The 144,179-nt window shown below is 34.8% G+C and overlaps 9 protein-coding genes across 11 annotated transcripts; 6 read left to right on the plus strand and 3 right to left on the minus strand.

Moving 5' to 3' along the window:
* The first annotated feature begins 397 nt into the window (after window positions 1-397).
* LOC108222344 (cyclic nucleotide-gated ion channel 4) lies at window positions 398-3,964 on the plus strand. The gene is made up of 7 exons (XM_017396263.2): window positions 398-1,025; window positions 1,705-1,914; window positions 2,119-2,438; window positions 2,520-2,628; window positions 2,801-3,037; window positions 3,179-3,265; window positions 3,347-3,964. Exons 1-7 carry the CDS (start codon window positions 492-494, stop codon window positions 3,851-3,853), a joined length of 2,004 nt encoding a protein of 667 aa, XP_017251752.1. The 5' UTR covers window positions 398-491; the 3' UTR covers window positions 3,854-3,964.
* Window positions 3,965-11,156: 7,192 nt separating this feature from the next.
* Window positions 11,157-12,765, minus strand: LOC108222562 (WUSCHEL-related homeobox 6). The gene is made up of 3 exons (XM_017396468.2): window positions 12,131-12,765; window positions 11,634-11,797; window positions 11,157-11,427 (listed from the first exon to the last, which is right to left on the minus strand). The coding sequence occupies exons 1-3, from the start codon at window positions 12,654-12,656 to the stop codon at window positions 11,410-11,412; spliced, it is 708 nt and encodes a 235-aa protein (XP_017251957.1). The 5' UTR covers window positions 12,657-12,765; the 3' UTR covers window positions 11,157-11,409.
* Window positions 12,766-17,068: 4,303 nt separating this feature from the next.
* Window positions 17,069-20,957, minus strand: LOC108220925 (protein BUNDLE SHEATH DEFECTIVE 2, chloroplastic). Of its 2 annotated transcripts, none has more exons than XM_017394821.2 (3): window positions 20,679-20,957; window positions 20,059-20,320; window positions 17,069-17,357 (listed from the first exon to the last, which is right to left on the minus strand). In XM_017394821.2, exons 1-3 carry the CDS (start codon window positions 20,805-20,807, stop codon window positions 17,284-17,286), a joined length of 465 nt encoding a protein of 154 aa, XP_017250310.1. In that variant the 5' UTR covers window positions 20,808-20,957; the 3' UTR covers window positions 17,069-17,283. The 2 variants fall into 2 exon arrangements, with proteins under 2 accessions (XP_017250310.1, XP_017250309.1); XM_017394820.2 differs by having other exon boundaries at window positions 20,059-20,341; window positions 20,679-20,955.
* A 16,763-nt stretch (window positions 20,958-37,720) lies between these two features.
* Window positions 37,721-56,082, plus strand: LOC108223207 (probable polyribonucleotide nucleotidyltransferase 1, chloroplastic). Its single transcript, XM_017397342.2, has 25 exons — window positions 37,721-38,120; window positions 38,333-38,401; window positions 41,430-41,536; window positions 41,634-41,676; window positions 41,790-41,873; window positions 42,468-42,532; window positions 42,646-42,802; window positions 43,273-43,329; window positions 44,025-44,138; window positions 44,786-45,049; window positions 45,899-45,973; window positions 47,053-47,166; window positions 48,593-48,685; window positions 48,995-49,173; window positions 49,369-49,552; window positions 49,698-49,745; window positions 49,995-50,067; window positions 50,754-50,827; window positions 50,921-51,028; window positions 51,109-51,203; window positions 52,105-52,168; window positions 53,838-53,891; window positions 53,972-54,013; window positions 54,356-54,830; window positions 55,588-56,082. The coding sequence occupies exons 1-24, from the start codon at window positions 37,854-37,856 to the stop codon at window positions 54,737-54,739; spliced, it is 2,814 nt and encodes a 937-aa protein (XP_017252831.2). The 5' UTR covers window positions 37,721-37,853; the 3' UTR covers window positions 54,740-54,830; window positions 55,588-56,082.
* A 1,991-nt stretch (window positions 56,083-58,073) lies between these two features.
* On the plus strand, window positions 58,074-62,469 carry LOC108221292 (uncharacterized). The gene is made up of 10 exons (XM_064093804.1): window positions 58,074-58,126; window positions 58,223-58,457; window positions 58,900-59,001; window positions 59,241-59,410; window positions 59,985-60,118; window positions 60,252-60,429; window positions 60,750-61,308; window positions 61,449-61,564; window positions 61,679-61,922; window positions 62,085-62,469. The coding sequence occupies exons 1-10, from the start codon at window positions 58,074-58,076 to the stop codon at window positions 62,325-62,327; spliced, it is 2,034 nt and encodes a 677-aa protein (XP_063949874.1). The 3' UTR covers window positions 62,328-62,469.
* Window positions 62,470-64,685: 2,216 nt separating this feature from the next.
* On the plus strand, window positions 64,686-72,746 carry LOC108219949 (FH protein interacting protein FIP2). Its single transcript, XM_017393551.2, has 11 exons — window positions 64,686-64,817; window positions 65,067-65,176; window positions 65,395-65,529; window positions 67,157-67,312; window positions 67,505-67,588; window positions 67,781-67,827; window positions 68,232-68,305; window positions 69,778-69,836; window positions 70,047-70,106; window positions 71,304-71,384; window positions 72,514-72,746. The coding sequence occupies exons 1-11, from the start codon at window positions 64,775-64,777 to the stop codon at window positions 72,565-72,567; spliced, it is 903 nt and encodes a 300-aa protein (XP_017249040.1). The 5' UTR covers window positions 64,686-64,774; the 3' UTR covers window positions 72,568-72,746.
* Window positions 72,747-77,089: 4,343 nt separating this feature from the next.
* Window positions 77,090-77,667, plus strand: LOC108220295 (dehydrin HIRD11). The gene has a single exon (XM_017394027.2). It carries the CDS (start codon window positions 77,227-77,229, stop codon window positions 77,536-77,538), a length of 312 nt encoding a protein of 103 aa, XP_017249516.1. The 5' UTR covers window positions 77,090-77,226; the 3' UTR covers window positions 77,539-77,667.
* A 24,528-nt stretch (window positions 77,668-102,195) lies between these two features.
* On the plus strand, window positions 102,196-107,002 carry LOC108219895 (binding partner of ACD11 1). Its single transcript, XM_017393461.2, has 8 exons — window positions 102,196-102,376; window positions 102,503-102,606; window positions 102,730-102,802; window positions 103,792-103,863; window positions 103,947-104,003; window positions 104,310-104,650; window positions 105,932-106,055; window positions 106,668-107,002. The coding sequence occupies exons 1-8, from the start codon at window positions 102,371-102,373 to the stop codon at window positions 106,686-106,688; spliced, it is 798 nt and encodes a 265-aa protein (XP_017248950.1). The 5' UTR covers window positions 102,196-102,370; the 3' UTR covers window positions 106,689-107,002.
* A 2,323-nt stretch (window positions 107,003-109,325) lies between these two features.
* On the minus strand, window positions 109,326-113,718 carry LOC108223972 (nuclear intron maturase 3, mitochondrial). Of its 2 annotated transcripts, XM_017398469.2 has the most exons (4): window positions 111,311-113,718; window positions 111,079-111,166; window positions 110,326-110,465; window positions 109,326-110,214 (listed from the first exon to the last, which is right to left on the minus strand). In XM_017398469.2, exon 1 carries the CDS (start codon window positions 113,640-113,642, stop codon window positions 111,402-111,404), a length of 2,241 nt encoding a protein of 746 aa, XP_017253958.1. In that variant the 5' UTR covers window positions 113,643-113,718; the 3' UTR covers window positions 109,326-110,214; window positions 110,326-110,465; window positions 111,079-111,166; window positions 111,311-111,401. The 2 variants fall into 2 exon arrangements, with proteins under 2 accessions (XP_017253958.1, XP_017253957.1); XM_017398468.2 differs by lacking the exon at window positions 111,079-111,166.
* Window positions 113,719-144,179: the final 30,461 nt, after the last annotated feature.

A 144,179-nucleotide genomic window follows, 5' to 3' on the forward strand; every position in this document is an offset into this window, starting at 1 on the left:
TAGTTGTCACTTGTCACTTTTGGTATTGTGCTGCCGGTCAAATTGAGCAAAATTTGACTAAAATTTATTAATATTTTATCAATTGAAAAAATAAAAAAAAATATGTCACCAAAAGCAACTTTTAATCTACTTTAAGATGTGATTTTTAGTTTTTTTAAATAATGAAATAATGACTTATAATCCTTGGTCAAAAGTTAGTCAATTTGATCAACAAAAATAGAAATATGACAACTAAAATGGCACGGATGATGTACTTCGTGAATCTGAATCTGTCCGGGACAGATTTTTATTATTCCCAAAATTTAATTCGTTTGGCATTTATGTCAATATTAAAAATACCTTGTTTTTATTTCGGTTTCTCACCACACCTCCTTTTTAATTACAAAGATACAAACACAATACACAGAGCCAGCGTTCGTCTTAAAGGCCTCTCATCTGCTCCATACACACTAAAATCAACCATCTCGTATACTTCTGTTGAGCAAGCCAGCATGATAAGAATGGAGACCATTGTCGAAGACTACGAGGCTAACAATTCACATCTCTACGATCTCATCAGCACCACCGACGACGACGAAGACGACAAATACTACGACGAAACCTCGGAAGAAGACTACGACAGCAGCAGCACTGACAGCAGCTACCGATGTTACGGCGGCAACAAAAACTTATCAGGATCAAGACTGTCGTGGTTACGAGAGTGGGACCGCGTGTTTCCCTTGTTATCTGCTCTGTGTTTGTTCATTGATCCTACGTTCTTGTACGCAATCTCTCTTAACGGAGATAGCTTGTGTTTTTATGTTGATGGCTGGTTGGCTCTGGGAGTCTCGCTGTTTCGATTCATTACGGACGGCTTGCACGTCTGGAATATCTGGCGGCGCTACTTCAGCAAGGATTACAAACGCAGATCATTCTCTGCAACTGACGCGTACCTTCGGAGCATTTACGGGGATTTTAAATCGCAGAATTTCAAAGGCAAATTGGACTTCTTCATTTATGTCTTCACCGTCTTGCCTTTGCCGCAGGTGACAAATTATTACTTCCTCCCCTCCATTTTTTTCAGGGTGTTCACGAAATTTTTTCCCAAATCTAGTTGACAACGATTCCCCTCATAGAAATAATAATGGGATATGCATATTAACCACCAATTCAAAATTAGTCATCTGTCTATCGTGTAATTTAGGAATAAAAATTCGGAACATAGCATTACTCTTTTCGTATCCCGTTAAAATCTACAATTATAATAAATAAGCATTTAATAATTATTATAATTACTGGTTTATAGTACTTGGTGCCAAAATATATTTATTTATTTATTTATTTATTTATTTATCACTACTTAGTTTTCACATATTTTTTGTTAAATGTTTGTGTCTGTTTATTTTAATTTTAAACTTTAATTTTTTTTTTGTTGATGTATATCCTGACTTCCTTTGGATCCATATACTTGAATGAGTGTTGCTAATTCATAGAAAGTATATAAACATGACAAATCCATGCATGTCACCCGTATTGTCATATACAAACAATCACACGCAATTGTTGAGCTTATCTTTCTGTGGGAAACAAGTTAAGCTTATCTACCTGTTTTTTTTTTTCTTTTAATAAGTTTTTTCATCTTATTTTATTTTATTATTTATGATTTATGATGTTATCTTGTAATATCAGATAAATTACGCTAATATGCATTTGGGATTGCTGCAGATTTTAATATGGATGGTGATTCCAGCATTGTTGAAGAAATATGAACAAACAAGAGTCATGACAGCAATGCTCATAATGTTTCTAATCCAATACCTCCCCAAGATATATGTTGTCATTTGCCTAATGCGCAGGATGCTCTTTCAATACATTTTCGGAGCAGCTTGGTGGGGAATCGGTCTAAACGTCGTTGCCATTTTTGTAGCCTCCCATGTAAGTAATCCGGCACACACATAAAATGTTTGCAGGAATTTTGAATAATCTGTACATTTTAAAATTTTGCAGATTTATATTGTATGACACTGTTAATTATAACTAGTACAAGGAGAGTTTAAGTAGCAAGGTCTTGATTCTTAAGTACATTAATCATTTTTTAATGTTGTGTCACTTGTGATTAAGCAAATAAAGTATATGCAGGTGGTGGGAGCATGTTATTACTTGCTGGGAGTCCAGAGATCAGCTAGGTGTTTGATGGGGAAATGCATGGAAATAGAGAGTTGTGGACTTGATGCACTTTCTTGTGAAAACCCTTTGTTCTTCGGGAGCAAGTACAAGCAGACAGACAATATGCGAATGTTATGGGGAAATAATGACGATGCCAGATCTTGGTGCCTCCAAAGCAGTCATAATGATCAGTATGATTACGGGCAGTTCATGTGGATAACTTTACTTGTTGGCAATGACAACCGTGTCGAGAAAATGCTTCTTCCCCTCTTTTGGGGAGTCATGATGCTTTGGTAAGTTCATCATCCATTATAAAAATTTGTTAACTAATTTTGTACATTGTTACTCTTCGTTTCATACAATGATTGATGCAGCACATTTGGGAATTTGGGAAGCACTGATGACTGGTTAGAAATTGTGTTCATGATGGTTGTGATTTCGTGCGGCCTCTTGCTAGTCACCATGTTAATTGCCAACATTAAGGTAAACATCTTCTTATAAAAGGTTGGAGGTTTGAGTAGAAGCAACTGCTTTGGCATTTCAAGATGTTTATAATAAGTTCATGCTTTTCCCGCCACCTGTTTGATTACTCCATGTTCTCAATAACAGATTAAAGAAATATATCTTTATTAGTAAATTATGTGTTTATATTCAGGTGTTCTTGATTGCAACCTCATCGAAGAAATTTGCAAGGAAAGTGAACATTACCAATGTTGAATGGTGGATGAGGAGGAGGAACATGCCAGAAGAATTGCGTCAGAGGATACGTAACTATGAGCGGCACCGTTGGATTGCAATGCGTGGTGTAGATGAGCGTGAAATGATTCACAGCCTCCCTGAGGGTCTTAGGAGAGACATCAAGCACTACCTATGCCTGGACTTGGTGAGACAGGTGTGTATTAACCTCACTTCTAACACAAAATCCAATACCACTTACCAGCATTGAATAAATGAATTCTCTTGTGTTAATTGTTATTGACGTCGAGTAAAATGTTGGTTTAGAAATGTCTGAAATTTTGTACATTATCATCAGGTACCTCTGTTCCAGCACATGGATAGTTTGGTCCTGGAGAGCATCTGCGACAGAGTGAAACCCCTCGTCTTTCCTGAAGGAGAGATTGTGAGTGCTGAACCCTGACTTGAAATATATATATATGTGACTGAAGAACATATTGAATTTATACATTAAGTTCACTGGCAGGTAATTAAAGAAGGTGATCCGGTCCAGAGAATATTATTTATCGTAAGAGGTCATCTCCAATGCAATCAAACAGTCAGAAGTGGAGTCAACAGCTGTTGTATTCTAGGACCTGGAAATTATAGTGGTGATGAGCTCTTATCATGGTGCATGAGGAAACCATTCATCGAAATTCTCCCTCCCTCATTATCATCGGTAATCACTCTTGAAGCAACCGAAGCATTTGGGCTTGAAGCAGAGGATGTGAAATATGTCACCCAACATTTCCGTCTGAATGAAAAAGTGAAAATGACTGCTCGCTACTATTCTTCTGGCTGGAGAACCTGGGCAGCTGTTGCCATTCAGCTGGCTTGGCTAAGGTACAGGCACCGTCGAACCCTTACATCTCTTCCGTTCATAGTTCCTAGGAGGCCAGTAGCGCAGTCTGCTTTGGTTGAGGTGGAGAGGCTCAGGCTTTATACAGCACTGCTGACCTCACCTAAGCCTCGTCAAGATGATGATTCTCCCTAGATCTTATATTACAGAACTATACTCAATAATATATAAGTTTCAAATATGTAATGGTCTTGGAGTTTGTTACTTGATCACAATTCTCAGTTTCAAATATGCATTTGATCGCAATATTCCATTGTGCAGAGTATGTGTTATGAGGCTTTCAAGCTACATGACAGTTTCAACTTTTAAAGTCTAAAACGGATTGGTGAAATCCTGTTTTATCATTTCAAATTTGTCCTGCTTTTTAGTACCTTAATTATCAGGGTAACTTTCTTGTGTCTTAGAGAGTTTACTAACCACGAATCAGGTTTGTTTACAGACAATTCAAATGAAGATATCCAAAGAGTGAGAAACATTGACAGTGTTCCGATCGAATCTTGTCGTTTATGCGTTGATATAACTCTACTTAATTGAAGAATGTCTAACAACTGTGTGGTTGCCTATGGCCAAATTACTGATCTGACCTGCAAATTTTGTGGCCTAGACGAATTTGTCAACCAGATGAATAATAGACAAAGATCTTGTTTGAATTTTGATCGGGGATGAACACTGTTGGCTCGGAATTCATGAAAACGAGACGGTCCGAACATATATGTTAGACCACGTTGTAAATCAATTTAAATCTTTTTATGTCATATGTAAATTGTAATATAGTGAAACTAAGCGTATCGTACTATCGTTCATTGCTAGCGATAAAGGGCTCACTTAGCTTTTCTCGTGTACATGAAATAATGGTTGATGTCGTAATTAGCTGCTGTTTAAACTGAATATTGTATTAAAGCAAATTTGTTTTTAATTATTAACTAAACATGTTGAAAGCTTGTTCATGCATCACTAAACTCATGAGTCATTACATAACTCTAAAATTCTTATGATATATTTTTAATACACTTATAGACAACTTACGTATCATGACGAATATAAAAATAAGTTTTGTTATTGGTATAACCCTGTGAACCACTATGAACCACATAGAAAGACTATAATGAATTACACACTCATACAATTAATCTCATGAGTGACATATAAAAATTAATTAACTTGACAGATATATCAATCACATATATAACTGAATCGGATGTCCACACATCATAGTTAATTAAGAATATCTCTTAGTATTAACGTATATATAAGAGTTATCAAGAACAACAAATCTCGAATAATCAAAATATGATTGTCATAAAGTTTAAAGCTTCAAAAGAGCCCTCCTTTCTCCGCGGCTCTCTTCAATAATACGTATATAATATTTATTATTCCCCATAATATAATATAATAATATTTTTCATAATACATTATGTTATGCCATATTTTGGCATATACTATTTTTCCTAATAATCTCCTAAAGTCTTTTATTAATTCAGATTAATAATCAAGAACTTGCCCTCTCTCTCTCTCAAACGAAGAAAGAATCAACAACAAAAATATCTCCAAACGATATCTTCTAAATCAAAAAATATATTACAACTCAAAAACCATATCAAATTAAAATTAATTAAAATTTAACATTTAATATAGTTTTATCCCTGAAATTTCTTGGGATAAACCCAATAACAACATAAAAGCATGGGTTTATCCTCCAAAAACATAGGTACGCAGGCATTTTAAGATATTAGATATGATACCTTAGACAAATCGAGACAATTCTCTCAAGTTCAGACCTCTTTTTTCATAAACCATAAACCCCAAAATTATAAAATTCTTGTTAACCAAAATCTTCCATTAATAATTGACGACGATTTACTTTTTATCCGTGGAGAATGAATAATTTTAGTTTATTAACGGGATCTTGAGAAACTACGTTTTTCGCCGTGGTGTGACCAAACAGTCGATTCATTAATGTTCATGTCATAAGAGCAACTCCAACCAGTAAAAACTCTTAGCTAAATAAAGAGTTAGCATATCAAAAAGAATATATATAAATATAATCGGTGTCTTGAAAATATCACACTCCAATCATCCTGACCTATTGTCGATAATTATAGCCCACTTGCTATAGACGACTATATTTGTCAAACATCTACAAGTCTGTAAGAATTTTTTAGAAAGATTACACATCATTTATTACCATATTAAACTGATGTATTCTATTTATAACAATCTAATATATTAATAACATACTTTTTTTAATTTATATCTAACTAATATAGTCAATACCATCGAAGCACATGTCTTAGGAGTTCAACAAATTTCATATAATGTCTTATAAGTTCAATTTAGCCAACAATTATAATCAATCCCGTTGGACATGCTAGCTCTAAGATTATAGTTTATGTCTGATCAATGAATACCATCGAATTTTTAGACATAATATAAAAGATTTCTGATTAAATACCACCAAATTGTGTAGTACAATTTAAATTTTAAATGAATATTCCAAGGTTTTAATACATTTTTTAAAATCCGAGTTGAATATCATGAGAAAAAATCCACTAAAATCTTTGTTAGAACACATTCCCTTAAATTATAAGGGGGCAGATTTACATATTACTTATAATTTTAATGATTATATTTTATTTAACTAAACATAATTAGAGATTTAAATGGTACAGTCGTACAGAGGATATATGTTCTCAAGAAAGTCTAACAGCTCATGGTATACCTAATTACCTACTCCCTCCGTCCCAGCCAATTCTTTACGTTTGGTTTGGGCACGGAGGTTAAGAAATATGTATAAAGTAGTTGAAAAAAGAAAGAAAAGTGGGTGAAGTGGTGGAACCCACTAATTTTTAATGTATAAAAGAGAGATAGTGGAGTAAAAGTAGTGTGAAAAGGAAGTAAAAGTAATGTAAAAAGGGAGGAAAAGTTGGGTAGTGGTGGGACCCATTGACTATTTTTGGTAAGTTTTGAAATGTAAAGAATTGGATGGGACATCCCAAAAAGGAAACCGTAAAGAATCTGCTGGGACAGAGGGAGTATTAATCTGGAATATATATATATAGAGTCTTACCTCAATACAAACCTCTTTATTCTACAAACTAAAAATCAAGCTGGATTATCACTAAATCCTAAAGCAAATATCACTAAATTCTTAAACAACCCCATCTTTATCTCCATCTTCACCAACCCCACCTTCATCTTCACCAACCCTACCTCCACATCCGCCACTGCCACCACCTCCGTCGTCACCTCCTCCATAACCACCACCACCTCATTGTCGCCCGCCCCCTCCATATCCACCACATCCATCTCCACCTCCATTATTTCTCCAACAACACAATCTCCACCTCTATCTTCACCATCTCCATCTTGGTTGCTACTTCAACGTCCTTCAGCCCCGTTCATACTTCTTTCTCCACCTCGGCTCAACTTTAAAACATGGCGGAGCCACTACTATTCCGGCAACGCTCTAACCCCTTATTTCAAGCCGCCCAAACCTCCGCTACAATCATCCTTCCTCCATCTCCACCTTCACCTCCACAATTTCCACCACCGTCACCATCATCTGAATCGAAAACGTGAATAGATCTGGAGATTCAGAGCAGTTTATGGAACAAATCTAGAGATTCTGAGCAGTTTCTGCAAGTTTTCACTAATTCTTACAACACATATCACTAAATTCTAAAGAGAATACTACTAAATTGTACTGAGAATATCACTAACTTGTATTGGTTTCTAGTTTTTATATTAAAAGTGGTTTCTATTTGATCATGAGCCTATATATATATATATATATATATATATATATAATAATTAAAATTAGCTTTTAGAAATTATTCTCTTAATTTCTAAGGTAGTGTAAATTAATCAGTTTTTAGATATTGTTTATGTCCTGTTTGAGAACATGGATTTCATCTGAAATCCTGGATTTGATCAAATGATATGTTTGGATATATAAAAAAAATTGAACTTGAATTTAATTTGAAATCCAGGACATTCAAATATTAGTATAAAACGAGAATTTGAAATGACACCTCTAATCATGTCATTTGAAATTCTAAATTTAAAATGAAATACATGTTATCGGACATAATCTTAGTTCATTCCATAATATAAATCATATCTTCGAATGGAGCTGGTGAGTATTAAGAAATAGGAGTCGTCCTATTTTAGATGAAAATCACACCAACTTGCGACATGGGAGCTCCTGAGCTAAAACGAGGCACAGAGTTTCAAAGCACTAATAAATCTAGCATTGCCTAGAACGCAAAGGTACTTTAGCTAGTCAAAATAGGAGGTCTACCTAGTACATAAATCTAATCTCAGTACTATAAAACTGCATGGAAGTACATATAAAACACTACTAGAATCTAGCGCAGGCTTTCAAAATCTTGTTTCATTAGCGTAAAGTCGACCAATAAAACTTGAAGAAACCCACTTTTCACATGATTATTATCATTAATCCCGCCCTAATGTTCTGCTAATACTTTAAATTAATCCCTAACCAACATCCGTCGACATCGGATTGGTTATTCTTGTCGGTTCAAGTCAAGTTGACAAATTATTTTTTTATATGTTTCGGAGTTGAGGAATATACACTCTCCTAGTCAAAGCTAAGCATCGTTATAAAGGTTATAATAAACGGGGAAAATATTGTGATGCGTTAAACATCAATTTAAGCAAAAGATTTCACACTTTGTGTTTATTATGATCTCGCAGTTCAATCGACAAGAAAAGTGCCAGAAAATGAATAAAATATATCGGTGCACTGTTATCAACAACTGTATGTTACGATCTAACAAAGTGGATTCGCTCAATTAATTTGTGACACAGAAATTATAAACCAGAAAAAATACATTAACAAGTCTGTTAATAGTTGGGATATTGTCTGTAATTAATTAAAAAGTATATTTTATTTTAAAAAATTAACTTAAATTATTAATGTATTACTATTACCATGTAAAAATTGAGTAGTTCATCAAGCCTGAGGAAAATAAACAAAAACACTCTCCGAGGATAATATAGATTTCCATTCCTCCTCTCACAAAATAAAATTTAAAGGAAAGGATTTACTTAAACTCTAAGAGGTTAAGATATGTCGCAATTTGTGATTTTTATAAATCAAGGATGGACTTGAGGTTGGTCTGGTTCACGGATATTTGGAATCAGGTATGGGTTTGTTCATTTCAAACTCATATATGTTGTTTGATTGCAAAAAATAAAACTTCAAACTTATACATCAAATCTCGATTTCTCGTTTCAATTTCATACCACTCCGACATCGTCCTTACTTTGACTTAAATTGAATGGAATTTTTATAATATTTGTGACCGTGAAATTTCATCTAAGAGTTTCTTCAACTTGCAAGCTTCTTGCAAATTTTCTAATTAAAAGTCTATCTGATATATTAAAATAATTTTTATTAATAATATATTTAAATTTCATCACTCCAATCATATAAAATCCTTATTTTTAACTATACTCAATCTTTTGATGTTGGTTATATTTGATCAAATTTTACGAATTTTTACTAGTTTCACAACAATTACTATCAAAACAAAATGTATTATTTCAACAAATTTTATATATATTTTATTTATAATAACGTAAAGTAATAATAACATACCGTTTTTAGAATATATACGATTAGTATTACCGAAGAAAAGTGTACCACCAAAACAAAATATATTACAAGTTCAACAAATTTTATATTCTTTTTATAACAATATGCCGTTTTATAATATATACCGTCAGAACCACCAAAGCAAAGTCAATTTACAATCAAAACAAAATATATTACAAGTTCAACAAATTTTATATTTTATTTATCACAACTTAAAGTAATAATAACATACTACTTTTAGAATATATAATTCCAGTACCACCGAAGCAAAATGTAACAAATTTTACATAATATTGTATAGGTCTAAATTAGCCGGTGATTTTCAACCACCACGGTCAGACATGCTCTAATTACAGCATTTTGTAAAATCTTATAATATTAATATATTGTTTAAATATGATATGACTAGATCATTTTACAAGAATATTTTTAATTACGTTGTGATTTAAAAAATTAGTTTCCATTGAATAGTTCAAACATGTTAATATCCAAATTTAAAACTAAGTTAAGATTATAAATCTTTAAATTTCAATCAAAATTAAATATTTTGAATTTCTTAAAACATATATTAAATAATATTGAAGTAGTTTTATATTAAAACATTTAAGATTGAGGTTGTACGCATGTATTGCATTTCAAATTTTAAATCCAAATGTCCTAATTTTAGTTTTGATTCCAAATTCTCTATACTAGTATATAAATGTTTATGATATCAATTGAAATTAAAAATTTATATCTTTTGTGTATCCAAATATTTCATTCCATCAAATAGAATTCTGACTAAAATTCACACATGCCATAATATTAGTTAAGAAAGGTGAAAACCGAATTAAAGAATACACATTTCTAATAAATTACTCTCTCTGTTTTTTTATATTTGACACTTTGATTTTGAGCACGTATTTTTAAGTGCCTTGACTGGGTAGTTAAAAATATTATTTTAAATTTTTTTTAATAAAAATATATAATCAAAATTTTAGTTCACAAAAAAAAGTTCAATCAAAAATAATAATTTTTAATTCGGTAATTAAACTCATATAAAGATGTGTGACAAAACTCAAAACGTCAAGTAATAAGCTGCTTCTAGCTTCTACTTTTCTTGACTCGTTTGTGTAAATAAGTAGAAGCACTTTTAAAAAGTTGATAATGCTAGCTTTTCTTTCAGAGTTTCCGCTTCTTATCCTTCTTTTCCAAACACTTTATCAACTTATTTACTTATCACTTTTAATCCACTAACAAGTCAACCTTTTTATGATTGTCCAAACGACCCTATATATTGATGTATAAACAAAATTGAATATCTACGACGACATCACAGATTTTCATTACTAGGTAGATCAAATTCAAGTAAATGTATTCGGTTCGTGGCTTCTAACTCGTGATTTCATAACTTTTGCTCCTTTCTTTTTTTTTCTTTTTCTTTTTTAATTAATGATTTTACTTTTGCAAATAATTTAAATTTGTTAAAAAAGGGATTTGTTTGATCTTCTTAAAAAAAATTATTTATATTTAATTAATAATAAAAATAAAACGACGTGTGAAAGCTAAATTAGTAACTAACATTTCTTTTAATCATTTGATAGTTTGAATTATCAACAAAATATTATAAATTTAACTTATCATTTTGAAATATTTTATAAGATTATTAAGTTATTAAATATTTTTCAAAGTGTGTATAAAAATAATCTATGGACAATCAGTTTTTCTTTGTAATCCATGCCAATGGCACGAGAGGATGAGATCGTAATAACAGAACCAAAACAAGTTAACCCAAACAACTTGAAACGCAATGAAGCTAATACTAGCAGTACACCGTGACTAAGCACTAAGCACAAGTTGTGAGTTGTAAACTTGTAATTCATAAATAGAAATTGAAATAATATAATATATATTCTATTATATCAAGAAGAAAAACAGTAGCAGTAGAGAAAAAGCGTGGTGGCATATAACTCTAATACTAAGAAGAGGACAGGCACACGCATTCATATGCAGCAGCTTGATGTTTCTTGAACGTTTTTTGAAGATTCTCCTTTAAGCAGGACTCAGCTTGATGCTTCTTGAAGATTCTTCTTTAAGTAGGTTTTGGAACCTGTACAAAATGCAGAAAAAATTTAAGTGATAATCAATTAACTAATAATTTACTATAAATTAATATCTGAATAACATGGCGAGGTCTTAAAAAGTTTTTGATATCAAGTATTTTTACTCTTATGAAGCTGTAAACTCACCAGCTCATCATGTGAAATTGTGGTATGAAAAAGGTGAACATGTAAGAAAATGGAAGGTGTATATTACCAGGAAGTAGCTTTCACCATGCTGAAGGTCAAAACCGAATTCATCGACAGGGAGTCCAGTAGGGTGGACTAGTATTAAGTCTTGACCAAACATCCCTCTCATGTCTAGTGGCCGCGTTGCTAGCTTTGTCGCTTTCCCATTTATAAACACTCGTATACATCCTCCTGCACCACCAAAACATACATATATACATCTTATTTCCTCGCGTTTTGTTCCCGCTGCGCTGGTCGCACAATCGGGAATTGAAATAATAGGGGACTAAAATCTAAAATAATATTATTCGGTGATTGTTGGAGATAGCCGGGATTTAAATAGAAAAAAATAATAATCTTAAGAACAAACAAACTAGGAATTAGTTTGTCCGAATGAGCTTCAGCCTGTGATAACCTCCCAAATTCCGTCCAGGCTACACTTGTTAATATTGTGTCATTATTAAGTAAATATAAATATATAATATGTAAGGCAGCCGGGGAAGCTAGGTTGATAATGAATCGTACCAGCTGGATTGACGTTCTGCTGGTAATTGTCTGGGAACATTGAAGCACCTGAATTCTGCTGGTAATTGTGGTTGGTGTAAGGCCCAGAAGGGTTGTAAAAGTCAATATTAGCATTGTAATCGGAGAAGAAACAAGGTTGAGTTGAAGGCTCGAAAGTGAAACCAGGATGTGACAAATTCATATGATTATTGACACCAGAACAAACGGAATCAACTGGGGCAGCAGAGTCCTCGCTTCGCATTTGGCGCATACGACGAGACCAACGAGACCTGCGATTCTGGAACCAGTAAAAGATGTTAACATCTTCCACAGGACCGAATTGCTCCAGCTGCTTCCGTATGTTGGTGGTCACGTCTTTAGGCGGATTCACTGTTCCGCTGTTGAAGATGTGCTCGAGTATGGTGATTTGTTGCGGCGTTGGCTTCCACCGTACTCGAACTGTTTCGTTGGTTGTCTTGGAACCTGAACCGGAGGCAGCGGTGCGGTCATTAGGCTGCCTGTTTGGAGATTGATGAGACTCTTGCATTGTGAAGAAGCAAAGGGAATTATAAGGGAGTTCACAAACACAGTGGAGGTGTGTTGGGAGTATTTATAGGGAGTCAAGAGGATTGTGTAGTGTGTTGATTTAAATTGTTGTCCCCCTTGAATTGTGCTGATATTTCCTGGAAATGCATGTCTGTGTATGAACATAGTGAGTCAACATTCTTCGTGTTGGTGCTGTTTGCGCATATCTCTTATATAATTTTACATTATTAAGATGACACGCCACCTACAAGCTAACATAGTGGAGTCGAGTTTTGTCCCAACCAAATCAAATTTAAGAACTTCTTGAAAACAAGCCAAGTTGATCGATCCTCAATTTTCAATAAAGCGAAAAATGATTTTCAAGCTCGTTAATAAAGGAGCCAAACACACATTTGCTCACAAATATATAATTCGAATCGAGTTGAACAGAGTTCGAATAGAGTGCAGTTATCCACCAACAATTTATATATTACTCTAACCGTTCTCATTCATAAAATGTAATTTATAATTTTAAAATGACATTCATATCAATTTCACTAATATTCATAAGCTAGCTCACACTTATACTTGATTCACGAACATATTTTTGACCCGATTAATTCCAATTCATCAAATATAATTTATAATTTTACAAGTTACATTCAAATCGGTATGTAATTATTCATAATAATCATACACTTATACTTGACTCCCAAGTAAATTATTATACACTTGTTTTTATCTCATGTCTCATTTCAACTTCCAGGTCAAATTTCTATTGATAATGATTTAAAATTTCATTCAAAAATATCAAATTATTCATATATTTCAAAAATTTTAAGTATATAAGGACTTTATCGAACGGAGTCGAGTTAGATAAGTCCGATCTAACCTGAACTCATCCCGAATTAAACGAGCCGAGTTCAAGTCGAATAAGTTTAACGTTTGTCAAATTTGTTACAATTCTAACCAATTTTTGTATTTAAGAGTTAAGATCATGTTATTTTAATAAATAAATATATGTGAGCTCATTTTAACAAGTCGAGATCAAATTATTAATTATCTGAGGATGAATATTTGTATTCACGCGGAAAGTTCAAAATAATTCCGAGTACGATATACAGTTCTTGGTTCTTGTTTTGACAGTATATGTAATTATGTCAGTAATCTCTCTCATTGTACTTCAAGATTAAGCAAAAGAAAGAGCATTGTCCATGTTAATAGTTTCACGTCCAAAATTGTTTGAAGCTGTTTTTATGACTTTTCTTAATTTGTTATTTAACTATTCCACTATAATTCAGGAATTATGACATATATTATGTATTTGATTTATTTTTAGGATATATTAAACTATAATGTGTGTATGCGCAAATATTTTCTAATCTTTTTTGTTATATATATTTTAAAATTTTATTATAAATTTAATTATTATATATAATTTATAACTTAATTTCAGTTAATGTTTTATTTATTATTCTGATTAAATTCTAATTATCAAGTTATTTATGGCTTAAGATCATGTTTTTATATTATCTTCTATTATTTATTATCATCATTTTACAAACGTTATATTTGCCTCGTTATCCTCACATTTAAAGGTTCATAGTTCTTAAAATATACATACCACAAGAAAGTTATTCTTATTCACATCAGTACCACTAAAAGGAAAACATGTTGTGTCAAATGCCGGGTGTCACTAATCAATTAATCATACTTTCCCATGGTCAACAGGATTTAGCAAGGAATCAATTCAAGAACGTATATATATGGGTTCGTTTGGATAAATTTAAAATAAATGCTTAAAAAAATGGAGTAGAAATTAGAAACAAGTTTAGACTTATAAGTGATTAAAGTGTTTGGGAAATAAGTAGAAGCCGTAAAACAAAATCTAATATTTCTATCTTTTTACATGTACTTCCCAACTTATTACACAAACAGTACCAATAATAAATGTTTATAACTTATAACTCCAGAAGTTGAGCTTAAAAGCTCCCCAAACACCAACTATAAGAACTTTAATTATGAGTTGAGTGTGCCAGCAGTATGACAGTGTTCATACAATCTTCTGATCATGTTTTCCTTAAGACTTAAGAGTGATTAACCGACATTAGGTCATAAGGTAGGGGTTTGAGGGTGGCAAAGAGCAGAGGCACCGCCATTTAACATAAAATAATTTGAAGAATATGTTTTGAAGGTAAATGTTCGGCAAAACACTGATACATAATTACAAAACGGTATGGGCAGGTAATAAAAAATTAAAATGTTTCCTGCAGATTCAGAAGCTGTTCTATCTATGTCGAATGCTGTTTGCCGCCCACTTTTTGCTTCACCTGTTCTACCTTCGCCTTTAAGTTTACAAGGTTGTATTGTATAATTTATGTGCACGTGAACATGGTTTTCAATAAGTTTGGCAATCGGTGTCTATGATCAGTTAGTGGCTGACATGAGTTAATAAGATAATTTGGATGTTAAAATGTTTGTATAGATAATTTTGATGATTTATAAGTTATTAAAAATATAATAATAAATATTATTTTTTTATTATAATAAAGTTTAAAAAAATTAATTTACTGAAAAAAACTCAAATTAACATTTGGTTTAAGTCAGTTTCCGACTTATTTATAACTTTAAACCGACTTTTGACTTATTACACAAACATACATTTAAAATCAATGGCTTAAATTCCGGGTTTTAAACCCCTCTACGTAAAGATAAAGCTTTATTTAAGAGAATTTGATATTTGTATAATATTTTTAATATTAAGTATATAACAAGAATACCATTCTTTATAAAAATAAGTAATTTGTATGATATATTGAAATAAATCTTTTAGATCTATTGTTTCCTTTTACAAACAAGCATTTTTTTTTCCATTTCTGTGTGAAGTTTTTGTGTAAAAATGTATGTGCATATATTTTTAGTATTTTATTCATTTAAATAAATATTTCAATATTATTCAAAAATAATAATATGTATATCACAATTGTTTTCTTCCTCACAACATTCGGGAGTAACTATTAAGTGAAAAACTGTGGATCTTTGGTGCGTGTTTCTACCCCCAGTTTTGCAGTAGTTTTGAGTCTGGTCGACCCTGATTCTTGGTGGGGAGTATTAGGGATGGGTCTGAAGTCTGAACTTGCATTAGGGGTTTGAAATGAAAGCTACATTGGCAACATGACTGTTTTGTCACAGACTTTAAACACAGAGTCTAAATCATTTTTGATTTTAAATGAAAAGAGTTTGTTTATATAATAAATAAAAATTGAATTTAAAAATTAAAAAATATATCAGAAAAGTGATTTAAAAGAGAAAAAAGGAGAGGTATTTTATGAATCACTTATTCTATTTTTATGATTTTGTATAATAAAATTGATATTATTATTTAAATTAATAATCTATCAAATTTCTTTTTATTTATTATATTTTACTAACTCATCATATGAAAGATAAATTAATATGGATATCTTAACTGGACAAAGTATAAGTTATTATTTTAAATTTATCCGGCGTCGAGTTAAACCAGATGTCGGTAAAAGTAGATTGTCAAAATTAGCTAAACTTTTGTGATTAGCCCAACATCGAGTTCCTTTGACATGAAACATGAACACTGTCGTTCAGAAGGTCAGGTGTAATAGAGCGAGTGTCATTTTGTAAAGAGTTTGATTTAATTGAGAATTTACGGTCAAGATCAAACAGTCTTATTATTTTCACCCTCAAATCTCAAGACAACGTGCCTCCCAGCAAACTGTTTGGTTTTCCCTCAACTATTTCTTTCAGCAAGCAGGTAAAGCCATACAAGAATGCAAAGGACTTCTCTCAGAAGCTCTTTCAGAAACATTACTTTCGTACTCCAGATGGCAATCTCTCTCACCATTTCCACCCACAAAAGTGGTACATGCCTCTCCGGCTCTCCCCTTGCTTCAATATTATCGCAGGAATAGATAAATGGTTTTTTATGGAATTGATGAGCAGCTATAATCCATAAGGAAGCATGAGAGCATCCCTTTGGCTAGGCCTTTTGTTAAACTGTTCAGCTGAAAGTCTATCTGCAACCCCTTTGGCCATTACTTCAGCAATTAACTGATCCATACACTCTTGTTAGATCAATACCTGATTCAACAATTCCAGTCGAGGGTCTTTTCCAGTTGCTACACTCCCTATCAACAGTGGGCATTATCGCCTCACATTAAACTCCTAGCTTGCATGCTCCTCCTAGTTAAATCATCTTTCCTGTGTTTCTAGTTTTCTAGCAACGGTAACATCCTATATCTGTGTTCTTTGACCCGACTAATGCCAATGGAGTTGAAAGGAATACAGAGATATACATTTATTTCAAAAGAAACATAAATCTCAGAAATATTGTCAGGTAGCCAGATCATATATAAATCACACTGTAGTATGGTTTACCAGAAAAGATAGATAGATATCCACAAGTAATTAAAAAAGGTTAATTGTATATTATTTTCTTCTATTCTATGATAAAGAGGTTACTATCAATGTAATACAAAATTTACTGAATATTTATGGTGCTGAAAGAAATGAAAAACTCTTAAAGGAATTTGCAACAAAAACTGGGACATGCTGGAAACTTTCAAACCAGATTAAATACAAGATACTAAACAGGATGCAACACAATACAAGTTCGACCCTTACAAATTAGGACATCCAACATGACCTCTACCACCACATTCTGAGCACATAATGTTACCAGTTCCACCGCAACCTGCATGAAAATATTAAGCATATTAAAAAAAAGTGCATAATAAATTGTAAAATTTCTTACATAAAAAAACACTTGGTAATCAAATATATACACAAGGTATATGTCAAGTATGAAGCAATGCAGCATTACAAAGCATTAAAGCAGAAATAAGAAAACTTCTACTGCTTTGCGAAGTAAAGAAAATACTCATGAACTAGGTCATACTGTTTGAAACATTTTATTATACTGAAAAGAATAAATTAACAAACAGCTCTATCACTGTGTGCAAGAGCTTCCATAAGATAAAGGTCAAATTCCATTATATATGCCAGATTAAATAAAAGATAACAGAAAGCGGCAGACGTTACATTACATTCTAACAATATTCACAGTCCCTAATCTGGACTTCTTGTAATAAAGTAAGGGTTCAAACATATTGTAAATGTATGTAGTATTATTTTTTATTCTTCATATTTACTATGACACCCTTACTAAATGTTTCTACAAGGTTGCATATATTCACAAATTGGAGCATGCAACACAAACATATACACAAAAATACTTTGCAGCCTCCCTTTTAAAAAAAATTCCTAAGTCTCTGTGATCATTGAACTTTAAGATCTCATGGCAGCAATTTAGTGGAGAGTTGGCAGTAATATAGGGTGATTTTTGGAATTAAAAACACAGTCCCCATGAAACGCTCCATATCTGAAAATTGGACATTTTCCACCAAGATAACTTATTGTACGGAAGATACAACTACTACATTAGTTTGTCGAGAATACCTAAATGAGTTTGTCACCAAAACAAACGATTACACACCACAGTAAGAACCTTGACAGCCATGCCTTTACATGTGCCATGTAAGCATGTGACAGCACATGATAGTACTATACATTTCTTAATTTTGATCAGAGAATCTTAAAACATGAGTCAACTTTCTATGTACATCCTACTTAGAGATCTCCAACCCAACACCAAAACTCTAAAATGGTGTAAAAATAACACCAAATGAATAGTGTGACACCAATTTGGTGTCAATTTTCATTTGGTGTAGTTTTTACACCATTTTAGAGTTTTTCAAAATACCAAGTATACCCTTATGTTTGTTAATAAAACAAATTTGTTCCATCTATATCCCATCTATATCCTATCATATCAACAAATTTTTTTGAAAAGTTTAGAGGAATATATCTAGTTATAACAAAAGATTCTTTTTGGTGCAACATATAGTGCAAAGGGTTGGAGTAGTTATTATGAATGGTGTAATTCTTACACCAAAATAGTGTAAAAGTTACACCAAAATGGTTTCATGGGTTGGTGATGGTCTTATGCAAACATATGATATATTAGACCATCTTACCCGTTACACTATTTTGGTGCAACTTTTACATTATTTTGGTGTAAAAACAACACCATTCAAAAAATCTCCTCCAACCCACTTGCATCCCCCTTCTCGACGTTCCCGGAGGGCGGCTCTTCACTTGGTGTTCACTATTCCAGGGTCTTGGCACTAACAATGGCGCGGACTTTCCCCCCTATATATTACACACCAAAAAAATATGTTTTCTATGACAAGATACATTCCCTCTTAACTTTTCAAGAGTATATGTTCTGTTGGGATATAAAAGAATATAAATAGGACATGGATGGAATAAAGTTTTTGTTATCAAACATAAGGCTTGGAGTTCTGAAAAATTCTATAATGGTGTCACACTATTCATTTGGTGTACACTGTTGTGGAGCTAAGTTGGAGTAACTTTTACACCAAAAGTTACAACATTTTGGAGTTTTCGTGTTGTGTTGGAGATGCTCTTAAATCCACGGCAAGCAAAAAAGAAAAAAAATAATTGTTAAACAAACTAATGACCTACTAAAGAATATTAAGTCATGATTTTCATGTTGGTCGAGTAGTCTTGACTAGTTGATTAAGCGATGAAGGGATATCGACTAGCTGAATGTCTTTCGATCGAATAGTCGAGTAAGCGGTTAACTAGTCGAGCTGCAGTTTTGACTTCGTGCATATTTCGTTCTGCATTTCTATTCTATTTTTCTGCAGATTATTGCTTCTGCTCTGCTTTTTTGCAGATTATTACTTCTGCTATGTTTTTCTGCAATCTGCATTGTGAACAATTAATTCTGCATAATTTTGTTGCTGCACTGCACTACCAGAACCAGTTCATACTTCATCACAAACTAGATCATATCACAGTATCACACAATTGTTATTTGTTAATTGTGACATATTTTACAAGATCACAAGTACTTTCTTTTGTTGTTATTTGTTAACTCTTTCAGCTTTTTCTCATTCTTTTAAGTGTTTGATCCTTAATTCCTTAGATTATGAAATAAACCGTCGTGGAAGGTGCTAGAAATTAGAAACCTACCTTACATCATGTATATTTAATGTATTATGTATATTATATTTTAAAGCTTAGTCTACAACTATTCTACAACTAATTGACTAGTCATCTAGCCGGAGGTCCATCAACTCGCTTCGACTTATCAACGTGAGAACCATGATGCGGGATAATCAAAACTAAACCCATAAACTGTTGAAATAACCTTAAACTTATAGTTATTACTAGAAAATCTAGGGTACAGAAATGATGCTTAATAAAAACACAGCAAGCAAACAAGTGTTCCACAGCATAGAGATAAAAGCATATTTCTAAGTTATGAATTTAAGCCTTTTGACATGGATAGGAGAGCATGAGGTTACCTAGACATCGGATTTTGACAATAATTCCCTGACTCTCCATTATAGAGTCCACGTATAAGCCGGAACCAGAGCAAGTGGCACAAAGTACAGCACCTTTGGCCTCGCATTCAGGACACCTGGTATTATCTCCAACATCCTTTTGAGACAAGGATATACCAATTGGCTTCTCAATAATCTCCTCAGGTATAGCTTTGTCGTAACAGAACAAAGACTCAGGGTTTCTATTTTTCCCAAACGCATTCCTAACTACGCATGATCGACGCTGCAGAGAAAAAAAATAAAACTGAAAAAGTGTTTGTTACAGCTATATACGAGTAATCAAACACAACTTTCATTCATTCATCTACTCTATTGAAATGAATTGAACCTAAAGCTCCAACGCGCAAAATAAGACATTCCTAATTCCTAGTCAATTTAACATATGAGCTTGCAGCATGTCATGTCATATATTACTCTTCCCTATTACATAATTCTATCATCTTGAATTGTTGTTTTGCGTGTTGAACTGTTTTTACTCTTGTTTCTTAGTACTAAGATCCAATTAATTAGAATAAAATGTATACAATCTTGTCTATAATGATAAATTAGACTGTTAAAAAAAGATATAGATAAACGGAAACCTGAAGAAGCTGGGGCGGAGAAGACGAGAAAGGAGCGGCGGAGATTCGAGGAACGCCTCCGTGAAGTGAATTGGTGAGAAAACAACAAGTATTAGTTTGTGTAGCAATCATATTTATCGAATAATTCATTTGTATCGGAAATGAAACAACAGGGGGTGGGAGCTACAGAGGATAACTGGTTCATGGGTTTGGATTCATCAAATTGTAGTCTCGTTTCTCTCTGTCTCTTGTTACACACCAGCAGTCTCGTACGGTGAAGTTAACCGGGAATTAAATGAATTGATAGGAGATTAATAAATTAATTGAATATTGTTGTAATGTTCTGGTTTGTGGGAGGTATCGGGTTCAAGCCCCTGTCAACCCCAATATTTTCAAAATTTAAAATGGACACGAAGGTAATTTTTATCGGACACGAAGATAATTTATACCTCAAAGATGGACGCCGTGAGTGAGAGGTGTATTGAAATATAAGTCTAAGATCCATAAAAGCATTTCCAATGGTGTTCTTAAATTCTTATTTAAAAAATTTTAAATATATTATAATATGTGACTCCTAATAAGTTAATATATTGAATATCATAACAACTCCAACCAACTCTTTATACTTGCTCTTTATTCAAATTTTATTATTAGTTGAGTGGAAAGTTGGAAAGAGAACTTGATTGAAGTGAATAGAAACAGAAAAAAGTGATTTTTTAATTCTATGAAAATGAGTTAAGAACACTTAAATGCTCTTTAAAAGAGAGGAGAGGGAATAAGTTCTTAACTTTTTAAAGAGCTACTAGCAGTCCACTGGAGTTCTAGTTTTTCATATCCTCTTTAAATGTAGAGTTGAGAGTTTATTTGAGGAGTCTATTGGAGATGCTCTAAAGGAGCTTTCTCTAAGAGCATCTCCAACAGACTCTTAGAATCGCTCTTAGATATAATATAAATTATTAGCTCTTAGCAATTTAGTGTACATGTACTCCAACAATGTTCTTTATATCCACTCTTTATTTGTTTTTATATTATTAAAAGTACATTGAACTCATAAGAAGACAAAAAAAAGTGGAAAGAAAGAGAGAAAGTGTAACAAACTTATAATAAAATATTAGTTAAGAGCTATCTAGTGGCTCCTACAATTGAGTAGAGAGAAGAGACTCTTAAGCTTTTAAAAAGCTTCTAAGAGTTTGTTGGAGCTCAAAATTTAGCATGACTCTTTATTTTTTAATTTAAGAGCTCAAATAAAGAGTTTATTGAAGATGCTCTAAGAGCATCTCCAATAACCTCTTAAATTGGCTCTTAAGATCAAAAATAAGAAGAATAACGAAAAAGTGAGCTCCAATAGACTCCTAGTGGCTCCTAAAAACACTAGGAGCCCCTTCTCTCTCCTCTCTTTTAAGAGCAACTACATGTCTCTTAACTTGTTTTTTTAATACAATATTCACTCTCACTCATGTGACTTTGAACTTTTATGATAGTGGAGTTTAAATAATAATAAAATATGATGTTAGGAGTGAGTATAGAGAGCATTATTGGAGTTCAAACTCTTTGTAATGTACTAACTTCTTAGGAGCTTATTATTTTATATTATATATAGGAGCCAACTAGGAGACTATTGAAGATGCTCTGACACCTTAAGATTTTAGATGAAATGGTTCTCTACAAATATTTGTTCATTAAATTAAAAACCAGGATTAATTTAAACACCAACTTTTAGAACAAAACATAACAGATTATTAAGCAGCTATTTAGAAGGTTAATTATCAAGTGCCGCCTCCAAATATATGAAGTGAGTCACCGAGACAAAACTGACTCAACAAAATCACACATTTGAAAAATTTTATCAAATATATCACTATGTCGTCGTTAGTCGAAATTCTTAAAATACTATATATTTAGTTTCACATATTTTTTTACTAATGGTATTACTTCCAAATAAAAAATTTTGAGTTCTAGTATTTTAGATAATATTTTTAGATTTTTTAAAAATTATCTACTCTTTATTTTTATATAATCAAACAACAATCAAAAAATTAAAAATAGACAGTTGATAAATTTTTAAAAATCTAACAATATTATCTAAAATAGTAGAACTTGAAACTTTTTATTTGGATGTAAAATCAACCATAAAAAAGGTGTGAAACTCAATATCTGATATTTTTAAGAATTTCGACTAACGATAGAGTGATATTTTTTGTACAAATTTTTAAACAAGTGACTCATTTGAGTCAGTTTTGTAATCGGTGACTCACTTGATAGATGCAATAAGTGACTTTTTGATGATTAACCCCTTAGATTATATACTCAACCACAAATGGGTATCACTTTTTCTTTGTCACAAACTTAAATTTTATAATTTTATATTCAATAATCTTGAATAATTTTTTTTAAACATGTAAAAGACATAAATAATAGTTACAATCTTATTAATTGTATATTGTATATACATATATATTTATAGTATAATAAACTCAATACTTTTTTTGAGAAAATATTCAAACTTTTAATATTAATTTTAGTTTTTCGATGCAACACTTCGCATATCGTAAGCCTTTGAAAATATCACATTTCAACTATCTCAATCTCTTCAACATAATTATATCCAAACTTAGATTGATGACTAATTTATCGAACCTCCACATGTCTTCTGTAGAAAGATTACACATCATTTATTATTATGATATATTATATTTATAACTATTTAAAATATTAATAGCATACTACTTTTAAATTGTAGCTAACCAATATAGTCAATACCATCGAAGAATAATGTCTTACAAGTTCAACAAAATTTACATAATATTTTACTAGTCGAATTTAGCCGATCATTATAGCATGCGTCATTGGACATACCCTTTTTTTTTGTCAAATTTACCAAAATTTGATTAAATACTGTACATAAAATATAAATAAATGTAATAACATATGTATCACTAGTTATCTACTTTAATATGTATTTTTCAAATCTTGTAAATTATAAAAAAATATAAATAAACGGCAGTCAAAGTTTGGTCAATTTGACCACAAAAAAATCAAAATAAGACAAGAGATTTGGGACGAGCTATTATTTTCATCAGTATCTCACTAAAAAAATTCTCTTCCTTGGATTTTATGTTATTTTATTTTAATAAAATATATACAAACACGTTTTCAATAATATTTTATTAATAAATATATCTTTCTTATTTTATATAATATACATAAATATTATATATTGACTCGTGTTACTTTGTTTTTGCTCGATCTTTATATATCTTTATGTTTGAAAGAGATTGTCGAAAGGGTCGTGTATCTCCCGATATATAAGACATTTTAGCTATAATTTTGATGAAAGGGATTTCATAGAGTCATCGGTGGATAATAGTTTTATCTTTATGTTAGATATAATTGATGATTACTAATATTCTTAAAGTCTGTTTTAGAACAGGAATCATCAGAGTTTAATATGGAAGCTGATCAGAGTTTAGTAAAGTCTGACAGAGTTTGATAAAGTCTGACAGAGTTTGATAAAGTCTGACCAGAGTTTACATAGTCAAGATTCGTCAGAGTTTACACGTGGAAAGAGCTCAGAAGCGGATATACTTCAAGGAAGGATAGAAGCTGAGGAGTGATTTGCTGACTATGGAAACTAAACAGAAAACTGGAGCAATCTTTGATTGATAGAATTATTAGCTGATTTATAGGATATCAAATCAGAGATTGATTTTGTAACTGTGTCTATATAAACACAGATTAGGGTTACTCTAGAAGAGTTGAGTTATCGAGTATATTTTACAGAACCCTAGCAGCTCTTAGTGATACATTATAAATCACTAAGAGAGTTTTTGTAACCATTCAAGCTTTGTGAATATAAGAGTTTACTGCTTTCAATCTCTTACATTGTCTTACTGTGTTACAGATTGTGATCACTATATCAGATTATATAGTGAATTTATAGGACCTAACACTTTAATTAGTTTATATACAGTGTATTTATTCTATGAAGACATTCTTTTTCTCTGTTGAATTTTTTGGAGTTAAATATCAAATAAGTGATTGACTACGTCGAAGAAAACTCAAATAGGTCACTCATGCAAATTTGACTCAAACTGATTCTTGATTAACTTAACGTGATCATTTCGTTAAAGTCGAAAATTAAAATTATCCAAAATTGAAAAATGGTAACATAAAGTTGGTTTTTGGCTCCAATATGATTACTAAAAATTCCTGTTTTGCTCAGGGAATCATGATAAAATTGAGTTTTAATTCTTTGAAACCTAAAAAATAGAAATAATTAAATCTAGATTTTATCATGATTCCGTGAACCAAATAGCAAGTTTTAGTAACCATGTTGAAGTCCAAAACGAGCTCCACTCTCTTGTGTTACCATTTTTCAATTTTAGATTATACCCCTGAGGACATCCTGTCAATTAGTAAAGACTCAAAGGTGAAACACCTTTTGCACAGTGCTCTTGATAATGCAATGTCTAATAGGGTAATTGGGTGCAAAACTGCTAAACAAATCTGGGATGCTCTGGAAACCAGATGTCAAGGAACTCAGGCCATTAAGAAAAACAGAAAAACAATCCTTACACAGGAGTATGAGCACTTTGACTCAAAATCTGGTGAGTCTCTGACAGATCTGTATGACAGATTTGTCAAACTGCTGAATGACTTATCTCTGGTGGACAAGGAATATGATCTTGAAGACTCAAACCTCAAATTTCTTCTGGCTCTTCCTGAAAAGTGGGATTTGAAAGTCACCACAATAAGAGACAATCTTGATCTTGGAGAAATGTCTCTTGATGATGTTTTTGGAAGACTGAAGACCCATGAACTTGAGATGGAGCAAAGAAGTAAACGTCATGGGGGCAAATCAAAGTCTGTTGCTCTGAAAGTACAAGAGGAAGCTGCTAAGAATAAAGGACAAGCTCATGTCACAAAGTCTGACATTGAGTCATCAAACTCTGATGACTTAAACTCTGATGTCTCAGACTCTGATGACAGTGATGATGAAATGATGCAGTTAGCAGCATTGATGGTGAAAAGCTTCAAGAAATTGGCCTACAAAAAGTTCAACAAAGGCAAAAGTTTTTCAAGGAAAGACAGAAACTCTGACAAAGTTTATGATAAGAAGAATTTCAAGAAGAATGAGGGCAAGGAAGGGAAAGCTGGAAAAGCTGACAAATATACCTGTTTCAACTGTGGTGAAAAGGGTCACTTTGCATCTGAATGCAAGAAAGCCAAGAAAGAAAAAGAAAAAGCCTTTATCACCAAGAAAGGAAACTGGACAGATACATCTGATTCAGAAGAAGAAGTCAATTATGCTCTGATGGCAAACACTGACAACAACTCTGAATCTACTGCAAAGGTACCTCATTCTACTCTTGCCTTTGATACTGAAGATATAACTGAGTTAAGATTGTTTCTTAAAACTTTGCATATCAGCTTTAGAGATCAGACTTTAGAAAATGAAAGATTAAAATCTGAAACTCTAAGTGTAAAGAAAAGAAATGATTTTCTAGAAAAAGAATTAGTTCAGATGTTGGAAGTTCAGAAAGAAAGAGATGATGCTGTCATTGTCAAAGATGAATTATTAAAGAGGTATGCATCTCTTCAATCAGAACTTGCTAAGGAAAGGGAGATCATAAAAACATGGACTAATTCAGGCAAAACTACTCAAGATATCTTAGGTAGTGGAAACTGGAAGAAAGGACTAGGTTACACTGATAACTCTGAAGCTGAGTCATCAAAAACAGAGTTTGTTAAAACTCAAAAACCTAAGGTTAAACCTGTCAAATTTGTTGTTGAATCCTCTAAGTCTAAACAGAGTAGACCAAAATCAGAGATTAACAAAAATTTAAAATCTGATAAGCCCAAACAGGTTAACATAGGACTGATGACTCAGAAACAGCTTAAACACAAGCTTAAAGAAGTAAAGTCTGATGACAAAAACAAGGAGCCTAGGAAAAACAGAAATGGCAAGATTGGAATAGACAAGAGTAATAACTACATGCCTGTTCCAAATGCACCTAGGAAGACATGCCATAATTGTGGTAATACTAATCATCTTGCTAATTTTTGCAGGAAGAACAAGGACATTAACTCTTTACCTACAAAGTCTGGAGTTAGAAAAAGTAGTATTAGATATAAACCACAAGATCCATGTTTTCATTGTGGTAGTTTATGGCATTCTATTTATACTTGCAAAGAATATCATAGTTTGTATTATGATTATTATCAATTGAAACCTTCTTTGAAGAAGTTTAATAAAAGCTCTGCAAGTACAAAATCTGTTTCTAGTACAAACTCTGTTGCAAAGTCTGTTAGCTCAAACTCTGATAATAATACCGCTGCAAAAGCTAACAAACTTAATAAGGCCAAGGGATCCAAGCAAGTCTGGGTCCTTAAAACTAACAATTAGTGGTCTTTGTGATTGCAGGGCAACAGGAAGAATATCCTAGTCTTAGACAGTGGATGTTCAGGACACATGACTGGAAATAAGGCCCTGCTGTCAGAGTTTGTGGAGAAGGCTGGCCCAAGTGTTTCTTATGGAGATGGCAACATAGGAAGGACTCTGGGATATGGCAACATCAATCTTGGAAATGTCATCATATCAAATGTAGCTCTTGTTCAAGGGCTAAAACACAATTTACTCTCTGTCAGCCAAATCTGTGACAGAGGATATCATGTTGATTTCTATGAAGAACACAGTGAGATAGTAAGCAAGTCAACAGGCAAAGTGGCAGTGATTGCTCACAGACATGGGAATATTTATGAAATCCACTTGCCTACATACTCTGAAGGAAAAGCAATCTGCTTGTCTACAAGGATCTCTGCAGAAGAAAGTTGGAAGTGGCATAAGAAGCTCTCACATCTGAATTTCAACTCTATAAATGAGCTTATAAAGAAAAAGCTTGTGAGAGGACTCCCTGAATCACTACTCACATCTGATGGATTATGTGATTCATGTCAAAAGGCCAAGCAGAGAAAGACATCCTTCAAAAGTAAGACTGAATTCTCAATAAAGAAACCATATCATCTTCTACATGTTGATCTATTTGGACCAGTTAATGTACCATCCATTGCAAGGAAGAAATATGCTCTTGTCATTGTTGATGAGTATACCAGATAAACTTGGGTATATTTTCTTCACTCTAAAGATGAAACAGCCTTGCATCTGATGGATCATGTAACACAACTGGACCATGGATCTGAAGACAAAGTGAAGATCATTAGAAGTGATAATGGAACTGAGTTCAGAAATTCAACAATGGAAGAGTTCTGCAAAGAAAGAGGTGTAGTGCAACAATTCTCTGCACCTGGTACACCACAGCAAAATGGTGTAGTTGAAAGGAAAAACAGGACTCTTATTGAAGCTGCCAGAACTATGCTTGATGAGGCTAAATTGCCTACTTATTTCTGGGCAGAAGCTGTTCAAACAGCTTGTTTCACTCAAAATGCAACCTTGATTAATAAGCATGGCAAGACCCCATATGAGATGGTGAAGAAAAAGAAACCAAATCTGAAATATTTTCATATATTTGGGTGCAAATGCTTTGTCTTGAAGACTCATCCAGAACAGCTTACCAAGTTTGATTTAAAAGCTGATGAAGGCATCTTTGTAGGTTATCCTCTGATAACAAAGGCCTTCAGAGTCTACAATCTAAGAACCAAGGTGATCATGGAATCCATACATGTGTCATTTGATGACAAGAAAATCATGGGCTTAACAGATATGGATGATCATGAAAAACTGCATTTTGAAAATGAAGAAATATTCTCTGATTCGATAAACTCTGATGAACAGCCAAACTCTGACTGTGAACAAGATACAGCAAACTCTGATGAAAATTTACAAGTTCATGATGATGAAGCACTTGCTGAGGGGGAGCATCAGAATGTTTCAGACTCTACCCAAGATTCATCAGAGAATGCTGACACAAACTCATCAGAGAATACTGATTCAAACTCTGATAGCACAAACTTAGGGGGAGCTACAGAGAATAATCAACAGAATCAGGAGAGCATGGATCAAGGGGGAGGATCCAATGATGAAAATGGTCAACTTCCACATGCTAGGAAGTGGACAAAATCTCACACACCTGATTTAATAATTGGCAATCCAGAAGTAGGTGTGCAAACAAGGACAGCTACAGCAAATGAGTGTTTACATCATTGCTTTTTGTCACAAACAGAACCTAAAAAGGTGGAGGAAGCTCTTCAAGATGCTGACTGGATACAAGCAATGCAAGAAGAGCTGAATGAGTTTGAGAGAAACAAAGTATGGACCCTAGTACCAAGACCTAAAGACAGATCTATAGTTGGTACAAAATGGGTATTCAGAAACAAAACTGACAGTGAGGGTGTCATTACAAGAAATAAAGCAAGGCTTGTGGCAAAAGGGTATTCACAACAGGAAGGTATTGATTATGATGAGACATTTGCTCCAGTTGCAAGATTGGAGGCAATCAGAATCTTTCTGGCCTATGCTGCTCACAAGAAATTCAAGGTATTTCAGATGGATGTCAAAAGTGCTTTTCTAAATGGGAAACTGGATGAAGAGGTATATGTTGAACAACCTCCAGGCTTTGTGGATCCAAAGCATCCAGACTATGTCTATAGATTGGACAAGGCACTTTATGGACTAAAGCAGGCTCCAAGAGCATGGTATGAAACTCTGGCTCAATTTCTTCTTGAGAATGGATTTACCAGAGGTACCATAGATAAAACTCTATTTTATTTGAATCATGGTAATGATCTGCTTTTAGTTCAAATCTATGTTGATGACATTATTTTTGGCTCCACTAATGCTAAACTCTGTCAAAGATTTGCCAAGCTCATGCAGTCCAGGTATCAAATGAGCATGATGGGGGAACTCAGTTATTTTCTGGGTTTACAAGTTAAACAGACTGAAGATGGGATTCTTATAAATCAAGCCAAGTATACCAGAAATCTCTTAAAGAAATTTGGTATGCAAGACAGTTCAGCTGCAACTACTCCTATGGCAACAGCAACCAAACTAGACAAAGATACTGGTGCATCAGTGGATATCACAAACTATAGAGGCATGATTGGATCTCTGCTCTATCTGACTGCAAGCAGACCAGACATCATGTATGCCACATGTCTATGTGCAAGATTTCAGGCAGATCCAAGAGAGCCTCATCTGATTGCAGTAAAGAGGATATTCAGATATCTCAAGGGAACCACATCATTGGGATTATGGTATCCTAGAGAATCAGATTTTAGTCTAATTGGATACTCTGATGCAGATTTTGCAGGTTGCAAAATTGACAGAAAAAGCACAAGTGGGAGTTGTCAATTTCTAGGTGGAAGACTAGTTTCTTGGTACAGCAAGAAGCAGAAGTCTATTTCAACATCAACAGCAGAGTCAGAGTATATAGCTGCAGGCAGCTGCTGTGCTCAGATTCTTTGGATGAAGAATCAACTGTTGGACTATGGGTTATCCTTTTCTAAAATTCCTATTTATTGTGATAACCAAAGTGCTATTGCTATGACAGGAAATCCAGTTCAACATTCTCTGACAAAGCACATCAGTATAAGATATCATTTTATAAGGGAGCATGTGGAGGAAGGAACCATTGAACTTCACTTTGTTCCCAGAGAACAGCAGCTAGCAGACATATTCACCAAACCACTAAGTGAAGCAACCTTCACTAGACTGGTGAATGAGCTAGGAATGATATCAGGAACTGAGTAAACATACTGGTCAGATCTTTCAAATTACCATATGTATTGCTCACAAATTTGCCATGATATACTCTGATTGTTAAAATCTGATGACATTCTCTGATGATATACTCTGTGTGCTATACTCTGATGATATACTCTGTGTGCTATACTCTGATGATATTCTCTGATCGTCATTCTCTGACGATATTCTCTGATGCTTGCAAACTCTGAATCTTGATTAATGATTTCATTTTTATTACTCTGAGAAAACAAACCTGTGAAGATATTATGAAGCATGATATGAATTAGTAATCATAAATCTCAGTTCAGTTCCTTAATCTTGATCTCAATTTTGTGCTACTACTTAACACTATATGCATATTGATATCATTGAGACTCTATTATTTCACATATCTTAATTATAAGTGAGACTGACTAATTTGCATTTTCTCTCAGTAAATTAGACAGTGATTATAAACTCTGATGATATATACACCCCTGTAAATAAAGCATGGTACTCCTTTGAGATCTTAGATGTCTATATGACAGTGACTGGGAAGACCCAAACACTTACTGGTATTAAGTAAGTGCCAAGATTTTATGGTGACCAGTCACAATCTCTGATTACTGGAGAAATACTGTTGCACAATAATATTTAAAGGTCGTGATTCATTTACACTGAAAAGCGTCCTTGAAAAAAAAAAGAAAAAAAAAAAAGGGGGGGTTAATTTATTTTACATTTCTCCATCAGAGTATGCCTATTGTCTATGTCTTGAGAGTTTAAATAAATTATTCCTGCCTACCTTATAATTACGAAATTGTGAAATTCCCTAGTCTCTGATCTCATATGTTCAATCACACACATAATTTCACAAGCACATTATTGAGCTATAGATTTTATGACAAACTCTGATTTTCTGATGAATTTTCTAAAAATCATGTCTTTATTCTGAGGTACTTAGAAATTTTATTTTCTTTGATGTAAATCTCAGAGTTTAAAATTCGAGAGATTTAATCTTGATTTTTTTAAATCTTGTACATTTCAGGAGTACAAATATTCAGAGAATATGAAGGGAGTATTTCAAACGGATGTATTGTTAGTGGGTTTACATGAAAAACATTTTAATAGGAGAACGTGTAATCAGCATTTATAACTGCACTGTTTTACTGCGCTCATAATGATTACTTTCTTTTCTCCATGCCACTAACTCTCGTCCACCAGTTAAAAACTGACAGGTGTCCATGTGAACAAAGAGACATGCGTGTACAGCTACACAAAATCTGAAGGGTTTATCACATCAGATTTTATTGCTCATTATTCTCTTATACACTCAATCTCTACACACACTCTCTTCACAAACTCTTACTCTCTTCTCTCTGAAATTCAAATTTTCTCACAAACATTTTCTCAAACACCTTTCCCTACTCACAAACTCTGTTATAATGGCAACTACTACATTCATCCATGCAGGTGTGGACTTTGTCCCCAATAACTATACAGCAATTCTTGACACTGCCGAAGCTCCAAGGGATTATCATCCCATGCAGCAATTTCTTGCCCAGAGTGCTATTGCTACAGCTCTTACCGCTCCTCCCAGACTCTCAGGAAGCCAAATCATCAGTTTTTGGAGGACGGGTAAGTACGACAATGGTGGTGAAAATGGATCACCATCAATTGTGTTTTCATTTGAAGGGGAGGAGTATTTTGTTACTCCAGCCACAGTCAGGAAAGCATTCAACCTCTCAGAGCGTGACACTGCTTATGTCACTAATGGCGATGCAAATCTAAGGACTATGATGACTGACTTGGGCTACTATGATTCTCTGGACAAACTGGGACAATTGAAGCGTCCTGGACTCAGGAAGGAGTGGAGTTTCTTCTTTGATTGCATAACCAGGGCTTTCCAGAAGAAATCTACCAACTGGGATGCAATACCCATGGACATGCTACAAATTGGGTATTCTCTGATCTATTCTACTAATTTCGATTATGGTAGATTAGTTATTAGAAATATTGGTGAAAGAATGAATGAAAATCGTAAAGTTGTATATTTTTCTCGATTTTGCCAATTATTATCCAATGCATCTGTTGGAGAGGTAGAATTTGATGATGAGATCAGACCTTTTAAGTTGCATAAAAGGGCTTTCAAAGATCTCATCTCTAAAGATGAAAAGAGGCCAGTTCTCAGGCCATTCCAGGCTCCAGCACAAGTAAGGGAAAGACTGAACATGCCTCCAGCAAATCAACAATCTCCAGTCTCTCCCCAAGCACCCAGAACTTCTGCTTCTAAGTCCAAGAGGGCTGCAAAGTCTGATGCAGCCCCTTCCACTGCAAAAAGAACAAGAACCTCTGTTGCCACACATGTTCTGAAACCAAACGCTGATGAGCAAGTAAACTCTGAGGCTCAAGTAAACTCTGAGGCTCAAGTAAACTCTGAGGCTCAAGTAAACTCTGAGGCTCACTTAAACTCTGAAGCTCTAAACTCTGAGATCCCAGAAAACACTGAAGCTGCTACTCCTCAAAAGCAGAAGAAAAGAAGAAGACTTGTTGCAGCATATGAATATGATGATCTTGAACCTGCACATGCTTTAAACTCTGAACCTACTCCTACAACAGTCTCTGAACCTGTTACAGTCAGTCCTCAAAAGCCAGCTCGATTCAAAAGAAGAGCTCAAAAGCCTGCAAGCGCAAAAGTTCCAATTACTGAGATAACAGACTTCACAGTTGAGGAAGAACAAACACCATCAACTACAGTAGCTGAAGATTCTCAAGCTCTGATGGTGCTTCCTATCACAGCTGTTCCTTTGCAATCTCCTACAGCATCTTCTACTTCATCTGAGGTAGATGAAGAAATTGTTTGCAAGGAACCTACCACAACTGAAGCTGGAGCAAATATGGCTGATTCTCATACTCCAGTATCTGATCATGGACCTTCTACTCAAATTCCTACTTCTCCAATGAAAATTCCAGAAGGTGCCATAGTTCATGATACAGCTCCAGACAACTACAGGTCTGATGTAGTTGATGAATCTGACAGGGTAGCTATGGAAGCTCTACAATCTCTTGCTCAGACTGGTGAAGAGACTATCAAATCACAGTCTGAAGCTAAAGGAAAATCTGCTCAAGACAGTGTGGAGAAAGTTGCTGATCCTGTTCCTGATGCTGACAAAGCAAACTCTGAGGCTGATACTGAGGATGATGATAGTTCCTCTGAAAATGATGGAAATGATGGAGTTCCTTTGACTCAACAAAAGTGGGAGTCTACTAGCCAGTATACTACCAGGCTACAAACTCTGACCACAGACTCTGAGCCACTTCCCAGGGATCTTCAAGTTGATCCTCCAAATGAAGTATGGGATAAACTCTGGCTTAGTCATCAGCATTCTCTGGAGACAACTAAAGCTGAAGAATTTTTGTCTATGGCAGAGCATAAAATTTCAAACTCTGATGTTATGTCAAGCCTCAAAGGCACAATTCTTTATCTGAAGACATTTCATCCTGCTCATGCTCAAACATCTAAATCCATAGACAGTCTCAGAACAGAGGTGGCAAGTATCAAGGAGACAAATGATCTGGAAAAGAAAAGGACCATGCTACCTCTGAAAGAGAATGTACAGAAGCTGGTAACTGCTAATGAATCTCTGGACAAACGGATGACCATGATTGAATCAAATCAAGAGAAGATGTCCAAACAGCTTGAAGCCATCCAATCTTCACTTTCTCTGATCACATCCATACTGATTCCTGATGAGGATGATGTCAAAAAGGGGGAGAGAGTAGCTCAAGTCAAATGCAAGTCTACTACTCAAACTCTGAAGAGAAAGAAGAAGGATGATGATGATGATATTGATGATTTCACCAAGCACAAGAGATTTCAAGCAGGGACTGGTGGAAGAGTTTCAAACTCTGACAGTCAGAAACAATCTAAGCAAAGTACTAAGTCTGGTCCAACACATAACTTCACATCTGGATCTAAGCAGAGACCAGTGACTGGATCAGACAAACCAATGACTGATGAAGAGCTTGCTAGATTGGTTTTTGAACAAGAAAATCCAGAAGCCAATTTGGATTTGGAGTTGATTGCTGCAGAGGAAGCTGAGTTAAAGAAAGAACATGTTGAAGCTATAAACTCTGGAAAGATCCAAAAGCCTGAAAAGTCAACTACCAAGCCAAAAGAGAAAGGAATATTGATCAAGGAACCTACTGTTGCTGATCAGAGTTTACCAGTCAAAAAGGTATACTCTGAAGATGAATATACTTCCAAGGGCAAAAGCAAAGTAGATGAACGTCTGGAGAAAGGATGGGAAAAGAAGAAGTCTACAACCTCTGACAAGGATCAAGTTGTAAAGGAAAAGAAATTAGAAGCTGCAATCTCTGACAAAGCTCATGTTGCAGAACCTCAAAAAGAAAGATTAACCTCTGACAAAGCTCAAGTTAATAAGGATGCAAAGACAGACACAACCTCTGACAAAGCTCAAGCTGTGTTTAAACCAACAACTACTCCACTGGCTGGATTTGCAAAGCCTACTCTGATGACTGAGATAAGCTTTGAAAAGGGCTCAATTCAACCAATTTCTCATCGTAAGGCAGGAAGAGATAAAGGAGGGCTGGGATCCAAATATGAGAAATTTGATCAGAGTATAGGATCAAGACCAGATGACCCCTCATCTCTCTGTGCTCCCAAAACTGGAGTATTGCAAGACAAAATGGACAAGCTTGATTCAGTCCAGTTGGTGAAGAATGACAGAGGAGATAACATTCTTATCTACTTCATGTCTGATGGAACAGTGTTTAGAGTACTTGAAGCAGATCTCTATGCTAAACACTGGGAAGAATTGAGATATGTCTCACACATATTTCTTGTGAAGAACAAGTCATGTCAACACATCTCCAACCTGCTCAAGGATCAAATCAGAAGAAAGATGGGGATTACAGGAAATAAAAATGCTGGACCTTTCATTCCTAAATACCTTAATCATAAAGGACAGCTGGTGGAGATGAAGAAAAATTCAGCAAAGATTGAAACAATAGGTGGAATCAGAACTCTTGCATTTAATGAAGAGTCTGATAAAGCTTACAATATCAGGCTGGATAGGGACTTGAAGAAGAACAAGATCTATGATCTCAGAGCTGCAATTTATCAAACTGGAGTTTCAGATCCAGAGCTGAGAGAGATCAAGAGACAAATGATTACAGTGCTTGAAGAAGCTGAAAAAGAACTCCTCAGAGGGTATCTAAAGACAGCAAATGGTGTCTATGAAGCTAAGGAGTAAAGTATCTGTAAGTTTTAAAAGTTTTCTGTTTTATAGTTAAACTCTGTTGCATTTGACTTAAATGTTTTGACATCATCAATTATCTATTAACTTGCACATAACATATTTATGCACAAGTTGGGGGAGATTGTTAGATATAATTGATGATTACTAATATTCTTAAAGTCTGTTTTAGAACAGGAATCATCAGAGTTTAATATGGAAGCTGATCAGAGTTTAGTAAAGTCTGACAGAGTTTGATAAAGTCTGACAGAGTTTGATAAAGTCTGACCAGAGTTTACATAGTCAAGATTCGTCAGAGTTTACACGTGGAAAGAGCTCAGAAGCGGATATACTTCAAGGAAGGATAGAAGCTGAGGAGTGATTTGCTGACTATGGAAACTAAACAGAAAACTGGAGCAATCTTTGATTGATAGAATTATTAGCTGATTTATAGGATATCAAATCAGAGATTGATTTTGTAACTGTGTCTATATAAACACAGATTAGGGTTACTCTAGAAGAGTTGAGTTATCGAGTATATTTTACAGAACCCTAGCAGCTCTTAGTGATACATTATAAATCACTAAGAGAGTTTTTGTAACCATTCAAGCTTTGTGAATATAAGAGTTTACTGCTTTCAATCTCTTACATTGTCTTACTGTGTTACAGATTGTGATCACTATATCAGATTATATAGTGAATTTATAGGACCTAACACTTTAATTAGTTTATATACAGTGTATTTATTCTATGAAGACATTCTTTTTCTCTGTTGAATTTTTTGGAGTTAAATATCAAATAAGTGATTGACTACGTCGAAGAAAACTCAAATAGGTCACTCATGCAAATTTGACTCAAACTGATTCTTGATTAACTTAACGTGATCATTTCGTTAAAGTCGAAAATTAAAATTATCCAAAATTGAAAAATGGTAACATAAAGTTGGTTTTTGGCTCCAATATGATTACTAAAAATTCCTGTTTTGCTCAGGGAATCATGATAAAATTGAGTTTTAATTCTTTGAAACCTAAAAAATAGAAATAATTAAATCTAGATTTTATCATGATTCCGTGAACCAAATAGCAAGTTTTAGTAACCATGTTGAAGTCCAAAACGAGCTCCACTCTCTTGTGTTACCATTTTTCAATTTTAGATAATTTCAATTTTCAGCCTTATCAGAATGATCAAATTAAACAAATTGGTGATCAGTTTGAGTCAAATTTATAATGAGCGACTTATTTGAGTTTTTGGAAGCAGTCAGTCACATACTTCATATTTAACCCGAGTTTTTTTTTTCTATAGCGTCTTATTTGTGCAAAAATTTAACGAGATCTTTTTGATAAATATTTTTTTAGATATTGAAGTGATATTGTCTAAATGTAGAAAAATGTTTGTGTTAAAATATGATTTTGATAACCCCTTCTCTTAGCACCGATTTTTAGGAGAATTTGTCACTTAACATGATATGAAGCTTACTCTAGACTAGAGGTGGCAAAATGTGGTTTTGGTTTGGTTTTGGTTCTTATAAAATAGATTTGGTTCGGATAGATGAACCAAAACCATTTTCAAACCATATATTAATAAATTTGGTTATGGTTTTAGTTTGAATTATGGGTAACTAGTTTAGTAAGTAAAAATAAGTTTTATATAATGAACAAAAGTTAATACACTCAAATCACAATATAATGAATACTAAATATAACAAAAGTATGTGTAAGTGTGTGAGTTGATGGAGTGGTTTAAGCTCTTGGCTTCTCCAAGTAAGGTCATGAGTTCGAACCATGGCATGTGCATGTGATAATTAGCAAAAAGAAAGAAAGAAAAGAAAAGAAACATAATAGTGTGTGTGGAGAGTTATAAGAAATCTTAAAAGTGAGACCAAATGTGGTTAGAACCATATTTTGTGAGAAATGTGAGACTAAAAACCAAACCAAATCCATTTTTCTAAATGTGATTTCAGATGGATCCAAATTCACAATTTTGGTTTGGTTTGGATTGGTTTAATGGTTTTGCATCCATATTGCCACCTCTACTCTAGACATTGTATTTTTAATTTTTTTTAATTTAATAAAATTATATTCGTCATGACGAAAGAAAAAAAATGGAGAAGAAAAGAAAGGGGAGGGCCGTGAGAAAAAGGAAAAAGCCCATATCAGAAATAAAAAGACCTAAAGAAGAAACGGATAAGTCTGACGCCCTCGCTCTCCCCCTCCAAGTGCACCATCCCTACATGTTTTTTGAGGCGACGTAGCACAATTACAGATGTTGATGATGAATTCCAGCAGCTGCTTCTATGGCCGCCCTTGCTTGCTATTCCCTCACGCAAATCAATGCAAGCTCACTCACTTATGCCCTGCTGCTGCTTTTCTCAACTCAAAAACTGCTCGCCCTCTAATTTCAACCGGGAAGAGCAGATTAACAAGGCGGAACAGCTTTCGTATTCGTGCTTTAGATAGTTCCGATGTCTTGCAAACTACGAGCGAGTCGCCGCAGCGATACTCGGTTCGAATTCCGGTTGGTGATCGTCATGTAAGTCATTTTAACTTCATTTCGCACAACTTCTCGTCAAATCGAATGTTATCAAGTTGTGTTCGACTTGGTGATTTACTAAAATGTGCTTGAAGACTTAAAGTAAAAATCGAAAAATTGCGTAGATTTGATAAATTTGATTTTTAAATAGTGGAAATGTGTACAAAGTTGTAATTGTGTATGTAATTAGATAAATGTGGTGTGCTTTGCAGATATTGGTCGAGACTGGTCATATGGGAAGACAGGCTAGTGCAGCTGTCACGGTCACTGATGGAGAAACTGTAGGTTTTCTGAGTTTCCTTTCATTTTGCCTGTATGTTAATTTCTGTTTCAGGCAAGAGTTTACTACATTTGAAGCTGTAAAGTATAATTTTTTTTTCAATTAAAATTGATACAGTATTAGTCATATTCTTATAACTGCAGATTTTTTAACATATGTCAACTTGTATCTTACTATATGCCAAAATTGGGGTGTTGGCCCCCATTACCACAATAAATATCAGGATCCTAAAAAATGGCCCCGAATACCATTTATTAACGCTGCATCATGTAGCGTTTTGGATATTTATCAAAAACGCTATATCGCCTAGCTTTTGTCAGGGTTAAAAGAACAGAACGCTATTTCATGTAGCATTCTGCTAGGGTCAAAAAAACAGAACGCTACACGATGTAGCATTTTGTTGGGGTTAAAAAAACAGAATTGTACTTCGTGTAGCGTTTTGTTAGGGTTAAAAAAACAAATATGTTAGTTTGGGCATTACCCGTGTAATATTTTGTGAGATCTGGGGCATTTTCTCCCACATTAACATACAAATGCAAATTGAAATCCTGAAACTGCAATCCCTCATCTTGTTACATGGACCTTAAATCGTGGATGATATAGAATAATTTCAAAGATAGTCGAATAAATTAAGTACAACTATAGGATATTTTACAGAAAAATTAATATATATATATATATATATATATATATATATATATATATTAGGTTCTATGGGGTCCGCATTTAAGCTGGAGTATTGGAGTACCATTCATAATTTTTTAGTTTAATCATAAATAATATCTTTGATTATCCAAATTTATACAGTATTTATCATTTATAAGTAGTCTTAAACATAATATTCAATTAATCATTAACATCTTTCAACTTTAACGATCATTAAGATCACTATTCTGCTTATGAGTTATATTGTAGAACATAGTGTCGTGTGATTTATAAAAATAATTAATCTACCTTTTGATTACAACGATTATGTTGTAGAACATAATCTGCAGGTTGTCGGATGTTTACAAATATCAATTAAAATTAAAACTACTAGATTACATCTTATCCAATTTTAGACTCCAATACTCCAATGTTTTGTGGACTCTGTAGAACTTGAACCTACACACACACATGTATTGTATCTTATGGTGCCCCATTACTAATGTCATTTCCTCGTAGAATTGAAGTTAGCTATTGAAAATATCATTATTAGGTGTCCATTTCCTGCTCTTGCAAGCATAATTATCATCAATTATTCACTTTTCCTATGCCTATTGAATATTGATTCGGTGTCCTCTCTGCTTCATCTACTTGGCCTAGAACCTTGATATTCTAAAGAGCTTCATCGCACCTGCAATGTTGCATCAATTATCTCCATGCATTTCTTTGTTCCAATTGGTATATATATAGCCGGTAGGTATCATACGCCATGATATTCCATCCTGTTGTGCGGCAATCCATTTTAATAGTTGATACGGGCTTAAGCATAATCGTGAATGATTGGATTTGTTAGTTTTAAATTTTAAAAAACACAAATACTGATTCTGATCCCGGCCATGACTCCTTCAACAAAGTTTTACCAATATCAACTTAAATCTTATGCGATTTGTTTTCATTCCACCTATTTGTTTTTCTTCGGGTGCACATGAGATTATTTTTCCTTGCCACTCTATAAAGACTAGATTGTGGCTTAGCAGTGATGCGGGACAAGACGAAAAACAAGGAAAAGGATAAATAATGTGAATTAACCACAAAAAATCCAGAAAACAACCAATAACCCTAGGATTTCTGGAATAGAAGAGTTTGTTAGGATCACAACCCATAACAAGAGAGAAACAATTCTCAATTGAATAATCAATCAAAGTCATCCTATAATAAAAGATTACATCTCCTTGTATTGGAGTAAATAGTAAATCCTTAATCCTAGCCACCTAGTAAAATCTAAATAACAAACTTTGAGTATTCCCAGTGATATGTGTGTGTGGTGGGTGGGTGGGGGGGGGGGGTATCTAAATTCTAAAGCACACAATAGGGAAGTTTTCAATTAGTGCGGTTTAGAACTCCCTTTTTCCTCTCGGTTCTTTACGCTAGGAATAGAGGGCTCAACACACATTTTAATGCTCCTATAAAGTATAGTTTTATAAATTATTTTAAACTTTTTGTTTTTCTTCTGAATAAAAATTTATTGTTTAAATTTGTGTACCAAAAAAGAAAATTTTAAAAATAAAACATCTTAAAATGTGTGAACAATGAAAGAAAACTGTAAAGAAATGAGAGTGACGTAAGAAATGAGAGTGACGTAGGGGGTGATAAATTTATTAATATTTGAATAGTCTTAGCATATGGATATTAAAAAAAATATGCGGATCTTCAAATTTTCGTTTCATGTAATATATTTTCTTGGGATTATGAATATATTAAAATAAGATTATTGATAAATCTGTGTTGTTGAAGATGTAAAAAAATTAAAATTATTATAAAAGTGATGCTCCACCCCTTTAAATATGATTAAAATCTATCTACAATGTTTTTTCAACATAAAATCTCATTCTTGCAATTGGATTATCAAAAACGAATAATATACATGATTTGAGGTATATGTATATAGTATGACTAAACCTTATTATGATTTATAAGTAAGTCTTTTCTTAATCAATAGCATAAAATTAATACAAACTAATATATTTATCCTTTGTTCCGCATCAAAAAGAGATGTATTTTAATATTGTGGTCATGTTAGCTATCCTATGCACCCTCAATCTTCATAGGAAAGACACAATATATTTATTTACTACCAAGGTTATATTAAAACAAATCCATAAACTCAAGTCAATGTATTGAAACTTTCGTGGATATTAAACCAGTAAGAACCTGGATAAACTCTTGTACTTGTAATAATTTTTGATTTTGGTCACAAGCTTCAAACTATTAACATATAAGTGGATAGAAATTATGCAATCTTTGTTTTTACAACATATAACTATGTTGCTCAGCTTTACTTTAATTGCATGCTCATACAAACATATGTATTTTTTCCGATGTAGATTGTTTACACTACTGTGTGCATGGCTGATGTTCCAAGTGAACCTTCTGACTTCTTTCCTCTTTCGGTGCATTATCAAGAGCGTTTTTCGGCAGCCGGGAAAACTAGGTTCATATTGTGCTTTCTTTATTTAATAAATTTATTAGTAAATATTTATCGAAGTTATTATCATAATTTTATATCTTCTTCGGGGCCCCAATGTCAGTGGAGGATTTTTCAAGCGCGAAGGAAGGGCAAAAGATCATGAGGTCCCTTTTATATCATTGACTATTATATTTGTTAGAAATTGAGGATTACAAGTAGTGCCGTTTATTTTTCAATAGCTTATGCATGTTTCTGAAGCGAATTTTGTTGGAGGCAGGTGCTTATTTGTAGATTGATTGATAGACCATTGCGTCCAACCATGCTTAAGGGCTTCTATCACGAAACTCAAATACTATCTTGGGTAAGTTCTATATGTTTGTTTAAGTACTACTTATATTAGATACTGTTTCACTTATGTTAGTGGGATTTGTCAGATAACTTAAGATAGTTGAAGTATGTTGTCTTGCCATGGGCTGTAGCTGGAAGAATTGTGCAGCGGAAAGGTTTTGATTTTGTGATGCTGCAAAAAGATTGGCAAAATTAATGCTTTTACTTTGTATATTTTCCTGAAAGTTTTAAAATGCACTTTGTTTCCACACTTTATGTTTGATTCAATGGCGTCTAGTCTAGCCTTCGACTAAAAACAATATATGTTATAATAATATAAGATAGACAGGAAGTATAGCAAGAAATTGAATCCAGCTCCTATATGTTCGATATGAACAGTTACAGAAAGAAGTTTTGAAGGATTTAATTACTCTAATCTAGCTAGATTAAAATATATGATGCCATAAGCTCCACAAGGAATGTTTTGTTTATACTGTTCTTTAGGGCTTGATTGGTATGCATTTAGAAATATGAAATAGTATTATCTATTTTTTTATTGAATAAATATATATAGTGCTCCGTATTTGACTATTCCATCTAGAGTTTCAGTTGACCCATCTGCTTTCAGGTGTTCAGCTATGATGGGTTACATTCCCCAGATTCTTTGGCAGTTACAGCAGCTGGGATTGCAGTGTAAGTCAGATTCAGTTTATATATATTTATGATATTTATGATTATCGGCTAGTTTAAAACTTCATTATTTGTAATGCTCTTGTTTCCTATACCTTGTTATTCATATTCAACAGTGCTCTATCAGAATTGCCAAGTTCAGATGTTGTTGCTGGAGTACGAATCGGTTTGATTGGAGATAAGTTTATTGTCAATCCAACAACCAAGGAGATGGAACATTCACAGCTGGATTTATTGCTAGCAGGCACTGACAGTGCTATACTAATGATAGAGGTTACTATCAATCCCTTTCTTTGTTATAGCAAGTTAAAGGATCATTCTCTGAATATATACTCCTAAACAAATGCAACCATGTAAAGTAAAATCCAGTAAACTTGACATAACAATAGCCGACCTCTATGCATTCTAATAGCTGACCTAAATGCATTGTGATATCAAACAGGAAGTAGACTATTGGTCGATATCTTTCCTAATCTATGATAATGCTAATCATGTTGTGGCTTGGTTTCAAATAGTTATTATGCTTTGCTTGGAGATACTGACCTGCATTTGCCTCGCATCCCTAACAATAACTATTTTAAGTGAAGTGTACCGGAACTTGGTATCGCTTTGTCCTTATAGTTCTACTCAATGTTTCTATAGTAATGCAATCCGACTTTATACTACCATTAGTACGCTACTACATCTGATGTGGTTCATGTTTTGAATTCGTGTTGTGGTGTGTTTTGAACTTGTTCTTGCAGGGTTACTGCAGTTTTCTTCCGGAAGAGAAGTTGCTTGAAGCAGTAGAAGTGGGACAGGTTAATTTGATTAAATTTTTCTGTATTCCTTGACTTAACATTTAATTGTTATACAGCCTTCACTGTGTACTTTCCTAAGATGTTAGTATTACTGCACTGTGCAATAAATCTTGAATGATATGTGACGGAGATAACACCAGCTAGACTAGTTGGGACTCACATTTGTATTTGGTGTCGATTTGACACAACTGTTGCTTGGTTATTATTAATATGGTGAAGCTTGTCCATGTACAGTTGGACATGGATGACCAAGATGCAATAGTATACAGACCAGAAACTGAATTCTACTAGTATAATATCTAGAAGGAATAATTGGGTACTTGGAGAATAAGTTAAATTTGGACATAGAACCAACCCTTGGAGACATGTTGTTACCACTTTTTGGTGCTAAATTATAGCAATAGCTCCATCGATTTTAGCACAACCATTGGACTTGCTCTTATGAGTTTTTTCTTTCCATCATTGCCTCATTGGGAGCACCAGATTGTATTATTGTTCAATTTGATTTCTATTTTATAACTTTTAATGCTGGCTGATTTGCATGTAAGATATGGTCGAAGTTACTTTGTGGCATTTGTCAAGTGTAGGTAAAATTATTGTACTCTATGTTAATGTAGCTCAGGCTCCTAAAAGCTTTATGCCTAAAAATATCTTAAAAGCATCTTGTGTGTCACTGAAATTCATTACCTTACCAGGAGGCTGTACGGGCTATCTGCAATGAGGTGAAAGCATTGGTTAAGAAGTGTGGAAAGCCAAAAATGCTTGATGCAATCAAACTACCCCCATTTGAGCTATATCAATTCGTCGAAGTATGCTCCCTTCGTCTTTTTATCTACCAAATATAATAATTTCTTTTTGCTGTTTTCATTTTGGTACGAGAGATGGGCCAAATGACTTGAATGGGCCCGGAGGTAGCTCAGAATTTGCTTCAAAATATCTATTACAAATACTTAAGTAGATTTTTGTTATTGGCCTTGTGGCTAAAGTTACCACCTGTCAAATTAAAAGTGTGCATCCTTTGATTTATCTATTATAATTTAATATTCCATCCTCATTTTAATAGTCTTGATTGTCAAAATAAAATGTCTTACGATATTTGTCCTCTTCTTAATTCAATGCAACTTTTATACTATTTTCAACGTTGACTATCATTAACTCACACAACTTTCAAAAATTATTAAGCAAATAAGTATGAAATTCTAATAAAATGGATGAAAACTTGGTTATATTCATGTGTAACTAATGTAATTTTAGTGATGACAACAATAATAAGATTTAATATTTCTTAATATATGTGAAATTTGTAAAGAAGACTATTAAAATGGGAAGGAGGGAGTATCATCCTTCGTTGATCGAGGTGCCACTGTTTAGGTCTTAATTTATAATTATAATTAGGATATTTACTATTTCTGAAGATCATCATGGTGACAGGACTGTTAATCTATCTATATTATAGGAAATTGCGGGTGATGAATTGGTCAAAGCCCTTCAAATTAAGAAGAAAATGCCAAGAAGAAAGGCTCTATCATCTCTGGAAGATAACGTTTTGACTATACTTACGGAGGAGGGTTATGTGAAAAAGGACGAAACTATTGTAGTTCCCGAGCCGGTTCCTGGTGTGTTTGAGGATGAAGACGAGGACGAAGAAGTAGTTGTGGATGGGGAAGTTGATGAAGGGGATGTTCACATTAAACCAGCATCAAGAAGACCTGCTCCTTTGGTACACTTGGTTCTTCCTTACTTATATATGTAATTATTTAACTTATATCTTAGTGAAGATATGTATATCCCCTTTTGAATTGCTGAACATTGCAGCATTGGGAGAATTTTTCTTCGATTTTGTGAATTATTATGCATGATATAGTTGTTCTCTTAGTTCTCGTGTACCATTTTTTTTTAAACTTTGGGCATGCGGTTGAGAGATTTGACTTGGCAAACTTTGTTTCTTTATCAACTTCGTTTGGGTAGCCCATGGCGTTTTTGTCTAAACTACTAACCAACTCTCGCGAAATCATAAGGTGATAGAAGTAGGCCCTAATCGGTCCAAATACTATATTTAGAAATACCCTCTCACTCGATCAGACAACCAAACTAAATAGATAAACAAACAATGAAACCTTAAACAACTGGGGTGGGATGACTTGGTCTGAAGATCCCTCCCTGAACCAAGCTCTGATACCTATATTCAACAAGAATGTCTTCATGGCTTGGTTAATGTCTAGGTGATTTCTCAAGATTGAAGATATTCGCGTTTGTTTCTGATATATGTTATACACATAATTTGGAACCCCCAGACCTTTCATAGTGCGCTTTCCATTGCCACAACTGGCTGCTCAGCTGTTTGATTTACCAATAGCCTGTATTTTCTTAGGAAAGAATTGCATTTATGCTTCTAATCCTGTAAAATGTATTATATTTGTTTTTTTGGTAAAGTATAGTGTATATGTGTTGCCTTGACAACAATAATATTTCCTTTACTTATTTCGGCATTTAAAGATGTACTAGTTGTATCAATTTATTTTCCCGTGTTAGGTAAATTAAATGTTTTTTCTATATCCTTCTATTGTAGCTATTCTCTGAGGTTGATGTGAAGTTGGTGTTCAAGGAAGTAACATCCAAATACCTGAGGAAACGTATAGTGGAGGTATGATATTATTATATCTGAGGAATGGGTTTGTGCATAATTTTTCTACTTCTAAAAGAATGACATCGGAGAGTTATTATTGAGAACTAACCACCAAAGTTCTTAGCCATGTGACTCTAGCCAGACTATAGCTCATGGGTCAAGTCAATATATCTCAGTTTTGTAATGTACTAGAATGTACTGCTTAACTCGATAGGGAACTTTAATAGAGTTAAAAGGTCAGGTTAACTCACACTGCTTGTTCAATCCACACCTCTTAGGTAGTATGTGGCGAAGTTTATACTGCTGTTGGTTATACAAAAAGAACCCATTAATTTATACTCCCTCCGTCCCAGCCAATTGTTTACGTTTGGTTTGGGCTCGAAGGTTAAGAAATATGTATAAAGTAGTGAAAAAGAGAGAGAAAAGTGGGTGAAGTGGTGGGACCTGTTAATTTTTAATGTATAAAAGGGAGATAATGGAGTAAAAGTAGTGTGATAAGGGAGTAAAAGTAGTGTGAAAAGAGAGGAAAAGTTGGGACGTGGTGGGACCCATCGACTATTTTTGGTAAGTTTTGTAATGTAAAGAATTGGATGGGACATCTCAAAAAGGAAACTGTAAAGAATCTGGTGGGACGGAGGGAGTATACTTTTAAAATAAAAAATTTCTGCGAAATCCAAAGAGTTGCCTTCCTACCCCATATTTAACGTCTTTCTTTTAAGAGTATATAGGGTCATAACTGATGTGGTTATAATTTTTTTTAGTTGAAATTGATCAAAATGAAGTAGCTGGATTCAGCGGAGAACTACAAAAATGTGAGAACCAAAAGGTTTTGCTTTTTGCAGTATAGTGGTTCTCCGAATTTTGTTTGACAAAATCTTTGATTCTGCGAATTTTATTGTGAAGATGTTTTGGTTCTTAGAGTTTTTTGGTTTACATTTGAACCAAAGCCTACAGTTTAAGCCATTTGTTTGCATGCTCACTAGTTCTCGGGTCAAATTAAAGTTGTACTTGGTTTTGGTTATGTTAGCACAATCCTTTACTCGTTGCAGCTAATTTCATGCAGCCTGTTGGTTTTAAAAGTTACTTTCTGCCTATAGGGAGGAAAAAGAAGTGATGGTAGAACTCCAGATGAAATACGTTTAATAAATTCACAATGTGGATTGCTTCCTAGAGCACATGGGAGTGCTCTCTTTACACGGGGAGAAACTCAGGTATATTGCTAACTTGATTATGGGTGTTACTCATATAACTTAAAACGTTCTTTATTGATTTATCTTATGTTCTTAAGGAGCAGGACTAATCATGTATTTGTCAAGAAATTGTTATTTCTTTCTTCTTTTTGTTACACATGTTTTTTTACCTACTTTTCCTCATTCTGTGATTCAGTCAAACGCATGAAAATCTTTTTGTTCTCTGTCTATGAATTTATAGAATTTATATATATATAAGATGTGTTTTATTTGAATCTTTCACGTCAATTAACATATCTTCTTATCATGCTTGTTTGTTATTTTTAGTGAACATCATGTGAACTCATTCAAATTCTTTTTTTAATTTGTTTGTTTACATTAATGGCGTGATGACTAAACCAGAATATGTATTTAATTTTATAACATAAATATATTAGTGAAATTATATTTTTAATATATATGTGCGTAAAAAACACACACTACTAAGTTGTAAACTAGAATGTCAGGTTACAAAAGTAGTTATTAAATTTGAATAAGATATTTGTGTTTAAATAATGAATACTCCAATATTAATTAAAACTTTACTTGTTAATATTTTTTTTAAGTTATTAAAAAAACTACACCAAACATACCCTGTGTATCCCGCTTAAAATGGTGTCTGAGGATGGTAGATGTACGTAGGCCATGCCCCTACTCTAAAGGAGTAAGGAGGCTGTTTCCGTGAAAACCCTCAACTTAGTTCATAACAAATATAGTGGGTGAGATAGATTAATATAGGTAATATATATATATACAGAGAGAGTCACACTCCATGGAGAACCACCTTATATAGAGTCTAGTAGAGAACACCTGTATATACACACAACACACATGTATCAATCTCATTATTCAGCAAATATATTTCGATCAAGCTTTCTACAATTAATTTTCTCTACAGCAGTAGGCACCGTGAGATGAACGATGTGTGTAGTGCAGCCACGTATGCTGCGCATGTGTAGAAATATATGTATACTATACAACTCTGATGCGTATACATATCTACGCATCTAAATCATGCGTGTTTTTGTTATATGCATATTTGATGTGTGGTGGTCGTTATAAAGGTTTTTTTTGCTAAATATAATATATTAAACCAAAAAGATATACACAGAAGCTATACAAGCGAAGCTATAATTGTTTAGTTTCTTAAGTCAAGCATTTTGGGCCTTCACCCTTCATAGTTATTTTAAGAGAAGGCTTTTCTCAACAAATTAACTCTTGATATATAATAGATCAGTGATTTTCACAATCTGCTTGGAGTAGTCATTTAACCTAAAGGTTAATATATATATTTAGTTTCATTTTTTATTGATTTTAGCGAAGCCTTTTTACAAACTCTTGAAATATATTTAATTAGTGATTTTCACACTTTAAATTTTCCCTTTCCTCTTTCCTCTGGTGTTTACAGGCATTAGCGGTGGTTACACTTGGTGATAAACAAATGGCACAAAGAATAGACAATCTTGTGGATCTGGACGATGTGAAGAGATTTTATCTTCAGGTGCATTGTTTGCTGAATTGCTGTTTTTGTTGCCCAATTTCGAGTATCGTTTAATAGATAGTTCTTCACATTATGCAAACTGCTTCCCTCCCTAGCGAAGGTAGCAGGTTGAGAGGTCGGGATCACCATTTTGCTTTATTGTTTGACACTGACAGTTATACATCCTACCCAATGATATATTATTTGCTTCACCTTTTTACTTCCAAAATGTCTTGAGTTATTTATGAATAATTGAAAATTTTAAACCCAACTGTACAAGTGCAACTCAGATGGAGTTTTGTCTAATAATTTGCTAGTTTAATTGTTCAGTACTGCTTTCCACCATCATGTGTTGGAGAAGCTGGAAGAATGGGTGCACCAAGCAGAAGAGAAGTAGGTCATGGCATGCTTGCAGAGAGAGCCCTTGAACCTATATTGCCTTCTGAAGATTCATTTCCTTACACTGTACGTGTTGAGAGTACCATAACTGAGAGCAATGGTTCATCAAGGTGAGCAGCTATTATACATAGATAAAGATTATTGTGTATTATTCTTGTTGGCCTGAAGTTCTTGTATATAACATAAAAATTGGAAAGCTTGTTGAAATCTCCTCGTGGACTAAGTACGTAGAATCATTTTGACTTTATGTTGTATGAAGTAGGATTAATATATTGCAACTCAACTTTTAGTATATTTTGTGGCAGTATGGCATCTGTTTGTGGAGGATGCTTAGCATTACAGGATGCAGGGGTTCCAGTAAAAGGCTCTATTGCTGGTATAGCAATGGGTATGGTCTTAGACACAAAGGAATTTGGAGGTGATGGTACCCCCCTCATCCTTTCAGACATAACAGGATCGGAAGATGCCTCTGGAGATATGGATTTCAAGGTCTCTACTGGAACATCATCTCTGTTAATTTTCTGAAGATATAGAGATATGAAATTTCTGGTTGAACTATTTTTGCTCATAGCTGATGTGGAAAATGGGACGTGTGAAAGTATGAAGTAACATTGCATTGTTTACGATGATGCAGGTTGCTGGAAATGAGCATGGTGTGACCGCATTTCAGATGGATATAAAGGTTGTATGTTGTCTTGTCTGTTATTTTTGTAAAGATGTATAGGCAATTATTTGTAGTAACACATGCATACTTATGTTTCTGAATCTAAAGCAGCATATGCATTCCTGCAGACAGTTCTGCTTATATTTTAGAATCTAAAGCAGCATATGCATGCCTTCAGACACTTCTGCTTATTCCCTTGACCAATGATTACTGTCACTTGTCAGGATCACTATATCTTCTAATTATTGGCTAATTCGAAGATGACAGGTAGGAGGAATTACTTTACCAATTATGAAACAAGCTCTCTTACAAGCAAAGGATGGGAGAAAAAAGATTCTTGGTAATTTTACCATCTCAAATAAGCATTAGCATTATACTGCATGGGTCTACTAATTTGGGCATCTCCAGGGTTGGCTTAACCTTTTACAACAATATAACAAGTTAAAAGAAATTATGGACATATACAAAAGAAGCCGACTTTGAATGGATTTGATTAATCACCCAAAAACTTTAGTTATTTTATAGAAGTTAACTTTTACATCAGTCTTCTACAGTTCAACATTAAGAGGTTTCCTCTGCTACAAGGACATTATGTCATTTTCCCATGGTAGCATGCAGTACACACAATTTTATACACCCATCATATTAAAAAGTAGCAAGAACACTGATATCAAGTTCCCTTGTGTATATTAATATATTATAGGATGATTTCTAAAAACAATCTTGAACCCCATTGTTAGTTTGGATGACAGAATAATCTGATTGATTATGTTCTTCATGTATGAAAGGAAAAGAAGTAGACTTATATCACTTTGAAATGTGACCGTGTCAGCAAAGAAAATGTATTATTGGAGCCAGCATGTTTACCTGCATCTTTTTATTATATAAATTTGTAGTCATAATACTCCAACTGATAGTCATGTAGTTGTTGACACATGTGTAATATATATTAAGTGCTACCATTTTATATGCTTAGGATCTTTAAGTACGTTCCTTTTCTCACATTATCTTCTTTTTTTTTTGCAGCTGAGATGTCCAAATGCTCGCCTCCTCCTTCAAAAAAGCTTTCTGAATATGCCCCACTTATTCATGTCATGAAGGTTGATCTTTCAGATTGTTTTAATAGCTATCTACGGCTATCTATGGTAATAGAACAGACATGGTCATTTACTCTTTCTGCGGTTGGTTTGTAGGTCAAAGCAGCAAAAGTTAATCTTATTATTGGTTCTGGTGGGAAGAAGGTGAAGAGTATAATTGAAGAAACTGGTGTCGAAACTATTGACACACAAGATAATGGAATTGTATGCTTAGTGGAAGACCATATTTACGTGTGTTTCATGCTCCTCTATCTAGTAGTCTTATACATGTTTCCTTGTGGCAGGTAAAAATAACAGCAAGAGACCAGGCAAGCCTAGAGAAGGCAATAACTATTATTAGTAGTTTGACGATGGTCCCAGCTGTTGGGGAGATTTATAGGTATCTCTAGCTTCTATATCTAGCAATTATACCTGAAGAGTAGGCTATAATATGGTATTTCTATTTGGAATAAAATACGAGATTTAAAACCCACCAACACAGAGCTCATAAACAAAACATGCATATAGTAATTGAATCCATACTGCAAGTTACTTTGTATCTTCCCACTTCCGTAGGTTTCTTGTCATCAAATCCTTCATCATACTCTGCCATAGTAATTGAATCTCGAACTTCCGCCAACCTCATCCATTTATTCCATCACAAACCTTAGCTATGATACCACTTGTTGGGAATAATATACGAGATTGACAACTCACCAATATAGTGCACGCAAACAAAATATTTAACATGGAAAACCCATGACGCAACTAGTATAATTGATCAAAACTATTATTAATAATGCAATCAATCAATTCATCTCATCTGGAAGTGCTTTCAAACACAAATTGCATTTATTATCAACACTACAATCAATCTCATGTTGCAAGGTGTTTCACACGATACTTAAGGTTACATATTAAGCATACTTATCAAACATGATATGACTGTGTATATAGCCACCAAGGCTTACCATACTTGTTATACAAGTCTTAACATACTTGTTATACAAGCTTTACCATTCTTGATAACTAATGACCTAACTTCGTGACCAAGACATATTTTTTATAATAATTGTCGAAACATACAATTAATATCCATATATGTAGTTTCCATACTACCTTATTGGGTTGAACAGTTTCATACCCGCTTGTAGTTTATATCACTTAAAAACTAAATTTCATGATGAAAAGGTGAAACTATATGGTACTTCCATTTAGTATGTAAGTTTTCTATATAAGATCCATCAAGTTAGAATGGATGTTGTTGGCAGTATCTTGACTCTTCGATGTATTTTGAACAGAAACTGTGAGATCAAATCCATAGCTCCTTACGGAGCCTTTGTTGAGATAGCACCAGGCAGAGAGGTATGTTTCTCATTCTGATGTCAAAAAGCATATAATCATTTGATATATCTACAAGTTCCACTATTATTCTTATGCAAAAGAAATTTACAGTGGAAGTTACTATTATCTATATGCAGAAGAAATGTACAGTGGAAGTTGGGGGAGGGCTATGGAACCCATTGTTTATTATTTTTTATAATGTTTTGTTATTATAATTTATAACGCACATTAAATACAAACACACACACACACACACATATATATACATATATAGGGCATTGCTCAAAGAAGAACACTCTTAAAAGAAGAACAAAGAAGAACACTTACGAATCCAATATAGAATCTCATCTAAAACTTGAATTAAACTCTAATTTTAAGCTAATTAAACTTTTATTATGAATAATAATAGTATCTACCATGTTTAACAATAAATATGGATTAAAAATAACATGATTCTATGTAATATTAATTGTGCAAAACATACATATATGATTCTATTCTAGATTCTGCTCTGGATTCTATTCTGGATTTTATAATATTTCATATTAATAATTTGGATGAGTTTGGATTTTAGATTTTATATATTGAGTTTAATTCATGTTTAACTATATAATTATGATCTTAACAAATCATTTATTGTGAAAAATAAAGCGTTATGATAGTGTTCCATGATGTTCTTTTTTTAAAGTGTTCTTTGTGGAGTGCAACCCATACACACACACACACACACACATACATACATACATATATATATATATATATATATATATATATATATATAGTTCTACTTCAGTAGAAACCACGTAAATGAAAACTAAATAAAAACCAATGCTATTAAGGAGAATGGGAGGGGTTGTAAGGCCCGATGGTGGACCTATTGTTTATTTCAAAATTTTAAATAACTTGACATGAGATTCATTAAATTTATCAACTCATCTTTATTCTATTGCAAACTCAATCCTTAAAGGCTGTGAACTTACCTTGAACTTGTGTTCCAGCACCTTCACAATTTTAGTGAAATAGATCATCTTAGTTTATTTCTCTATTTATTTAGTTGATAGTTATAGCACATATAAAAAAATATATGCTCAAAACAAAAACAAAAAATATCGTATTTAATGAAAGGAATAATTACTCCTAGTAACTCATTATTGTCTTTTGATTTTGTACACAGAACTCAATGCTTTGAAATCTAGTCAGATTTATATTTTTAAAGTAGAAAATTGTTAAATCAATAGTGTTCGTATATATTTGAAACACTTGAATCGGGTGTGAAAAGTCATGGAAAGGAATTTTTTTTATTATTCGGTTAAATTTAACAAACTGCGTATGAATAGGTGTGCATATAGATCCTAAAAGAATTAAAACCCCAATCTATAATATTTACCGCATGACCTCTGAAATTGAATAAGATGGGCTTTGAGTGCTTATCATACCTTGATGATATGTGCCTCTCGCCTTATGGCTCGTGTGATTGTGCTCTTTTATAAGATCTTTGGCTAGACACATTTGACAAAAAAGCTTCTAATGTTACTGTTTCAGTGTTTCTGTATTATTTAAGATTGTAACTGATGGAAAACAATGAGTTTATTCCTCAATTTTGGTACTTCAGTTTTGTTGGATGTCATTGATAAGTATTTTTTAGAGTAGCTTAAACTTGTGGTTAAGATAAGATTTAATGTTGTTGCAGGGACTTTGCCATATTAGCGAGTTGAGTTCAGATTGGCTGGCAAAGGCAGAGGATGTAAGAAAATTAGCTATTTATATTTTTAATCTACTGTCAAGATCTTGCTAAGTTGATTTTTCTTCGTTTTATTGAGACAGGCATTTAAAGTGGGAGACTATATTGATGTCAAACTCATCGAGGTCAGAAACTTATTATTATTTTACATGTTGTAAGAAAATAAGTTATCTTTAAAAAATTGATGCATGTATCTGAGATCCTTCATCACCTTCATCTACCTACAGACACAAACACTCCACCAGGAACACAACACAGTGGTCTTTACTTTTTTTTTTTTTTTACATTTATGATGCGATTTTTTTGATAGTGGCTTGGTGGTGTTTTCTCAAAATAATTTGCCAACCTTGATGCTAGCTCGTAATTTGACCTGCACATAAAATTTGCTATGTACTATAAAAATCTCTGAATACTCTTGTAAAGTTCTCCTGCACTGTACTCTTATACACAACTGTTATGTATTGCAGGTCAATGAAAAAGGACAACTTCGTCTAAGCAGGAAGGCATTACTTCCTGATCCAGATCCAGAGAAATCTGATAAACATAGTACAAGCAGCTCTAACAAGGATGGTTCCATGTCACCAATAACCCCTGATAAAGTTAAATTGAAGAAAGCATCAAGTACTGGCAGTTTAGCAGATGCAAAAACTGAACATCCCAAGGAAAAGGGTGCTTATGTAAGGGCTGTAAGCCCAACTAAAAGCAGTGATGTGAAAAAGTCAAGTGCTCTCTCTAAGGATAGACCTCTTACTAAGAAAGGCAAGATAGAGGATAGTGATAGCGGAGCAGTTGTAGACATTGCTAGCAAAAGTGGGAACCCAGTTATCAATGGCGAGAGTAAAGTTGGCTAGCAAATCCACACTTTACTGAATTCAGATCTAATGATGAGCGGTCAGAAAGTGGTTGTTGATCACTTGATACTTCATGATGAAATGGGACAAGGTTCGTTTTTACCATCAATATGATTAATGTTAAACTAGTACATAATTTTGTTTCAGAATAAATTTTAGGAATTTGTGATATGGTGCACAAAAAGATGTCATAGGGATCAATGGTGAATATAAAACACAATACGGATACAAGCTACAAGTGCTGTATACTTTTCCAACAAGCAAGATGTGCGTAGAAACAAGATTTTCCTGTAATAGAAATTTGCTTATAATGCCCAGAGAACCAAAGGCCAACTGCCTAAGCATTTCCTTTTCTTATTTGCAACTTGCTAGACTCAATCAAGCCTGTTCACATATCTCCTCGTAAAATTCTTGGCCATCATGAGGTTTACTTTTCTAATTATTATATATTTTATCTCTGTTCTCCATTCTTATAACGTAATATTCAATCAACTCATATTCTCTTTGGCCATGTTTGTTTTGAGGGATTATAATCCCTGTGACAACTACATTATTTAACTTAAACTTTAAGTATTATAATCCCATGCATTGCAATCATCTTTCTGACTCTTGTTTATGGGATTATAATGTCTTCTTTTATAGGGTGTTATAATTCCTGGGAAATAAACTAAAACAATGATTATAATGTGACTCATGGGATTATAATCCTTACATTCGAGATAAATAAGGTAACATCTGAGGGATTATAATCCCTTGAAACAAACATGGTGTGTATAGATGATTTAACATCTTCTCGCATCTTGTTTCCTCTCAACTTGATTACCTAATTTGCTCATCATCTTCTGCAGGCTATTATTTATGGGACTGGTGTCAGGGGTACTACTGATTATACTTAACCGATAAATCAAACATCCTAACATGAGATATCACTTTTGTGCTGAACTCTGTTTATGGCTAGAAGCTCAACATCGTAGTGATATGTTGGTCCATACCATTGCTGCCCACACCTTGGTGAAATTCCACTTTTGAGTTGCACCCTATATGTATATGTGTTTTAGAACTCCTTGACAGGAAAAGAGGCTGAGGCTCGTTTGGTGGACTATACTGAGTTTTGTTTACATAGTTTCTCATGTTTCAGTCACCTGGAGCTGGTGGAAATTCCCCAAACCTGTATTTGTGCTGGTAGCATTTGTAACATTATTTCAGTTAATTGTTCTTTTTTGCTGTAAAGTTGCAGCAGTACAGGATTTTGGTTATTTAGAGTTGGGTTCTGTGGAGACTCAAACTTTTTGGAGACTGAAGACCACTTTTATTATCAGAGGATTAAAACTCCATCTTACTGATTGCAAGACCACATAAGAATAGGTATTTTTTGAGAAAGAGAGGCATTCCAATTCCACCCGCTTCCTTTCTAATCAACATATATCCATTAAAGACGATAAAATAAAGATAAAGATCGACACCTACTTCTCTTGTTAGTTTCAATTCAACTTCACTTTCACGGCAGTAAACTCACTCATTCAAGAGAGAGAGAAAAAGAAGGATTGCAAAAAAAAAAAAAGTTGTAATTTTTTTAAAGTTTTGTAGGGTTCATCATTATTAAAAAATACGAAACCAATCAAAATGTCTAATTTATAAATTTTATTACCTAACATGCGCTCATTAGTACACCATACAAAAATCCTTTTTTAAATAGGTGGGTAGTATGTTAATAAATATCACCGTGTCACTTGATTTTTATTAGTCTTGCCTTAAATAATTTTAATATATAGTTTTTTTTTTAATTTAAACATTGTTTGTTTGAAGGTGTACTTCATTCTTAGATGTGTTTCTTGATATTTAAATTCGGTGTTCTTGTAGTAAATATTGTTGCGTGTCTGATCTGCATTAATAAATGTTTTGTTCTAGAAGAGGGAAGGAATGATGTGATATGCCCGTAGATAGACAGAAAAAAGAAGGATCAGGCCATCTCCAGTTGAGATCCAAAAATCCAATTTTGGATCATCAACTGATCCAAATTTTGATTTAAATTTCTGACCAACTCCAGCAGCGTGATCCAAATTATTTTTTGTATATTATATTACATAAATTTTATATTAAACTATTTAATCTTAAATTTAATTTTTAATCCTTATTAACTACTCATATTATATTTAATTGATTAATTTAATTATTTTTTTTAAAATCGATCAAAGTATCTCAAAATCAAGGAAATGAAGATGAAACTCAAGAATTTCCAAATGATATGAATAGCTACGGACAATAAATTGATTATCTCGGAGGAAGCAAAAATAATCAGTTCGACTAAATCAAATTTTATATTTATCGTAATGTTTTCTAGTCATTTCCCGGTATTGTAATTTTATTTATGCATTTTATGTACTTTTTATTTTATGCATGTTATGTACTCTTTTTTTAATTTTAATGAAATTTGCTTTCCTATTATTCTAATTTTTAACTAAAACTTTAATTTTATTAATTATAAACTATTATTAATTATATATTAATAATCATAAATTCATTTTAAACTCGATAAACGAAAGATATATAAATAACAAAATCATTATTTTATAATAAAGTAGGTGATCCAAATTTGGATAAGTGATCAGTGGTGATCCAAATTTGGATCAGGACTATTATGTTATATTAGGAATTGCTCTTATTCTATTTTAATCGATGTGTGATCTTTATAAGTTTGTACTTGCCATCTTTTGATAAAATTTTCTCACCAAAACCTTCTTTCACATAGCCCAGAACTGCATTCTTATTTAACACAAACTGACCCATGATAAATGGGGTCAAGCCCAAACAGAATAATGAGGGAAGTCTGGTCCAAGCCCAAAACCCAGTATCAGGAACAAAGCAGAACAGGCTTTGCATGTTAGACACGTGTAAAAAACCTCAACACCTGGCTGTTGTTGTAATGACGAGGATAACTTTCTGACAGCATATCCCAATCTCTCCGCATATTTTAGCGTGCATAATAACTGTGTAGTCTACATACATACCTATATTAATTTTACTAAACAAATTTTCTACTGTATAATCAAGATGACTATGGAGAGAAAACACCTATCCGCTATTGCAAACGACGTCCTTCTCAGATGTTCCCAGTAAACACACACTCTCTCACACGCACTCCCGCACCAACACTTTCCATTTTACGATTTTTAGTTGCTAGACAGACGATCTGGGAGGCAGGACGGATTTAGGATTCAAATTTTAGGGCATCGAGCAAATTTTCAGAAACAACTTATATATTTTAAAATTTCTATATATTTTTAAATATTGCGGAATCACGTTTATAATTTTGCAAAATTCAGAAGGGTGAAAAATGGAAAAAGAAAATTTAGAGGAACACGTGACTCTTTCTAGATCCGTCTCAGTGTGCTGTGTGCAGGGCATTTGTGTAGTTGATGCACACTAAATGCTATTGTATTCGTAACTAGTGTTTAATTTGGTGATATTTTGATTTGATTGCAGGAAACTCAACATTTCTTTGACTGTGTTGGTTGAGGAATTTGAGACTACTTGGACCCCGGAAAGTGGAGACTATTCGAGAAAACTGGTTGAGTTTTGCTGTTCCAGGGCTCTGATTGACATGTGTTGTAACATACAAGAACAAATCAGTGATGGCTCCTTCACTCGCCTTTCCTTTGATATCATGCTTGCTTGGGAGAATCCTAGTTCGACTGACCAAAAAGAAGCCTCATTTTCGGTAGGTTATTCAAATGCAAACACATATGTATATTTAGTCCATCACAAATTTGTTTCTCATGAAAATTAATCTACAGTTGTGTTCATTAGTTGAACTGCTTCCTTTATGATCAAATCGAAAGTTATATAAATAGTCTGATAGAAATTAGCAACTTCTCAGGTGAATCATATGTTTGATTTACTTTTGGGTGTAGTATCTATCTCTTTGCTTTTTTTGCTCCCAACTGCCAGTTCTTTCATCAGCAATTGCTAATTAGGCTTGAGGTTGCGTTATTTGGTACGATTTTCGTATGGGGGGTAAAAGCCTTAGTAATGAGTGAAATGAGTTTGTTTGCCAAATTCTGGATGTAAGACTTGATTTTAGGTTTGAACAAATCCAATAATATGATTTTAAGCGTAGAACCCAAGAGTATGTGATGACTGCACTCTTTTTATGGCTGCAGGAAAATTTGGCCAAAGAGAAAGAGGACGAGAAGGTCCCTACGAATCTAAATCAAGAAGATGAAGACATTCCTCTTTTCTATTCAGACCTCATGCCACTTCTTGTATGATTCTGCTTCTCTAGTTTACGACCAGCTTCTATACCAGGATATATCCCCTGCTCTTGTGAAATCCGTCGTGTTATACTTGATATATGAGTTGTCTATCTTCTCTTTGGCAGAAAATTAGTAATATACTTGATTGTGGCATGTGGCATGTGGCATATTCTTTTTGTGTTAGTATTACTATGGAAATTTTGATCTTCAGTCCTATATACTAGATAAACTTTAAAATTCCCTGTCAGGTTGATGATGGACCTAGTGTTGGAGAAGGTGCATTTGTGTGGTTAGCTACAGTTGTTCCAATCATAGCAGATGTTGTCAATGCAAAATTTACTTTCGAAACTCTGACTGCAACAACCCTTAACCGGCTTCATTACCCTGCTTATAATGTTTATCTTCAAGAAATTGACAGGTAACCAATTTATCTAATCCCTATTTTCTGTATCTTTGATTGCTTGAATGTGTTCTTGTATTAGCAAGCCACAGTAGTATCTTAAGTGACTTCCACAGAAATGAGAGAGTAAACAGACATGAAATGATCGTGGAGCTTATTATCTGTGACAATGCAGATTAATATAAAGAAATTTGTGAGTGTAGTGCGTCAGCATGTACAAGGTTTGAGTTGTGGGTATTAAATTTGATTAATAATTTTTTTGTAAAAATACTTTAAAGAAGTCCTACACAAAAAAGGACATATCTCGATGGACATTTTATTTCCATTTTAGTAATGTGCAGTGAAGTCCAGCCCTTATATCAGCTATACGGGATTACTGATACACTGATTAACTTGGATAAATTTCATATTAGTAGCTGCAGAGAATGGATGGATCCTGAAATTCAATTGGTGATATATCAATACTTATTTATGACTTTTTTGGAAATTTAGTTCAGCTGATAATGTTGTTGAGTTGCATATTAAACAGTTACATCTGCCATATGAATTGTCTGTTCTACTATTTCCACACCTTTCGTGTATAAATTTTCAGGTGCGTTAAACAGTTGCAAAGGCAAGATATTCCTGCTGGAGTTAAGCTAGCAGATGATGAATTTATACTGCATGTGGAGGGAACTGCAAGCACTTCGAGGGTAGTGCGTCATATTGGAGGAGCTAGTTGGCCTGGTTGGTTCCCTAGTGTAGTGATGCAGAATAAATGTTTCATTTGGAAGAAAATTTTGCAGATATTATCATCTATCTTGCAGACTGCATATTTTTTATAGGCTTAACACTCTCCATTCTGCATATTATATAATAGGTAGGCTAACATTGACCAATTATGCTCTCTACTTTGAGGCTTCTGGAGTTCTAGCCTATGAAGATGCTCTGAAACTTGACCTTTCGAAGGGAACTGAAAAGAGTGTGAAACCAGCTGCCACGGGTCCATGGGGTGCTCCTCTTTTTGACAAGGCCATTGTATATGAATCTCCGGAGCTGTAAGATAATTATGTTATTATTGTTGTTGTTTCTCTTATTCTCTGTCAATGTTGTGATGGATATTTTTAGTTTGTAGGATTAGTCGATGCAACTGACTTGTTGATAAAAAAAACTTATGCATTTCTGAATTCAAGGGGTAAAAATATCTATTTCAGGATGCTAAGACAATTTTTTATTAATGAATCAACATATGTAATTCTTTGAACAGTGCTAGGATGTATAGGAATTGCTGAGACTAGAGTGAGAAGCTAATCCAAAGATCAATAATTTTAGAATTATTGATCCTTCAATAATTGTTGTTTCCTTTGACTTACTTCAGGGAAGAAAGTATTGTGTTGGAATTTCCAGAGATGACAAGTTCCACTAGACGCGATCACTGGCTTGCAATCGTGAAAGAGGTTCTTCTGTTGCATTTATTCCTAACAAAATTTCAAGTGGGATCTCCACTGGAAGTCTGGGAGATGCATGCAAGGACCATCCTTGGGATAATCCGCCTCCACGCAGCTCGGGAAATGCTTCGAACGTCACCGCCAGCTCCAAAAAGTTTCTTGATCTTCTCCTTGCTTGAGGTGTTACCTAAAGGAGATATTGTACTGGAAGAGCTCGCCAAGTGTATAATGAACGTCTCCGGTGGGCACTCATGCAGTGCTAGCTCAATTTTAAGGAATTTGAATGTCTCACAAGCAAGTGCTCCGAGTATGGGGAACGGAGAAATTGCTGAGAGAATTGAAAGCTTGAATAGACAAGCAGAAAATCTTTCGTCATTGGAGAGCGCCATTGATCAAGTTAGAGAGGAAGCAAAAGAATCTGGTATTGCCAAAGCTACAGTTGAAGGGATTAAAGAGGAAGGAGTTTCTGAAAGTGCTGCTGTTCTCAAGGTAATATATCAGTTCATATAGTTTTCAAGACTGTATCAGTCATGAACTTAAATTTAATTTTCCATTTTCACCTCATTTCCCACCCTTGGGCTTCAGTTAAAACTATATGGGTCTTACCTGGTTTAGTTATAACTTTGTAGGAGCTACTAAAACCTATCAGTACTGCATTATGGCCTTGGTTTCAAAAGGTTATAATGTGGCAAAAACCGGAGACCACTATACTTGTGATCGGCATTACACTCTTAATCATCTACAAGTGAGTTTGTCCAAGTTTGAAATTTATCATTTCAACAATTATGTGCATGACATGTTATTGCTCTTAAGCCAGCAAGTGTTAAAGAATATGTAATCACATAATTGTTTGTCACAGGGAGTGGATTGGAATCGCTATAGCAGCTTTATTATTGTGGATGGTGGGTAAGATGATACAAGCGAGACGGAACAGGATGGGCGAAAAATATGACAAACTAGTGGTTTGCACTGCATCTGATAAATCAGCAGTTGAGAGTGTGGTGTCGGCACAACATGGATTGCTAACTGCAAGTGAGATGTTGCGGTTAGCCAACATCTCAATACTTAAAGCTTGGTCCATATTCTTCTCCAAGGCACCGAAGGTAAGTGGAAATATTGTATATGGTCCAACAAAACACGTAGGTGCCCCATCAATACTCGAATATACACCCTTTAGGTCTCCTTTCTTAATGTCATGTGTATTTTGGCATCTTGGCTTCTAATCTTGCGCATCTTGGCTTAAATTTTGCTCGGTAATTCTGCAGCATACAGACATGGTGATGATGGCCATGACAGGGCTAGCCATTTTCTTAGCTGTGGTTCCCTTCAAGTTTATACTTATGGTCCTCGTGCTGTGTTTATTCACATCGACATCAAAGCCAAAGCTGCCAAAGCGCGCACAAAGCGTTCAAGGAAACAAGGGAAGCAGACGTTTGAAAGAATGGTGGGACTCCATTCCTGTCATTCCTGTGGAGATTCTTAACAAACTACCCGAAGAAACAACGTAGATTAGCAGATCATAGTATTATCTCAACGCATTAATGTCTATCTTCCCTATAAAACTACTAATCTATCTCAACATCAAATCCTCGGAGAACTACAATATGTACAATATATATGTCAATATGGTAATGTTTTATATGGTGTACAATTTGGTGGAATGTCTAAAATTACAGGGATATCGTACTTGTGAAATGCTGAAACCTGCCACGCGTGCAAATGTGAATGTTGAGTGCTTTGTGAACGGCTAGCCGGCCGGTCCAAATGACTATTTCGTCACTGAAGTGGAGCTAAGCTTGCAAGTGGGTAACTTTGAAAGTTTTTTCAGTTGAGTTGCCCACTGGCCACCTGAAAGTTTTTTCAGTTGAGTTACCCACTGGCCACTTGCAAGGAAATAGCCATTTAACCCATTTTTTATTTTTTTTTACTAGTGTCACACATTTACATATATTTTCAAAATATTAAAACTACATATAGAAACTTTTAGACAAAAAAAATTATTATACGTATAAAATATATATTTTAATTATAATTTCTCAATTAGAAAATATTAGACATAGTTTCCATATGAGATAATCGTCAGTGGGTGTTTAAATTTATATCCATATTTTTATCGGATTCGTGTTTGAATTAGATCATAATGGATCCATTTAGTTTAACAAATAAATGAATCAAATTTCGGATATCACTTATTTATTCATATTTATAATAGTATATAAAAAGAGAGAGTCAAGTTGTGTGAAGTCCCGTTTTATTAGAGTCCTTGGAGTCCATTTACATTTTACAAGTAAAATATCTAGTAAAAACGTGTTATCTTGCAAAAACATGTTTCGGAAAAATTATTACTTTAACATAAATTTACAAATTTCATAGATTTACAAGTACAATAGTATATTATGCAACATGTTCTGCAAATTAAACATGTTTTATGAAATAATATATTTTACAGTGTTCTACTTGTAAAATGTATGGAATTTGCAAAATTTTCAGTAAAATAGTGATGTTTGTAGATAACATTCAAAAAACTAATATATTTTGTAATTTCTTAAACTTGGAGAAATATATATGTGCTCCAAGACTCTAATGAAATGGTACTCAGTAGAAATTGACTCTTTCTCTATGTGTATGTATGTATGTATAAACAACCTTGTGACAATGATATTGTGTATTGTAAAATTTGATATAATAATCAAGATGACTGCTTTCAAGCGTAATAAGCAACAACACATTGAAAGGAAAAAAATTATAATTTCTAACATTGATGGCCTTCTGCATGCACAAAAATTCCCAACAATCAAAGTTTTCCACTCTAAATAGACATTTTATCTAACTTTATGTGTCGGATAAATATTACTAATTTTACATGGATAGATTTTTTCTAAAGATAAACTCAAATGGAGAAAATGCCTTAAATAACCAATTTTCAATCTTTGAATGTCCAAAATATCTGATCTCGGAAGAGTTGTCTGTTTTACCTTCTGTGTCTCGCATTTTGCAAATGCGTGAGTGTTTACACTAGCAGACAAAGCAAACAACAATAAAATTATTTCCCATTCTCTTATTTGTAGCCTTGAGTTTAACTGAATATCCTCACTAATACTCATACAAACTAATAAACATGCAAGTCGTTCCTTCAATTTATATCTCTCTCCCTCGGTCCTTCCGGATGGCTTCAGTTTTCTCATGTCCTCTAAAGGTGACATGCCCACTATCGCTTCCACTTCTCCGGTCCAATATCGATGGGCAGTCGCTACTCATATCCTCATTATTTCCTTTACAGTGAATTTAAGTGGCTATTTACTAAATGTAGTGTTTATATACATATAGGTTGAATTCATATCCATCAAATGTGTGTACTATACTAGATTTGTGTGTAAAGTGTTAACAAAACAATCACAGCAATAAGAAGATGCACGCATGTTGGATATGTGTGTGCCTGATACTCGCATGATTAGAATGCGTAATCTAAGTTAATAATATGTAATCAAAGTCTGGTATTAGTTACAGAGTCAACCCTATATGTTTTAACTTTTCGGTTACACGTGTAGAATTTGTTTGTTTATAACGTGTATACGCATTACTTGTATGCTTCTTCAGCTGGGTATCAAGGACACATTTTCGCCGCTGGCGAGGTTATTTTGGACACTCTTTGTTGAAAAAGTGTTAGATAAGGCCTTCACCCAATTAAATGTACAGGATATTAAAAACTTATTAAATATTTTTTAATATAATAATAGTCCCTCCATTTTTCAATATATATATTTTGACTATTTAATTTAACACATATTATAAGATATTTTGTTCATACAATTATATATATTATTTTAAAATATTTTACAAATTAAAATATTGATATAACACATTTATTAAACAAAATTTTTAAAGATAATATTTTTAACTGTATATTCCAGAACCCACAGACTAATCCGGAGTCAACAAGCTCCGGTTTGCGATCATGCTTTCCGACACCTCTTCTTCTCTCATCCGTCTTAACATCGGTAACTACTTTGCTGGCTCCTCGTTTACATATATTTCTATATATACTGCTTAGATTTATGTATGTAGATTGAATTGATGTTTTTTTTTTATGTGATTATGTATCCAATTGCACTAACCAATTATTTGTATCTGACTAGTTTAAACCCTAATTTAAGTTTTTGCTTAATTCACTGGTTGTGCTCTTTCCATTGAACCCTAGTTTTTTGTAATCTGTTGTATCACATGTATGTGTTGTGTTTGTTATACAGGTGGGAAGAAATTTTGCACTACTATTGATACGTTGACGCAGCGGGAGCCTGATTCCATGCTTGCCGCTATGTTCAGTGGTCGCCACTCTGTCTGTGCTGACTCTGGGAAGGTATATTGCTGGACATTACTCTTTTTGTTTAACGATTTGATATTTTAATTCGTTGATAATGATTCCGACACCTATTGTATTTAGCTCAGTATGCATTTGTACTCAATTTCTTGTATACGTGTGTCATTCTTATCATATTTGAATATAGTGGAATTGGTTGGTAAGTTGGTTTATGTGTGCACATCAAGCCAGTAATTGCCCTTTTGTTTTTTTTTCAGGGCTATATATTTGTGGACAGGGATGGGAAACATTTTCGTCATATATTAAATTGGTTGAGGGATGGCGTAGTCTCTTCATTGAGTGACTCTGAGTATTCAGAGCTTCTTCGGGAAGCAGAATACTTTCAACTTTTGGTTAGATTTTTTTTTTTTTAAAGTGTACTGATGCCTAGTCTTGTAGTGTAGCTTGTTTCGAGCACTGTGATGAGTGATCCATTAACTATTTTTTTTATTTAGTATTGATAATAGATTGAATATTTTTGCTCAAATTATTGTTCTAGGGTTAGGTATAGGTTTCAGGTAAACAACAAAATAAATTCTATATCAAAAACACACATCTTGACATCAAAGCCTTTTGAATTGTAGGATTAATCACTAGGAGCTCTTTTCGGGGTGGTGATCTAAATCCTAAAGTGACCGACTTACAACAAATTAAAGAATAGATCTTTAACACAGACTACTTTCTATTTTAGCTCTTAATTTGTTGTTTGCTTACTTTGCACTGTTCAAATTAGTTTTCAGGCTATAGTCATCACTGTAAGTCCAGGTGGTAAAATCCATGATCAGTATCTAGAGACTATAGAATATTACTTGCGATAGATATTTTTTAGCGCCGGTCAAAGCTAAAAAACTAAAGGAATTAGATCCCCTATGCTCATTGAAGTAACCTCTACAGATCTTTTTAAGGTATTTTTGGACCCATAGGTATAGCAGCAACCTTATAATATTATTAAAGTACTCTGTTACCCAGACTCTTGGATTTTGGCCTTATGCCTGGGTCGGCTAGATATGACATGACTCTGGGTACAAGAATGGAGTCGAATTATTCATATTGAAGACGGACACTTCATCTCGTAACAACCACAGTTCATAATAATATAGAAAGCCTTGCAATAACTTGTTTGTAATGAGTGAGGTCCAAAAATGACTTTTTTTATGACATCCTTTGACTTTATGACACGGATATGACGCATATAACTTGTATAAGTTTAATGGGTAGAAGACACTGGTCGCACATGCTTTTTAAAATGTAAAATGGTTTAAGAACATATAAATTTTCCCTTATGTTTATCTTATTTTCCTAATCCCTGCACCCCTGTCCAATTTCGGACTCACATCCAAGAATCTTATTTTTCAAAAACCCAAGGATCCGACACATCAGACAGCCGTACCGAGTCCACTTAACTTAGCTTACGTTAGCTTAAGTAGATGGTTTGTACGCCTTCCAAAGCAAGAAAACAAGGAATTAGATCCTACTAAGTATCCTTATTCCTAAGGTGTACTTGGAGCCATAGGTATAAGTATAACAACAACCCTTTTAGATTATTTTAGAAACAGTTAAAGTAAAGAAGATTATATTTTGGAGTTACTCCCGCTCAATTTATGCCATAACAAAGTTTACTATTTCACATATATATACTCCCTCTGTCCAAACCATCTCTTTAAAATTTCCTTTTTGGGATATCTCTTCTCATTCTTTACATTTCAAAACTTACCAAAAACAGTAAAATTTTATAATATAAAAATTATTTACATCCACTATATTTCTCCACTATACTGACTTTATACATGAAATATCAATTGGTCCCACCACTTTGCCCACTTTTCTTTCTCTTTCCCACTAGATCATACTTTTTTCCTAATCTTTGTGCCTAACCCATTGACGGAGGGAGTATATATTAAAAAATGAATAATAGAAAATGTAGCTTAGTTTCCTGAAACTTGATCTCATTAATTTAACAAAAAATTTATTCAATTTCAGGGACTAATAGATGAAATCAATACTGTTCTAAACAACAGGAAGGAGGAGGAGGAGCTGAATACTGAGTTGACGCGTAACGATATCATTAAATGCATACAATCTGAAAAAGTCAGATTCAGAGGAGTGAATATTTCTGGTCTTGATCTTTCTAAATTGGTAGGTTTTGCCGTTTCAGTATATTTAGGCAATATACCTCTATCTTTCTGATTTGCATACCTTCATAATGCAAGTACTCTATGTCTGTTTATGTTTTTGCTTTCCATACACAAGTTTTTTGAAGTTACATCATAGCTTTTACAATTTACTATGATGAAATTTTCCTTTTTCTTTTTCATTTCTAATTTGCAGGATCTGTCATATGTGGACTTCAGTTATGCATGCCTTAAAAATGTGTTCTTCTCACGCGCTAATCTTCAGTGCGCAAAATTTCGGGTGGGTCTGTTATGTTTCTTCATAAGTACCATTTCTGCTACTTCTGTATCATCATCACCAGTTTTTTAATTCTTGAGAAGTAAAATTTATAGCAGCTCCATATATTCACTAAGCAATTCTATAATGTGCAGGCATTTACCGTATTTGCATTTTTATAATCTACAACAATTTTTCTTTTTTATATTGTTATAGGATGTCGATGCTGAGGGCTCAATATTTCATAATGCAACATTGCGCGAGTAAGAATAGTGATTGGGCATTTACTAAAATATTTCTGTGACTGAAGTTTTTGTTGCTGTTGATTGATAAGCATCTTTAATTTGCCAACATGGACTACTGACAGTAGTCCACTTTCAAATTTAGATAACCCATCTTATACTCATTATAAGAAAATGTTAATACTTTATAAATCATCAAATATGTTGATACTTTTATAAATCAACTATGTCGCTGATACCTTTATAAATCATCAAATGTTGACATTTAGTCCTTTATTATAGAAAAATGACGGAAATAAACTTCTTTTTAAAGGTAATAGATAGAGATAACCTCTTACATAGAAAATATAGGAGGGGTATAGCAGACGTATATGCTTTATATGTGGATTTGCCACCTCAGATGGTTTGTATCTTGCCTAGGGAAGATGTGAATTTACAGGAGCAAATCTTCGTGGAGCTTTATTAGCTGGAGCGAATCTCCAAAGTGCAAATTTACAAGGTAAACTTGCTACGTATTTAGTGTAACTACTTACTGTTTGTTTTATGATTTTTCTTTTGCCACTTTGATGTTTAGTTTAAACATATAATCAGTAAATGAAGTGGGTGTTTGGGACACAGAAGCATGGGCTTATTTTAACTAGAAGCCCAAAACAGAAGTTTAATCACCGTTTGGGAAAAGAAGCCAAGCGCTTATTTTAGGCTTAAGAAGTGGAAAATTAGAAGTTAGGAACCCAAGCTTCTTTTCTTTGCTTCTCATTCTCTTTCCAGCTGTAAGCATCTGCTTGTATTACACACTTGCTACTTCATGCATACCAACCAATATTATAAACCTTAGCATTTTATGAAGAATAATTATATCTGCTTTTCTATTATAAATTTAAAATTCGTAATTTATTCTTTCAATATATAATAACAATTGTTAACTCTGATTGATTTAAAAAATTTTGATTAATTCTTAGAAAATATTTCACCGATTTATTGATTATCCGTGTTTAGTATTCTGTATTTAAATTTCTTAGCAAGTTTATCTATTATCAATTTAAACACTTTTAAAAATAATATTATAATGTACCAAACACTGCATGAACTTATGAGTCAAATCATCCAAACACTAAAAACAATTATAAGTTCGAGTAACCAAACACTTAAAAACTTAAAAGTTTTACTTCTACTTCTCACTTCTACTCCACTTTTTTATTTTAAGCAAGAAGTCACTTCTTTTAAGTTTAGCCAAACGGCCCCGAAGAGTTACATCTGGAACTTTGTAAGTCTGAACCCTGGTGTTTCCAGAGTCCACAACCACTACATTGTGATTTTTACTCACAGTTTGATTTATTTGTAAAATAGCAAAAAAAATTTAATGTTTTATGTTCGTGTGCAATTCCACTGATCTGGTTGTACACAGAGTTGAAACTATTTCCAACAACTTTCTTAGCATGTCTGACTCCATCCTGAATTTTGCTTTCGATTTTTAACTATGCTAAAACAAAGTTTTTGTTAAGAATCTATAGTATGCAGGACAAGATTGTAAGAAAACGATAATGAACTAAATATGATGAAAAGATAAAACTTGGGTGGATTAACCCCACTATGCCAGGGTTTCCCCACCGCAGTAGGGACAAAGACTATGAATCGCAATCCATAAGGAGACCCGATTCAATAGTACAAAATATCTCAATAATCAAGTCTAAATAATTTGTGGGGGTATTGCATTGGTTATATAGAGAATTAAAATCCTAAAACATCCTGATGGATTAAGGCTCATATATCAATTACTACTTGTATAATAATCTGCTAGACCCACACATATAATTAAATAATTACATACACTAATTTTCAGTCACTAGATAGGATTAAACTATTCACTAATAAATATAAAACTCCTTTTTCCTCATCATATGAGGATGACTTCGCTTTTTTGTGATCATAAACAGTGGAATCGTCACATCCAAATTTTTTTTTGCTTTGCAGATGCTTGCCTAGTAGACTGTAGTTTTTGTGGGGCAGATTTGCGCTCGGCTCACCTACAGGTTTTATGCTAGCTACTATTTTTTGCATGACATCATTCTATTACGTAAGAAGCACAACCAATGTGTGTAATTTTTCCTCAAACATCCGTTTTAGATCAACTTCAAAAGTAATATTTTCATTTGCATGTATTCTAGAATTCATGCTTCTTTTCTGTGTGTGTGTTGTGTTTTAATGTGTGTTTTCAGACTGCTAACCTTGTGCATTGTCAGACTGCTGACCTTACTAATGCGAACTTGGAGGGAGCTAATCTTGAAGGTGCAAATTTAAAGGTGAAGCTTCTCAAGCTAATCCTAAAAAGTTTAATGTATTGAAAGGACATAAATATAGATCAACAGGATCTTGTTAAAGGATTCCGTGGTTTATGTGCATTAAAAAAAACTACAAGCAAATATTGGTAATTGATGTCATGTCATTTGATGTTTAATAATTATTCTTTTTGAATGTTACAAGAAACCTAATTGGTGAAATGAGTACAAATTTTCCATTTAGTATCTAATTATGTACAATTTTGTATTTATATACTCGTCTATGCTAACAAAGAATAGGATATAGAGTGAACTGATTTTTGTTTTAGTTTTTACTTTTTACGAGTTGTAAATGCATATTATTTGTAATTTATGTGTATTTCTATATAATCAGTCCTGATCGAGGAAGTCACGCAAGAAGTGGAAAAAGTGGTACTAGTAGCAAGGTTATTTGTGTCTTCTCATTAAGGAGTAGTTCTGATCGAGGAAGTCACACAAGAATCAGCACTTGCAGTTTCTAGTATGCATTATGAATATATGAAAAGAAAACCAGTTCTCACCACACTCTGTCTAGTTTCTCTGGAACTTTCTTCTCCTGCAAGATAGCTCTATTCTATCTCTGCTACTATCTCTAATCTCATTTATATTCTTATTTGTATTACATTTCTAGCTTGATTTAACTGCATTTACACTTACAAAATTTGAAATCACCAAAATTCTTGAAAACACAAACTTGAAAACCTTAGTTTTCGACACTGTTAATCATATCCAAAGTATCTTATATTCTTCTCGGTGATAAGAAATATTAACTTAAGAATCCACTTCATCAGAAAACTCAATTGAGTTTATTAGCACATCTGGTAATAAAATATGAGATACACTAGTGCTGGTATGATTGACTTATCATTGTTGCGTTAAAAAGTACTATATACAAAAGCTTATAGCAGATTGTGGCGGGTGTAAATTCGTAATATATACAAAAGCTTACAGCAGATTTTGGTGAGTGTAAGGTGAGTTAACACATGTATTGTACAAGTAATTGAGGTGCATGAATGCTAGTAGTAGTGGAAGTGTAAATTATTTCAAGATGAACATTGCAGGCTATGATGCACATTGCAACATATTTGGATAATTTTTTTATGCATTTTTGATATAAAGCTCATATAAACGCGTCTTCCTGCTTTCAATTGACGCATAACTTCATCTTATATGGAGTTACAGGGGGCAAAGTTACATAATGCCAATCTGAAGGGTGCAAACCTCCAACGAGCTTATCTGCGTCATGTGAATCTCCGTGATACTGTAAGTATATATGCAACTATGCCAGTTTGTTTGCATAATGTTCTTCAGCTCAATGTGATTGTCATTGGCCCTGTTTGGAAGTTAGAGGATTGAGCAAAAATTAGAGGTTTGGGCTAAATTAGAGGTTTGACCGAAAGAATCATCTAATTTGGGTGTTTGGTTGTTAGCGGATTGTAATAGCGGTTTGAGCTCAATAAGCTAATTTTCAAAAAGCTAAGTGGAGGAGCTTTTTGGATTAGAGGTTTGTGATTGTGTCTAAAAAAATACAAACAGTTAGTTCAAACAGCTAACTACCAAACAGATTTAGACAAAACAGCTAATCTAAATCCGCTAGTCAAAACAGCTAATTAAATCCGCTAGTCAAAACAGCTAATGAATCCGCTATCAGCTAACCGCTAACAGCTAATTCCCAAACAGGGCCATTATCACCGCTATGATTCTGTATAATAGTTACCTAGTCCTTTGTTTGTCATATTGTACTGATTCTCGTAGATATTGCATTATAATTTGGTTTAGTTGGAAGAAAAGCTGAACAGGTAAGATAAATTAAGACGATAGACTTGGGAAGTGAAAAATAGAAGTCATATAATTTATAGGGCCGATGCTGCCACCTGATACGTGACGTAAGAAAAGGCAACTCCGGGTAGGGTAAAATTATGTTGTATTTGGTTGGGGAGAATGGAATGGAATGGGTGAATATAATGGGAAATAACGGAGTTAGAGGAAAGATATGAAACAAAAAGAATGAGAGCTAAAATTCCTTCATGAGATTTGGGAAGAAAATGGGTACGAGGGAGAGTAGAGCATTCCATCTCAAATTGGTGAGTTTTTTCTAGCTTGAATTGTTATGAATAGAATGGGGAAGGTTTGTAAGTTTTTAGCTTTTACGCACAATATAGTTTGAATCTCATTTCATTCCTTCAATATTCATTCATCCAACCAAACACAACATTAGAAGATAGTGAGTGTAGATTTAACTCCTATTTGAGCCAAGTAATTATTGAGCAAGAAAAAAGTCTTTAGAAATATTTTTATAAATATGTGTTGTTGATGGTGGAGAAGCCATGTTTACCCTTCAGTCTGTGTATGGACATGTGTAAAGTCTGATCTAGGGGTTGTTAACTTGCAGCATTTGGAAGGTGCAAAGCTTGATGGTGCAAACTTGCTGGGTGCGATCAGATAACACATTGGAGTTGCTTTTTTGATGAAAGTACAAATAAGTTATTTTCTTGTCTTTTCTGTAACTATTTCTCCTGATAAGTTTATATATGCGACCTTGCATTTTATACACTCCTCTGTATCAAATGCTTGCTTGTAAGTAGCGACAGAAATAATTTAATTGCTTGCATTTTGATTTGTTCATATTGATAAACTGTGCAAGAATTTATCAATTTCCTAGTATATCAGATGTTTAGTCTTTGAGGATGCATCGTGTATTCATTTGTAACTGTTGAAAGAGCATGTCCAACCTTACAAAACCCTAAGTTAGTAAGCTGCATGACATGTCAAAATAAATTTTTGAGGTAACATGTATAAAATTTACCATTCCAATGATAAAAAGTTTTGTATATAAATTATAGCCTACTTATTAATATTATAATCATAATTATAGCTTAATTTTTTGATATTGATTATATTCGACCAATTTTTAGAAACCTGAAGTTTGATTTCATATAATTTTTTATCATATTATAATAATATATTTTATTTTTTTAATAATGTAAAATAATAACAATATATTATGTTTTTAATATAATTAATCAATATAGTTGGTATTAATGAAATAAAATATTCCATAAATTTACCAAATCACGCATGATGTTTTATATATCTCATAATTTAATCGATTATTTTAAACAAGATGCTTTACAAATATGATATGAGCAATGATAATTTATTTTGGAGACCGGGCTTAATTTATGAAATAGTGATGAAAAATGAAAAGTTTACGAATTTTCACATATATCATATATATCATATATGTGAGTCAGCTGTCCGCAGGATAATAATACTCCCTCCGTCCATTGGGATTGGACACGGAGACCAAGAAAAGTGTAAGAAATGAGTAAAGTTAGATGGAAAGTGGTTAAAGTGGTGGGACCCACATATTTTTTAATAATAGATTTGAGGTAGTGGAGGAAAGTAGTGGGTGTAATAGTGTTTTTATTATTATAGAATGGAGATAGTGGGAGAATGTAGTGGGTGGAGTAGTGTTTTATATTATAAAAAATTGCTATTTTGGGAATGTATAGAAATGATGGATCATCCAAAAAGGAAACTGTATAGAATTGATTGGGACGGAGGGAGTATCAATGATACTAATAATATTAGTGTTAATGTCGGTAAGCATCGTGGACTGCGCACCGTCCGCGTATAAGACGCTCTTAAAAAGAAAAAAGAATAAGTAAAAAAGAAAAGTGAAGAGAAGAAAGTATGGGGATAAGATGAGATTCGATTAAGACGTGATGATGGGGTGCAGGAAGGGGACACCCACTCTGCTTCTTCCCGTGAAGCTGCAGCTGCTGTACTACCAGATGCTTTTTTTTTTCTTTTTCTTTTTTTGCTAATTTACTATCAGATGCTTTACTTGTAACCAGGGACGTATTTAGAGGGGGCAGTGGGGGTACTTGCCCACGCTGACCTTCTCAGTAGGTATATATTTCTACTCTTATTTTTACGAAATTGTTTGTTTGCCCTCATGGTTGAGTTGCTTTATGTTAATCCAGCAGGTCCAGGTAAGTCTGGCTACGTCCCTGCTTGTAACTATATCCGATGTATTACTCTTCCCGTGCCAATTATTTGTATACATTTGATTCGGACACCGAAACCAGGAAAAAGTATAAAAAAGAGTAAATTTAGATGAAAAATGAATGTAGTAGTAGGACCCATTTATATTTCATACTCGTTCTGTTTGGATATATTAGTCTCTTAACTTTTTTGCACGCACTTTTAAGAGTTTAGACCACAAACCTAAAATTATTATTTTTAAAATTTTCTTTTTGTGAATAAAAATATTAGTACCATACTTTTATTCACAAAAGAAAAAGTTTAAAAATAATAATTTTATGTGTGCGGTCAAAACTCTTACAAGTGCGTGCAAAAAAGTCAAGCGATTATTAAATCCAAACAGACGGAGTAATAGATTTTTGAGAATTGAGATAGTGGATGACAGTAGTGGGTATAATAGTCTATATATTATTATAGGATGAAGATAGTGAAAGAAAATTAGTTGGTGTAATGATGTTTCAAGTAGTATATAAGTTTACTATTCTTGGAATATATACAATTGATGGGACCTCGTACAATTGGTCATCAATCTGAATCAATTTAATATTGTTTTTTAATTGTATATACTATAAATTTATAATTTTATATAATCAAAATAAAATATATTTATATACCACAAACAATAAAAACACGCGCGCCCAAACACACATATAATATTAGCACAATCAAAAATATATATTTGTAAGTATTTTACATAATTACATGACATAATCAAATGAAGAATTAAGAACAATTTTTTATAATTGATAAAATTATAATTGAATATTTTTTATGATTATGTTCTATATTTTAATAAAATTGAAATTGATAATTCCTAATAAAATATAAAAATTATCATTTTCAATAACTAACCAATTTGGATCGATTTTCACCTAGTTTTCTAAAAAAATATATTATTTTATTGACATTTTTTGTATGAGTGATGATTAATCCCCGACTTTTGAACATTGTTTTCCTGCTTTACCGCAAGAAATACGTTACTTGATATTTTAGCTACCATGAAATTATGTTTTCAGTTTCATGACTTCAATTTTTCTTCTATGATATAAATAAAGAATAAGATATAAAACATTATTAGATAAGTCATAATATATTTAACCAAATAAAATAAAATAATTGTTTAGTTTAAAAACATCAACTTTAATATTTTTTTTAAAACTGAAATTAGAAAAATATGTAATGTTGGTGGCTATATTAATTAAATTTATTATTTGATGATAAAATTTTAAAATAATCAATATTTTTTGATTAAAATCTTATTCAAAAATTACCAAAATAATTACGTAATACTTGAATTCTAATATTTGGATAACGTTGATGATAAAAATAAAAAATATTTAAATTGAGTGATAACTAATAAGTTTTTAATTAAATATAGTTGAATAGGAATTTTCCAAAAAAAAAAATATAGTTGAATAGGTCTAAGTTGAATGGAGAACACATAATTTTAGAGTATCCGAGTCTTTCATCGCGAACATTAACGGCTATTATATTTTTTCTAACACAACTATAATCAGTATACTTATTTTCAGCCATATAAATCGATGATGTTTTTTTTTTTTTTTTTATGTTTTTCACAATTCAATTAACATATTTATCTATAAATTATTTGTGTCCTCTAAATCATAGTTATCTTCAGTATCGATTGTTTCATATTGACTATATGTCAAAAGGGTTATATTCTATTTGTGTATAAGGTGGAATTCATCTTGATTTTATTCAAGAACTTATATTTGGTGTTCTCTAGTCTCGTAGTACTACTTTCTTTTCTTTTTCGTTTTGATTTGATTTTAGGAGGAGATTATGTTGGATATTAATATTGATTTGGAACGGACCCGTAATACTACTGCTTTCCATTCTTTTTTTGTTTTGATTTTAGGAGGAGAAATTGTGAGACATTAATATTGATTTGTAACGGTTTTCAGTGAGGAAGAAAAATATTATCCACTTGTGTCTCATCTCAATCATTCCTTTTATTTTAATTCAGCGGTGATGAAATGAATTTTCAAAAACTCCAAAATTTCTAAACTCCAAAGAGCCTAACTCTAGTTGAATAACAAAACAAAATCATTTTTCATTCAAATATATTATCAAATAAAATATCTTATAAATCTTATATAAAGCAACCCAAGTGGTAGGGCCGAGCAAAAAACCGATTTGAAACCGAAACCGAACCGAAACCGGGAAAAACCGGAGAAAATCGATCCGAATATAACCGATCCGAAACCGAAACCGAAAATTAAAAACCGAACCGATTTAAATGGTTGGGTTCCGGTTATACCTTCCAACCGAACCGATAAAAACCGAACCGAACCGATTATTAAAATAATAATTAAATAATAAATATTATACATTAATATTAATAAATATATAATGTATATCATATTTAAAAATTAAAAAATCTATTCGAATGTTTCTAACAACACATAACATAAGTCTGTAACTTTCAGTTTAGAAGTTACAGACTCTAAACTCTGAAATTACAGACTTATTGAAATTAAGAATTAGGTTGGCAATATGCTCACTGATCTGAGTCACTGCATCACAGAAGCACTCAAACTCTTTCACATACCTGCATAACTATTAGAAGTTTGAACCTAGAATAGTACAATATACTCCTGTATTAATTATTATGTATTCTAATTTATCTTGTTTATATATTACTTTTACATTTTTATTTAGCGGTTTCTAAACCGAAACCGAGCCGATTATAACCGAACCGGTGTTTTAAAACCGAAACCGAATCCGAATCCGAACCGGCGGTTGCGGTTTTTGATTTTAAAAACCGAAGATATATGGTTCCGGTTCCGGTTTTGTCCTAAAACCGAGCCGAACCGGCCCACGCTCTCCCCTACCAAGTGGAGAATAAGTTAAGGGCAGGTAATATCATATGCACGTCGGTAGGACGCGTATGCGGATAAGGTTAAAGTCAAGATCTCCCTTCTCCCTGCCCTCCCCCCTATAAATACCACCCCCATCCATCTCCCCAACTCACTCATTCACAATCTCAACTATTACCATCTTACATTACCCACAAACACAAAAGCAATCAAACATGGCCAACATCATCCACAACATCCAGGAGAAGCTCGGCATGGGAGGTGACCACAAGGAAGAAGAGCACAAAAAGACCGAGCACAAAGAGGGAGGAAGCATCATCGACAAGGTCAAGGACAAGATCAGCGGCGGCAGCAGCGAGGACAAGAAGAAAGACGGGGAGCATTATGATGAGAAGAAGAGCCATGACAAGAAAGATAGCAAGGACAAGAAAGATGGCAAGGACAAGAAGGACAAGAAGAAGAAGAAGAAGGATGGGGATGAGAAGAAACATGGGAGTGATAGCAGCAGCGACAGTGACAGCGATTAATTTACTAATCTTGTCTTATCAATAATCTCCCCTTGTTTAGGCCTGATTAATTTTCTTAGTATCTGCCTACTTTATCTATCTATGGCTCTGTGTGTGTAATAAACAAGGATTCTCCGGGGAGATTGTTCATTTCTGAGTTGCAGTTTTACTCTTCTCTTTGAGATATTTGTGAATCTGGGTTTTATATATGATTTGCAATTTTTATAGATTATTTTTTAAAATATATAATTTGGACATTATAATCATAGATTAAATTTGTTTCAGAATCTAATCGATCACCAAAATAATATAAGTCTAAATTTTTATGTAAAATAATATTCTATGCAAAATGCTCTTTTTATCTCTTCTATTTATCTGCAAGTTGGTTAAACAAGAAAATGTAATGTAAAGAAAAGGAGAAAAATATGAATAAAATGATGAGTTCTTTTATTTAATAGTATATAAATTGAATATAATAAAAGAAAATAATAAATACAGATCATTCCAAATTTTTTCACGGTAATAAGAAAAGGGACATACTTTTGGACTCACGTAGAAATCGGTTTTGACATTGAAACAAGTAGTAAAGGAAACTATATAAAGAACATACGAAATAGTATTCCCTCTTCCCCTTGACGTCGTGACTCGTGAGGACGTCGGATACATATTTTAAGTCTTTTCTAAAATATATCTTATAAATTAATTTATTATTTCAATATTTAAATATTATGAAAAAGAATTGAAATTAGATTATAAAATCATATTTTAAACACAATCCTGTTAGCAAAACGTAGAAAAAAAACAGGAAATAAAACGAGTAAAGAAATTTGTACTCCAACTGATTGAAGCAAAGCCCAGCCCAACTTGTCAAAGTCCACCCAAACTTTTAAGTTCGGGCCTAGCAACTGACACCAGAATATGGAATCTGCGCTAGGGGTGAACACGGGTTGGGTCGGTCGGGTTAGGGGGGAAAAAATGACCCAACCCAATTAGTTTGGTTTGTAAAAAATCAACCCATTAACTAAAAAAAATATACACAACCCAACCTTGCTAATTAAAATTTGGGTTGGGTTGGTTCGGTTTGGGTCGGGTTTCAAAAGCAAAAATAAAAAAGGCAGCAAAATAAACTGTCATTGCCAATCTGCCCTGTTCTGGAACTTAATACATACCAAAATATTGTCCACCTACTGTTACTTAATATTACAATCATCCATTCAAAAGATTAACTACTTAAATTCAACAGTCTTTCTCAAAACAAAAGAGAATTTGTCCAGAAGTGGTAAACAAGATAAAAGTGCAACACAAATCGTGATGAATCACTCGTCAATAACATCGATAATCTTGCCTTTTAGTTTCTCCTTCGATGTCCGACTGTCCATCTTCTCATTCTCATCTACAAATAAAAAGAAAAACATACATAAGTAAAATGCAGAGGAGCACACATTAATCTAATTTTATATAATTATTTACCTCCACTTAAAAAATCAAAAGAATGAATGTCATCCACACATTCATTTAGCTTTGTTCCACCATATTGCCCCTGTTCCTTCAACCAGCTTTGAGTGCAAATAAGAACCTCCAACATTTTTGGACTTAAAGAACTTCGAAACGGGTCCAATATTCGCCCACTAGTACTAAATGCACTCTCAGAAGCAACAGTGGATACCGGAATAGCGAGAACATCCTTAGCAATCAATGATAAAGTCATGTACCTTGCAGAGTTTTCCTTCCACCAACGAAGTACATCGAATGAAGTTATCATTAAATTGAGAGATTCTTCTTCCAAATATTTATCAATTTCATTTTTGCTCCAGACCGTCTCCATCTGCTGGCGTTGCATAAAATTATCCAATAATCTGCTCCTGCCACCAACACTTTTTGGCGCGGGAACTTCCCTAAACTCCTGTATATAATTTAACTTATTAGTTTAAACAGCAACAGGTACCAAATTGTAACTAACATGCAGAAGCTTATGTTCAAATTAATATAATTTGCTACTTACATCTGATGAGATTAAAAGAAAGGAGAGAAACTTGTATATCAATTGTTAAAGTAAAGTATAAGTCAGGAAATGAAACAAGCATCAAAATAATTAGTTCTAGTATTCTGGAGATTAAATAGTGTCCTAAAGAGTTTCCAGAGATACATAAAAGTTTAGTGCAAAGTTCACCAGGAAAAGTCCAAAATTTATTACTTTTTAATGTTAAACTGTGGCTATTCCATATCTTCATGATGTAATAGATTAAGCTCTATAGAGTAAATGTATTATTTTAACAGTTAAACAAAATTGCAGACATCATCTAAACAACTTTCCAGACCTACAGTAACAAAATTAAAATCACATTTAGAAGTTAAGGCACTTGAATAAAATAACTAACCTGATTATCAGCACCTTTTGATCCAACATTATAGCACGTGTATAAAGATTGCAAAACTGACTCCACTTTGACAATCAGCCTAGCAACTGTTGCAGAATCATACACAGCTTCAAAGCAGTACTTCAAATATCTCATTTTGTATCGAGGGTCCAATACAACAGCCACAAACAATAATGGGTTAATGTTATCAGCATTGCCCCAATATTTATCATACTTCTCCTTCATACTAGCAGCCATGAGAGATAGTAATGGATCATTTGCATCAACAAAATCATTCAGTTGAGAGTGAATCTCACAAATTTCGTGATAAAAATTATTTGCTGTTACGTGCAAAGTTCCACTAAATTTCAGAGTAACATCATAAAATGTAGCTAGAAATTTGACAAAAACAGAAGCAGATTCCCAATCAGTAGAAGTTGGAGGTCCAATCAGCTTCTTACCATTTTCTTTTTCTACGAAGAAACTCAGGAATTTGTCATCTTCCTCTTCATATCTTGTAAAAGCCTGACCCAACCCAACTTATTCGGGTTTTTTTGAAAATTAACCCGTTTAACTTTCGGTTTCGAACGGTTCGGTTTGATCGGCCTGAAAAAGGGTTGGTTTGGGTCGGGTTATGCGGTTTGGGTTGGTTTTGTTCAGCCCTAATCTGCGCTACTTGTTTGATATTTTTACTTCTTTTTATGAGAGCTAAATTTCCTTTTATGAAATCTGTGTTATTTTAAATTTTGATAATTTAACATTTCTTTAACTAAAATATCTATATCATTTAGTGGAGAACAGTCGCTGGATCAGAATGGTGGTGACTTCGAGATTTTTTTATTTCCTTCTATCATTCGTATTAAAGACTGTTCCACAAGAAATGTTTTTATTTAGTACAAACAATTTTAATAATTGTTTCAGAGTAATGCTATCTTTTTTTTTAAAAGCAAGAGTAATGCTATCTAAATTTTTGTTTTTAAACGACGTGACAAATATAAGATTTAGTTTAATTGAGTGATTTATGTGCATATAGAAGTCCTATTATTAGTGTGTATAGAAGTCATCATACATTGTCAACTAGATTTGAAAAAAAAAAGAACGAAAAAAAAAGCTCCGAAATATCTAACATTTTCATTTTTTTAAAACTCACAAATGTTTCAATTTATGCTCTTATTTATTATTTCCATATTAATAATATATATTTTTTAATATCAAATACCAGGTACACGGGCGAGGGTGTCATAGAAGTAACTTATTGCTTTAGAGTGTTTCTCATAAATAATTAAGTTTAAAAGAATTTTTGCAACAATACTATGGGCCTGTTTGGTTCATGGAAGCAGAAGCTGCTTCTGGCTTCTGCTTCTCTTGACCCGTTTGTGTAAAAAAGTAGAAGCACTTTTAAAAAGCTGAGAATGCTAGCTTCTATCTCACAGCTTCTGCTTCTTTTCCAAACACTTTATTAACTTCTTTACTTCTCACTTCTACTCCGCTTCTTTACTATAAGCAAGAAGTCACTTCTTTTAAGCTAACCCAAACGGCCCCTATCTCTTTTTAAAACAAATTGCAAAATGTTCCAAAAAATATTTGCAAAAATACGGTGGTTGCATATGCAACTATATCTGCAGCTGCTAGCAACTATATATGCAACCAGAAATGCAATTTTTTATAAATCTTTTGAAAATTATTATTATTTGCATAATAAGTTGCAACTGGTTGCAAAGGCAGAAAAATGAATACCCTGCGGGCCAATAATAATAACAACATTGCAACCTAAAAGCAACTAAAACAACAAATCAGAAAATCAACTCAAAAGCAACCAACTAAAATAAACATAAACACGAGACTCAGTTGCTATACTCCAACTCCTGAACACATAAACACGAGCTCAGACTCCTCCTACATTGTGTCTATTCCTTAATTGACCCATCATTTGCAAACAAAACAACAAACACATAAAAAGCTTCGATTGAATCCCTTTTCAAAAGCCTTACTCGTCGAGTCTATCACCCATGCGGCGCGCGGATCGAAGCTGTTTGATAACGATTCGGTTGTTGATGAAGTGAGTTTGCTCGTTCGAGTTGTGAAGGAGAAGCTCGATGATGGGGAGAAGATGAAGAGAGTGAAGAGCGAGGAGAGAGAAATAGAGAGAGGTAGGAGAAACAGAGGCAAAAGAGAGGGAGGAGAGAGAGATGGGGAATTATGGAGAAGGGAAGAGACGGGGAGACCGTATATATGCAAATAGATTATAGAATTTTGAAAAAGAAAGTTGATGTGTAAATTTATATCTACCGCAAGTGCACGGTGCCTGTTGTAAACAGAGACTAGCAAGTACGGGTCGAATCCACAGGGAGACAAGTTTCAAGAATCTTAATCCGATTATCACAAATTGTTTCACAAGACAAACGATTATTGAATATTTTTTTATTAACTAAACAAAGCAATGCAAAGATGATTTAAATCAATTAACTAAAGTCTAGGACAATTCAGGTTCACCATGCTTACACCAAAACTAGCTATTCATATAATAATTCAACAAGTCATGTAATTAGAGCAATTGTTAATCTCTCTCAAGCATTAACACTCTCAGGAATCCATTGATGCTCTCGCACTCAATTTCAGTCCCGCTAATCTTATGTGTGCCTCTAGTAAGTGTTGGAAATTTGTCATTTTGAGCACCAATTTAATTGAGGCTCGGCTACGTGCTCGTGGCGGGTTATGCTTGGATTATATTCTCCTCCGAGAGAGCTTTCCAACGCATGTTTATTCACTCAAAACGACTAAGGAATGGATGAGTTGTGATGATCCAAAGTTGCTTCCTTGGTAGTGGAAAAATGGAAAAGAGAACTAGTATCCCACATAGAAAAGAATATGGGCCTTTAATGGGTTTATATAGTAGAACACTCTTGTAGTGTTTAACTTGTGTTAGTGTGTTATGCTCCACCACCTACGTGCGCGCAGGGGGGGGGGTGCAAATTGTGGGATTTCGAGGCAAATCTCGTGGCTTCGCAAGCCTCGGGCTTTTCCGCGTGTGCGACCTGCGGACACGAATGCAGCAAAATCTGGGCCCGAAGAATTACGGACTAGTTTTGCTAAATTTATTTTTCCACTGGGCTTGGGCTCAATTAAATTGACAGAAATTAATTCCGATTTGATTTCGGATTAATTGCTTGGTTTAAATTAATTCCGATTTGATTTCGGATTTAATTTATAACCGCGTAAATTAATTAAACGCGTTTTAATTAATTGCGAAGCGTAGCGCACAAGTCTTGCATTGTCTATATATACTCATTATAGATTAGGGTTTACATATACGAAATATACACAGCCTCTCGCACCCAAAAACCCTAGCCGCGTCGGTGATAGTTTCAGTTCTTGTTCTTGTTCGTCGAAGGTGCTTACTGCATCGTTCAATCCGTTTTATCCTGGGAGGCGATCGTTCATCACATACGGTGAGGGCGAAATACGCTTTAAGGAGACAGTTACGCACTGGACTCGGATTTCCGTTCATATATCCTTCGTTCTGTTTTGTCTCCTTACGCCTACTGTTTGGTCACACGCACACAAACGCACGTTTTGTATTGTTGGTTTTTTCACAGATTGTGTAACAATCTTAAAGCGTATTTTTATTCTGTTTTACATCTGTGGTTGATCTGATTTGGTTTGTTTGCGTGTTGATTCACAGTATAATGGAGAATGTTAACAATGTTATCCCCACGAGCGGTACGGCTGTTGATCCCAACGCACTGGTTAATCCAGATGGGGGTCAGACGCAGCAGTCGCAGGCTAACCCCAACGCACTGGTTAATCCAGATGGGGGTGTGCCATCTGGTTCTGGACCTACGCCTGCGGGCTCTGGTTCTGGACCTACACCTGCGGGCTTCGGCTTCGGGACTACGCCTTCGGGCTACGGTTCTGGGACTACGCCTCCGGGCTATGGTCCTGCGGGACAGATGACCTTTGGTCAGTTCAGTGTTCCACTTACACACTGTCCGGCAGGACATGTTCCTCAGCCGAATGGGACTGCTGTGCATACAGCGCCTGTTGCGCCTGTTGCGCCCTTTGTGCCAGCTGTGCCTCATGTGCCTACTTCTCACGCTGAAAGGCCAGAAAAGTTCAACGGAACGAACTTCAAACAGTGGCAGCAGAAGATGTTGTTCTACCTGACCACACTGAATTTGTCTCGCTATTTGAGAGAAGAGACACCAATGCTCACTGCTGAGAGCGATGCGCAGGCGGTATTTGCCGTTGATGCATGGAAGCACACCGACTATATCTGTCGGAACTATGTGCTTAATGGTCTGACTGGCCCGCTGTATGATGTGTACAGTTCGAAGGTAACATCTAAGGACTTATGGGAATCTCTTGATCGTAAGTATAAAACCGAAGATGCCGGTGCCAAGAAGTGGATTGTTGGACGCTTTCTTGACTACAAGATGGTGGATTCCAAGACTGTTGACAGTCAGGTGCAAGAGTTGCAGCTGATTATTCATGAGATGCATGCCGAGCGGATGGGTCTCACGGAATCTTTCCAAGTTGCTGCTGTGATAGAGAAGCTGCCTCCTGGATGGAAAGATTTTCAGAACTACCTTAAGCATAAGCGAAAGGAGATGACTATGGAGGATTTGATTGTTAGACTTCGCATTGAAGAAAATAACAGGGGATCCGGAAAGAAGCCTATTGTCGGTGAAAAGGCAAATGTGGTGGAGCATGCTCAAAGCTCCAAGTCCAAGAAGACCAGTTCCGGGAAAGGGACTAAACTGGCACCCAAAGGAGGAGTTTCGAAGCCTTCGAAGTTCCAAGGAAAGTGCTTCAACTGTGACAAAGTTGGTCATAGGTCTGCTGACTGTAGGAAGCCTAAGAAGACCAAGAAGAAAGAAGCAAACATGGTTGATGATATCTCCAAGGAGATAGGTGATATAGACCTCTGTGCTACGGTCTCTGAGGTGAACCTGGTTGGATCTAATCCGCGAGAATGGTGGATTGATACAGGAGCATCTAGGCATATTTGCTCCGACAAGGCGACTTTCTCTAGCCTTGTAGCTTCTGATGCTGGTGAGAAGCTCTACATGGGAAACTCTGCGACTTCTACCATTGAAGGGGAAGGCACGGTGATTCTGAAGATGACCTCTGGGAAGAATCTGACTTTGAAGAATGTACTTTATGTGCCTGATATTCGCAAGAACCTTGTGTCCGGTTCTTTGTTGAGTAAACATGGCTTTCGCATTGTAATAGAGTCAGATAAAGTTGTTTTGTCTAAGAGTGGTATGTTTGTAGGCAAGGGCTATGCTAGTGATGGGCTGTTTAAGCTCAATGTAATGTCCATTAAGGAAAATAATGAAATGAAGAATTCTTCTGCTTACTTGCTTGAGTCTCCTAATTTATGGCATGCTAGATTAGGACATGTGAATTATGACACTTTACGAAGATTAAGTGCAAAAGAATACATACCAAAATTAACTATCGATTCAAAACATAAGTGTGAAACTTGTGTTGAGGCAAAATTAACGAGATCATCCTTTAAACGTGTGGAAAGAAACACCAAGGTGCTGGACCTAATACATAGCGATATATGTGATTTAAAATTCGCTCCAACAAGAGGAGGAAATAAGTATTTTATTACATTCATAGATGATTGTACAAAATACTGCTATGTATATTTGCTGAAAAGCAAAGATGAAGCTATAGATAAATTTAAAATCTATAAGGAAGAAGTCGAGAGACAACAAACTGAGAAAATCAAAAGGATTCGTAGCGATCGTGGAGGTGAATATGTTGAACCGTTTGGGGAATTCTGTTCACAACATGGTATAATCCATGAGGTCACTGCACCATACTCCCCTCAGTCAAATGGAGTGGCTGAGAGGAAGAATCGCACTCTCAAAGAGATGATGAATGCGATGTTGCTAAGCTCTGGACTTCCGCAATCGATGTGGGGGGAAGCCATCTTAAGCGCAAATAATATTTTAAATATTACTATGCGCAAGAATAAGGATGTGAGTCCTTATGAAATGTGGGAGAAAAAGAAACCGAGCTACAAACACCTGAAAGTGTGGGGGTGCCTTGCTAAGGTACTGATCCCTACACCTAAGAAGGTGAAGATTGGTCCAAAAACCGTGGATTGTATCTTCATCGGATATCCTCCACGTAGTACAGCATATCGGTTTCTTGTGTATGATTCTAAGATTCCTGAGATTCAAAAGAATACGATCATGGAATCAAGAAATGCCTCATTCTTTGAGACTACATTTCCTTGTAATCCAAGAAACGAGCACCCTACGACATCTAAACGAACTCATGAATCTGGAGATGATGAAAATGAGAATGATGAAAGTGAAGATGAAAATGTGGGGGTTGTGAGGAGGAGCAAAAGACAACGAACAGAGAAATCTTTTGGGTCTGATTTTATGACCTATTTGCTCGAAGAAGGTGATCCGAAAACCTATAAGGAAGCGGTCACCTCACCTGATGGACCTATGTGGAAAGAGGCCATCAAAAGCGAAATTGATTCTATCCTACAGAATCACACTTGGGAGTTAGTGGACCTGCCACCTGGTTGTAAAGCACTAGGCAGCAAATGGGTTTTCAAAAAGAAATTGAAACCTGACGGAACCATTGATAAGTATAAGGCCAGACTTGTAATCAAAGGATACAAGCAGCAGAAAGGCCTTGATTATTTTGATACGTATTCTCCTGTGACGAGAATCACGTCCATAAGGATGATGTTTGCAATCGCTGCGATGCGAAACTTAACAGTGCATCAGATGGATGTGAAAACAGCTTTTCTAAATGGGGATATAGATGAGGAAATCTATATGGAACAACCTGAAGGGTTTGTTGTCCCTGGGCAAGGAAGGAAAGTATGTAAATTGGTGAAATCACTATATGGCTTGAAGCAAGCGCCTATGAAATGGCATGAGAAATTTGATGAGGTCGTGTTAGCACACAACTTCAAGATCAACGAATGTGATAGCTGTGCCTATTACAAGGATGACGAGAACGGTTATGTCATGATAACATTATACGTGGATGATCTACTTATTGCCGGAAGCAATGATAAAGTGATCAAATCCACAAAGGACATGTTAAAATCAAGATTTGACATGAAAGACATGGGACTGGCAAATGTAATTCTAGGAATCCAAATTTCTAGAACATCAGAGGGTCTCGCACTAAGTCAACCTCATTACGTTGACAAGATCCTTGAGAGGTTTCTTAAGGATGATACTGAGAAAGCTAGGACACCTGTGGATATGACTTTACATCTATCCAAGAATAAAGGTGAGGGGGTCTCTCAGTTGGAATACTCTAGGATTATTGGAAGTCTGATGTACCTAATGAGTTGTACAAGACCAGACATTGCGTACTCAATTAGCAAGTTGAGTAGGTTCACGAGTAATCCTGGAGATGATCACTGGAAAGCGATCATAAGGGTACTAAGGTACCTAAGGGGAACTCGAGACTATGGATTGCACTATGGCAGATACCCAGCAGTATTAGAAGGATATACTGACGCAAACTGGATATCTAGCAAAAAGGCACTAAAGTCTACGAGTGGCTACGTGTTTACACTAGCTGGAGCAGCAGTATCATGGAAATCCTCCAAGCAAACGGTTATAACTCACTCCACAATGGAAGCTGAGTTTATGGCTTTAGATAAATGCGCTGAAGAGGCTGAATATCTACGCCAATTTCTGGAAGATATTCCAAGATGGCCAAGGCCTGTGACTGCAATAGGGATACACTGTGATAGTCAATCCGCTATTGGCAGAGCACAGAGCACAATGTATAATGGAAAGTCCCGTCATATACGACGACGACATAGTTCCATTAGACAATTAATCTCAACCGGAATTATCACTATTGACTATATACCGTCAAAGGATAATATTGCGGATCCGCTAACCAAAGGGTTACCAAGAGAAGTGGTTGAGAAATCATCGAGAGGAATGGGTCTTAAGCCTATAGCTTAACGGCATCATGGTGGACACCCAACCATTGCTGACTGGAGATCCCAAGAACTTGGTTCAATGGGACAACTAAATCATGATGACCTAATCACTGTGGGGGTAACCCCTGGCCTGTTCCTATGATGAAGAAACAGTGAGACCCGTAAGGTACGAGGTTAAGCCTTGAGCTTTTAATGATCTTTGGTGAATACATGGAGTGGTACACGCATGGAATTCAGTTGAGTAAACGCGGGTTACTCTATAAGATAAAGATCACCTATGTAGGAGAGAAGTGGGGCCGCTTCAAAGGAGAATTGCGAGGCACAATTCTTTAGAAACTCCCGCAGAACCAGGACGATGTTCCATGGACAAAATGGACATACTCATGAGAACTGAACAAGTCAGAAAGGATATAGTGATAAGTATATCATCGTTTACACAAACGGTCGAACAGTTCAAGGACAAGCACGTCCACTGTCTACCAGTAAAGTCGATGTGCTTAATCGAGCGAAGGTTCAAGGAGCATTCTCTACCTATCGTATGCTATATCTGATCGCAGAAACTATCACCAAAAGTCAAACCCTGTGTCTGTCTGTCTGGTGTGTGCTACTGAAAATCATCAATCTCACCCATGTGGGGGATTGTTGGAAATTTGTCATTTTGAGCACCAATTTAAGTGAGGCTCGGCTACGTGCTCGTGGCGGGTTATGCTTGGATTATATTCTCCTCCGAGAGAGCTTTCCAACGCATGTTTATTCACTCAAAACGACTAAGGAATGGATGAGTTGTGATGATCCAAAGTTGCTTCCTTGGTAGTGGAAAAATGGAAAAGAGAACTAGTATCCCACATAGAAAAGAATATGGGCCTTTAATGGGTTTATATAGTAGAACACTCTTGTAGTGTTTAACTTGTGTTAGTGTGTTATGCTCCACCACCTACGTGCGCGCAGGGGGGGGGTGCAAATTGTGGGATTTCGACGCAAATCTCGTGGCTTCGCAAGCCTCGGGCTTTTCCGCGTGTGCGACCTGCGGACACGAATGCAGCAAAATCTGGGCCCGAAGAATTACGGACTAGTTTTGCTAAATTTATTTTTCCACTGGGCTTGGGCTCAATTAAATTGACAGAAATTAATTCCGATTTGATTTCGGATTAATTGCTTGGTTTAAATTAATTCCGATTTGATTTCGGATTTAATTTATAACCGCGTAAATTAATTAAACGCGTTTTAATTAATTGCGAAGCGTAGCGCACAAGTCTTGCATTGTCTATATATACTCATTATAGATTAGGGTTTACATATACGAAATATACACAGCCTCTCGCACCCAAAAACCCTAGCCGCGTCGGTGATAGTTTCAGTTCTTGTTCTTGTTCGTCGAAGGTGCTTACTGCATCTTTCAATCCGTTTTATCCTGGGAGGCGATCGTTCATCACATACGGTGAGGGCGAAATACGCTTTAAGGAGACAGTTACGCACTGGACTCGGATTTCCGTTCATATATCCTTCGTTCTGTTTTGTCTCCTTACGCCTACCGTTTGGTCACACGCACACAAACGCACGTTTTGTATTGTTGGTTTTTTCACAGATTGTGTAACAGTAAGTACATCTCTCGATCTTGTACTCCTATTTGCATAAAATTAATCTATGATATTGGCCAATTACACAGATCAAACATTAAGACATATAGACTAGAATTACACGTTACCCATTAAACCATTAATGAAAGTAAAGCATTATAATGGTGCAAACATGGCTCCCCTTCTGTCCTAGAATGAAACTACTCACACATAGTAGCAGAAGTAAAAGCAACACAAATAATGAAGAGAGCCATATAAAACATTAACAAGTAAAACCAGAGATGAAAAGGAATACCTCAAACTTATATTAATGGAGAAAACAATGTCTAGAACAAAGTATGGAGAGAAGGAGAAACCTAACCCTCTGTAAAAGTAGCGTATGTAACTAATGTCTATTCTAATGGTAATCTCTAATAATAAAATGTGATCCTCTTTCCATAATAAAAACCTTTCTAATATTTTAAATCAATATACAAAATAGAACTCCAAAACCAACAAGGATTCTCTCTCAAAATTCGCAGCTTTCTTTTCTGCTCTGTTTTTGGGCTTTTTCAGTTGGACTTTGCTTACTGGACCACTTCTGAATTAAAGAAAATTCCAAAAGCTTCGCGTGGACTGTAAGATCGTCCAAATCCGACATCCAGAACTCAAGTTATGGCCCAAACAGTGTAGAAATCGGGTAAAACCCAATAAATCCGAATTTTAATAGAAATTAGCTCCAAAATAGCTATTTTAGCATCAAATCCTTCTCAACTTGGAATTCTTTATTCCCTACAATAAAACATGAAAATATATTAAATAAATATTCAAATCAGTGCAAAATATAATTAAATATGAGAATAAAATCATATAGAATATATATAAAAATATATTCTATCAAAAGTTAATATGAATTTTTTTGGAGAAGATTGTATTATTGAAATTAAAATATTAAAAAGAGGTATATTTGGTAAATACCCATTGCTTTATGGGTGGAATTGCCACAACAAGAGTATCCTTTTTGGGTAAAATTATTGTGGTAAAATAGTAATTACTCCCTCCGTCCCGGTCAATAGTATACAGTTACCACTTACCACTTTTGAACGTCCCATCATTTATAAACATTGATTTGTATAGGAAACTTTTAATATTAAAAAAGTAACGGTAGCTACTTTATTAACTCACAAATAACAATATTAGTCACGTTAATCACAAATTGTTTGTTAATTAGTTATACCTAATTAATCAGATTATACTACTAGATTTTACACGGTCATACCCATTTCTCTCATTTTCTCCCCCCTCTCTCTCCTCGTTGAACCCTAATTTACTTTTTCCCAATTCGATCTCCGTCTCTTTCTTCCATAATCAAGAACATGTTTAATGTAATCCCAGCTGATAAATGATTCAGCCCCATCATCTGATTTGATTCCGAGACAATATCTTCTCCTTCCTCGCTAGTTCCCGTCACAGACTTGCGCGTATATATAATCGTAGATTATCTGGATAGTTTTGAAGTTGTCGAAGACACGCCGGTGATGGTGAAAAAACGCGAATTACAATAGAAGTTAAGCATTCTAAAAGCTAAGAACTTAAAATTTGAAGAGCCATCTAGGCTACTACAGATTTTTCAGAAGACGGGTAATTTCTCATTTAAATTATGCGTAGTTGAATGCAAGTGATGTAATTTTTATGTGATATTTGATTCTATGGGGTTTCGGTTCACTTGGCAATAGGTAGTATATTTGCGATGTATTTGTCATATAAAACCACTTCTCATCTTTGTGAACCATACAATACATGTCTATGTATGTTGGGTTTGTATGGAGTGTTGATATCTCGGTATGGTATAAGACAAACCTAACTCTTGCTTCCATATTTTGAGATGTTAAATAAGGTTTCAAGGCATTTGCATGTGACTTAATTTTTCCCTATTGAATAGCTCTATTTGACAAGTGTCCGAATATTGGTACATAAGTGCAATGGAATTGAACTTACCTTCTCCGAGTCAAATTCAAATCTCTTGCTACTACCTTTGTACTTTCTCTCCACATCAGGCTGCTCATTAGCTTTTATTGCAAGTAGACTCGCTTTCCATATCTTTGAAATCACTAGCCTTGTGACTTCATATTTACGGGCAATTTGGTTTATCAATCCTTTCTCAAGCTTGTTATTTTTGTAATTTAAAATTAGCTCATAAACAATCTGATTTTTTACTAAATTCGTCAATCTTTTTCCTTTTGCAGGACCCGTAACTGTGGTGGTTGGAACTTCATTCAATTCTGAAAATGATTCTTCATTTAAATCCGGAAGGATGAAGACGGTAGTTATTTTTTTTGGTGTTGTATTGTAAATTCTGTGTTTGTACTAAGTTTGTAAAACAACAAATGTTTGTAAAGAAAATTGAGGATGTATAATAGCAGTACAGGTGGTGGGTAGGTGAAAAGGAGGGGGGGATCTTTTGGTTTTGAATTTTCGGTTAGTGGTTTAAGTATTCTAATCACTTCCCACCCTTTTTTTAATCAGCGTACATTCTGTACTCTACATGACTTTACTGCGTTGATATATTACTTCTTTATATGCTGCCTTGTCCTCCGTGCCCAGATGTTTTGTATATAAATCACTGGGATGGAGGGAGTAGAAGATTTCAAAGGCATTAAGATTTTTGAGGTCCAGCCAAGGCTTAGTCTAGGATCTCACCACTCGTAGTTTCTGGTTTGGTACCATTGTATATGTCAATTTAATTTTTTTTGCCGTATTCAATTAGATTTTATATAGGATGTGAATTTAATTGTATTATATCTGATTTTAGTTTTATACAAATTATAGATAAAATATCGCAGAGTTAATGAAAGTCTTTAGAATTTAGGTAAAATGATTCAAATATTCATGAATTTGATGAGATTTCAAATATCTTAAAAAACACTGGACAATTCCACAAAATCTATCATTTTATCAAGTCCAAAAAAATCCATCAACATTTGAATACCATCATATTTTAATGGATTTTAAATAATCTCAATTGAATATCATTGGATTTTAAAGTATAATTTAAAATACTAATCGTATACGACCATATTTTGTAGCATAACTAAAAATCCTAATTGATTACCCCAAGATTCTGTTACATTTATTAAAATCGGGATTTAATATGCTCGAATTTAATGAATGTAAAAAATTCTTTAAAATTTCAATCGAATACAGCCCCGTTAAACTATACTCTGAGCTGTGATAAAAATAAAAATAATTATTTTACAAGTATCAAAGATCAATACAACGGAATGGAATAAGATAGAATAGAGAAGGAATGCTTTCATCAATTTATTTTAGGATGAATAGTTTCTCATCATATTATAGCAGGTATATTAGATATTTATTTAATTCTCTGGGACTAATGGGTCTTGAACAACTTCTATGAATACAACCGATTAAACTATAACCCCAAATATAAATTATCAAATTATTTTGTTCACTGATGAAATATAATAGAAAGAAAATATTCTCTTTTTGGGTCTTGGCGAAAGAAAATTTTATTAAAAGAACTCTGTTTAACAATTTCGGAATTTCTCAGACACATCAATGAGAAAAAGCATTGAATGATCAGTATACTTCAAATCAAGGAGGCTGGCTTCAGCTTTATGTAATGCACACAATTTTAACTATCCAAACAAATTAATTTAAGTTTCATCTCTACTACAGAACTGGACATAAGAATTCGTCATCATTTGTATATTTTGCTTCGTTTAGCTAAATAAACATGTCAATGCTTTATTCTCTGCTTTTAAATATTTATCTTGTTCCAACCAGATGATGAAAAATTATTATGTCCAAAGGATATGTAAGAATTCAACTATCCCAATAACAATGCTGTATTAGGAGTTAAATCAGTTAAAGATATATGTTAAACAAGTAATGCATGTATGATAAAAAGATGAGGTCACATTTGATTCCTTAATAATTTATATATGTCTATAAATCAAATATTCAAAATATTTCATATGGTTCACTCTATAATACATGTGACGACAATATTAGAAATAATGTTAGGTCCCAAATAATATAGAGGGGTGAATATGTTGTTAGTACATTTTTCAATTAATTTTATGAATAATTAAATTTAGCACGTAAATCTGAAACATGAAACGATTCGTAGAATATTTTTTATTAGTAAACCACGATAGTGCTACAAAACCTAATCCGATGAATTAATTATAATTTTTTTTTTACGAATTTTTGTTAGGTCCCGATTTATGAGTACAAACATGTTTAAGAAAGTGTCTATTAATTTTGACATCTTAGTACTAAACTTTTTTAAGTTCTTTGTGTCATAAAAAGATATAAGAAAGGAAGCTAGACAACAAGAGGCTAAGGGCAATAATTGAGAATAAGGAGCAAGAGGCTAACTCGCAAGAAAAAGAGACATGGAAATTTTAGAAGATTTGATGCGGATGCTCTTTTTCGAGTCCAAACTTCATCCAAGCATGTAGAAATTTTAGGAGTTCCAAATATTGTCAAAAAGCCTCACTCTGACTATACTTATGCAATTCATTTATCTGAATCTAAAATAGTTTTGTTCTTAAGTACACTCGACAAAGTTAAAGGGTTAGCATCTAAAGACAAATTGCCAGAGAGATTGGAATTCTTTTACAAGGATGGATATAGAAGACAATGATCATTACAAAGGATAATTGATCATGACTATAACATTTTGAGATCCTTAGAGCACGTATAGTGGGTGCCCGTTTCTTGCATAGGGACTCGTAAAATGACTTGGGCAACATAAAAAAGTGGTCAGCTGTATTGGATGGTTTATAAAAAACTGGCTGAGCCCACTACAGTGGCCAGTGCCCAGTTACAAGTTTTACCTATCTTAATAATTCTTTAACATAGATTAGCTCAGCAGTTTTTAATTGTTGTTATACTTTGTATCTGTTTATCTAAATAAAATGGGTTTGGAGCATTGGATGAAACTAACCACATATTTTTAACTGTCCACTATTGCTTAGTTGGCACATAAATGACCCCACACGTAAGCGGCCATATGCAATGGGGATGCTCTTATATATGTTAGAATAATCTTAAATTTAGTTATTATTATTATTTGTTTAGTTATTTATTTTGAGGATTAATTCTAGATTGAAGTAGTTGGATGATTGTTGGAGTTCTAGAGAGTTTGTAGGAGGTATTGAGTCTATCTTGTTTTAGGAGATTTATTAGAAGTAGTAGAGTATTGTTAGGAGTCAAGTACGTTTGTTTTAAATATGACATGTAATCTCTTTTTTAGACAAACAAGAATTAATAAGAATCGGTTTTATATTCTACACTTGGCATCAGAGCTAGGTTTAAAGGGCTTGTGAAGTTATGAATATATATATATATATATATATATATATATATATATATATATATAGAGAGAGAGAGAGAGAGAGAGAGAGAGATAAGCAATCTTTGTATTTTTTTTCAAATGGCGTCAAATAATTTTTCTCTTTCGATACCTACATTCAAAGGAGATCACTATAATTCATGGGCTATCAAAATGAAATCATATTTGAAAGCTATGAGTTTGTGGGAAACAATTGAAAGTGATGTTGAATTAACCCTTCTTCCACAATATCCAACCGCAGCTCAAAATCAAAAAACGTGACGAGGAAGCGGCAAGAGAAGCAAAGGCACTCTCATGTATTCATTCGGCGGTGTCGGATGGAATTTTTACAAGCATCATGACTTGCGAGTCACCAAAAGAGGCATGGAGCACGTTAAAGGAAGAGTTTGAAGGAAATGCTAAAACAAAGTTGATGCAAGTTTTGAATCTTAAACAAGAATTCGAGATGCAGCGAATGAAGGGGAACGAACTTATTAAGGAATATGTGAGTAAGCTTATGAGCAATGTTAATCAAATAAGGTTGTTTGGTGAAACATTTGCCAGCGAGAGGGTTGTTGATAAAATTCTGGTGAGTGTTCCTGAAAAATATGAGTCTAAAATATCCTCACTTGAAGATTCTAAAGACCTATCCAAAATAACCCTAGTGGAATTAGTCAATGCTCTTAGTGCCGTAGATCAAAGGAGATTAATGAGGGAGGAAGAAAATGGAGGAAAACTTGAAGGACTCTTATTAGCGAAAAGTTCCTTTGTAAAAGCCACAGGTAACAAAGTTCAATGCAACCACTGTCATAACATTACGCCATATTTGGCCTATTGCAAGCCCGAAAAAATGTTGCGTAAAGCCCTAAAAGTATTACAATAGAGTCTATTGTAATATTTCACCTAAAATTAGGGCTTGCATTTGCGGCCGTTGCAATAGGTCATCAAATGGAACACTTTTCCTTGTAACGCAACACTTTAAAAGTCTTGCAATAACTTTGATACTGCAACATCTTTAGCCCTTTGTGTATCACTTTTTAGGCGTTACAATAGCCTATTGTAACTTTTTTGTGCAACACTTATTTGATTTTTTAATGAGCATTTTTATAATTATTTATGCCCATTTTAATACTTTTATATTAATGAATTGCACCATTTATGTGTAACATTTTAAAGTCTATTGTAACATATTTTTTTAATTTGTTTTTGCAGCATTTTATCTGTATGTTATAATACCACCTATTTCCACAAAATCAACCATTAAAAATTAAAATACTAAAGCACAAGTCAAAACATTCCACCAAAATCTCCAAGTTCAAACTAATATACCAAACAAATATCACAAGTCAAAATACACAACCAACTTCTACTTGGTTCTCCTTGATTTCCTAATTGTGAAGAAGCCAGTTTGTAGAAATCCACGAAGACTTTACAGCTCCAAAATGGAATTAAAAAACTAATCGAGATGGCCAACTTACTCTCCAACACTTCAATCTACCCCAACTCATGCATTCCATCTCTGGCTTCAAAGATTTTAATTCTATTATTCTTTGCCGTCACAGCCAATAGACTTCTATCCTTGTTGGAAAACTGAAATTGCCAATTAACAGAACTGCAATACCGTTTACTATATGTAGTATAAGACTTTGTAGTGCACTTCCAACTACGAAATAAACATTTTGGACTTGCTCTGTGCTGGCTCCATATCTTCAGTTTCCCGTCAAATGAATGTGATACCTGAAACTAGAGAAAACAAAAACATTACAAAGTGGATTTAGTTGAATACATACACCATATATAATAGACATATGCACTAGGTAGAAATAAATATACCACTGTACTCACACTTACACGAGTTCTTACATACGTTGCTGCTTTCTGGAACTAAAATATGTCAATTATATATACATTTATAATTATTTAAACTAACCTTGATTAATATGTCACTGCCACAAGTGAATAACAGTTTACCAGCAAAGATGAGATCATATAACCTGCCAAAATGTTACACATAAATGGTGCAATTTATTAATATACATATTAGAATATTCGACTCTGGTTTTCAAAAAAATTATTGTTGTTAAGCAGAGTTCCAGAAGCATTCTCATTTTACTGATTTCTGTATGTTAACCTACAAGGTGTGCCCAATACCTGCTCATTTCATATCAACAGCCTCAGGTCAAACAAAACTTAGCTTTTGAACTTTGAACTGATCTCAATAAATAGGAAGGCTAATAATAAGACAGGAACTTAAAGGACCACTTATATATTAAAATCTACTGCTAATTTGAATCTAAAAAAATATAACAAGCTTATCAATTAAACCTAAGTTAAGTTCAAAAAAAAAAAAATAATTAAACTTGAATATATTTTATTATACAAGAGGGGAGATTAATTAATTAAGTCATATGGCCCCTCACTAATTTCTTTAAACATAATTATTTATTATTTGTAGTATAAGTGACAGAACTTAATAACAAAAGAAACAAATCATATGGACAACATCAAAAAAACACAGAACAAAACAAAAAAACATAATAAGTGCCCATATATATACCCACAAATTCATATATATATTTCAAGAGATTTATAAGTGAGTACCTAAATGCCCATGGTTAGCAGCAACATGAAAAGCATCTAAACCAGAAGCCTTAGATTTGATCAAAGCATCTAAACCAGAAGCCTTAGACATGAGAATACGCGAAACATAAACTCAGTTTGTTTTGGTTGACTAGTTGCTAGACAAATTTTTAACAATTTGAAAAATCAAAGTCGATAGTCGATAGGTTGGTCTATTCTTGATTAGTAATTGTAATCCCAAATGACTATACTCAGCATTTCTATAAGTACATGTCAAATACTAGTATTGAATACCAGCATATCTTAAACCAAACAAGCAGTAGTTAGGTATGGGGAAATACTCTGCATTCTCTGTTTTCTTATTTCCATCCTCGTAGCTCATTCCCAAGTTTCAGCATCTACAGAAACTTGTGATTTTTCAACAATCTTCAATTTCATTTAATGATTATAAAAACCATTTGGATACTAAATAATTTTAGATACTAAATGAACACTAAAGAAAATATATATAGCACTAATAATCTTGTAATAAACCTCTATGGACAGATTGTAGTTGCATATTATGTATACAAGAAGTTACCCCCTTCAAGATATACATCCGATTATTATTATTATTCGGCCAAAATCTTCTGAAAAACAAGCCAGATACACAACTAGAAGAGGTCAAACAAGTATCAAAATAGCAATTGCTAACAAATCTATAATTTACCTTATATTCTCAATCATGATTTTTTTTAATAAAAAAAACTCACTTTTAGAAGAATTTTAACAAATGCATACCTCTGTAGCTTCACTTCACCACTAATGTCATTGAGGATTGTCAGGTTATGTACTTTTAGGGCTTATAGATTCTTAACGCAGTTAAAAGTCTCTACATCAAAGTTGCAGGAAACAGTTATATAAAAAGATAAATCGAATTCCACAAATATCATAAAACAATAGACCTGTGTGTCATCCATGCTTTCATTATCCCGGAAAATTGTTGACATTAGGATTATTAACACCTATAATTACAAGAGCAACAACCAACACACTAGATATGCATAACCTAGCAGCAAATATAGATATAAGTGAGCGAAATTAGAAAAATATATAACTCAACAAACAAATATACATACAACCCAACATAGCAAATACACATATAAACCTTAAGTGAGAATATATACATATAATCGGAAATATATACTCTTTATTGACCTTAAATAGCATAAAAAAATATATATTAATTGAGTAAATTGCTGACTTAATGAGAGAGATGCACCCTTAACCTTCAAGTTACACGAGTCTTTAACTTTCAACCTGCACAAATTAAGAGAGGTGAATGAGAGAAATGAAACCTAATTGACAGAGATGAACCCTAATCGAGATGATGCTTGAGAGAGATAAATGAAACTCGAGAGATGAGAGGAAGATGAGAGACAGAGAGAGAGAGAGACCTGAGAGAGAAATGAGAGAGTCGACTGAAATGGAAGAAATTAGGAGATTTTGGTGTTAGAAAAAATTTGGTACTAAAAAGCACCCGCCCAATGAAAAATCAAACTACCCGCTTAACATATAATTCGGTCAAGTTGACCAAAGTGTAAACTCTCTTGCAACACTTTTCTCAAAGCATTGCAATTGCCCACGGTTTTGTAATTTCTTAAAAAATGTTGACAATCAGTGCAACATTTTTTTGTTTGTTATTGTAACACATTATAACATGTTACAGTAGATTTGGAAATTTATAGTCTATAGCAACACTTTATGCAACCTTAATCATTTGGGGCTTGCAATAGGCCAAATATGGTGTAGTGTAAGATCGGTCACGAAGAAAAGGACTGCTGGAACAAAGGAAAGCCACAATGCTTCAAATGCAAAAGATATGGACACTTGGCAAAGAATTGTAGATTTCAAGGTGATGAAGAAATCATGGCACAACTGATGGAGGCAGAACCTCTACTTTAGAGTTATGGGTGATTATGTGCACCGGGAGAGAAGTGCTCCAGTGAATTTGTTGTTGATGAGAAGTGCATCAACAAATTGTTGGTGGTGAGAAGCGCATCACAAATGAATAGAAGTGCTTCATAAATTTTGTTAAGTAAATTTAAGATTATGGGGGTGATTGTTAGATGACTAGATTACATTTTATCAAACTTTGTATTCCAATACTCCAATTTTTTTTGTATACCATAGAACTTTCTTAAATTTAGTTATTATTATTATTTGTTTAGTTATTTATTTTGAGGATTAATTCTAGATTGAAGTAGTTGGATGATTGTTGGAGTTCTAGAGAGTTTGTAGGAGGTATTGAGTCTATCTTGTTTTAGGAGATTTATTAGAAGTAGTAGAGTATTGTTAGGAGTCAAGTACGTTTGTTTTAAATATGGCATGTAATCTCTTTTTTAGACAAACAAGAATTAATAAGAATCAGTTTTATATTCTACAATATATATAAGTATTCTAATATAGTAGTCATATCAGAAATCTATGAAAATTAAAAATAGAGAAGTTGAATTTTGCGGAAGGCTTATCTAAAAGACTTAGGTGGTGTTTGGCAAATACTTAAAAGCCCGGCTTCCGAGTTTTTAAATTATAAGTACTTATTCGTACCGTTTGTGTAAAAAGTGAAGAAACACTTAAAAAAAGTTAAGAATACTAGTTTTTGTTTCATGACTTATACTTCTTTCCCAAACACTTTAATCACTTATAAGTCTCTTAACTTGCTTCTGATTTCTACTTCACTTTTTTATTTTAAGAAAAAACACTTATTTTAAGCTCCCCAAACAATCCCTTAATGTTGTTAATACCAGTAGGTGTATGCATCTCTAATTATATTAATTAATAGAATTCAGATGATCAAGGAGCAAAAAGTTTCTTCAGAACGAAAGATCATTCAACATGACAGGAGAGTGCATAGCGGGGAGTATTGAGGAAAGGGTGACAACTGGGTGGGACAGGGACAAATAATATTAAGACGGGGCAGCCAAGTGAGGTCACTTCTATTGTCGGCCGCTATCCTATTACATATCGACTCAGCCCTACTAGCCAGACCAATCTGATGTTGACTCAACTCTCTGCACTTGCTATATCAAACTCTTTCTGTTCTTCTAATTCAAATCAATTCTTTATTCTTGTTTTATTGCTACCTCAAATCAAACTTTTTGACAAGTAAAGTATACATATTAGAACCTCAAATCAATTTAATTCTAAATATGTAACTATCGATTATAAAAATATCGAAACTAATTAGTTGGAAATTTTCTGATAGATTGAATCATCAATATACTTATATAAAGGAGAAGCGAGGGGCGTGTAGGTGGCGCATCTCACATCGCTCCATTCTATTTTTCTAATTTTCTGCAATTTTTAGATGAAAAATACCAAAAATTAGAACTACCTTTTTTAGTTTCGGATATATTAGAAGCAAGTTTCAGAATCTGATTTTGTTTCAGATTATTTATGGAATATAGTAGTTTGAAAGTTTTAATTTGATTTTATTTCTATATAATCTGATTTTGTTTCAGATTATTTATGGAATATAGTAGCTTGAAAGTTTTAATTTGATTTTGTTTCCATATAAAGGAGGAGCGAGGGGTGTGTAGGTGGCACCTCTCACATCGCTCCGTTTTATTTTTCTAATTTTCTGAAATTTTCAGATGAAAAATATCAAAAATTAGAACTGCTTTTTTTAGTTTCGAATATATTAGAAGTAAGTTTCAGAATCTGATTTTGTTTCAAATTATTTATGGAATATAGCTGCTTGAAAGTTTTAATCTGATTTTATTTCAGATTATTTAATTATAGGAAAGAGTAGCACACAAGTCTCTCTGCACCTATAAATACCCCTAGGTTGTAGGGTTTTGGATCATCTTAACACAACCTTCTCTCTCGGTATCACAACCCTGGCTCTCTCTGGTGATAGTTCTATTGCTCGATTTCTAACTCGGTGTTGCCGTTCTTCTGGTGAAGGCTGTTTATACAGTATTAAAAAAAATAAAGGTTGTTGTAAGCAAAGGTAGTTATAGACCGCTACGTGGGAGTCGACAAATCCAAACACGGGAGAAAAATATAGTCTTGACATGATATTGATGGATGATATCAATAAATTACCTATTAGTGATGTATGTTTGTTATTCTTTTATAAAATTTGTTTTGTTCATCGAACATGTCTGCTGTTGTTAATTTTTATATGATTTACTTTGCACACAAGAAAATACTATTCATGCATTATCTGTTTGCTCCGTTCAAACAACTTTTAAGTGAAGACTGTTCATACAGTATTAAAAAATAAAGGTTGTTGCAAGTAAGGGTAGTTATAGACCGCTATCGCACGGATTTAAGTTAGATATTTTTGTGCACAATCAATCCAAAAAAATTGGAGGAAGGTGACAATGTAAGAACATGATTACTTTTTTAAAAAAAAACACAAATAAAATTAAGATTTGTCGTGCTTTAAATTGTTAATTACGTGTAGAAATTTATTTTCATATTTTCAACATGAATTATAGTCTAATTTTGCAATTTTATATATTAGTATTGGCATTACATCAAGATTTTTATAATATAAAATTTAATTTACCCTACAAATATTAATTTTTAATCATTAATATATTTTTTTATATACAGCCACAAAATTATTGCATTCTACAAATATTAATATTAGATCGTTAATATAATTTTTATAGGCCGCCGTAACGCGCGGCTTCTCAACTAGTTTTTTAAAATTGAAGTATAATTTGTAAACTGATAAAATATTTCATATATTTTATAAAAATTAATCCTACATTTAACTTCAAATTTTAATAATCAAATAGTCAACTGATAATCAAGAATTGAAATTATTACAGACTGTGATATAAATTTAAAGCGTGATAAAATCTAGAAAATCGAGGGTGAAAAACAAGAGAGTCAAACTTTATATTTTATGATCCAATTCTTGTTGTGCTCACATTCTTTTCTTCTTTCTTGCTTCCAAACTTTGTCTTCCCTCTTGTCATCTTTCTTCACCACTTGAATCCCCCTCACCCTTTATCTCTACAATCTATACTCACATTTTTTAGTGTGCTTCACAATGGTGGTGAGTTCTTGTTTCCTACTTGTACTCCCCAAGATCTTATCTTTATCTGTTCAAGTAGTTTAAAATATACTCACTTATGCTTGCTTATATTTTAATGTGTTTTTGTTATGTGTGTATTGGTATCAGACAAGAACAGTACAAGTTGGGCATGTTTCAGATCTAGCCACTGAAAGAGAAATTCATGAGTTCTTCTCTTTTTCTGGGGAGATTGAGCATATTGAAATTCGAAAGTATGGATTTTTTGCATACCCTTTTGTTATTATTGTAAATTTTGAAGTTGTATGATTTTTTTTGGAAATTGAGCATATTAAAATTCGAAAGTATGGATTGTTTGTGTTGATTGTGTAATGCAGTGATTCCAGACCAAAGATTGCATTTGTCACTTTTAAAGATCCTCAGGCTCTCGAAATTGCATTACTTTTGTCGGTAAAATTCTTGTTTAATGTTGTCTGGTTCTTATCAATTGTAGTAGTTTACATGCTTAGTAATTTTTGTCAATTTAAGTTATGAGCTTGAAACAGAAGTAGCTAATCCCTACCTTCATAACTTCTAAGAAGTACTCCCTCCGTCCCTCGGAATTGTATACATATGGATTCGGCACGGAGACTAAGAAAAGTGTATAAAGTAATGTAAAGTAGGAAGAAAGAGAAAGAAAAGTGGGTAAAGTAGTGGGACCCATCAATATATAATTGATAGATTTGGAAAAGTAGTTGAAAGTAGTGGGTGAGTGGGGTTTTTATATTATAAAACTTGACTATTTTGGGAAAGTTTTGAAATGTATAGAATTGAATGAGACATCCAAAAAAGAAAAGTGTATAGAATTAAATGAGACGGAGGGAGTATCAGTTTTAGTATTGAAAGCGTCAATGAATAAACCAGATAACTTGATTTGAAGTTTAAGTTGGGTACACGAATAGTGACCGTAATGTGATATGTTACATATTACTATCTCGGGGTACTACTTTTCTCACTCTCTGTCAAAGTAATGTATCTTTCTCTAAATTTCTTTGTACATAATTGAATATTACAAATCTAAAACTTCATAGAAATATCCGTACACTGCCACATAATTATCCATTTTAATATCTATGTTATATTTCAGTACTCTCATGTAACAAGAATCAAGAAATAAATAAAAAAAGAGTTATCCGCTACTTTTGATTCTTTTTACAATTTTATATTGACCGTAAAAAGTAGTTGCTTTATTTTTATCTTTTAGTCACCAAGTCATTGCATGTTCAAGTCTAAGAGGTGGTTGTTCAAATTGAATAATTTTACCTGTTCAAAGACTTTATCCTTAGGGTGGTTATTCAGAAGGCATTGAGAATTATTTAAAATCTATATTGGCAGATCACAGATGTACTGGCTTTTTATTGAATCATAGCATGTACAAATAATTTTCTGCATTTTTACAGGGAGCAACCATTGTAGACCAGATTGTTAGTATAACTCCTGCAGAAAACTATGTCCGCCAGTTTGTGGTTCAGGTAAGTACGTTCATTGGGCTGCTGCTTAGTTTACATGTCTTGCAACTTACATTCATATATTTTATTCAACCTGTACTGTGCAGGGTGAAAGTATAACCGACGACAACATGAGAGGGGGAGATGCATCACCGCATGCTGAGGTAATTTAATAACCTTGCATACTTCTACCAGTGTTTCATAATCTCTTCTAGATTTTCCAAATACTGTGAACTGTCAACTCATTTATGGAGGATAGTTGCTTGTGTGAGATACTTTCATTTTTGCTAATGTATATAACTATGGGTTATGAATTATGACTATGAGCTTCCCCTGATCTTGTTATTTGAGATTGTTTTGTATGGCAAGCACTGAAGCACATATCTGTGTTGGTTGCGTCTTTCTGTTCTGTTTTTTAGTGTCACTCAATTCTGTTAATGTTCTAAACGTGTATTATCTTATTATACCAGAACCAAACTACTTCGCCGAGCAGTGGAAGAGTTTATGTTAGTAAAGCTCAAGATGTTGTATCAAGTATGTTGGCAAAGGGCTCTGCTCTTAGGCAAGATGCCATGAATAAGGCTAGAGCATTTGATGAAAAGCATCAGCTAAGAGCCAATGCTTCAGCTAGAGTCAATTCCTTTGACAAGAGAGTCGGGCTTACACAGAAATTTTCTGTTGGGATCTCGGTAGTGAACGAGAAAGTGAAGTCTGTAGATCAAAGGCTTCAAGTGTCTGATAAAACAATGGCGGCACTAATGGCAGCAGAGAGAAAACTAAACAACACAGGAACAGCTGTCAAGTCAAGCCGGTTTGAAAAACTTCCCCTCTTTTCATTTCTTGGTTTTTCAGTTACCCAGTTTATGTTTTGATGGACTGTCGCGTGTTTTTGGTGATGTATATTTCACCTTTTCTGCTGATAGTATAATAATGGTTTTAATATCAAAGTGCCCACCGTTCTCGCAAAAAACTATCAAGTGACTACCCAATCTCCACGAGAACTCATTTTAGCCAATAGAATCATTATATATATCACTATGTTAAACCTTGAAAAATTATTAACATAAAACTTAATGCAATCCTAATCAGCAGATGATGTGTGAGCCACATGGATTACAAAATAGAACTAGAACCGAAGATTACAAAGAAGTATAGAAAGATTGTAGCAAATACATCATCTGTTTGTTAACTTTTTCATTAATATTTTTTCAAGATTTAACGGAGTGATATATATTGTGATTATAGTGGCCTAAATGAGTCCCCGTGGAGATCGGGTAGTCAGATAGTTTTCGATGAGAATGGTGGGCACTTTGATATAATACCCGTACGAAAATATGTAATATTGTATACCATTCCATTGGCGGAGCCAGATGTTAGCGGAACATAAGGATTTTTCTGTATATAGGTGTCTTAACATCCCGGAAACTTATTTAATACCTAATAATTTATGACTATTTTCTGGAACTTGATCATTTTAGAAGTCAGGGGAATGGAGGAGAGCAATATATGTTTTAAAGTGAGTGAGAAATATCAAATATGAGAACTTTGGAAGCAATGAGGAAAAAGTTATAGCAAGACAATGAAATAATGATTGAGTTCTAGAATTCAAACACACAATATCATATAGTACATTGTCTTACAAACCATAGTAACCCAATTTGTTGTTTCAGAATATACAACATTCAGTATAACTATAGTTGGCTTTCCCTTGTTCCTCTTGATCCGCCGCTGTACCTGTTCCACGAGTTTTTTGTTAGTAGGAAGAGTTATAACCTTAATGTTTGCCAAGTTATATTGGCACTTTCATCATTGTTCATCATTGTTCAATGTGCCTATCCTGGCTTTCCATAAAAATTCTCTTCTAGAAGTGTGTTGCTGAATATAATGCGCTAGTGTAGTGTAGCTTTCTATTTTTTTCCTTTTGGTCTTCTTTAACTAATTATGCTTCAGGGAGATAACAGATTAGTTATAATTTAAATAATTTAAAACAGAGTTCAAACCAAAGTTTAGTTGTATATGTTATGTAACAGGACAATTATATTTGGCTAAATCACATGTGGTCGATTAATTGACTATATATGGCTCTGAGCAGGTATGTGACTGCTGGAACTAGTTGGCTGAATGGTACCTTTGGTAAAGTGGCAAAGGCAGGGCAAGTTGCTGGTACAAAAACTAGAGCAAAATGGAGTATGGCGTTATCGAATTTGACTGCTAAGGTGCGGGGTCTACTGTTTACCATTTCATATATTATTATTCCTTGTAATATTATAAAATGCCTCACTGTTGTTATTTGAAGGATCAATAAACTGAAAATATATATATAACAATCCTTGGGAAAGACAGTAAACATCAGCTTATCTGATGTTGTTTGTGTTGAGTAGACTTGACGGTCATGCCATGTCAGGTTTTTCGAGCCAAACACAATCTAAAATATTCCATGTCAGTGATCAGTATATGACCAAAACTATTTGGGTGGATATGAGATACAAAATGATTTGTTAAAATATAAAAATTGGAGCAAAATTTAGATCAATTAATTATTAAGATATATACTATGTACAACTATATAATAAATTTTGCGCACTTTTGTATTGCATTATCACGGCCAAGTTTTGTTGCATTTCCAGAACAGATGAAACAATCTCAAACATGGATTTTCTTGTTTTCACGTATTATACAAAATTGTTGGTGTAAATTTAAGCCCTATGTTCTGGCTTCTACCAGCAAAACTAAAAAGATTGGGGGGAATTTTTTTCTCTTTGATCAGTTATTTAAAATTACTATAGCCTTTCTTCCTGTTTAATTACTGTGATATTATTTGAGTGCAGGATCCTCCAATTGCTGCTTAGGCTATGGTGTAAAGTGATGAGAAATCAATCTTCTGATAGTGTAACCAGTCCACTATTTCTATCAATTCTTCATATGATTTGCTGGCTTGAACTTTGAAATCTAGGGTTGCAGTCTCAGCGTGGCAATGTCGATCATATTTTGTATGTTTCCAGTTTCTCCCAATGTAACCTCCCTTTTTTGACGCACATATGTTCTGTTCAGTTTTTTATTTCAATTTTTAATTATATTTATATCAGGTGAAATTTGCCCTTGGGCGTGTAATCTTTTAGTGTGTAGTACAAGAGTGAGTGTGGATTTTACTACTCATTTCATAGATCACCTCTTCCTTTTTTTGTGTGACAATCTAGTCCATTTGTTGGTGGTTTAATAAGTGATAACTCGGTCTAAGTGTATTGTTTCATCTATCACATATCAGTGTACGTGTTCCCCAACTTCGTAGAAAAACAGAATGTTGCCCATTTGTTCAATCCCTGCCATGGATTTCTCTGTTCACAAAACGAGTATTATATCCTTTTGTGAAAGACATTACCGTCTTTGCATAATCTACTCCATGTAACAGGTGAACATTTTGCTTAGTAAATTAGCCATCAACCTGCAGAAAAATCTCGGTAAACTACTAATATTAAAATTAATAATTTATATAAACGAATTTGTTTATTAATTCCCCAAATTGGGCCAAAATGTGCAATTAGACAAGTTAAGAAGATAATATTTAAAAATATATATATGTTATTATTTTACTAAATATGATTCGTTTTTGTTTATATTCTCTTAAAACTTAACTTCTACTTTAATATATTACTTATTGCATCTAATATACAAGTGTGATCGAATTATATCAAAATAGTTGTTTAGCGTCTTTTAACGCATCTACTAATTCCGGGAAATAATCACTGTTAACCGCTACCCACACGAGACCTCGCCTGATCCTTCCATTCCTTTATTCTTGGATATCCAGGTTTGGATATCCAGGTATAGGGGTGTCAATGGATCGGATATCCGGTCCGACCCGGTCCGATCCAGGAGCTAACGGAACGGATATGGATCACCTAAAATAAAATCCATATGGACCAGGTACATAAATATGGATTTTGTATGTTAATCTCTTTAGATGTCAAGAGGCCAGTCAGTAGCTGCTATTTTAGCACAGTTTTCCTGTAACCATAGTACATCTTGTACATAACAGTTGGTTAGATGTCATCTTTTACCATCCTCTCCAACTCTGCAACAACTGAGCAAAAATCTCCTAGGCTGTTGCTGATTATAACACTACTAAACCTGGTTTCTCTTATCGACTTCAGGAAACAAAATATTCAACTTGTGTAGTCGAAAGAGTTCAAGTATTTGTTTTCTTCCTGCAACCATTCTAAGATATAGTAAAATGCTATCCAGCCCCGATCGATCAATACTGTCAAGTCTAGTTCCAAGTCAAATTCGGTCTTTTTTCCAGAGGAATTCGGTCGCCCATTTTGTATGAAGATTCTTGCAGAGATATAAACAAGGAGAAACTAATAATAATTGAAGAATAGTTTATAAATTTAGATTCTTGCAGAGATTAAAACAAGGAGAAACTAATAATAATTGAAGAAAAGTTTAAAAATGTTTTCAGAACGACATGCTGGCTATAAAGCTTAGTTGTCTCATGGAGAAAACAGCACCATCTTTTATATAAAAACTCATCAGCTTTACTTTGTCTGATTCCACTAGGCCATAAGTTAGAAGAAGCTGTCCCTCAGCCCTCAGGTCATCATAACTACTTGTACTCTAGACTCTATCCTTTGTACCTTTATTTTTTTATTAATATCTATTTTCTACTGTTTTATTACTCTATAAATTTGTAGCATTTCTTGTCCAGAATCCCCATGAAGAGAGCAGCAAGTACATAAACAGGAGGGGTTTGGAATGAAGCTTGTTCCAAAATCTATTCTTCTATACTTTTTGATATCAAATTATAGCACTATAATGGACAGATGGGATTTCGGACCAGGCTTCGTTCCTCACACCATCCTTTTTTCGCAGATTCGCTGTAATTAGCCAATCATACAGGTATGCAAATTAATGTTCATCTTGATCAAGTAGTAGTCCATCTGTATGTGTTGATAGTTTATGTACATTATGCTACTGCATAATTTCTGGTGCAGCTCTGAAATTGGTATATATTATACTTCCAGTCTTCTGCAAGAACCATTTGCTTTTTAAATTTCGTCTTCATTCATATCTCCTGAAAGGTGAAATGAAAAGGGCTAGTGCTAGTTAAATTCACATGTTTTGAGTAAATCCGGAGAAGATTGTATAGATGCAACAAGGAATCTCAATTATATGGCGCAAGAGCAAGCGTCTATGCGTGCAAATTACGAGTTCTATAAAGCTCCATCAAATCTAATGTCAAGTTTTTTTCATAGCCAATGAAAACTCTTGTCATGTACCTCAATGTTTATTATTATTCACACAAATGCAGATCCTCAGATTCTAGCATGTCAGTATGGTGATATATAAACATTAAACTTGTATGCATGCACATGAATTCTGTAATTAACACGGGCATAAACAATGACAGACCAATGTGTGATTGATGCTTGATTTTTCAATTTGTGTGAATGTTTTTATCTAGAGTGATGTTGAACACTGAACACACATTTTTGCCAAATGCTGTTAGTACTTGAAGGGTGCTATATATGGTTTACAAGATTCTTACGAGAGAATAAGTTATGTTTCTATGCAGTTCAACACAGGTTGCTTCAATAGATCAACTGTTGCTCTAAAATCTTAAGGTATCAATCTTATGATCTTAAGGTACAAACCTTAAGATGTCAGAATAAAGCTCAACAAAATCTAATGAGCTCTTCAAACACGCTCTTAATTGTAAATATAAAAAAAATGTGGAAAGTTAATGTTCCAATGTGCTCCTAATTAGTTAAGAGTCTCCCAAACTAGGTTGTATCCATTATCCAGCATCTCTAGATCCAAAGAGCACAGCAAATTATGCAAGTACTTGGCGCTTGATTCTACCATTGTAAAATTGACCAACTAAAGAATACATACTAACCAACGCCTTTTTGAGATTCCCTTCTGAGCATTCCAAATCGACCCAAGAGATGAGCAATGCAAGTGCAGCGATTTTGATTTAACGGATTAGAAGACTTTGCAGCCATCTCTCAGCAGGCCACAGTGGTTACAAGACAAAAGTAAGCTTAAGAAGGTAACACTGTTTAGTCCTATTTCTTTCTCTATCATAGAATGGAAAATTTGCATTGCTTCATAACCCATTCCATGTGTACCAAACCCTCATTCATCGATGTCCATGCCACAAGATCCCTGGAAGTCATACTGTCAAAGCAGATACTCATATAAAATGCTTTAACATCTCAAAAACATGTTCATAATGGATGTTTCCAACAGTGCAGTCTTGTCCTCAAACAAGTTCATTGATCAGTTGGCATGAAAACTACCCAGAAGCAGGGGACACAGATGACTGTAACTCTGTAAGCTAGAATGACATTGCTTAAGCAAGGGTTCAGCAGCAGCCTAAAAACCAGAAGATAACATCATCTGAAATATCTGAATGGCCACTTAAAAGATACCCATTTCAGATAAACTTATAGCATCTAAAGTATAATAGCCAGTAAAAAATTTTACCAATTAACTTTTCTGAAGAATCCAAGTCATCGCACATGGCATAGAAATCCAGCAACAGAGTTTTCAATAAAATACTGTCATACTGTCCACTTTTGACGCTGGACAATGCACCTGTTTACCATAAAAGGTATTTCCAGCATCTGAAAACGAGAAAGAAGTAAATACTGAGAAGAAAGAAGTAAAGACGCTCGATACTGAACACCTCATGACCTTGCAATGCACCAGTTCACCATAAACATATCAGCCTTTCTTTCGAAAGGTATATTCACATAACATATAAGATAGTTTTTTTCTCATGTAGACTTTTGTGTATTATTCATCACGATTTTAGTTTTTCTGAGGAAATTTGCATTTCTTTTGAAATATTTGTTTATGCAACACGGGAGGAAAATGTGTTCACTCGATGTAAGATAATTTATAAGCAGCTATGCAATGACTAATGAGCAATTCTCACAAGTTATAGTGCATTTCAAGTCACTGGAAATGTTTATTTCACGTTGCATTATATGCCTCTGTTTTGTGTTGTGTATTTTGATTTTCCCTTACTTTTTAATTTAGTTTTCATTCCAATAGTAGTAGTACAATTTCCTGTTACTTTATAGCATGTACTGTTTCTCGTCCATTTATCTTGTAGTAGCAAGTATTGTTTCTCCTCCATTCGACTAAAAGGTGTCTTATCATTCTTCCAAAATATTCAAATCAACTACTCCTACATGTGTTGTCCAAGAAAAAAAAGAATGTAAATAGACCTACCTTGTATTGGTTCAACTGCAATTTCAACTTAATATATCTTGTTTTCTTCTCAACAAAAGCTTACTGTCCACCTCTCTACACATAATATCTGGCCAAAATGTTTTTAGTTTGAGAAAAAAATGCCCCATTAATAATCAAGTGCTCAACTATACAAGTGACTAACAAAACTACGATACACACACTCTAATATATTTTTAACATAAGGGCAAGTATGGTTTTCTGTTTTCTATACCTTGTGGTTAACCTCAATGTGATGGATTAAAAACCAGTAGTTCAACTTCTCTGAGAGTTGCATACACTGGTGTATTGACCCCAGCACCACATCAACTGCGGTAGGGAGCAGCAGTCACCTCGTCCACATCAACAAATGACGTACAGTCAATATCCTGGAAAGTTAGTTTTCCTGTGTAAAAATCACTTGCGTGATCAGAACATAAGGGAATGCACTTTCGATTGAAAGATTCGTGAATTGCACCCATCCCTGGAACCCACTTCTTTTCATCCCGTGGATTCACATTACAAATTTTTTGCAGCAGGTGTATTCTATAAACAATAGTATCTGTTCTGTTGCAGAAATGAGCAACGCATCGATATAAAGGTTCATGAGAAGCCAATCTTATCAAAATAACTGTCAACGTCCCGTCTACAGGTTTTGGATCCGAAAGGTTTTGATCTCCCATCATTTTAATCTCTTTTTCAGTTGGAAAGTGCACTTCTTCAGCATTATCAACATCGAAAACTTTCAAGTCCTTGGTGTAATGTTTGATAGCCTCACGCTTGGTAGATTCATGTTTTTCTGCTAAAGTCAGAATACACGAGAACCTAATATGGTAACTTACAACAATTTTTACCATCTTGAAGTTGTGACAGCAGCAGAAATAATCGAGCCATCTTCTACCCACACCAGCATACCACTTAATAATGTCAACATCTTCAAGAGACATCAGTGAATTAATAGGTCTAGGACGACCCATAATATTAGTAAATCCAGCCAGCCTAACAGCCTTCCGAATAAGTTCTATTGGTGCATTGACCATGATACAGAGCTTCGTCATATCCTTGACTGTTCTTTCCGCGTACATTTGTTCCTCTTGCTCTTGAGCTCTTCTTTCTTCTTCCTCCAGTGCGCTTTTAGCTTTCACTGGTGCCAAGTGCTTATCAACTTGATACTGAAAGTTATCATAAGCATCAACAAGCTCTTGCGGAAGTTGATCCCTTATTCGTTTTAAAGACAAAAAATCACCAGTTTTGAGCTTCCTGTGCCAACTCCAACGCTCTTCAATAGATCCAAAAAACTCCTCCACCACTTCACTAGACCAGGTTCTAAATATTTCTGTTACTTCATTTTCAATTTGGTAATCAAATTCAAGTTTATCACCACGCTTAAGCTTCTTATATACATGCGACATTATTTTCAAACCCAACTTTTTCCTTCTAGTCTCCCTAGCATTTCTCAACTCCTCTCTTTCAACTTCTTTCTGTCTAAGGTACTTCTTTTGCGCCCTCATAGCCTTTTCTGACATCGGAGGGTGCAAAAACGAAGGAGTGACAGCCCGAACTTCCATACCTAAAAAATTAATCTTTTCATTAGCCGCACTATGAATAGCCGATCGCACCCTATCCACCTTTAACTCCAAATCATTTTCCAATAAACTCAAAACCTTATGTTTCAAATCCATAGTCAACATCTTCGTACCAGACGTAATCACAAGTATCTCATCCAAATACCTCACAGCATATATCTTTAACGGCTTATGAAAAACATTATCCTCCGATTCTAACTTGGGGTTCTCTAAATTGGTTTGCAGCCTCAATTCTTGAATCTTTTTATCAAACTTATTAAAATACACATTCATCAAAATCGCACTCAACCCACATTCCTCCGGAAACCCTCTCCCTAAACAACACCCACCCAACTCAATCCTAACCACCCCATACTCAAAAAACCCCTTAATCATCCCGATAAAAATCTCATCTTTAATCTTCTCCTGAAGAACCAAACACAACCTATCCACATTCTTCGAACCAAACTCAACATTATCGAAACAAGCCATAAACCACCAACTAGGATTCTCAACAGAATTCCTAAGGTACCTAATAGCAGTGTGTCTCCCCATCCCGACACGCCCACCGTAACAAAAAGTAACAAACCTATCATCATACACACATTCTAACACAATCCTAATAGCTTCAATCAAAACCTTAAGCTTCAAATCAGGCAAAACAAGGGACTCACCGTGGGGCCCACCAAGAGTAAAGCAGCAATCTTTGATATTGAACTGATTCTCGGCGAGCTGTTGAGCCATTTGGGCGAGTGAAAAGTGAGGTGAGAGCGAGTTAGATGAGTCGGTTTGTTTGAGGTTGTGACAAGCAGTGAGGAGAAAACAAGGGGAAGCGACGACGTTTTGGATGAGGTTAGTGAATTTGCCATGAGTGTATTGGTTTAAAATTAGGGTTTTGAGTTGGGGTTTAGTGAGTGGGTTTGTTGAGAATAGTCTCCAAATTGAAACCCTAGAAATGTTCTTGAATGGACGAGTGGCTTTTTTGATGCATAACAAGAACATCCTCTAGTGTTCTTGATTTTTATGATACTACTGTCGCTTATTTCTGTTTCACAATTGAGTCAATATTTTGCATTGATTTTAGGATAAGCGCATTAGATTAACTGAGCCCAAACTTAAGTTGGGCTTGAATTGAAACAAAGTTTTTTTTTTTTTTTTTTTGCCATAAAATTGGAATTCATTAATAACACAAATCATCCAACAATACATGATTAAATTCAGGGTGAACATCTCCCACCCTCCACACACGATCAGCTACTGAACAACTATACCTCGCCAAATAGTGAGCCACTTTGTTCGCGGACCGTTTTACAAATCTAAAACTTATGTTTTTGTCATGCAAACTTGCAAGCAATTCTCTACACTCCTGGACAACTCTTCCCAAGTAAGAAACACAAGAGAGGGAGCTGCGTATAGCCTGAACAACCTGCAAGCAATCTGTCTCAACAACCACACCTGTACGTCCATTTTCCTTTACCCAACTTAATGCCTCTCTGATGCCAAAAGCTTCTGCTAGATCAGGATTAACTTGGCCGCGTAAACATTTTGATCTTGCTTCAATCAATGCACCTTCATGATCTCTAACTATGAATGCGTGACTATAACAGTTTAAATCTTCAAAAATGGCCGCGTCAGAATTTATCTTAACACTATTAATCATGGGACTGTGCCAGTGTTCATCACCATCATTTTGGGTCATGTAACCCATAAAATGGTCAAAAGTTCTATCTTGAACACTCTTCCATTGGTTAAGAATAGAGTATGCCGACTCAACCAATTCTGTGATCTCCAAACTATGTTGGTTCCATACGAGTTCATTTCGGTGCTTCCAAATCATCCAGCAGACCATAACAGTGATGTGAATCTGTTTAGAATCCTGTTGTTGAAACACTAACTGTAACCACTGAGAAAAGGAGTTAAACTCTCCACACACAATTTGATTATGTACTCTTGCCCAGCATGTGACAGCATAAGAACATGTTACAAAAGTATGCAAAGCTGTTTCCGGAAACGCATTACAGGTTGGACAAAGAGCACTAACCTGGACTCTCCTTACTCTGAGAACATCTTTTGTGGGCAAACAATTCGTCGACGCTCGCCAAAGAAAGATTTTCACTTTAGGGGGGATCTTTAAGTTCCACAACTTCCTCCAAAAACCAGAATTTGGTTCTGCGTTATGACTGTGTTTAGCTTCCTGTAATAACAAATATGCGCTCTTCACGGAATAGTTTCCCAGTTTTTCCTTCCTCCAATACCAAGAATCATCTACAGCACTGTTCAGTGGGGTGTTGAGGATTATAGCAGCGTCTCTTTGATCAAAGATGTCCAGAATCAGATCAACATCCCACTGTTGGTCGATGTCCATCAGTGATGAGACCATTTGACCTTGTAAAGCTGGGCTGTTAGTTTGAACATATGCCTCATGTTCTAGTGGTAGCCAAGGATCTTCTAGAATACTTATAGACGAGCCATTACCAACCCTGCAGCCTACTCCTTGCTGTAAAAGAGATTGTGATTCTAGAACACTTCGCCAGATGTAGCTGGGATTGCTGCCAATTTTAGCGTTTAAAAAAGATCCATGCGGATAATAACGAGCCTTATACACTCTGCTGACCAACTTATCAGGATAATGAAGTAGTCTCCACCCTTGTTTGCCTAACAAAGAGATGTTAAAGTCACGCAGATTTCTGAAACCCATGCCTCCAGATGATTTCGTTTTGCTCATATTACTCCAACTCAACCAGTGTATACTTTTATCTTTCCTCGAATCCGACTGCCACCAGAATTTGCACATGATTTTTTCGAGGTCTTGACACAGGTTTATCGGCAACAAAAACACTCCCATCACATAATTAGGCAACGCCTGTGCTACTGTCTTTAACAAAACCTCCTTACCACCTTTAGATAGCGATTTCTTGTCCCACCCTTGAATACGACTCTGCAGTTTCTCCTTCATGAAGCCAAAAATAGATGATTTATGTCGACCCACAATGTTGGGCAGGCCTAAATACGTACTACGATCATTGGCTTCCTGAAAACTCAACTTCTGACAAAGCTCCTGTTTTAGAGAACTTGAAGTGTTATTGCTGAAGAACACCGAGGATTTATCCACGTTTATTTGTTGTCCAGAAGCCTTTTCAAAGAGATGTAATATTTGTAAAACATGATCTGCGCTCTCCATACTCGCCTTACAGAAGATGTAGGAATCATCTGCAAAGAACATATGTGATATAGGGGGTGCAGAACGTGCCACTTTAACACCTTTAATCATATTCCTCCTTTCATAATCATGAATCAAAGCTGTCAAACCTTCAATGCAGATGAGAAACAAATAGGAAGAAAGGGGATCTCCCTGTCTAAGACCTCGTTGCGGGACGATGGAACCAAACTGTCTTCCTGCATGTGAGATTTGGTATTGTACTGAGGACATACAACCCATAAATAATTTAACCACGGCGCTTGTAAAACCCATCTTTAAAAGCACAGCCTCCAAGAACTTCCATTCAACTCGGTCGTAAGCTTTAGACATATCTAATTTGAGAGCCATCCAAGATTCTTTTCCTCTTTGCTTCCTCTTCATATAATGCATGATTTCAAATGCCACCATAATGTTGTCTGTAATCAACCGACCAGGGATGAAAGCACTCTGAGTATCTGAAATGATGGAATCAATTACTTGTTTCAGCCTGTTAGCAAGTACTTTAGAGATTATTTTATACACTACATTGCAGAGTGAAATAGGGCGAAGGTCAGTCATCTTAACCGGACTAGGCTTTTTTGGAATAAGAGCAATGTTAGTGTTTTGCAATTGAGGATCGATCAGACCTGATGCGATGAATTGTCTGACAATATCAACAATATCTGCTTTAACTATATTCCAGCATTTTTGAAAGAAACCCGGACTCATTCCATCTGGGCCCGGAGCATTTTTGAATTGAAACAAAGTTTAAAACAACTTCATAGAATGTTAATTGTTGTTAGGATGACTTTAATTATAGGAGAAATTATTGATAGGATTACTGTCTGTGGTGATGAAGTATTAGGGGATGGAGATGGACTATTTGTGAAAATTGTATGCGTAACATAATCTCGTAATTTTACTGAGGGAATTTTCTGTCGCATACCCCGGCCTAATTGTTCTTGAGATTGTTGTTCATTGATTTGCTGTGTCACAGTAGCGTCCACGCCCCCCTGCTATCGGCACTTATTTGGTGTGGGTTGCTGGCAGGCCGAACAGCTTGTCCGTGGGTGCCAGCAGCTTGCTGCTGCTGTGTGGGATGCGCACACGTAGATGCAGTGTGCTGGGCATCATCAACTCCTAAGCCCTTCTCCGCACCCACATCTTCATGCACCTCAATATCAATAGCTTGCTGTGGAACATTATTTTCAGCAACATACTCCTCAAAATCTGCGTCTACAACATCATTCATGGGAACCATGGTAGCTGGGACAAAGTTCGAAGGATTCGGGTCATCAAAAGGAAACAGATCCTCAAAGAACTTAACATCACGAGATACAAAGAATTCTTTTGTATCCAGATCAAATAGACGCCACCCCTTTTTGTTATAGGGATATCCGACAAAGATGCATTTTCTACTTCTACTAACAAACTTATCCCCCTTTGCCTTTTGGTTATGAGCAAAGCAAAGACAACCGAAAGTGCGGATGGTGTTATAAGTGGGAGAAGTACCAAACAGAAATTCATAAGGAGTTTTATTCTGCAACAAGGATGAGGGAGTGCGATTGATTAAATAAGCAGCCACAAGTACACTCTCCCCCCAAAAATGAATTGGTAAATTAGCTTGAAATCGCAACGCTCTCCCCACATTCAAAATATGTTTTTGTTTTCGCTCTACTCTCCCATTTTGTTGTGGAGTTCCCACACAAGAAGTTTGAAATAAAATTCCCGACGCATTAAAAAAATCTTTCAAACAATTAAACTCAGTTCCATTATCACTCTGAACAACTTTAATTGTTTGTGAGAATTGTCTATCAACCATTGCAAAAAACGACATAAACATACGAAACACCTCAGTTTTATCAACAAGCAAGTAAATCCAAACAGCACGAGAAAAATCATCCACGATAGTCAAAAAATATCTAGCACCACAGGAAGAGGGATGCCTATACGGTCCCCACAAATCACAATGTACTTTCTCAAAAATTCGTGATGCTTTATTCTCACTCAAAGGAAATTTGTCTCTAGGGTGTTTTGCACGAAAACAAACTTCGCAAGGTTTAGTTAAACTACCCTTACGATCATTAACAGGAGGAAGAAGCTTGACAACTTTTTCTGACGGATGACCCATGCGTTTGTGCCACAACTCCAAAATGGAAGAAGACCCATGAGTTGTAACATGTTGCACCGAAGCCTCTCCATCAAAGTAGTATAGTCCATCCCGCCTAATACTCGTTCCAATCAGCATCCTCGAATGGTCCTGTATAGCACACATAGAGTCATTAAATTGGACAGTGCATTGCAAATCATCAATTAATTGAGTTACCGAAATTAAATTACAACTTAATTCGGGAACTAAAAGAACATTTTTTAGAGTTATTTTTGATGACAATTGGACCGAGCCCTCCTTTGTTGCCATCACCGATTTTCCGTTTGGAAGGCCAACGGGACAGTGATGTACTTCATGAGTATGAAAGAGCCACGAAGCATGACAAGTTACATGTCTAGATGCCCCGGTGTCAACAATCCACAATTTGTTATCAAACTTACCATTCAAGCGGTCATCAGGAATTTTGGTGTTACCAATTAATCCCGCAAGAGCTTTCCATTGATCGGCCGAGAATGCCTGAGAGGAACCTCCCATAGAGCTTGCCCCACGACCTGCTCTGGCCATAGTGGCATTGGCTCGTGTAGATCCTCGTCCGCGGCCACCTGTTTGAGATGACTTGCCTGCACCCCCTGTGTTTGCTTTTGATTTATTCGGCCACCACTCTGGGTAACCAATTATCTCGAAACATGATTTTTCAAGGTGGCCTGTTTTCTTGCAGTACGTGCAATGCAAGTGAGATTTATCCTCCTTCAAAGGTCTTTCATCTGAGTCAGTTGCCTTGCCCCTCGCTGCATTAGTGCGAAGTGCAAAACTCATCACATCCGGTGGCTGCACTTCTGGGTCTGACTTAGCGTGACGAACACGCTCCTCTTGCACGATCAAGAGTTGGCAAGGGATCTTGAGACAATATATTTGTACGAAGCGGAGCATAATATTCTGAATATAGACCCATCAAAAACTGATGAAGTCGAGAAGCCTCCCTGCGTTTTTCATGTTGCTGACCCGCTGTACAAGCCGAGCAACAAGCACAAGTAATCAAGGGTTCATGATGATTGAGTTCTTCCCACAGAGTGGATAGTTTCCCAAAGTAAGTTGCCACTGACATGGTCTTCGTTTGCTCACACTTGGCAATTGAAGATTTTATTTGTTGAATGCGAGGACCATTAACCAACGCAAACCGAGTTTTAAGAGTGTCCCAAAGCCGCTTCACATCTCTATATTTGGACAAGGTATGTCGCCTCCGCAAGTCTCTATATGGTCTGAAACAATCACCACGGTGTTGGTTTGCTAAACTTGTGGCTGTCTTGAAAAAGTACGGATTTTTGCAATCCTATTCAGATTACTCCCTGTTTACTTATACCAAAGGAGAAATTCAAATTAACGTCCTTGTGTACGTTGACGATCTAATTATCTCTGGGAATGATTCCGCTGCTTTAAGGGTTTTCAAAGATTATCTCTGTGATTGTTTTCACATGAAGGATCTAGGTTCCCTAAAATATTTTTTGGGAATTGAGGTAGCTCGAAGTTCATCTGGCTTATTTCTCTGTCAACGAAAATATACACTAGACATTATTTCTGAGGTAGGATTGTTGGGAGCTAAACCAGCAGATTGTCCTATCGAGCAAAATCACAAGCTCGGCTTGGCAAATGGAAAGCTTCTTTCTGATCCTGCATCTTATAGGCGATTAGTGGGCAGACTTATTTATTTGGTTGTTACACGTCCAGATCTTGCTTATTCGGTTCATATTCTGTCACAATTCATGCAGGAGCCGAGAACTGAGCATTGGGAGGCAGCCTTACGGGTAGTACGTTATTTGAAAGGCACACCTTGTCAAGGCATTTTATTACGAGCAGACAGTGAGTTGACGCTGCAGGGTTGGTGTGACTCTGATTGGGCCGCGTGTCCTATTACACGTAGATCATTGACAGGATGGCAGGTATTTCTAGGTAATTCCCCTATCTCTTGGAAGACTAAGAAACAACATACTGTTTCCCGCTCTTCCGCAGAGGCAGAGTACCGTTCGATGGCTGCAATCACCTGTGAACTTAAATGGCTGAAGGGTCTTTTATTGAGTTTGGGTGTCCATCATACAAAGGCAATTAAACTCTTTTGTGACAGTCAATCGGCACTTCATATTGCTAAAAATCCCATTTTTCATGAACGCACGAAGCATATCGAAGTTGACTATCATTATGTTCGTGATGCGATCTCAGATGGCTTAATCGATCCCTCATATGTTCATACCAATACACAGTTGGCGGACGTTTTTACCAAGGCTCTTGGCAGATCTCAATTTGAATTCTTGATACGCAAGCTGGGTGTCTTTACTCCGACCACTCCAGCTTGAGGGAGGGTGTTAGGATGACTTTAATTATAGGAGAAATTATTGATAGGATTACTGTCTGTGGTGATGATTATGATTGATAGGATTACTTAATTATAGGATATATGATTGATATTGTCTGGGGAGATGTATATCTATTTATAGGCCAGAGAAAAGCAATGCAAAAACAAGCCTTTTACCTAAATCTTTACAATTGTTCATATTTCAGCTATATCACATTCACTGCTGCTGTAATGAAAATTACTGGCAGAAGTTGGGACGAAGATGTGCCCAACTCCAACACAACATCCAAGGATTCCTGGTTTTGAAGTTGTTAAAGAGTTAAAAGCATTAACAGCTCAGACTTCATAACACAGTCAGCCATACTCGTGGACAAACAAAGTCAAGTTGACATACAAGTTTCATAACAATCAAGGCCGGCGCAACCATTAGGCGAGTTCAGGTGGTGGTCTAAGGCCCAGAAAGTTACGTAACCTCAAAATTTACCGGCCTTGTTTGAAAATTAGCGGTTAAGGGTTTATTGTAAAATTGTTTGGTAAATAACTGTTTAATTAACTTTTTGTAACACATATCAAAACCTCTAATCCAAAAAACTTCTCAAAATACCTTTTTGAGCCAAAACCTTTATTCCTCTCTTATTGAAGTTTTTCTCAAAATAACTTTTTGAAAATTAGTTTTTTGAGCCAAAACCTTTACTCCTCTCTTATTGAAGTTTTTCTCAAAATAGCTTTTTGAGCCAATTTTTTTTTTTTTTGACAAATGCAAGAAGATTTCATTAACTTGAATATAATACAGTCGGGACAAACCTCCAACTGTCGATACAACCAGGTGGTAAAACAAATAGCATGCTAAAAACAATTAGATGATTTGTTTCCTGATCGTTTAACAGATAGAATTCAAAAATTCTTGAAACTAAAAACGAAATCAAAGACATCCCAAGCGATCCAAATTGCACCAAAATCTCTGGAAACAGTAACATCGCAATTGACCATATCACATAAAAACTATTGTTAGCCCAATGTTCAGAAACACCAATCGCATAAATCGAGATTGGAGAAGTGGCACCACAACTATCTACATGCCGGATACCAGCTATAGACTTGCCGAAGGCACCCCAGCTATCTACATGCCGGATACCAGCTATAGACATGCCGAAAGTGTAAACCCGTGAATGATGAACAATCTTTAATTGTGAAAGGTGAGCTCTTGCAATAATCACCGTCGTCTCAGATTCGATACAGTTTTTGTAGATCACCAAAAATATCAATAAACTCGTTTTTAACAGATCCAACATGAAATAAACCCAATCACGACTAAACAAAAACATAACAAACACTCCAAAAGGAGAGACAATCACACACTCCAAGTGGAGAGACACACAAACACCCAAAAGATTGGGTTTTATTGAAAAGAAATTAACGAGAGTAAAGATAGATAATGAAGGAGTTGGGGCTTTCCACTAGAGAAAACCAGTGGAAGCCCCTCGATTTACTTGAAAAAAGACAAACCCTAATGAAGGAGGAAGAGAGGAGGGAGGAGCCAAAACCTTTATTCCTCTCTTATTGAAGTTTTTCTCAAAATAGCTTTTTCGAAAATTAGCTTTTTGAGTCAAAAACCTTTATTCCTCTCTTATTGAAGTTTTTCTCAAAATAACTTTTTAAAAATTAGTTTTTTGAGGCAAAACATTTATTCCTCAAAATAGGTTTTTCTATCATGATCTCATATCTTTCTTCTCGCTTATTGAAATTGCGTTATTTATGATAAATTTCTCTCTTTAATGTTCTTTGTTCAAGATCGTACTGTTCTAGATATGTTCATCAGTAATTGTTCATCTTTGAACTATAATTCATTACTTAGATCATTGCGTTGGTCTTGTGGATATTTTTTTGTGATATAATCGTAATTGCGCTACTTTTTTGAAGAATTGGTATTGTTGCTTGAACTAGTTATTTAGGGTTATACGCTTGGTTGTGATTGCTTATCTTTATCAATCACGTTACGACGTACTTTTGCAAATGTTGTTCTCAACAATACTGCAACTCATGATGATCATACTTCAAGTTCTAATGAAATCAATACTGATTTGCACCACACACTACCTACTCAAGATGTTTATGACCTTTATCGACTAAACGTTTAAAATATACATCATCCAGGCTTAATTATCAACTGCAATAAACTCAATGGAACTGAAAATTTTGGTCCTTGGTAAAGGTCCACATCCATTGCAATGTCAAACAAGAATAAATAAGGCATAGTAACAGGGGAGTTTCCTAGAGCTGATGAGACTTCTCCTTTTAAGTCTCATTAGGATCGATGAAATGATATGATAATTAGTTGGATTTTGGATACTTTCATAGAGGACATCAATACTGACATGGACTTTGTCAATTCAGCCTCAGAACTATGGTTGGAACTTCATGAGAACTAGTAACGGTACTCTTAGCTCGATAACTTGGCAGTTTTAAACCCGGTCTAAACATTCCAATAGACTCCACCATTATTTCATCTCCCCTGGAATGAGCAACATTAAATGGTATCCCGTTCTCATAAAAGAAGTTTGTTGTATGCATTTTCACCCTTTCTTTTTTCTTCTTTACTTTTTGTACAACTTTCAAGACTGTTTTGATGATTTTGATTTTGGTACCACAAATTGTAAAGCTTGTCTCTTCTTCTTTTATGCAGTTCCCTAACTTCGCAACGTATTAGAACCAACATTTGACCATTCATTCCTTTGGATTTGAATTTCATCCATCGTCGCTATTGGCATTGTCATCATCCAGGAACACCCTGTTCTTTTTACAACGCCTACTTATATGGTCTTTCATCCCTTGAATGATTTCTGGTGTAGTTTTTGTACACATAGCTATGTTCGAATAACCACTAGCAAGATGTTGTTTCAACCTACGGACTGAATGCATTTTCTTGTTACACAATATGCACAGAATAATACCTTCTTTTCTTATATCTAGCCAGAAACTGCACTTCCATGACGGATCAGCAGACTTCGCTTTTCGAGTCGGATCCTTAGATGGATCATAATCTTCAGAGTTGTCGGCCATTAGCCTAGAAAACAAATAATTAAATACAAGTTCAGAATCACAGAGTCACAACACAATTACTTCAGTAAATACACACACGCACGCACACACACACACACACACACACACACATATATATATATATATGCACATGTAAAATTGAATATACATGTATACATGTGTATTTAATTTTATATACATACATATTTAATCATATACACATGTATGTATAATTGTATATCCACAATATATACATACATGTTAGGTCCTATAAGTTCACTATATAATCTGATATAATGATCACAATCTGTAACACAGTAAGACAATATAAGAGATTGAAAGTAATAAACTCTTATATTCACAAAGCTTTAATGGTTACAAAAACTCTCTCAGTGATTTATATTGTATCACTAAGAGCTGCTAGGGTTCTTAACAATGTACTCGATAACTCAACTCTTCTAGAGTAACCCTAATCTGTGTTTATATAGACACAGTTACAAAATCAATCTCTGATTTGATATCCTATAAATCTGCTATGATATCTATCAATCAAAGATTGCTCCAGTTTTCTGTTTAGTTTCCATAGCCAGTAAATCACTCCTCCGCTTCTATCCTTCCTTGAAGTATATCCGCTTCTGAGCTCTTTCCACGTGTAAACTCTGATGAATCTTGACTATGTAAACTCTGATCAGACTTTATCAAACTCTGTCAGACTTTACTAAACTCTGTCAGACTTTACTAAACTCTGATCAGCTTCCAGATTAAACTCTGATGATTCCTGTTCTAAAACAAAGTTTAAGAACATTAGTAATCATCAATTATATCTAACAATCTCCCCCAACTTGTGCATAAATACATTATGTGCAAGTTAACAGATAATTGATGATGTCAAAACATTTAAGTCAAATGCAACAGAGTTTAACTATATAACAGAAAACTTTTAAAAACTTACAGATACTTTACTCCTTAGCTGCATAGACACCATTTGCTGTCTGTAGATACCCTCTGAGGAGTTCTCTTTCAGCATCTTCAAGCACTGTAATCATTTGTCTCTTGATCTCTCTCAGCTCTGGATCTGAAACTCCAGTTTGATAAATTGCAGCTCTGAGATCATAGATCTTGTTCTTCTTCAAGTCCCTATCCAGCCTGATATTGTAAGCTTTATCAGACTCTTCATTAAATGCAAGAGTTCTGATTCCACCTATTGTTTCAATTTTTGCTGAATTTTTCTTCATCTCCACCAGCTGTCCTTTATGATTGAGGTATTTAGGAATGAAAGGTCCAGCATTTTTATTTCCTGTAATCCCCATCTTTCTTCTGATTTGATCCTTAAGCAGGTTGGAGATGTGTTGGCATGACTTGTTCTTTACTTGAAATATGTGTGATACATATCTCAATTCCTCCCAGTGTTTAGCATAGAGATCTGCTTCAAGTACTCTAAACACTGTTCCATCAGACATGAAGTAGATAAGAATGGTATCTCCTCTGTCATTCTTCACCAACTGGACTGAATCAAGTTTGTCCATTTTGTCTTGCAATACTCCAGTCTTGGGAGCACAGAGAGATGAGGGGTCATCTAGTCTTGATCCTATACTCTGATCAAATTTTTCATATTTGGATCCCAGCCCTCCTTTATCTCTTCCTGCCTTACGATGAGAGATTGGTTGAATTGAGCCCTTTTCAAAGCTTATCTCAGTCATCAGAGTAGGCTTTGCAAATCCAGCCAGTGGAGTTGTTGTTGGTTTGAACACAGCTTGAGCTTTGTCAGAGGTTGTGTTTGTCCTTGCATCCTTATTAACTTGAGCTTTGTCAGAGGTTAATATTTCTTTTTGGGGTTCTGCAACATGAGCTTTGTCAGAGATTGCAGCTTCTAATTTCTTTTCCTTTACAACTTGATCCTTATCAGAGGTTGTAGACTTCTTCTTTTCCCAGCCTTTTTCCAGACGTTCATCTACTTTGCTTTTGCCCTTGGAAGTATATTCATCTTCAGAGTATACCTTTTTGACTGGTAAACTCTGATCAGCAACAGTAGGTTCCTTGATCAATATCCCTTTCTCTTTTGGCTTGATAGTTGACTTTGCAGGTTTCTGGATTTTTCCTGACTTTATTGCTTCAGCATGTTCTTTCTTTAGATCTTCTTCTTCTGCAGCAATCAACTCCAAATCCAAATTGGCTTCTGGATTTTCTTGTTCAAAAACCAATCTAGCAAGCTCTTCATCAGTCATGGGTTTGTCTGATCCAGTCACTGGTCTTTGCTTAGATCCAGATGTGAAGTTATGTGTTGGACCAGACTTTGTACTTTGCTTAGATTGTTTCTGACTGTCAGAGTTTGAAATTCTTCCACCAGTCCCTGCTTGAAATCTCTTGTGCTTGGTGAAATCATCATCATCATCCTTCTTCTTCCTCTTCAGAGTTTGAGTAGTAGACTTGCATTTGACTTGAGCTACTCTCTCCCCCTTTTTGACATCATCTTCATCAGGAATCAGTATGGATGTGATCAGAGAAAGTGAAGATTGGATGGCTTCAAGCTGTTTGGACATCTTCTCCTGAGTTGATTCAATGATAGTCATCCTTTTGTCCAGAGATTCATTTGCAGTCACCAGCTTCTGTACATTCTCTTTCAGAGGAAGCATGGTCCTTTTCTTTTCCAACTCATTTGTCTCCTTGACTTTTGCCACCTCTGTTCTTAGACCATCTATTGATTTAGATGTCTGGGCATGAGCAGGATGAAATGTCTTCAGATAAAGAATTGTGCCTTTGAGGCTTGACATAACATCAGAGTTTGTGATTTTATTCTCTGCCATAGATAAAAATTCTTCAGCTTTAGTTGGCTCCAGAGAATGTTTATGGCTAAGCCAGAGTTTATCCCATACTTCATTTGGAGGATCAACTTGAAGATCCCTGGGAAGTGGCTCAGAGTCTGTGGTCAGAGTTTGTAGCCTGGCATTATACTGGCTAGTAGATTCCCACTTTTGTTGTGTCAGAGGAACTTCATCATTTTCATCCTTGTCAGTATCTGAACTGTCATCATCCTCAGTAGCAACATCAGAGTTTGCTTTGTCAGCATCAGGAACAGTATCAGCAACTTTCTCCACATTATCTTGAGCAGATTTTTCTTGAGCTTCAGACTGTGATTTGATAGATTCTTCACCAGTCTGAGCAAGAGACTGTAGAGCTTCCATAGCTACCCTGTCAGATTCATCAACTACATCTGACCTGTAGTTGTCTGGAGCTGTATCATGAACTATGGCACCCTCTGGAATTTTCATTGGAGAAGTAGGAATTGGATTGGAGGGTCCATGATCAGATACTGGAGTATGAAGATCAGACATATCTGCTCCAGCTTCAGTTGTGGTTGGCTCCTTGCAAACAATTTCTTCATCTACCTCAGATGAAGTTGAAGATGCTGTAGGAGATGTCAGAGGAACAGCTGTGATAGGAAGCACCATCAGAGCTTGAGAATTTTCAGCTACTGGAGTTGATGGTGTTTGTTCTTCCTCAACTGTGAAATCTGTGATTTCAGTAACTGGGACTTTTGCTCTTGCAGGCTTTTGAGCCCTCCTCTTGAATCTGGCTGGCTTCTGAGGACTGGCTTGAACAGGTACAGAGACTGTTGTAGGAGTAGGTTCAGAGTTTACGGCATGTGCAGGTTCAAGATCATCATATTCATATGCTGCAACAAGTCTTCTTCTTTTCTTCTGCTTTTGAGGAGTAGCAGCTTCAGTGTTTTCTGGGATCTCAGAGTTTGGAGCATCAGAGTTTAAGTGAGCCTCAGAGTTTACTGGCTCATCAGTGTTTGTCGGCACTTCAGAGTTTGATTTCAGAACATGTGTAGCAACAGAGGTTCTTGTCCTTTTGGCAGTAGAGGGGGTTGCATCAGACTTTGCAGCCCTCTTGGACTTAGATGCAGAAGTTCTGGGTGCTTGTGGAGAGACTGGAGATTGTTGATTTGCTGGAGGCATGTTCAGTCTTTCCCTTATTTGTGCTGGAGCCTGAAATGGCCTGAGAACTGGCCTCTTTTCATCTTTAGAGATGAGATCTTTGAAAGCCCTTTTATGCAACTTAAAAGGTCTGATCTCATCATCAAATTCCACCTCTCCAACAGATGCATTGAATAATAATTGGCAAAATCGAGAAAAATATACAACTTTACGATTTTCATTCATTCTTTCACCAATATTTCTAATAACTAATCTACCATAATCGAAATTAGTAGAATAGATCAGAGAATACCCAATTTGTAGCATGTCCATGGGTATTGCATCCCAGTTGGTAGATTTCTTCTGGAAAGCCCTGGTTATGCAATCAAAGAAGAAACTCCACTCCTTCCTGAGTCCAGGACGCTTCAATTGTCCCAGTTTGTCCAGAGAATCATAGTAGCCCAAGTCAGTCATCATAGTCCTTAGATTGGCATCGCCATTAGTGACATAAGCAGTGTCACGCTCTGATAGGTTGAATGCTTTCCTGACTGTGGCTGGAGTAACAAAATACTCCTCCCCTTCAAATGAAAACACAATTGATGGTGATCCATTTTCACCACCATTGTCGTACTTACCCGTCCTCCAAAAACTGATGATTTGGCTTCCTGAGAGTCTGGCAGGAGCGGTAAGAGCTGTAGCAATAGCACTCTGTGCAAGAAATTGCTGCATGGAATGATAATCCCTTGGAGCTTCGGCAGTGTCAAGAATTGCTGTATAGTTATTGGGGACAAAGTCCACACCTGCATGGGTGAATGTAGTAGTTGCCATTATAACAGAGTTTGTGAGTAGAGAAAAGTGTTTGAGAAAATGTGTGTGAGAAGATTTGAATTTCAGAGAGAAGAGAGTAAGAGTTTGTTTAGAGAGTGTGTTTTGAGATTAGGTGTAAAAGTGAAGAAAAGAGAAACAATAAAATCTGATGATAAACTCTTCAGATTTTGTGTAGCTGTACACGCTTGGACTCTTTGTTCACTTGGACACCTGTCAGATTTTAACTGGTAGTTGAATGTTAGTGGGATAGAGAAACGAGAGTAATAATCATGAGCGCAGTAAAACATGTGCAGTAATAAATGCTGATTACACGTTCTCCTATTAAAATGTTTTTCATGTAAGCCCACTAACAATACATCCGTTTGAAATACTCCCTTCATATTCTCTGAATATTTTGTACTCCTGAAATGTACAAGATTTAAAAAATCAAGATTAAATCACTCGAATTTTAAACTCTGAGATTTTCATCAAAGAAAATAAATTTCTAAGTACCTCAGAATAAAGACATGATTTTTAGAAAATTCATCAGAAAATCAGAGTTTGTCACAAAATCCATAGCTCAATAATGTGCTTGTGACAGTATGTGTGTGATTTAACATATTAAATCAAAGACTAGAGAATTTCACAATTTCGTAATTATAAGGTAGACAGGAATAATTTATTTAAACTCTCAAGACATAGACAAAAGATATACTCTGATGGAGAAATATATAAAATAACCCAACCCCCTCTTTTTTTTTTTCATTTTTTTTTTCAAGGACGCTTTTCAGTGTAAATGAATCACGACCTTTAAATATTATTTTTGCAACAGTATTTCTCCAGTAATCAGAGATTGTGACTGGTCACCATAGATTACAAAATCTTGGCAATTACTTAATACCAGTAAGTGTTTGGGTCTTCCCAGTCACTGTCATATAGACATCTAAGATCTCAAAGGAGTACCATGCTTATTTGCAGGGGTGTAAATATCATCAGAGTTTATAATCACTGTCTAATTTACTGAGAGAAAATGCAAATTAGTCAGTCTCACTTATAATTAAGATATGTGAAGTAATAGAGTCTCAATGATATCAATATGCATATAGTGTTAAGTAGTAGCACAAAATTGAGATCAAGATTAAAGAACTGAACTGAGATTCATGATTACTAATTCATATCATGCTTCATAGTATCTTCACAGGTTTGTTTTCTCAGAGAAATAAAAATGAAATCATTAATCAAGATTCAGAGTTTGCAAACATCAGAGAATATCGTCAGAGAATGACGATCAGAGAATATCATCAGAGTATAGCACACAGAGTATATCATCAGAGAATGTCATCAGATTTTAACAATCAGAGTATAGCATGGCAAATTTGTGAGCAATACATATGGTAATTTGAAAGATCTGACCAGTATGTTTACTCAGTTCCTGATATCATTCCTAGCTCATTCACCAGTCTAGTGAAGGTTGCTTCACTTAGTGGTTTGGTGAATATGTCTGCTAGCTGCTGTTCTGTGGGAACAAAGTGAAGTTCAATGGTTCCTTCCTCCACATGCTCCCTTATAAAATGATATCTTATACTGATGTGCTTTGTCAGAGAATGTTGAACTGGATTTCCTGTCATAGCAATAGCACTTTGGTTATCACAATAAATAGGAATTTTAGAAAAGGATAACCCATAGTCCAGCAGTTGATTCTTCATCCAAAGAATTTGAGCACAGCAGCTGCCTGCAGCTATATACTCTGACTCTGCTGTTGATGTTGAAATAGACTTCTGCTTCTTGCTGTACCAAGAAACTAGCCTTCCACCTAGAAATTGACAACTCCCACTTGTGCTTTTTCTGTCAATTTTGCAACCTGCAAAATCTGCATCAGAGTATCCAATTAGACTAAAATCTGATTCTCTAGGATACCATAATCCCAATGATGTGGTTCCCTTGAGATATCTGAATATCCTCTTTACTGCAATCAGATGAGGCTCTCTTGGATCTGCCTGAAATCTTGCACATAGACATGTGGCATACATGATGTCTGGTCTGCTTGCAGTCAGATAAAGCAAAGATCCAATCATGCCTCTATAGTTTGTGATATCCACTGATGCACCAGTGTCTTTGTCTAGTTTGGTTGCTGTTGCCATAGGAGTAGTTGCAGCTGAACTATCTTGCATACCAAATTTCTTCAAAAGATTTCTGGTATACTTGGCTTGATTTATAAAAATCCCATCTTCAGTCTGTTTAACTTGTAAACCCAGAAAATAACTGAGTTCCCCCATCATGCTCATTTGGTACCTAGACTGCATGAGCTTGGCAAATCTTTGACAGAGTTTAGCATTAGTGGAGCCAAAAATAATGTCATCAACATAGATTTGAACTAAAAGCAGATCATTACCATGATTCAAATAAAATAGAGTTTTATCTATGGTACCTCTAGTGAATCCATTCTCAAGAAGAAATTGAGCCAGAGTTTCATACCATGCTCTTGGAGCCTGCTTTAGTCCATAAAGTGCCTTGTCCAATCTATAGACATAGTCTGGATGCTTTGGATCCACAAAGCCTGGAGGTTGTTCAACATATACCTCTTCATCCAGTTTCCCATTTAGAAAAGCACTTTTGACATCCATCTGAAATACCTTGAATTTCTTGTGAGCAGCATAGGCCAGAAAGATTCTGATTGCCTCCAATCTTGCAACTGGAGCAAATGTCTCATCATAGTCAATACCTTCCTGTTGTGAATACCCTTTTGCCACAAGCCTTGCTTTATTTCTTGTAATGACACCCTCACTGTCAGTTTTGTTTCTGAATACCCATTTTGTACCAACTATAGATCTGTCTTTAGGTCTTGGTACTAGGGTCCATACTCTGTTTCTCTCAAACTCATTCAGCTCTTCTTGCATTGCTTGTATCCAGTCAGCATCTTGAAGAGCTTCCTCCACCTTTTTAGGTTCTGTTTGTGACAGAAAGCAATGATGTAAACACTCATTTGCTGTAGCTGTCCTTGTTTGCACACCTGCTTCTGGATTGCCAATTATTAAATCAGGTGTGTGAGATTTTGTCCACTTCCTAGCATGTGGAAGTTGACCATTTTCATCATTGGATCCTCCCCCTTGATCCATGCTCTCATGATTCTGTTGATTATTCTCTGTAGCTTCCCCTAAGTTTGTGCTATCAGAGTTTGAATCAGTATTCTCTGATGAGTTTGAGTCAGCATTCTCTGATGAGTCTTGGATAGAGTCTGAAACATTCTGATGCTCCCCCTCAGCAAGTGCTTCATCATCATGAACTTGTAAATTTTCATCAGAGTTTGCTGTATCTTGTTCACAGTCAGAGTTTGACTGTTCATCAGAGTTTATCGAATCAGAGAATATTTCTTCATTTTCAAAATGCAATTTTTCATGATCATCCATATCTGTTAAGCCCATGATTTTCTTGTCATCAAATGACACATGTATGGATTCCATGATCACCTTGGTTCTTAGATTGTAGACTCTGAAGGCCTTTGTTATCAGAGGATAACCTACAAAGATGCCTTCATCAGCTTTTAAATCAAACTTGGTAAGCTGTTCTGGATGAGTCTTCAAGACAAAGCATTTGCACCCAAATATATGAAAATATTTCAGATTTGGTTTCTTTTTCTTCACCATCTCATATGGGGTCTTGCCATGCTTATTAATCAAGGTTGCATTTTGAGTGAAACAAGCTGTTTGAACAGCTTCTGCCCAGAAATAAGTAGGCAGTTTAGCCTCATCAAGCATAGTTCTGGCAGCTTCTATAAGAGTCCTGTTTTTCCTTTCAACTACACCATTTTGCTGTGGTGTACCAGGTGCAGAGAATTGTTGCACTACACCTCTTTCTTTGCAGAACTCTTCCATTGTTGAATTTCTGAACTCAGTTCCATTATCACTTCTAATGATCTTCACTTTGTCTTCAGATCCATGGTCCAGTTGTGTCACATGATCCATCAGATGCAAGGCTGTTTCATCTTTAGAGTGAAGAAAATATACCCAAGTGTATCTGGTATACTCATCAACAATGACAAGAGCATATTTCTTCCTTGCAATGGATGGTACATTAACTGGTCCAAATAGATCAACATGTAGAAGATGATATGGTTTGTTTATTGAGAATTCAGTCTTACTCTTGAAAGATGTCTTTCTCTGCTTGGCTTTTTGACATGAATCACATAATCCATCAGATGTAAGTAGTGATTCAGGGAGTCCTCTCACAAGCTTTTTCTTTATAAGCTCATTTATGGAGTTGAAGTTTAGGTGTGAGAGCTTCTTATGCCACTTCCAACTTTCTTCTGCAGAGATCCTTGTAGACAAGCAGATTGCTTTTCCTTCAGAGTTTGTAGGCAAGTGGATTTCATAAATATTCCCATGTCTGTGAGCAATCACTGCCACTTTGCCTGTTGACTTGCTTACTATCTCACTGTGTTCTTCATAGAAATCAACATGATATCCTCTGTCACAGATTTGACTGACAGAGAGTAAATTGTGTTTTAGCCCTTGAACAAGAGCTACATTTGATATGATGACATTTCCAAGATTGATGTTGCCATATCCCAGAGTCCTTCCTATGTTGCCATCTCTATAAGAAACACTTGGGCCAGCCTTTTCCACAAACTCTGACAGCAGGGCCTTATTTCCAGTCATGTGTCCTGAACATCCACTGTCCAAGACTAGAATATTTTTCCTGTTGCCCTGCAATCACAAAGACCACTAATTGTTAGTTTTAAGGACCCAGACTTGCTTGGATCCTTTGGCCTTATTAAGTTTGTTAGCTTTTGCAGCGGTATTATTATCAGAGTTTGAGCTAACAGACTTTGCAACAGAGTTTGTACTAGAAATAGATTTTGTACTTGCAGAGCTTTTATTAAACTTCTTCAAAGAAGGTTTCAATTGATAATAATCATAATACAAACTATGATATTCTTTGCAAGTATAAATAGAATGCCATAAACTACCACAATGAAAACATGGATCTTGTGGTTTATATCTAATACTACTTTTTCTAACTCCAGACTTTGTAGGTAAAGAGTTAATGTTCTTGTTCTTCCTGCAAAAATTAGCTAGATGATTAGTATTACCACAGTTATGGCATGTCTTCCTAGGTGCATTTGGAACAGGCATGTAGTTATTACTCTTGTCTATTCCAATCTTGCCATTTCTGTTTTTCCTAGGCTCCTTGTTTTTGTCATCAGACTTTACTTCTTTAAGCTTGTGTTTAAGCTGTTTCTGGGTCATCAGTCCTATGTTAACCTGTTTGGGCTTATCAGATTTTAAATTGTTGTTAGTCTCTGATTTTGGTCTATTTTGTTTAGACTTAGAGGATTCAACAACAAATTTAACAGGTTTAACTTTAGGTTTTTGAGTTTTAACAAACTCTGTTTTTGATGACTCTGCTTCTGAGTTATCAGTGTAACCTAGTCCCTTCTTCCAGTTTCCACTACCTAAGATATCCTGAGTAGTTTTGCCTGAATTAGTCCATGTTTTAATGATTTCCCTTTCCTTAGCAAGTTCTGATTGAAGAGATGCATACCTCTTTAATAATTCATCTTTGACAATGACAGCATCATCTCTTTCTTTCTGAACTTCCAACATCTGAACTAATTCTTTTTCTAGATAATCATTCCTTTTCTTTACACTTAGAGTTTCAGATTTTAATCTTTCATTTTCTAAAGTCTGATCTCTAAAGCTGGTATGCAAAGTTTTAAGAAACAATCTTAACTCAGTTATATCTTCAGTATCAAAGGCAAGAGTAGAATGAGGTACCTTTGCAGTAGATTCAGAGTTGTTGTCAGTGTTTGCCATCAGAGCATAATTGACTTCTTCTTCTGAATCAGATGTATCTGTCCAGTTTCCTTTCTTGGTGATAAAGGCTTTTTCTTTTTCTTTCTTGGCTTTCTTGCATTCAGATGCAAAGTGACCCTTTTCACCACAGTTGAAACAGGTATACTTGTCAGCTTTTCCAGCTTTCCCTTCCTTGCCCTCATTCTTCTTGAAATTCTTCTTATCATAAACTCTGTCAGAGTTTCTGTCTTTCCTTGAAAAACTTTTGCCTTTGTTGAACTTTTTGTAGGCCAACTTCTTGAAGCTTTTCACCATCAATGCTGCTAACTGCATCATCTCATCATCACTTTCTTCAGAGTCTGAGGGAACATCAGAGTTTGAGTCATCAGAGTTTGATGACTCAATGTCAGACTTTGTGACATGAGCTTTTCCTTTGCTCTTAGCAGCTTCCTCTTGAACTTTCAGAGCAACAGACTTTGATTTTCCTCCATGACGTTTGCTCCTTTGCTCCATTTCAAGTTCATGAGTTTTCAGTCTTCCATAAACATCATCAAGAGACATTTCTCCAAGATCAAGATTGTCTCTTATTGTGGTGACTTTCAAATCCCATTTTTCAGGAAGAGCCAGAAGAAATTTGAGGTTTGAGTCTTCAAGATCATATTCCTTGTCCACCAGAGATAAGTCATTCAACAGTTTGACAAATCTATCATACAGATCTGTCAGAGACTCACCAGATTTTGAGTCAAAGTGCTCATACTCCTGTGTAAGGATTGTTTTTCTGTTTTTCTTAATGGCCTGAGTTCCTTGACATCTGGTTTCCAGAGCATCCCAGATTTGTTTAGCAGTTTTGCACCCAATTACCCTATTAGACATTGCATTGTCAAGAGCTGATGTGCTAGAAATAGAGATTTTTAAAAAAAATAATCGCAAGCGCACGATCACGTTTTAGTAATTTGAGATTCGTCCACAGAGATTAAAATTATTTTTCGCTACCTTTAAATCTAACCTAGGCGAATTAGAACAATAATTGTGAAGTTTTAAAACTAATTATTATAAAAACTTAATTTAGAAACTAATCTAGTTGATCTTAAAATTCAATTGTTCAATTACCTTAAACTTAATTTAAGCTCACCGAAGTGTGAATTAAAATATTTCAAGGAACCCAACAGGTGGAAAATGAAACAAATGAATGGCAGGAAACAAAATAGCACTCGGACAAAACGAAATAAATCAGCCAGCAACACTATTCTAACTAACAACAAAACGAAACCAGACCAAATTAACAACTACCAGTACATGACATGTATGCTTAACCAAACAAATAAAAAATAAACCCAGTAACTAATACGAAAATGACTCGATTTAAACGGACCCAGCAAACTTAATATCAAAACTAACTCGATGATTACAAAACTCGTGAACACAGACTCGGCAATTCCTTTAGAAACTAGACTCTGACTTGACAAGAACTTAACAAAACATACAGAAACTCAGCAAAAACAAAGGAAGAAACTCAGCAGCTAATGGAAACTCTACAGCCTAAACGCAGCAGTAAAAACAAGAAGAAAATATCACAGCAGCGGAAAAGAAATGCCTCGGAACGGACTCGGTTTTGGACAGACTCAGAAAACATGTACTCGGCTTAACACAGAAACAAAGAAAACGAAACAACAACTCAATCTAAAACTGCGACTCGGTGGACTAACAGGACTCGACCCAGCCAAAACAAATTAAACACGCACAAAGAACTACTAAAATCAGAGTCACTCGGGACAAAACTCAGCCAACAGAAAACCAGAACTCGGCAATATCAACTCGATACCAGCAAAAGAATCAAAAACTCGAAAACAGAGTAGTAGACTCAGTGCGTGAAGAAGAAACGAGATGACTCGGTAACGAACTCGTACTAAACTCGGCACACTAACAAACAAAACTCGGAAATATTCCAACTAATTAAACAACGAAAACATGATTTGGTGATGGTTGGTTTTGATTTTAAAACTAAAAATAGCATACAAACAGGCGATTTTCATAGAGAATAAACCGAAGGAGGGGGTTCGATTGTTTTAAGCTAAACAGGGGACAAGGGGTTTGTTTATTTTTGTGTAAACAACACAAAAGCTATGGAAAATAACTGAGTAAGTAAAGAACGAGACAAGCAGGTGCTGCTAACCTGTTTAATACATTAATGAACTGCCGAAATAATATTATGCTAGTAATTTTGAAATTTAAAACTAAACCCCCACACAAATCATCTTTTGTGCTAGAGTTTAAGTTTCTACCGAAATTTAAATCTAAAAAGTAAGAGAAAGAGCTACACTAATCACAAGCTCAATGATTCTTCATTTCCCAAAAGCTTAAAAGCATGTGGTGGTACTTAGAAGAGTCATTCAATCTTGGAGAACATAAATTAAAAAGACAATACAAGATTAAGCTAAAAGAGATTTGTATATAAATTAAAAAGTGTATACAAGCTTGGGAAGGAAATTGGGGCTAGCAAAATGTAAATCTATCTAAGATACTAACTATTGAAATGACTAGGTAGAAAAGGAGAGTAGGTGGCTAGGTTGCTAGGTTGGTAGGTTGGTGATTACAAGTAAAAGAAGAGGGGTATTTATAACTAAAGAATTAGGGTTTAGGGGTAGGGTGGCTCCATCTTGACCATCCATGTGCCTTGAGTGTTGGGAGAATTGTGGCCATCCATGTGTCCTTTACTTGCCAACCCTTTTTCTTTTTCTTCTTGTTCTTGCATTTTCTCTTCCTTCTTTATTTATCTACAATTTCCTGAAATAAAATAAATAAGCGATTAATACTACGAAAATAAACAAAAAATAGGCACTTAAATTTGCAAAAATATGGACTAATCAAACTTCCCCATACCTATCTTTTGCTCGTCCTCGAGTAAAAATCAAAAGAAAAGAAATAAACTAAGAAAACTAAATGCGATTCCTAGGCTCCTTTTCGTAGGCGTGACGGGTGATTTTAGGTTCACCAACCCGTTAAACTCGTAGACGATCTCTACAAGAGGAGTTTTGTCTCCTAAGGGTTTACAGAAGATATACCCATAAAATCTTCGAGACATTCTAGCAAGTGTCTACTCAACTCCACTCTAATTTCGTTGGTGTTAACAAAAAGCGTTTTTAAGGAAAATACGACTTAAAGACTCTTTTACTAATAATCAAGATACAGTTGTCTCTAATCTACTTGAATCGACACAAAAATTTACTAGAAATCCAAGGAGTGTGATGAATTTAAGGCCTTTGATGGATCCTAATTGTCTAAGAACATTTTCTCTTTTTCAACCAATTTTGAACTGACCCAATCTCTATCGAAACAAATATCTAACCAAACTTCACAAACTTTTATTCTTCTTTTTTTTTTTTTTTTTTTGCATTGACTTTATTTTGTCCGTTTTCTTAGGCAAACAATGTTACCCATGTAGCGAGCTTTAGGTCAGTGACTCCCAAACCAAACGGTCTTAGGGCACTAGGTTTTGAAATCCCCCTACGGACTTAATTGCTCGAGTAACAAAGGCCACAAAACGAGACTAGCCAATCTACTTTTGCCCATTTATCTAAAGATTTTATCTATAAAGAACAATGGGTATTGAAGTAGTTATTCCTTTTCTTTTTTCTTTCTTTTTTTTTTTTCTATTTTTTTTTTTTTCTATATTTCTTTTTTTTTTCTTTTTTTTCTTTTTTTATTCGCAAAGGTTTGATTCGACATTGTTTCAACATGTGGGTTCTCTCTCAGGTATCGAATAATATCACTAGACAATCTCTCCATCAAAGGTCTTGTGCAAATGTGTGTGCCATCTTGGAATTTAGAGTACAAATCGGTCGATACAAGCTTCAAAAAGACAACCTTACTCAACTACGTTCAAATTATCTAAAAGACACTACATATATATACTTTTCGAAAACATGCTAACACCAACTACTCCTAAAGTTCGAGCGAGGGAAAGACAACTTAGCTAAAAGAATCTCTATTTTTGGATTTTCTAATTTTTTCATTTTTTAGGGATTTTCATTTTTTAAGAATTACACTAAAGCCCTCCCCATACCTAAATCATGCATTGTCCTCAATGTATGCAAAAGAGAGAATTGAAATGTACGAGTAAAGAGAAAAATACCTGAAATGGATATGAAAAGGATTTTTATTAACGAACGAAACACTTAAACAACCCACACACTCACACATTTCCTTCCCCATACCTGAACTTCATGGGGGAAGGTTCGAAGATGGAAACAAGTCAGCCAATTCCGGAAGGAAATATGGGAGGAAGCTCCGAGAAAGAGTCAAAATGTGTGCGAAAATTTCTAGGTACAAAGACTTTCTCAAGCATGTGACCATCGTTCATCCCTATAGGACAAGTGTCATTAATGTTCTTCCTAAACCAACTTAATGCTTCTTTATTATCAAGCAAATTAGAGATTATGCAATTTTGGTCATAGGATAAATCACTAGGAACGATGTAAGAAACGACGTCATCCTTCCCTAAGGCGCTATGCGAATAATGGAACAATGAGTCAAATGTAGGTGATTCACCTACGTGACTCTCTAAATTGGGCCTAGGGTCAACACGAACAATCTCGGGCGGAGTTTCCCATTTTGAACAAATGTCGTTCAATTCTCCTAACAACTCCTCCGAGGTCAAATCTTTCAACGACTCATGATATTCCCTATTGTTCTCGTTGTTGACTTTGAAATCCTCGTTAAGAAGAGACTCAATTTCACTATCCTCGAAACTCGACCATGTGACAAACTTGTTGACCATATTAACCCCTACAGGTTGCTCATAAAGCTCGTTGGGTTCTTTTCCTACATTGAAAATGTTTAAGTCTATGGTCATGTTTCCAAAAGTGAGCTTCATTGAACCATTCCTACAATTAATTAAGGCATTGGATGTAGCAAGAAAAGGCCGTCCTAAAATGATAGGAATTTGGTTCTTAGGATTCGAGACGGGTTGAGTCTCGAGAACAACAAAGTCAACGGGAAAGATAAAATCACCGATTTTGATTAACACATCCTCAATAATTCCCTTCGGCATTTTAATAGAACGATCAGCAAGTTGAAGGGTCATATTGGTGGTCTTGAGATCCCCTAAACCTAGGGCTTGGTAGACCGAGAAAGGAAGAAGATTCACACTCGCTCCTAAATCAAGTAAAGCTTTATCCACAAATTTATCGCCTATGACACAAGAAATTGTAGGACAACCGGGGTCCTTATATTTCACGGGAATTTGATTCGAGAGAATCGAGCTTACTTGAGAAGTCAAAAAGGCTTTCTTTGGGACATGAGTGGTTCTCTTATGGGTACACAAATCTTTTAGACACTTGGCATAGGAAGGAACTTGTTGAATAGCATCTAAAAGAGGAATGTTTATCTTGACTTGTTTGAAAACCTCTAGAATTTGTTCCATTTGGGCCGATTGTTTAGGAGGAATGAGTCTTTGTGGGTAAGGAACCCTTGGCTTGTAAACTTCTTCGTTGGGCTTTTGAGAAATGGGCCCGGGACCAGGTTCACTCATAGACTCACGGATTCTAGAGCATTCGGGCTTATCATGATTAGTGCTAGACAAAGAAGGATTTTGTTTAGGAATCGACTCCTCATTTTCATTCACGTGCTCACCTACTTTGTTATCTACTTGATTTCCCGACCTTAGAGAAATAATCGCATTAACATTCTCGGGAGGTCTTTGATTGAGAGGAAACTTAGGATTGACCTCGGGTTGACTTGGGAACTTGTTTTTCTCTCGCTCACACAACGTGCTAGCTAATTGACTCAATTGGGCCTCTAACTTAGAAACGGCTTGCACGTTAGAATGCAAAATTTGCCTATCTTGGGTTAGGGTTGTCACGAAAGTATGTTGAGATTGAGTCAAATTAGTTTGCGATTTAACTAAGGCTTCCAAACTCTTTTCTAAGGAATTGAGGCGTTTATCCGAATCATTGAAACCGGGAGGATTTAAAGGTGTTTGAATTGTGTTAGGAAATGAGTTCGGACTTTGGGTTGGGCAAGAGTTTGGGTTGGGCCTTTGAAAATTTGTTTGAGGAGTTTGAAAAGAAGTTGGGCCTTGATTCATTTGAAAATTGGGTTGAGGAACTTGACAATTTTGACCTTGGGTCCATGAGAAATTTGGGTGATTTCTCCACCCGGGATTATAAGTGGGTGCAAACGCATCATTCCTAGAATTTTGGAACATCGCATTTACTTGTTCAAACTCATGCAAGGGTTGAGTTGCGGGATTTTGAAAATTATAACTAGGGTGCATCGATATTTGTGTGGGAGGTTTACTAGTTTCTAAAGCTTCGAGTCTCCTAGTTAGGGTAGCTAATTTGGCATCGGTTGCCACATTATTTCCTATCGAATGCAAGCCCCTAGCGCTAGATGACTGAATTGACTTTTTGGGCTCCCTAGTTGACTCCCACATCATAGTCTTTTCCGCTAAATCCTCGAAAAATTCCCACCCTTGATCCTCATCTTTTTCCATGAATTTGCCTTGGCACATAGACTCTAATAACGCGGTGGTTTGACTATCTAAGGCCTCGTACACAATCTTGCAAAGTCTCCATTTCTCTATTCCATGGTGGGGGCATTGTGATAAAAGATTTTTGAAACGATCAAAGAATTTCCAAAATGACTCATTTTCCCTTTGATGGAATTGATTTATTTCATTTGTAATTCGAGTCGTTTTATGATTTGGAAAATACTTTTTAAGAAACACCACAACGAACCCCTCCCACGTGGAAATAGAATTAACGGGAAGACTATATAACCATTTTTTTGCATTCTCCTTAAGCGCAAAATTAATGAGCCTAAGTCTAATCGAATCTTCCGTTAATTGGTGGAGCTTTTGGAGGGAACAAACTTCCTCGAACTCTTGGATAAAAAGATAAGGATCCTCACCTTCACTCCCTAAAAACTTAGGCAACATGCTAATGTGATGTGCCTTAATTTCGAAATTATTCCCATTAACGGGAGGAAGGGTGATGCACGAAGGTTGAGCGGAACGGGACGGGTAACAACGGTCTTTAAGAGACAACGCCATGCTAACTATCGGTTCTGGAACTTCTAGGGTTTCGGAATCGGAAGAGGATGAAGACGGAATCTCGATTATCGGTCTTACTAATCTAGATGCTTCGTTCCTAACCCAAGTAGTTCGCATAAACTAGATAGCAAACACGTAGCAAGTAAATGCGAGAAATTAAATCACACAAAAGAAAGGGTGTAAAAACGAAAGAAAAACCTAAGTCTATGGTTCCCTAATAAAATGAAATAGACCTTGCTCCTAACTTTAAGGACCACCAAAAACTCGATAAATCCAAAATTATCCGGACCGGTCTGGCCAGTTTGGAGCAGGCATTGCCAAGAGGCCAATCTCCGCGCTTAGACACCAAACCTTAATCGGCCAGGTAAGCTTTCGCTTGCCTTAGACACCGAAAAGTCGGAATAATTAAAGATTACCTCGTTCTTTAGGTACCTTCCTAATTGAGCGCGAATTCCTAGGGGCTACGTCTAATTCAATTTTATTAAAAGGCTAGGGAAATGCAAAATGTGGAAATTAAGTTGTTGTGAGCCAAGGAAAGAGTGATGAAATCCCTTCCCTTATCTTATGAGTGGGTTTTGCCCTTAAAATTTATTTAAAATGATGCTCCACACAACGATATAATTAAAAACTATAAACAACTATGGATGCTCTACACTACGTGTTTTAATCTAAAGAAAAAAAAATTAACGTACCTTTGGGTCCTCCAGCGATCACCACAAATATAGGTACGAAAATTTAAAAACAAAAAATTAAAATCTAAATGATGTGCCCCTAAGTGTTAAAATGCATGATGCAACAAATATGTATTTCTAACTACTATTTTTGGATTTTAAATTTTTAATTTGTTTGTGTTTTTCAATTTTCAAATTTGTTTGTGGTTTTCTAAATTAAAACGAAAAATAAGAGTGGAGAGATACGGGATACCAAAGCAAGCTTCCAAATCCGAGCAAAATTTGTTCACTTTACTCCATCATTCCCGAATATTCCTCCAAATTCCTCGAAATAAAAACAAAAAGTGAGAAACAAACTAATCCGAAAGATTAAAAATAAAGGTGCGAAAAAAAATTAATTTTAATCCCCGGCAGCGGCGCCAAAAACTTGATGTGCTAGAAATAGAGATTTTTAAAAAAAATAATCGCAAGCGCACGATCACGTTTTAGTAATTTGAGATTCGTCCACAGAGATTAAAATTATTTTTCGCTACCTTTAAATCTAACCTAGGCGAATTAGAACAATAATTGTGAAGTTTTAAAACTAATTATTATAAAAACTTAATTTAGAAACTAATCTAGTTGATCTTAAAATTCAATTGTTCAATTACCTTAAACTTAATTTAAGCTCACCGAAGTGTGAATTAAAATATTTCAAGGAACCCAACAGGTGGAAAATGAAACAAATGAATGGCAGGAAACAAAATAGCACTCGGACAAAACGAAATAAATCAGCCAGCAACACTATTCTAACTAACAACAAAACGAAACCAGGCCAAATTAACAACTACCAGTACATGACATGTATGCTTAACCAAACAAATAAAAAATAAACCCAGTAACTAATACGAAAATGACTCGATTTAAACGGACCCAGCAAACTTAATATCAAAACTAACTCGATGATTACAAAACTCGTGAACACAGACTCGGCAATTCCTTTAGAAACTAGACTCTGACTTGACAAGAACTTAACAAAACATACAGAAACTCAGCAAAAACAAAGGAAGAAACTCAGCAGCTAATGGAAACTCTACAGCCTAAACGCAGCAGTAAAAACAAGAAGAAAATATCACAGCAGCGGAAAAGAAATGCCTCGGAACGGACTCGGTTTTGGACAGACTCAGAAAACATGTACTCGGCTTAACACAGAAACAAAGAAAACGAAACAACAACTCAATCTAAAACTGCGACTCGGTGGACTAACAGGACTCGACCCAGCCAAAACAAATTAAACACGCACAAAGAACTACTAAAATCAGAGTCACTCGGGACAAAACTCAGCCAACAGAAAACCAGAACTCGGCAATATCAACTCGATACCAGCAAAAGAATCAAAAACTCGAAAACAGAGTAGTAGACTCAGTGCGTGAAGAAGAAACGAGATGACTCGGTAACGAACTCGTACTAAACTCGGCACACTAACAAACAAAACTCGGAAATATTCCAACTAATTAAACAACGAAAACATGATTTGGTGATGGTTGGTTTTGATTTTAAAACTAAAAATAGCATACAAACAGGCGATTTTCATAGAGAATAAACCGAAGGAGGGGGTTCGATTGTTTTAAGCTAAACAGGGGACAAGGGGTTTGTTTATTTTTGTGTAAACAACACAAAAGCTATGGAAAATAACTGAGTAAGTAAAGAACGAGACAAGCAGGTGCTGCTAACCTGTTTAATACATTAATGAACTGCCGAAATAATATTATGCTAGTAATTTTGAAATTTAAAACTAAACCCCCACACAAATCATCTTTTGTGCTAGAGTTTAAGTTTCTACCGAAATTTAAATCTAAAAAGTAAGAGAAAGAGCTACACTAATCACAAGCTCAATGATTCTTCATTTCCCAAAAGCTTAAAAGCATGTGGTGGTACTTAGAAGAGTCATTCAATCTTGGAGAACATAAATTAAAAAGACAATACAAGATTAAGCTAAAAGAGATTTGTATATAAATTAAAAAGTGTATACAAGCTTGGGAAGGAAATTGGGGCTAGCAAAATGTAAATCTATCTAAGATACTAACTATTGAAATGACTAGGTAGAAAAGGAGAGTAGGTGGCTAGGTTGCTAGGTTGGTAGGTTGGTGATTACAAGTAAAAGAAGAGGGGTATTTATAACTAAAGAATTAGGGTTTAGGGGTAGGGTGGCTCCATCTTGACCATCCATGTGCCTTGAGTGTTGGGAGAATTGTGGCCATCCATGTGTCCTTTACTTGCCAACCCTTTTTCTTTTTCTTCTTGTTCTTGCATTTTCTCTTCCTTCTTTATTTATCTACAATTTCCTGAAATAAAATAAATAAGCGATTAATACTACGAAAATAAACAAAAAATAGGCACTTAAATTTGCAAAAATATGGACTAATCAAGAGCACTGTGCAAAAGGTGTTTCACCTTTGAGTCTTTACTAATTGACAGGATGTCCTCAGGGGTATAATCTTTCTTTTCTTTTGGAACCATCTTCTGAGGTTCATCAGCAAGCCCAACAGAGAGCTTGGTGGGCATATGTGGTCCATCAAAGATCCTGTCAAGATATTCTGGATCAACAGAGTCTAAGAATATTATCATTCTCTCTTTCCAGACTG

The sequence above is a fragment of the Daucus carota genome, chromosome 5, assembly GCF_001625215.2.
Source record: "Daucus carota subsp. sativus chromosome 5, DH1 v3.0, whole genome shotgun sequence".
NCBI classification, from domain to species: domain Eukaryota; kingdom Viridiplantae; phylum Streptophyta; class Magnoliopsida; order Apiales; family Apiaceae; genus Daucus; species Daucus carota.

Coding starts and splice junctions, on each gene's coding strand:
- LOC108222344 (XM_017396263.2), top strand. CDS start 492: ATGATAAGAATGGAGACCATTGTCGAAGACTACGAGGCTAACAATTCA. Junction 1,026..1,704: donor CCGTCTTGCCTTTGCCGCAG/GTGACAAATTAT, acceptor GGATTGCTGCAG/ATTTTAATATGGATGGTGAT. Junction 3,038..3,178: donor GCCTGGACTTGGTGAGACAG/GTGTGTATTAAC, acceptor CATTATCATCAG/GTACCTCTGTTCCAGCACAT.
- LOC108222562 (XM_017396468.2), bottom strand. CDS start 12,656: ATGCAAGAGTCTCATCAATCTCCAAACAGGCAGCCTAATGACCGCACC. Junction 11,798..12,130: donor GCAGAACGTCAATCCAGCTG/GTACGATTCATT, acceptor TTGGTGGTGCAG/GAGGATGTATACGAGTGTTT.
- LOC108220925 (XM_017394820.2), bottom strand. CDS start 20,807: ATGAATTATTCGATAAATATGATTGCTACACAAACTAATACTTGTTGT. Junction 20,342..20,678: donor CTCCGCCCCAGCTTCTTCAG/GTTTCCGTTTAT, acceptor ACACTTTTTCAG/TTTTATTTTTTTTCTCTGCA. Junction 17,358..20,058: donor TGTCAAAATCCGATGTCTAG/GTAACCTCATGC, acceptor ATTTTCATGCAG/GTTGCGGTGGAACTGGTAAC.
- LOC108223207 (XM_017397342.2), top strand. CDS start 37,854: ATGTTGATGATGAATTCCAGCAGCTGCTTCTATGGCCGCCCTTGCTTG. Junction 45,974..47,052: donor TGAGGAAACGTATAGTGGAG/GTATGATATTAT, acceptor TTCTGCCTATAG/GGAGGAAAAAGAAGTGATGG. Junction 52,169..53,837: donor AGATAGCACCAGGCAGAGAG/GTATGTTTCTCA, acceptor ATGTTGTTGCAG/GGACTTTGCCATATTAGCGA.
- LOC108221292 (XM_064093804.1), top strand. CDS start 58,074: ATGGAAAAAGAAAATTTAGAGGAACACGTGACTCTTTCTAGATCCGTC. Junction 60,119..60,251: donor TGGAGGAGCTAGTTGGCCTG/GTTGGTTCCCTA, acceptor ATTATATAATAG/GTAGGCTAACATTGACCAAT. Junction 60,430..60,749: donor GTATATGAATCTCCGGAGCT/GTAAGATAATTA, acceptor GACTTACTTCAG/GGAAGAAAGTATTGTGTTGG.
- LOC108219949 (XM_017393551.2), top strand. CDS start 64,775: ATGCTTTCCGACACCTCTTCTTCTCTCATCCGTCTTAACATCG. Junction 69,837..70,046: donor TGCGCTCGGCTCACCTACAG/GTTTTATGCTAG, acceptor GTGCATTGTCAG/ACTGCTGACCTTACTAATGC. Junction 70,107..71,303: donor TTGAAGGTGCAAATTTAAAG/GTGAAGCTTCTC, acceptor ATGGAGTTACAG/GGGGCAAAGTTACATAATGC.
- LOC108220295 (XM_017394027.2), top strand. CDS start 77,227: ATGGCCAACATCATCCACAACATCCAGGAGAAGCTCGGCATGGGAGGT.
- LOC108219895 (XM_017393461.2), top strand. Junction 102,803..103,791: donor AAATTGCATTACTTTTGTCG/GTAAAATTCTTG, acceptor GCATTTTTACAG/GGAGCAACCATTGTAGACCA. Junction 106,056..106,667: donor TATCGAATTTGACTGCTAAG/GTGCGGGGTCTA, acceptor ATTTGAGTGCAG/GATCCTCCAATTGCTGCTTA.
- LOC108223972 (XM_017398468.2), bottom strand. CDS start 113,642: ATGTTCTTGTTATGCATCAAAAAAGCCACTCGTCCATTCAAGAACATT.